The following is a 111,404-nucleotide window of genomic DNA, read 5'->3' on the forward strand; positions in this document are numbered from 1 at the left end:
AGAAAGCACCAGTGCCTCACAAGTGCATGATTATGTTCTCTCTTCTCATTCCCCTCTCCTTTTTCCTACAGAAAACCTAGGAAATTAAATGCAAACACCTCTGTTCATGAAATACTAAGGTTGCATAGATAAAGGAAATGCAAAGATTAAGGCTCCTACAGCAATGTTAATTCTGCCACGTTTTTCCTCCTGTATACAGTATAGCGTGTTTAATATAGATTCCTCCCAGGGAGGTATTCAGAGAGTGCTCATCCCCTGGTACTGAGCATCATGTTCAATGTACACTACCCCCAACAGAGAAAGTGCAATCTGGCCAAGTTAGCAAACCTGCAAGACCCTTCACTTTTACATTTGCCAAGTTTATTTGGATTGTCAAATTGTAAGGTTGCAAAAGCCCCCAAATTAACGCATTTCATAAGGTCCAGAGAAAGCTGAATTTTCTCCAGTGACTAGTCCAGTAACTTTCTTACTTATCCCTTAGCTGCGGATGGCAGCATGAACAATTGCGCAGTGGAGCTCGGATGCCAACGCAGCACTTGCAGCAAGGTGTGGTTTATTAAACGGAATTCAGTGTGACACTAGGAAAGTAAACTGATTGGAACGAAATGTAATTACAACTCAGAATGGCTGCTCTATGAATGAGAAGCAACGGATCAGTCAAGAACCCAGCAAGCTAATGCGATGTGCTGACCGTGTTATTTTCTGCATTTAGAGGATTCTAAATGTTCTTGATCATTTGCAGCTTTAGAAGAGACCAAGGCCCCTCATGGTTGAGCGCTTTGTGAATTCCCGAAGGCAGATAAAGCAGTAGAACCTCTGAACATTTTGGAAGCTACAATTAAAGAATACAAAGGTGCTATGGTACTAAGCTAATGACAATGTGAATTAATATATCCCCCTTCTGGGCAAAAGACCGTGGAGTGCTTTATGAAGGTGGGAAAGTACCATTTTATGGAGATGGGAACCCTCAGCCTGTCACATTGCAAGTCTGTAGCAGACCCAGAGCTACAGCCTACGTCTCCTGACTCAGGGAAGAGCCTTTCATACACCAAGCGGGTGAAGTGCAGCAGACTTAGCCCTTGCTGCTGCTATTGACTCGAATGAGTTTTACCGTCGACATCAGGCGGAGTGGGCCTTTCAGTGGATCCCAGTCCAGCCCCAAAGATGGAATCAGCTGCTCCTGTTTGCTCTGGCCCATACATTCATTCCAAACATGGTGTGGGCAGAGAACCTGTTAATGATTTTGCTATTTTCACCTAGGTGCCAGGAGGGCTCACGCCCCAGAAGAGCGCTTTTCAGTGAGAGTCCAGCTAAGCTCGCTGTCAGCAGCGCTGTCCTAATGGGGCTGAAAGGACTTACAAGGGAAAGGGAAAGGGTTCCCAACGGCACTAGGCTGCCTCCAGAGGTACTCACCTTACATACAGTTGATCCAAAAGGTCAGCTAAAAAAAATAGTTAAGACCTCTCAGTTTCTAGCCCTATAGCTCCAACTTTGAGTCAAACACCCAGCAAAAGGTCTTCAATATGCACAAGAAGGTTGCGGCTCCGTCCTTGCCAGACTTTCACTGCCGCAGACATTCCTTTGGCATTCATTTCCTCTCTCTTTTTGGTCCTGTTTGACACAAGGTTACGCAACGCTCACTGGGGATGGGGTAAGCGAGAGCAGAGAGCTATTTTTCTGCAGCAGACAGAGCACTTGCCAGACAGGGTGGGTGATAACTTTCAAATACCTGCAGGCCCCTCCGTTCCAGGCACCCGGCCAGATGAATGGAGCCAGCCCCAACCCTCGGACCACAGCTGTTCTCTGATCAAAAACAAATCAAACAAGAAATGCTGAGTCTTTAATTCCACACGCCCGGCCATCACACTGGCTTCAGCGGGGTTGCCGCTGCCCCAGTTTGCCCCAGAATGTGAGAAAGACTGTATCAGACCCACAGTGAGTCCCTGTAATATGGGGTGGTCGCTACTGGAACATCCACTCCTGGCCTGCTTTCCCCCTCTTCCAGGCTCCCTAAACAAACTCAGCCCAAAGAAAATTCCCCACCTGGGGTCGAATTGATTCAGCCCTCATGTGCACACGAGCCTTCCAGGCCCCCAACCCCAGGTCAGTGTCTCTCTCCCCTATTTCACCGAGCTGGGTCACAGCTCAATGTCACTACAGGAGCCAAACTTGCTCCCGGGAGCTGCTGCTTCAAGCCAGCTTCTCAAGTTTCTGTTTTTGAAGCATCCCTTCGCTGCAGCCACCTGAGGGAAATAGCTCCTCTTGCACATGTAACCCCTTAAGTAACCGGAGTTGGCTCGCCCCAGACACTCCAGCCATTAGGGGGTGATCCCAGATACGACCAGCACCTGCCGATGGTTGGCAGAGGCAGAGTGAGGGCAGCTGGCTTCAGCAGTTACTGGGCTGGCCCAGTCCAAGCCAAGCAGCAAATCTGGGGGCAGGAGGGATGTGATCCCGCATGCCCCCCCCCCCCACATCGGGTCTGAGCAATCCCTCCCCCTCTTCCAGTCCCATTTGCTAAAGCAAAGATTAACTTTAGAGGGCAGGTGGTATTGCTACTGAGTTGCCTCAGTTTCCCTGTTGGGTATGTGTATGGGGGAGGTTTAGCCCTCTCCAAGGGCTGTCTAGGAAGATGAAGAAAGGAGACCATGAATCAGGCCACCCCCTGGGAATCCTGTCTAAGGCCCCTTCCTAGACACCACCATCCATGTCTTGGCTACACTGGCCCTCTTTGCAGGACTCACCCACCAAGCTGAAGGGAGATGGCTGGCTGGTGTACAATCCCTGCAGCCCCATTTGCAGCATGTGAAGGACGGTGGCTTTAGCCCCGGCACTTCATGCCAGGTGGAAATGACTAATCTCCCTGTGTTCTGGCTCACCAGGGTGGGGGTAAGTGGGGCACTGGTGGCAGGTTAGGGGAGGACTTGAGAGTGTCTGGGTCCCTGCAACAGGTTTCATTTCCAATGTCAATCCACATGCCTTGGAGCAAGAGATATGGGATCAAGGCAAACTGAATAAGCCTGATGGGAAGCATGACAATGAGGGTTATAGGGATTCCATCTGCAAACCTGGAGGAGGAGGAGTTTTAGAGGAGATGCACGGCTGAATCGCAGCGGAGAAAGAGAAGTGCTTGTTTCTTGAAATCCCATCTTAGTGTTTCCCCATTTTGCTGGCCTTGGTGTAGGCATAAAAAGCAGATGGAACCATCCCTTGGGCTGGTATTCCACCCCCAAATGAGCTTGGCCCTCCAGCAAAACTTGCTCATCAAGTACGTGCGTCAGAGAGAGAGAGAGAGAGAGCGAGACAGAAGCTCCGTGCCCTTTTAAAATCTTGAAACATTTAGAAAGTAGGCAGATTAGTGACGCTCCCAAGGTCATTGGTACAGAGATCCAGCAGCCTCTTGGCTCCTGATCCAGAATGAGAGTTCAAGGCAGGTTATGGCTGGCTGCTCCAGATGCCACTTGCTCACATGTTTAGCACCGTCTGCTAATTTCGCCTGGGTCATAACAATGATCCAGTTTCTCAGGTTTCCTCGCGAGCTTTTATGGTACTACTTGAGAAGCTGATAAGGGCTGAAATACCCCTCCCCTTCACCCTGGCCCAGCCCTTGAAATAGGCAGACACGATCTACTAATGTCTACACTCGCACTTTTGTCAGTCAGGGGTGCGCTCTCCCACCGACATAGCTACTGCCGCTCCTTGGGGGATGGGAGAGCTCTCTCCTGCCGGCATAGAGCGCCTAAAGAGGAGACCTTACAGCTGTGCCGCTGTAAGGCCTGTAGTGTAGACCTGGGCCTCTCACCTTTCTTTCCAAGCCAAGGAACAGTCAGCTGGTCACTAAATTCAGAGCATGTGACATGAGGGCGTGCCCCGAACACAGCACAGACAGAGGAACAGACTGCGAATCTGAAGTGATGATGGACGGAGGAGCAGAAGCACAAAGTAAAGACAGATGATGGTTTAGGAAATTCTGGATTTGGATCAAAAATTCTCTGGATTTAGGTTTAAATTAATCTGCTGGAATAGATTTTCAATTCTGGACGTTTGTGTGTGTTGTGCTCTCTCCCACACACACACACACACGTAAAATTTAAAACAACATGTAATAATCCTGTAACCACATTATGAGCAATTACAGAACAGCCTTACGATGTGTGTGTGTGATCACTGATGTTCCACTAAAGTAAAAAATGCCCAGCAAATGAGGCACAGGGCTGACATTTCAGATCATGATATCACAATTCCACTTTCCAGGCAGTGCATATCAGGGTGGCTAAGTTCTGATAGCTCCAGTTGCATTCTGCCTAGCTAAATTCTCCTGCAGCTTCAAATGGCTCTTCTCTTCCTGTCCTAACATGATGGATGCTGTGGGTTGCCGAGTGCCGTTGAAAAGTTACTGGGGTTTACCCCAGACGCAACTGAAGTTCAATAGTGAGTGAACTGATCCTGGTATAAAGATTTTTAAGACCATAGAATCCTTCAGAAATAGGAAGAGTGAGCGTGAGTGAGTGAGCGTGAGAGAGAGAGTGTCTATTTTAACATTACCATCACTAGCCCCTGCAGCCTGTTGTGAATATTGCCCAGCGTGTTGTCTGCATATATTGTTTGAAACACAACCACAAGCCAGACACATTAACTCACTGTCTACATGACACACATGTATCCACTCCACCCTCCCCCACTTTCTGCATGCCTGGTATTGAGCGAACCTTACTGCTCTGAGCGTCACAGACAGAACCAGTGGGTGTAGGTTTGGGTTGGTTGCTCTCCACCTGCAGAGATACCCTAGGATCGTTTTCTGGAGCCAGAGTGCAATATTTTGCAAATTAAGATCAACTGAAAGCTCAGTCATAGCTTTTAGGGGGGGAAAAAAAACCTATAGAAAGATATCGAACGATGAAAAATTAGAGAGATGGTATGTCTCACTGAGCCTGGCGACGCCCTTAATTGCCAGAGATTCTGGTGCCACCCTCAGCACCATACGGTCTTTGCTCAGGATATATAAAAGCTAGTCTAAAATACTGGGATAAAGACCACGGCTGACCACTCCATTCCCCACACGCAGTGGAACTGGGAAGGGGTATACAAACCGCACAGCGGCCAGGAAAGGGTTAATGAGCTGCAGTGGGTTCCGTCAGCCCTACCCCATGACCCCTGGCAGGCTTGGAGGAAGGGGTTAAAAGGGGAGAGTCCGGCTCAGGTGGGGCTGGCGGGGCAGGAGAGCAGAGCTCCAGCTAGCATTCAGAGAGCCTGCTGCCCGTCACAGCCTCCCTTATGTGGGACTTCTTCGCTACCAGCACCTTGTTTGCTGCTCTGGGGTGAAACTGCAGCAGGGGGTGGCCCTGCCTGAAGGGGGCAACAGCCAAATAACCCCCTTCTGGTTTGGTTAGTCAGTCGTGGTTTGTCCTGAGCTCAGGAGCGACCCTGGTCCCACGGGATGGGGAACACAAACAGCGACCTAGAGTCCGCCGTGACCCAGCGAGTGAGCGAGACGGGCAGTGGCAGCCCCAACAGGCCCGGCAGCTACTGACAAGCTGCTCCGGGCACCTGGTGAGGATGCTCCCAATCAGTGCGTGGCCACCACCCAGATCTGGCCCCTTGAGGCTCTGCGGCTACAAGTAGCCTCCTGGGGCTGGCTCCCCACAGCGTATTTGATCAGCTGGTTGGGGACATGCAGATACCTCTGGAGATGGCAAGAATGAAACTCTCTCTCCTGCAGGCTTGTCCCCTTCTCTCCAGGGAAGCTGAAGGCAGGAGGAAGCCAAGGCAGACAGCGAGCCCCTGGCTGAGGGAGCAGGGAGGAACCTTGCTCCCAGGGGCAGAAGGACCAGCTCCCCATGGATGTCGGCGGCTTCTCCCCAGATGACTTGAGAGAGAGACTAGAAGGCAGGAAACTGACGGTGGTGGGGAAGCGTGAGAAGGAAATGGAGTTGGTGGCTGCAGGCTGCTCCCATCATGAACACTAGAGCTCTGCAGAGCAGCTCTCCTGCTCTCTGACGTGACTCTCCAAGCCATGCCCTGCTCCCTACCCCAGGGCGGGCAGCCCCACAGCAAGGTGCTACATCTGCAGGAGGCAGGGCCAGACGAGAGCGCCATTCCCATCAGTGTCTGCCAAGGGCCAATGGTCTGCTTCTCACGCGAGCACCCTGGCACCTGTGCAGACGCTGCCCGTACCTGGAGCGCAGCTGCAGGCAGGTGTGGATGGCAGAATGCCAGAAACAAGCTGATCTGGGCCAAAGTCTCCATCCAAATAAATGGGACTGAGGCCATAGAACTGGTCTGCTCAGGGTGTGGCCAAATTCTTCTCCTGGACCACTCAGTAGAGGCCAGAGCCCCCGGGAGAGACTATAGTTTTACATCCATGGGAAGGCAAAATTCCACTCAAGCATGCAGGTCCAACTGATCCTACAAGAATGTACAGTGACCCTGTAGTAGGGCTGGCCTCAGCCCTCACTTACCCAGCTGTTCTAGTTCAGGACTGGGAATACTCTGGGGCGGTATGGAAGAGATTTGGAGAGCCCTCTGGTACTATGACCCAGGCTGCCTCAGCAGACCGGGGCCAGGAACCCAGGAAGCTGGTAGGGAGTAGGTGAAGAGGCAGGACCTGCAAAGGGGAGCTCCAGACAACAGGAGGCCCCCTTAGACTCCCAAGCAGGTGAGGAGCCAAGGGTGCCCCCTTCAAGAATCAAACATTTTAATGTGCGGTTCCGACTTTGCAGGAGGACAATCGAGAGATGACACACTGAATCAGTTGGCCATAGTGAATGGAGAGGTGACAAATTTCCCCCCAATCAAACCAGGCGATTCCTGTGGTTCAGAATCTGAGCTGAGTGGCTTTGCTATCCACAGGAGGACAGTCAAATGGGGGAAGTATGGGGACAGCTCACAGTACTGCAGCCAGAGCATCAGGATCTCTTACGATTGGCTCACACACCATTGGCAGGACACTTAGGCCAGGAGAAAATCCTACTCAGAGTCAGAGTCCATTTCTTCTGGCTCAGGATCTGTAAGGAGATCAGTGAGGTCTGTGGCTCTTGTCCCGAGCATCAGCCAGTTCCTCCTAAAAGAAGTTTCAAAAGTTCCTCTAGTCCCTCTCCCTTTGAATACACAAGGATGGACTTGGTTGGGCCCCTGGAGAACAGTGCCATAGGGCACCACGCTGGTGACACTGCATTATTCCATGAGGTGCCTGGAAGCAATCCCAATACACACTAGGAAGGCTAAGACCATCGCGACTAAATTGATAAAGGTCTTTGCCAGGGTAGGGTGTGCGCTGGGAGATCTTCACCAACCCGGGGACCAACTTAATGTCATGGCTGATGAAGGAATTACGTAGCCTGTCAAAGATTAAAACCATCCAGACCACCTTGTACCACCCTCAAATGGACAGTCCTGTGGAGTGCTTATTCCAGACACTGAAAAGAATGCCCAAGAAGTTCTTGGCCTAAGCCAAGGATCAGGCCAAGGATCTGCAGCAGTAGGATCAACTGTCCCGCCCCGACCCTCCCCCGTTTGCTGTACTGAAATTTCTATTTTTTTTTGCCCTTTGAACTCCGATATGGGGGAGAACCCTCCAGTATCTTAGACCTAGTAAGGGGGATGTGGGAGGAGCAGGGCTGCGGGGCAGAAAACGTTAATTCAGTACATATTCCAACTCCGCAAGAGGCTCAAGGCCCCGGCCACTTTTCACAATGGAGAATCTCATTCGTGCCCAGCAGGCACATGAGTACGTACACAATGGGGCTCGCCCTAGTGTGTTTAAACTCAGGGATCATATACCCTTATTACTCCCCAGTTTTGTGTCCAAGCTTTCGGCGAAATGGAAGGGGTCCTGCGACATAGCATAGCAGGTGAAGCTAATGAATGATGAGGTTAGGCAATCAGATAAGAAATGGACCTAAGTTTACCATGAAAACCTCTTGAAACCTTGGGATGTCCAATAGCCTTGTTCATAGACCCTTATCTGCTAGAGTTAGGAGCCCAGGCAGCATAGCCTAAAGTAGGGGAGAACCTTCCACCAGCACAGAAAGTCCAAGTGCAGCAGATTCTTTCCCTTTTTTCACCCTGAATCAGGGTGAACACACTTAACCTATCACGCTATCGAAATCAAGCAGGTCACAGAGGTAGACACACCCTCTGGCTCCTTTTCAGGAAGATGTGGTAAGTTGTTAAACAGGAGCTCCAAACCATGCTGGAACTGGGAGTTACCGAGTGGAGAAGTCCTAGAATGTTGGCCTTCAAATTAGAAGGCACCTCCCAGTTCTGCATCAGTTTCTCCCACGCCCAGAGAGGACAAGATACTAGAGTGGTAGGGTGAAGCAAACTACACCACCACACTGGCAGATGCTTCTTGCACCCAGATCCCACGAGAAGACTGCCTTCTCTGCTCTGTATGGGCTCTATCAATGCCAGGTCATGCCATGTGGCCCCCACAGAGCACCTGCAACCATTCAGCAGCTGATGGACCGGGTCCTCCAGCCAAAGGCCCAATACGCTATGGTTTATTTGGATGACATGTTCATTTATTGCTGTGGCCAGGAGATCCACTTAAATAATGTGGTGGCCATCCTCAGGTACCTAGAAGACACTGGGTTGATGGCAAACAGAGCTAAGTGCAAAACAGGAAAGGAGAAAACCACCTACCTGGGATACATGTTGGGGAAGTGCTAGGTCCAGCCCCTTGCCTATCAAGTGCAGACCTTGAAAGCCTGACCTGCTTCCACCACAAAACTGCTACAACAGTTCCTGGGACTCTGGGATCCTATCTCTGGTTTGTGCATGGATTCTCCACCACAGCAGCCCCCATCATGAGGCTAGGAAGGGCTGCTAGTCAGAAGCTTGTGAAATAGCCTTGCTGACACATGGATGGGTAGGAAATCAGTCTAACAGTCTTGATATCTCCTGCTATACATTAGCTGGAAGCTGAATCCCCAAGAGATGGCATACTCCATCACTGAGAAGGAAGGCCTGGTCATAGAGTCACAGAATATCAGGGTTGGAAGGAATCTCAGGAGGTCATCTAGTCCAACCCCCTGCTCAAAGCAGGACCAATTCCCAACTAAATCATCCCAGCCAGGGCTTTGTCAAGCCTGACCTTAAAAACCTCTAAGGAAGGAGATTCCACCACCCCTCTAGGTAACGCATTCCAGTGCTTCACCACCCTCCTAGTGAAAAAGTTTTTCCTAATATCTAACCTAAACCTCCCCCACTGCAACTTGAGACCATTACTCCTTGTTCTGTCATCTGCTACCACTGAGAATGGTCTAGATCCATCCTTTTTGGAACCCCCCTTCAGGTAGTTGAAAGCAGCTATCAAATCCCCCGTCTCATTCTGCAGACTAAATAATCCCAGTTCCCTCAGCCTCTCCTCATAAATCATGTGCTCCAGCCCCCTAATCATTTTTGTTGCCCTCTGCTGGACTCTTTCCAATTTTTCCACATCCTTCTTGTAATGTGGGGCCCAAAACTGGACACAGTATTCCAGATGAGGCCTCACCAATGCCCAATAGAGGGGAATGATCACGTCCCTCGATCTGCTGACAATGCTCCTACTAATACAGCCCAAAATGCCATTAGCCTTCTTGGCAACAAGGTCACACTGTTGACTCATATCCAGCTTCTCATCCACTGTAACCCCTAGGTCCTTTTCTGCAGAACTGCTGCTTAGCCACTCGGTCCCTACTCTGTAGCGGTGCATGGATTAAGAAATCTGTAGTAGTGCTGATGAAGTGGATTATAAATCTGGTGATGAAGTAGGCCATGGATATGCTCTGATATTATCTCTTGGAAACCCATTCACCCTGATCACAGATGACAACTTCCTGTGATAGCTAACCACCATGAAAGACAAGTACCTATCCAGCTGTACTCACTTAAAATACAACATAAGGTGGGAAATGCCTGCCGAAACGCAGACTTATTCTCCCAAGGGAGGTGGGGAGAGCTGATGGTACCCTGGTACCATCCCGAAGGGGAGGGTGTGAGATAAGAGACATCCCACACTGGCCAGGAAAGGGTTAACGAACTGCTGTGGGCTACCTCAGTCCCACCCCATGACCCCTGCAGCAGGTGTCAGGCTTGGAGGGAGGGGTTAAAAGGGAAGAGCACAGTTCATTTAGGGCTGGCTAGGACGGAGAACAGATCCCCAGCCCCCACTCTGTGTGAGGGGCCTGGCTGGAGTCAGGAACTTCTTGAGAGCCTGCTGCCTGTCAGAGCTTCTCTGAGGGGAGGTAGGCCTGATGTGGGACTACTCTTTGCTACCAGTGCCTTGCTTGCTGCTGTGGGGTAAGACTGTGGCAGGTGGTGCCCTGTGTGAACAGGGTGGCAGCCAAATGAACCTGTTCTTGTTCCTTTACACCTGGCCAAGTTTACACTAGTGATTTTCCCTGAGCCCATCTGAGACCCAGGTTACAGGATCTTTCTACCACAAGGGTAAAGATGGTTTGGAAAAAAACAAAAAAATTGGTTTGTGCCCTTTTTGCTTCTTTATGATCTACGAAGGCAGCCAGAAAGGATTTTTCAAGCACAATGGAAGACCTTGTTTCTCACCTTAGAAACGTCAGGACTATCAACTCACTTTCCTTTGTTGCTGGAGAGGATCTTGAAGATTGAGAGAACTGAAGTGGGAGCTTCCTTATCCTTAAACTGAAAAGGCAGAGTGTTGCAAACTAACAAGGAGAACTTTTCTCCTAAATGTCTGTGAGGCCACCTTCAACACGTGGGATTTAGTGAGGAAATGTTGAGGAAGGAGAAGGTGGCGGTATAGGATTCTTATTATTAAAATCCTGCTTTCTGAAAGTTGTTAAATGCTTTTTAAGCTTTCTTGAAATATGTGAGGAAGAGAGTTTAACAATTTGCAGGTCAATTCTGTAGATGGACAGATTTTAGTTCTCTCCTCAAAGGGAAGAAATGATCAATGAGCACAGCAGCTAGCAACAATTCTCCATGGGGGAAGGGTGAGGAATAGAATTCCTAGGCTTGCAGCAAACGATCAGTTCCCTATTTGTATGAGCAACTATAAGTCTGGTCATACTGTACAAAGAACCAGTCAGAACAATTAATGTGCCATGGAGTATTTTTTAACCACATGCGCACACCATAGCATAGAACGGGCTCTGACGAATCTCAATGAAAGACTGTTTCAATGCATCCTATTGTAGAAATTGCAATTCTAGTTCCAGTGAACATCTGCTTAATGTAAGGCTGTTTGTTGGGGGAGGGGAGAGAAATGGCTGCTCTTTAAAAAACGTTGCTCATTACAGATGAACAAGCAGAAACTAAAATGCACGATCTTCGGTACAGAGGTAAAGTATTTAAATGAGAAACCTTGAATAATCCATATTTGTTACCAGCAGAACATAGTGTATGTCAAGTAAAATGTAAACACGGATTTTTGTTCTCCGTTCACAAAATGACACACACGCGAGTTATCAGAAAAGGTGTTATATTTGGTTTCCACGTTACTGAAAACTGATTTTGGTTTCGATCAATCAAATCTGAATGCCTGCGTTAAGGTTTCAATTTCCCTCCATAACAGTAATGATCGAGATGACCATAAGTAAAGGAAAGCTAGAGGGGAACCCAAGCACACTTCATATATAGATTGAGTCCTGCCCTCTTCCACAGGAACGCTCCAGGGAATGTTAGTTTCAGCTGTTTGTTTGTTTTTTCCCTTCCCTTTATACTAACAAAAACTCTACTGTTTATTAAAGCAAAGCTACAGTAAATTTTCTTGCAGTCTTACAGCAGGTTTCATGTTACCAGTAGGACATGCATGAATGTATTGCAGTCACACACACAACGCTCAGACATTATACAGTAGCCAGTTGCCACCTTAAAAAAAAAAAAAGAAAAAACCCTAGACATTCATTTCTTTTAAGTGGTCAGCGTTAGAATCGCACCAAACTTTTGGATTAAAAAAAAAAAGAATACTGCACAGGTCTCCGCTGTAAGTAATCCTTTTGCAACAGACGGAGGTTTTTCTCCATTTGTTCAACATGCATCACTGAAACTTGAAGGCACACTGGCCAAAGACAGCCCTGGTTTTTGTTTTATCATCTTAACTAAAGTGCTGCCCTAAGGGTACAAAAATAAAATGAAAAATAAAAAAAAGGCCAAACCTTTTGCAGCACACAAGCTGAATGTCATGTAGAGAGACCACAGTACTTGGAAAGGCAGCCCAGCTGCCTGGATTCTAACTCATCGCTGTGCTCAGAGAGGCATTGATTAAAGGAATATATTTGCCTTTAAAAAAAAAAAAAAGAGTATGTAAAGGCAAACTCTGCGACCCTTTTTGTAACTTGCCTGCTATAGACTAATATTCTGTCTGGAAGAAACTGGTCCTTCAGTTACCAGCATCAAGTGGGGAATCTCCTACACCACTACCTGTTGCTGAAGCACCAAAGATTACAGCACTGTTCTGATTTAGTGATTTATTGTTTGGGGGAAAACTTGGATTATCTCTACTCCCTCAAGATCACTAATCAAACCAGAACTCTTGGGCTGCTGACTGCCAGTGCTATCAGAAGCTGTGTGCTTCTGGGAAGACACCTGGAGGGTGGAGCCATACTGTATTTCTTATCCTCACAGGGTTAGACTTGCTGAGCTTTATGACTTGCAAGATAAAGCAGGTTCTGGAAAACTAAAACCAACCAAACAGTAATAATCCACCACCAAAATCATCATTAGGAAAGTTCCATTTTACCAAGGTCTCGTTTTGAAACTGAAGTCCCTACTACGTGTAGGCGGAGGGATGCGATTTTAAAAAAACAGGAGCAGTTGCCCACCCTCCCAAGCAGTGCTTTTGGGGATATTCCCAAAATTACATCGGGGGGGGGGAAAAAAGCTTGCATGACCTTTTTTAAAGTTGTTCTTACTCCTTTTATAGACTCTCCCTTATGACTCAGCCACTTTAGCTGGGAGGGTGATTGGTATGAGAGTTTGGAGAGTCCTGCTCATTTATGGTGTTCAGGAGGACACACACCGGCTGCTGAGGCAGATGGTGGTGGTTATGTTCACGGTGCTGCTCCTCGGAGGCACTGAAAAGCCCTTCTTCCTCATCCCCATGGAGGCGGCCACTGCAGCTGTCACAGAAGTCCAGAGGCCCATCCAAAGTATCGTCAATGAGCCCATCAAGCTCCTTGAGGTCATCGTCATGGTGGCCCCGGTTGCAGACGCAGACTTCAATTCCCGAGTCGCCAGTGAAACGGCGGTGTCTGCTGGGTGTCTTGTCCTTGGCATCGGGAATAGCCCTGTTATGGTCGAAGCTTTCACAGCTGTAATCTTTAAGCAGTTCCTCCTTGCTCTCGGAATCCTTATCCGGGAAGGACACAGGATCGGCCATCTCCTCCAACTCAGGGCCGGTGCTGGAGCTGCCTGGCTCGGTACCCTGCATTTTGGTGACAGTTCGTTCAGCCAGTGTCATGGAGGATTCAGGGTCCCGGACACGGAGGGACCCAGTGCTGTCAGTGCTGCTGTTAGTGCCACCTGGTGGTGGAGGAGAGCTTGTCTGTGCGGGCTGGAGGTTTCTTGGCGTATCCGGGACTGTGCTGTTGCCACCCGCTGGGACGCACTGCTGATGTAAGGCACTATATGGTGGGGGAGGGGTTGGAGGTCGGTTCACCACTTCCTCATAGGGAGGCAGTAAATAATTTGGCAAAAATCCTAAAATCGGGAGGTAGAAGTTATTTCATGTGCAATTTCATGAAATTTGTTATTTAAAATAGATCAATGTCATTCACGTAATTTATGATACTTTGCCCATCTCTAGCAGCTTCTAAACCAGCGGTTCTCAAACTGTGGGGTGGACCTACAGGGGTTGCCAGGGCTGGTTTAGACTTGCTGGGGCCCGGGGCCAAAGCCCCACCACCCAGAGCCATATCCCGAGGGTTTTAGCCTGGGTGGCAGGGCTCAGGTTACAGGCCCTGCTGCCTGGGACTGAAGCCCTTGGGCTTTTGCTTTGGCCCCTCAGCCTGGGGCAGTGTGGCTGGGTTTTGCCCCCCTCTTCTCCCTCAGGATGGTGGGGATCAGGCGAGTTCAGGCTTTGGTCCCCCCTCCTGGGGTTGTGTAGTAATTTTTGTTGTCAGAAAGCGGTCGTGGTGCAATGAAGTTTGAGAACCCCTGGATTCTAAACCAAGCAACAATGAGTTAGCATCATCCCCTATGTGAGGAGATAATTATCACATTTTAGAGAATGGGAAACTGAGGCACAGAGAGAACGTGACTAGATCAAGGTCAGAGGGAGTCCGTACAGAGCTGGGAATAAAATCCAGATCTCTTGACTCCCAGTCCCATGCTTTAGCTATTAGACCACCCTGAACAGTGCACTATAAATTACAGCAGAGAATAATCCTGTATTGGTTGCAGGAAACCGACTAGGTGACTTCACAGATTGCTAGGCTGGGGTTCTCTAATCACTGGTGTTTACATTTAAAAAAAAAAAAAATCAAAGATTTCACCCCCCTGAAGCTTTTTGCATATGTAAGAGGAGGCAGCAACTAGAGTAAAATTAAGAGACTTGGCCCCTATGTTGTTTTAATATTGGATTCAGTATTTCTGGTGTGGCCAGAGTGAAACCCTATCACCACGAGTGGCTAGGGGAACACTATATTTGTGCTTATAATGGACCCACAAATCAATTAAAGGTTTTCCTAAGGAGACAAAACAGGCTGAAGTGGACTGAATTAAGCAACTGATCAAAACACTCTTTAAACAGTATAACTTCAAGGGAAATGTCCTTATATCATAATGCATCAGGGCAACTGCATTCTCTCCTCTTTCTGCCAATATAGCTCCCACAGATGCAGTAACAATGAATCTGTTAACTCACTGGAAATCTAGCATGGTCTAGTAGGCAGAGTATAGGATTGGGAACCAGGAGGGTCACAGCTGAGTCATCATTCCCACCTGGCCCCTGAGTGACCAATCTCTGTCAAGCCACTTTCTTTACCTCAGTCAAACCAGCTGCAAAAATAGGTTACATAGCAGGCGTATCAAAGAAAGATCGCTCCAAGCTCTCCTGAATACGGTCTTTTAAAAACCTCTCCATGGCTCCAGGAAAAGGTACAGATAACCCAGGAGCAGAAAAATGACAGGGATAAAGGCCCTGTTGCTGGCACAGTTCTGCTTCCAGAGTCAGCAGGGCCACATGTTCCAGGCAGCTAGAATTTACCTCCTTCTCTCCACAAACCACAAGTTAGGCAGCAGCAGCCCCCAACCTCTCCCTCTGACCCAGCAGCTTCTCCCCTCCTCCACCCGACATGGCGAATTCTTTGGTCTTTACTCTTTCAAAAGCCAGCCTGCTCCCTGTTGCATCTAGGAAGATCTGTAGGAAGTACATACGGAAATAAAATGGCAGAGCTGAGTAGTTATGGGCTTCCCGGTAAGCAATCAAGTTAATCTCGTGTTGCCGCTGCTGTGCCTGGAGGCGGTGTTTGGCACGCCGATGATGGCAAACGCAACAGCAGCTAAGTATGATGATGACAGTCCACACCAGCCAGAACCCTGGGAACAAACAGGGAGGGAAGAACCGGTTATTCACAGTGCAATTCATTTCCGTGGGGGGAGAAATGCGAAGTACACACAAGATGCAGTGGAAAAGATTATGGGATAATATTTAAAGCAACGAGGTGCAAACCTAAAGCTGCAACGTCTGCAGATGTTCTATATGTTACACTTGTGTTCAAAAATATACAGGTTACAACTAGGCTCCACAGCGATATATTGACCCTAACAACAAACTGGGCAATTTTATACGTGCTTCAGCACTCGAAAGAGCAGAGTTCTGGGAGAGATCACGAACATGCTCGGGACACAGCTCCAAGCTGTCCAGGCACCATGCTTCCTGTCAAACATCTCACCCATCATAAATGTTTGTTCTAGGCAAAAAATATGGTTCCATATAGAGCTGATGATGGCAAAACAGATGACTCTAGACCAGAAGGATACTTCAGCTTCAAACGATAGATCTCACCCAAGCAGCAGTATACATCAGCACTGAGTTTCTCTTTTCCCCGGGGGTGCCGCGCCCCCACTCCTCTCCCTCCCCTGAGGCCCCACCCTTGTTCCACCTCTTCCTGCCACCGCTCTGACCCCTCCCCAGTCCCCAGCCTGCTTGCTGCTCTCCCCCTTGCCCCAAGCCCCTCCCCTAGCTGCCAATCAGCAAATTGGAGGTGCCTTCAAACAGCTGTTGCTGGTGGGTACTGAGCACCCACTATCTTTTTTCTGGGAGCGCTCCAGCCTCGGAGCGCCCATGGAGTCGGCGCCTATGGCAGTATATGAAGGGCCCTGACAAATGTTAGACTTCCTTTGTAATCTAAGGACAGAGAACAAGTCTGATATTGATCTGACTGGAGACTAACATTTCTCATTAGTAAATTACCGAATATGTAAACTTTGGTGTGCCTGGCACACATGAAGAGGGTGCACGAGGATGACGACCTTGAGGACTTCACCTTCTGTGGCTGCCTAAGAGATGGGATATGGGAGGCTCTGGTGAGAGGAGACAGGTCGGGGGGACTAGGGCTTGTGCCTCCTGCATGGCATGGGGTTGGAACAGGGGAGCCACAGCAGTGCCAGCCCCCACAGGGCCTCCCAGGGTCTCAGCTGGGGCCAGCTCTAGGGCAGTGTTTTTCAAACCGTGGGTCGCCTTGCTTTGGTCATCACTGCCAACCAGGACGTTAAAAGTCCCATTGGCGGGGCTGCCCAGCTAAGGCAGGCTAGTGCTTACCTTTTCCGACACTGCGCTGTGGCCTAGAAGCAGCCAGCAGTGGGTCCGGCTTCTAGGCAGGGGGCCACGGGGCTCCGCGTGCTGCCCCCGCCCCGAGCACCGGCTCCGCACTCCCACTGGCTGGCTTGGGGGAGGGGTGGGAGTGGTGCCTGCGAGCGAGAGTGACACGGAACCAGACCTGCTGCTGGCCACTTCTGGGGTACAGCGTGGTCCATGGTGCACCCCAGCTGAGCTGCTGACCGGGAGCTGCCCAAGGTAAGTCCATGCCCCAACCCTGCGCCCCTGCCCTAAGCCCCTCCCCCCCAAACCTGGAATCCCTTCCTGCACTCCAAACCCCTCATCCCAGGCCTCAACCCAGAGCCTGCACTCCCAGCCCAGACCCCCTAATACACCCCGACCCCCTACCCCAGCCCAGCACCCCTCCTGCACCCCAAACTCCTCATCCCCAGCCCAGAGCCCTGACCCCCTCCTGCACCCCAACCCCCTGTCCCAGGCCAGAGCCCCCTCCCCCACACACACTCATTCCCGGCCCCATCCCGCAGCCCTCACCCTCACCCCCCAACCCTCTGCCCCAGCCCTGAGCCCCTCCCACACCCCAAACCCTTAATCCCCAGCTCTGTTGGGTTGTGGGCATCTACAATTTTCTTCAACTGGGTCCCCAGCAAAAAAGTTTGAAAACCACTGCTCTAGGGTGCAGGGCTCAGACCTCCCCACTCTGGTATTAACGAAATGGGTGTGAATTGAGTTGTTCACAAAAAGCAGATCTTTTTCTCATGACAGAAGCAAGCAGGGAGCAGGCAACAGAACACTGGCATAGCATGTCATCACTTTATTTTGTATTCCTTTAATTGCACAGGCTGAAAAATTATCTATTGAATTAAGAAAAGATTGACACACACCCAGTGACAGCCAAATCTCTCCAAAGACCTAACTGGAAATTCAACCCTGTGGGATAGGCCTCTCCTGGGATTAGGAGGAATAGGAGTTGGGGGGAAGGAGGCTATCCACCCCCTGTTGGAGGGTAAAGGACCCTGCAGCCCCCCCCATCCTACTGCAACTGTGGCTGCAACTTCTGAAAGAACTCTAAACTTTCTTACATCCTTACTTAGGACACTGAAAAACTCCATAAAGGCCCAAAAATCAGTGAGAGGCGAAGTTTGTTTTTGTACATTTCCCTTTTGTTTGAATTCCCGTGAATGTGAGTAACAAACTTCTGAAACATAAAACAAAATTTCCTTTTGGAGTCCAGCACTTTTGATAATCCAAAAGGAAACTTTTCAAAAAAACCCACACCAGTCTTTTCCACTGGTTGTGGTCACTCCTGCTTTCATTTCTCTCATTCTGAACAACATAAAGTCAACCATTCAAACTCTTTGGTTTTTGTGCATTAACACAATGCTTTTTCACAAGGGAATTTTAAAACAAAACTCTTTTTATCCACCTCTCTCCAAAAAGCAAACCTGCCCCAACCACTCTACACCAGGACAATATTTCTAGAAATATCTGTTTTACATAGGATTCTGCCTTGCTAGCCACAATGTTTAGCGGTGTTTGGTTCAGATTCATCTCTGGTTTATTCTTTTTAAACCTAATTTTTGGCCTAACTTACTTAGCAGCGCCCCTTTACAAATACACACACACACACACACACACAGGTGCTGAGAGCATCTGCATAGTTAAGGTTTACTTTTAGAAGGTGGGGAGAGGGAGCAAGAAAAATCTAGAAATCTCTGGAATGAGCAATCATTCATTCCAAACTTAGGACAGAAAGTAGTGTACCACTGCACTAACTTTGAATAATTTCATTGTACTCAGTTCAAACAAACAAATACAATCTACTGTGCCTCCAAGCTCTTAGAATGGCGCCTTGTCTTGACAATGGGAGATAGACAAATCAGCCCAAATTCCTATCTTGGCCAAGCAAATGAAGTACTGGATCTCTCTTTCATTATACAATTAGATTTCCATTCCTCTAGGAAAATTATCTTGTGCCCAGAAGTGTTGATGTTGATGTAGGAGTACTCTGCATCTCCTGATATCTGTAGGTAAGTCCTGTTTAAAGCTCCCATGCAGTTTTTCTAGCTAGTCTACTCTGCCGGGCTTACTGTATGGGTGACAGAAAAGAATGTGAAAACAACGAGGAGTCCTTGTGACGCCTTAGAGACTTTTATTTGGGCATAAGCTTTTGTGGGCTAAAACCCACTTCATCAGATGCATGGAGTGAAAAATACAGTAAGCAGTATATATATTACAGAATGTGAAAAGATGGGAGTTGCCTTACCGAGTGGGGGGTCAGTGCTAACGAGGCCAATGCAATCAAGGTGGATGTCACCCATTTCCAACAGTTGACAAGAAGGTGTCAGTATCAGCTGAGGGAAAATGACTTTTTGTAGTGACCCATCCACTCCCAAATTTGTTAGTCTCTATGGGTATGTCTACACTATGACATTAAGTCGAATTTATTAGAAGTCGATTTTTTAGAAAGCGATTTTAGACAGTCAATTGTGTGTGTCCCCACTAAACGTATTAAGTCGGCGGAGTGAGTCCACAGTACCGAGGCTAGCGTCGACTTTCGGAGTGTTGCACTGTGGGTAGCTATCCCACAGTTCCCGCAGTCTCCGCCGCCCATTGGAATTCTGGGTTGTGCTCCCAATGCCTGATGGGGCAAAAACATTGTTGCCGGTAGTTTTGGGTACATGTCGTCAGTTGCCCCTCCCTCCGTGAAAGCAATGGCAGACGATCGTTTCGCAACTTTTTTCTGTGCGGGCGCCATACTGCTTTCAGCAGCCAGTGCAGTAGGTCTGCAAACCATCGTCATCATCCACCGCTTCCGCTACCACTCTGCTCTCCTGGTGGTCTTGCAGGGCCGATTCCGCTGCAACTCTGCTCAGCTGCTCTTGTCTCGCCATACCACGGCAAGCGTGCAGCCTGCTCAACTGTTGTGTCCTGGCAGCAGACGGTGCCGTAGGTCTGCAAAACTGGTCATCCAACCACTGCTTCCCTTGCAACTCTGCTCTCCTGCAGACGCCATACCACAGCAAGCATGGAGCCCGCTCAGATCACCGTGGCAGTTATGAGCATTGTAAACACCTTGCGCATTATCATGCAGTATATGCAGAACCAGAACCTGCAAAAGCAGGCGAGGAGGTGATGGCAGCGCGGTGATGAGAGTGATGAGGACATGGACACAGACTTCTCTCAAAGCACGGGACCCGGCAATTTGGACATCCTGGTGACAATGGGGCAGGTTCATGCGGTGGAACGCTGATTCTGGGGCCGGGAAACAAGCACAGACTGGTGGGACTGCACAGTGTTGCAGGGCTGGGATGATTCCCAGTGGCTGCGAAACTTTCGCATGCGTAAGGGCATTTTCATGGAACTTTGTGACTTGCTTTCTCCTACCCTGAAGCGCAAAAATACCAAGATGAGAGCAGATCTCATAGTTCACAAGCGAGTGGCGATAGCCCTCTGGAAGTTTGCAACGCCATACAGCTACCAGTCAGTCGGGAATCAATTTGGAGTGGGCAAATCTACTGTGGGGGCTGCTGTGATCCAAGTAGCCAACGCAATCACTGAGCTGCTGCTAACAAGAGTAGTGACTCTGGGAAATATGCAGGCCGTAGTGGATGGCTTTGCTGCAATTGGATTCCCTAACTGTGGTGGGGCAATAGACAGAATGCATATCCCTATCTTGGGACAGGATCACCAAGGCAGCCAGTACATAAACCAAAAGGGGTACTTTTCAATTGTGCTGTAAGCACTGGTGGATCACAAGGGACGTTTCACCAACATCAAGCTGGGATGGCCAGAAAAGGTACATGACGCTCGCATCTTCAGAAACTCTGGTCTGTATGAACAGCTGCAGCAAGGGACTTACTTCCCAGAGCAGAAAATAACCGATGGGGATGTTGAAATGCTTATAGTTATCCTTGGGGACCCAGCCTACCCCTTAATGCCATGGCTCATGAAGCCATACACAGGCACCCTGGACAGAAGTAAGGAGCTGTTCAACTATAGTCTGAGCAAGTGCAGAATGGTGGCAGAATGTGCATCTGGAAATTTAAAAGCGCGCTGGTGCAGTTTACTGACTCGGTTAGACCTCAGAGAAACCAATATTCCCATTGCTATTACTGCTTGCTGTGTGCTCCACAATATCTGTGAGAGTAAGGGGGAGACATTTATGGCAGGGTGGGAAGTTGAGGCAAATCGCCTGGCTGCTGATTACGCACAGCCAGACACCAGGGTGGTTAGAAGAGCACAGCAGGGTGTGCTGCGCAGCAGAGAAGCTTTGAAAACCAGTTTCATGGCTGACCAGGTTCACTCTACTTCCCTGTAAGCCAACCGCCCTCCTCTCCCCGCTTTGATCACCGCTTGCAGGGGCAATAAAGTCACTGTTGTTTCAAATTCATGCATTCTTTATTAATTCGTCATACAAATAGGGGGATAACTGCCTAGGTAGCCTGGGTGGGGTGGGGGACGAGGGAAGCACCAGGTGGGGTGCGGGAGGAGGGAAGGACAAGGCCACATTGCACTTCAAAACTTATTGAATGCCAGCCTTCTGTTGCTTGGGCAGTCCTCTGGGGTGGAGTGGTTGGGTGCTCGGAGGCCCCCCGTCCCGCGTTCTTGGGCGTCTGGGAGAGGATGCTATGGAACTTGGGGAAGAGGGTGGTTGGTTACACAGGGGCTGCAGTGGTGGTCTGTGCCTTTCCTGCACACCTCAACCAAATACCGGAGCATATCAGTTTGATCCTCCAGTAGCCTCAGCATTGCATCCTGCCTCCTTTCATCATGCTGCCGCCACCTTTCCTCTTGATCCCGCCACCTCTCCTGTTGCTCCAGCCATCTGTCCTCACGTTCATTTTGTGCTTTCCTGGAATCTGCCATTGTTTGCCTCCACGCATTCTGCTGGGCTCCTTCAGTGCGGGAGGACTGCATGAGCTCAGAGAAAATTTCATCGCAAGTGAGTTTTTTTCGCCTTCTTATCTGTGCTAGCCTCTGGGACAGAGATGCTAGTCGCAGTGTTGAAATATCTGCAGCCGCAAGAGGAAAGAAAGGGAGATTAAAACTGAAAAAGACACACTGGCCATTTAAAAGGAGGAGCTGATGTTTTTGGGTTAATGTGCAGCACAAACCCAACTAAACCCCCCCGACACCCAATTCTCTGGAATGATCACTTCACCCCTCCCCCCACCACGACAGCAGAGATGATTTCTTTTCAGCCACAGGCAAACAGCCAAGCAGGAACGGCCACCTCTGATGTCCCCTTAATAAAATTCCCCTATTTCAACCAGGTGACCATGAATAATATCACTCCCCTGAGGATAACACGAGAGATAAAGAACGGATGTTGCTTGAATGCCAGCTAACACTGGACACACGCTGCCATGCTTTCTTATGCAATAATTCCAGATTACGTGCTACTGGCCTGCCGTGGTAAAGTGTCCTACCAGGCTGCAATAAGGCTGCCCTCCCCAGAAACCTTTTGCAAAGGCTTTGGGAGTACCTCCAGGACAGCTTCATTGAGATGTCCCTGGAGGATTTCCCTCCATCCCCAGACAAGTTAACAGACTTTTCCAGAAGCTGTACTGGCCGCGAATGCATCCCAAGTCTTTAGGGCAAATTAATCATTAAACACACTTGCTTTTAAACTGTGTATTATATTTACAAAGGTACACTCACCAGAGGTGCCTTCTCCGCCTTCAACATCCGGGAGCCCGGGGTTGGGAGGGTATTGGCTCCAGGGTGATAAACAGTTCCTGGCTGTCGGGGAGAACGGTTTCTCTGCTTGCCTGGTGTGCGCTATCATCTTCCTCGTCCCCAAAATCCTCATCCCTGTTGCGTGAGACTCCCTTGCAGGAGTCCACGTACAGGTGTGGGGTAGTTGTAGGGGCACCTCCTAGAATTGCATGCAGTTCATCACAGAAGCGGCATGTCTGGGGCTCTGACCCCGAGCGGGTGTTTGCCTCTTGGGTTTTTTTGGTAGGCTTGCCTGAGCTCCTTAAGTTTCACACGGCACTGCTGCGGGTCCCTGTGATAGCCTCTGTCCTTCATGCCCTTGGAGATTTTTTCAAATATTTTGGCATTTCGTCTTTTGGAACGGAGTTCTGATAACACAGATTTGTCTCCCCATACAGCGATCAGATTCAGTACCTCCCGTTCGGTCCATGCTGGAGCTCTTTTGCGATTCTGGGACTCCATGGTCATCTCTGCTGATGAGCTCTGCATGGTCACACCACGATGGCCAAACAGGAAATGAAATTCAAAAATCTGCAGGGCTTTTCCTGTGCACCTGGCCAGTGCATCCGAGTTGAGAGTGCTGTCCAGAGCGGTCTCAATGGAGCACTTTGGGATTGCTCCTGGAGGCCAATACCGTCGAATTGCATACACACTAACCCAAATTTGACCCGCTGATGTCAATTTCAACGCTAATCCCCTCGTCGGGGAGGAGTACAGAAATCGATTTTAAGAGCCCAATAAGTCGACAACAATGGCTTCATTGTGTGGACGGGTGCAAGGTTAAATCCATCTAACGCTGCTAAATTCGACCTAAACTCCTACGACCTAAACTCGTAGTGTAGACCAGGGCTATGGCTACGGCTACACTTGCAAATGTAGAGCGCTTTGAGTTAAATCAGCCTTCATAGAGCACAGTGGGGAAAGCGCGGCCGTCTGTCCACATTGACAGCGTCAAGCGCACTGGCGTGGCCACATCTGCAGCACTTGCAGTGGCATTGGGAGCGGTACGTTATGGGCAGCTATCTCAGCATGCAATTGACTGCAACGTGCTTTTCAAATGGGGGGGTGGAGTGTGACAGGGAGTGTGTTGTGTGTATGTGGGGGGACAGAGTGGATTTTTGGAGTGCTGAAAGCATGTCAGCATGCTGTCTTGTAAGTTCAGACAGCAGCAGACTCCCCCTCCTCCCCGCCTCTCTCTCTCACACACACACACACACACACAGCATTCCACAGTAATGCTTTGTCTCAGCGCCAGCTTTCAAAGGACATATCCGCATTCCTAGGCATGTTCAAAACAATGACAAGAGTGGCCACTTGACTTAAGGGGATTATGGGATGTTTCCCGAGGCTGAGCAGAGCGCAGTAATGCAACACCTTGTTCACAGTGAAGCCTGGGCATTTCACCGACTACGCACCAAGTGTTAATCTTCTCGCTGAGGTAGAGTACCAGGAGCCCTCTAGCCGTGGAGTCAGAGAGCTCTACTTGTCTTGCCAGCGTGGATGGGGAGTGAGCTGGGGCGCCCAGGACTGCTTTAATGCGCTCTAACTCACAGGTGTAGCCAAGCCCTATGGTGCCACAAGGACTCCTTGTTGTTTTTGCTGATACAGACTAACACGGCTACCACTCAGAAAAGAATGTGAACTTTTGAGTAACAAGAGTGACAAGGAATGTCTCAATGTTCCATCCTGATGTCAGAATTTTGGTATTTCTCTCTCCCCAAAAAGAAAATGAGTACTTGTGAAACTTTAGAGACTAACAAATTTATTTGAGCATAAGCTTTCGTGAGCTACAGCTCACTTCAACGAAAGTTTATACTCAAATAAATTTGTTAGTCTCTAAGGTGCCACAAGTACTCCTTTTCTTTTTGCGGACACAGACTAACACGGCTGCTACCCTGAAACCTCTCTCCCCCAGTCACTCCCACTCCAAAGAGGCCTTTATCCAGAGTACTGAGGATTGCCCCACTCCAATCTCCAACACTGCTTGGAGGGGCTGATTTGCAATCAGCACCTTTCTGGCTGAAGATGAATGGACAGAACTCCTCTTGAAAGAGATGCTATCCACTCACTCAAGCCCTAGCTAGACTAGGAAGTGAGAAACCAGTCATTGAAATCAGGTCTTTCACATAGCATTATTATGGAGCCAGCACTATGGCAGGTCTAGATTTCATTTAATCTCGAGAAGAAAAGAGCAAGGAAAGAGGAGAGGAGAGAGATATGGAGAAAGTCATCCAGAGCCATACTCAAAAAACAGCTGCGAATTACACCCACCCTTTTCCAACTGTTACAGGGTTGCTAAAATAAACACAGAAGCAGATTACTGTAGTACATTTTATCAGTTAATTTCCAGAAGAATTATTCCCATACTGGTAAGCTGTGCATGTTCAGTTAAGATGTGCTGGAGAGATGCCACTGTTAAGCAATTGCAGCTGAGACAGCAGAATTCTTCTATTGGGATAGCTGCTCCCTCCCACGTCTTAGTCCTCCAGATACAAATAAAATATTTCTAAATAAATCTTATTGCAAAGGAACCCAAAGTGCTTTACAAGACAAACTGACAGACAAGCTGGATGGAGGGGCTCAAGTAAAGCACAGTTACCTCTGGGGTGAAGTGTGGCAACTGAATAACACAGCAATATCACACAACAGTTCAGGATAGTAAATTAATGCTGGATTCCACTGAAACTGCAGGTGGACTTTGAGGGAGGCAGAACATAATTAACTTGCCTGTCATCTGACCAATACACTAGGAACACCACACCCTATTCTTATGGAAAGGATCATGGGATTGTTCTTGACCAGAAGCAGTCAAGACTTCTGCTGTATTCCTCATATGAATTTCCGGAACCAGAGCCAGCAAACACCATGCGGAGGGATTGGTTCACTGACCACCAACACTTCTTGCATCCTGTAGGTATTCATAGGTGGCCTCCCCGCCATGCCCCAATTACTGACTCAGCCCAGGCCAGAATAGCTTGTTGGATGAGAGGATCATAGTGCAAGATGTTAAAAGTTGCAGGCCATAAAAATCTTAAAACATAGCAAATATGTTGTGCAACGATTTATTTGAAGTGAAAGTATGAATATAAGGCTAAGCGCAAAGATGTCTAGTAAGATACACTGAAAATACTGTGCTTACGAGAGGGGAAAAGCACATTAGGGAGTGAACTATACGTGAGTGCACTGAGTGTTGACTGACCTGGAACGAGCAACGGTGAAAATGTGAACAGAAACACATGCAGGATCATGCACAGAATAGGTTGTTCTTTCTGGAGGTGGGGGAGAGTAGGGGATTTCCAAAGTCACCCACACAAGACTGGCCACATAGCAATTATCAGAAAACCCACAGAAATGAAAAATGATGAGAGAATGATCTATTGGTTGACCGGTGGCGATCCTGAGCTGGCAAAGCACGGCTGAGCACAGTGGCAGCAGCTGCGCTCCGAATCTGGAGAAACATTCATGGATTCCAAGGCCAGAGGAACCATTATGATCATCTAGTCTGACCTCCTGTATAACGCAGGTCACTGACCTTCCCCAAAATAATTCCTAGAGCAGAGCTTTTAGAACCACCACCAAACCTGTAAGTGTGGCCTGCATTTTGTTTCCTACCCTTGGAACATGAACACAAAAGAAAACGTGTTTTCCATTATGCACAGGATAAAATATACTTCTGGAGGGACTAAATAAAAGCCTTGCAAGTGTTGTTTTAAAGACAGAGAGAGCAAGTCTACCTCATACAAACAATGGGGGAGATATTCAACAGGCAAAATAGAAGTCTGGCACCCAACTCCCAATGAAAGTCAATACAAGTCAGGCACCTACCTGCCCTCTGTGCCTTTGAAAATCTTTCCCTGATGTGTTTCAACAACTTTCTCCCTCCCACGCGGAAGACACCTGCTGGCTTCATTTTGGGCTGATCAAAATTATCCTTCCAAGGAAGGTGATAAAAGAACAGGCAGGGATTAGGCTACCCTGAGATGGAAAGTGCCTTCTTTGGAAGAATGACCAATCACTTCTTGGCCTATTGGTCGATGGCATCAAGATCTTTCAAATAGACAGAAATGACAGAGCGGCTCATATTCTTCGTTAAAAAGATGTACAGGACAATCATTAAATTCACGGAAGTTTCTGAATATTTCTCAGTTTACTGAAACAGTTCTGTCAAAAACAGAGGCTGCCCTCATCTCAAAAAAGGTCTGCCTCTGAGACATACTGGTGTCAACAGCAATCTGTGGAGGATATGGCAATAGTGATGCAATCAAAAGTGTTTATTGCATCAGTAACAGCCAGGGAGTTAAGTTTTTCCACAAGAGCTCTGTGCCACATAGTGTCAAAAGCTTTTATTAAAAGATATTAAAGACAATGACATTAGTTCCATACACAGCATCAAACACACTGTCCAGGTAACAACAGTATGAATTCTGAGCATAAGACAGCCAAAACAGGTGCCATACTAGGATTTTTGTGGGTGGAGGTTCTGCTCCCAATACAATCAAACCCTTTTCTGCTACACATCGGTATCTTTGGAGATAGAAATCAGGGATGGGATGGAACACCTACTCCTCCTAGGAAATAGTAACCACTTCAAAACTACCACTCTCAGAGTCAGTGTTCCCTATAAAATATTCTGGGCCAATGGCCATGGAATTGCTCAGATTTTTTTTTTTTAAAAGCCTAACCTATAACAACATTTCACCAAGAGGGGAAGAGGTCATTTTCTGTCTGACAACAGGAGGCACAAATACCATGTTCACCAAGGGCAACATTCCAAGCAAAGATTTCACTGAGGGAAGCTCCTTTTATCCAGTACAAAATGGAAAACATGTTTTCTTTCGTGTTCGTGTTGCAAGGGTAGGAACAGAATAATCTGCCCTAGAGATCACAGTAAACTTGGGTAAATGCCACTGTTCTGTTGGCAAGAAACTCACTAAGGCCAAGCCAAAAAACACCACAGAGTGCTTCTCTGTCTGACAAGCATGTTGGGTAATAATCTTGGCTTCACAATATCTGGTCCAAACAGGAGGGGATGTGGGGCAGTTTCACTGACTGAAAGGCATACTTCCAAGTAGCAACATCTTCCTCAAAGATGCTTGAATAAAAGCTAGTTGAAGGGTCAATATTTTTGTCACCCAAGAACAGGAGACCACTTTAATCAATGTTGCAAGCTTGGTGCACTGGAGTTTTGCAGATTGTGTCAGGAAAAGACATCTCTGATCACAAAGGCCATGTCAATATCCTGCCTTTTCAGAGAAGAAGCTGCTCCAAATCAGTGCTGTCTCTTAAGAAGGGATTATGAGGCTACTGACAATGTACGTTATCATACAACAGCTGAAGCTGCCAAATGTAACAAATATTTGTAGAGTGGAATAGTCAAAACTCCAACCCGTTTTGTTGCCCTCAGAGCTGCTGACTTGAACATGTGGCGATGGAAGTTAACTGCAGCTAATTCTTAGCCTCCTAGATGGTGGTGAATATACACATGCCGCAACTACTGTATAAAACCTGGACACAATAATACAATAATAAAAGACATAATAAACAGTTCTGAACATCCCTGCTTGTAGCTTCATCATCTTTCAACTAGAGTCAATATGAGGCAGCAAATCAGCAAACGCTATTTAAGTCTATGTCTCTGTCCTGGGGAAAGACTACCTAGAGATAAATAACTTCTTTATGCTCCAGATGAAATAACAATGCTAGAGGCCTAGTGAGGACCAGCCTAGGGCAACTGATCCCCAGTCTCTGTTACTAGAATACAAACAGCAAGTTGAACAATGGCCTCAAATGAATCCAAGGTGCACATCAAGTTTCAGAACATGTCCAGGCCACTGGAAAACCAACTCCAAGATAATATTTTACAGAGGCAAACCAAAGCGGTGAGAGGTGCAGAAGAAGGTCAGAGGTAAAATGACCACAGGAGGTATGTCTACATTGCAATTAAAAACCTGCAGCTGGCCCATGCCTGCTGACTCAGGCTAGCCAGACTCGGGCTAAGGGGATGATTAATTGTGGTAAAGATGTTCAGGTTTGGGCTGGAGTCTAGGCTCTAGGACCCTGCAAGGTGGGAGGGTCCCAGAGCTCAAACTGCAGCCTGAGCCCGTCTACACCGCAATTAAACATCCCCGTAATCTGAGCCCCTTAGTCCAAGTCAGCTGGCACAGGCCAGCCATGGGTGTCTAACTGTAGTGTAGACATACCCTAGGAAGGGTTCCTAAGGAACTATCCTGCCTTTCCTTGATGTTTAAGAGGTACTACATCAGAGGTGGGCAAACTACGGCCCGCGGGGTTACGTGCAGGCAGTGAGCTCCTGCCGCTCTGAGCAGCATGATAAGGGGGTGGTGGCAGCAAGCGCAGCGGTGGGGGGGTTGGGCAGGGGGCCCTGGGGGGGCAGTCAGGGGACAAGGAGCAGGGGAGGTTGGATGGGTTGGGAGTTCTGAGGGGGCGGGAAGTGGGAGAGGGCTGGGGCCAGGCTGTTTGGGGAGGCACAACCTTCCCTACCCAGCCCTCCATATAGTTTCGCACCCCAATGTGGCCCTGGGGCCAAAAAGTTTGCCCACCCCTGTACTAGATTATAATAGTCCAGACTAGGCAAGACTGCTGCTGCTCCTATATAATAAAGCAATCAGTAAAGAGGGCCAAAACCTCTGTACTGTATATTTCCTCCTCTACCCTTCTATCTGTGACTCTTACCAACCTACATTAAACAGCTTAAGATGATTTTGCCTTCTGAAACTGGCTATAAATGGTGAGAAAATAAGTGACAAAATTTCAGAAACATTAATAGTGACAAGTTTTTAATTTAATTTCTCCTTCTCTATTTTAGTCTAGGCTACCTAACAGCAGCAATGGATTGAAACACTCGCAGATACTGGAGCAGCAGAGCTATCAAAGGTACAGAGTAGGAGAGGCAAGCCAGATAAGGAGCTGAAAGAAAGGTAAGGTGTAGCAGAAAACTCTTTAAAGGAAAACAGACACAGTTATGCCGAAGGACAGCTGGGGGCGAAAACGAAAGAGGATAAATCAAAGGGAATGGGAGACTAAAACTCTTGGACATAAATCTCAGTTACAAATCCTCCCTGGAATATGCACGTGTTGCAGCATCGCAAAGGTTTTAGAAACTAACAGTCTCAGCACAAATATCCTGACTGAGGATTGTGTGTGTGTGTGTGTGCGCGCGCGCGCGTGTGTGTGTTGGGGGGAAACAACAACCCACTCTCAAGGTTCCCGGGAATGCATGCAGAGGGTTAGTGAGAACATGGTTCAGAACAGCAATAATATAAATGGTGCTGTCTGCAAACAGAGAACGTTTTTCATTTATAATCCTTCTCCCAGTGGCTGCATATTAAAGATTTGTTTTCTTTCAGAATTGAGGTGATCAGTATCACTGCTCAGGGGTAAAAACAGCAGAGGCAACTGAGAGGAAACACAGATCTAGATATAATTCTAACTGCCTAGAATTCTTACTTACTGAGCACCTATCTGTATAAAGTTCCATAGAATAAAACTGCCAGTAAAACACTATGGCTGCTCAGGTTTCAGAGTAGCAGCCGTGTTAGTCTGTATTCGCAAAATGAAAAGGAGTACTTGTGGCACCTTAGAGACTAACAAATTTATTTGAGCATAAGCTTTCAGTTTTTTCCACTGAATGCATCCGATGAAGTGAGCTGTAGCTCACAAAAGCTTATGCTCAAATAAATTTGTTAGTCTCTAAGCCCTGGTCTACAGTAGGACTTTAGGTCGAATTTAGCAGCATTAAATCGATGTAAACCTGCACCCGTCCACACAATGAAGCCCTTTATTTCGACTTAAAGGGCTCTTAAAATCGATTTCCTTACTCCACCCGACAAGTGGATTAGCGCTTAAATCGGCCTTGCCGGCTTGAATTTGGGGTACTGTGGACACAATTCGACGGTATTGGCCTCCGGGAGCTATCCCAGAGTGCTCCATTCTGACCGCTCTGGACAGCGCTCTCAACTCAGATGCACTGGCCAGGTAGACAGGAAAAGAACCGCGAACTTTTGAATCTCATTTCCTGTTTGGCCAGCGTGGCAAGCTGCAGGTGACCATGCAGAGCTCATCAGCAGAGGTGACCATGATGGAGTCCCAGAATTGCAAAAGAGCTCCAGCATGGACCGAACGGGAGGTACGGGATCTGATCGCTGTTTGGGGAGAGGAATCCGTGCTATTAGAACTCCGTTCCAGTTTTCGAAATGCCAAAACCTTTGTCAAAATCTCCCAGGGCATGAAGGACAGAGGCCTTAACAGGGACCCGAAGCAGTGCCGCGTGAAACTGAAGGAGCTGAGGCAAGCCTACCAGAAAACCAGAGAGACGAACGGCTGCTCCGGGTCAGAGCCCCAAACATGCCGCTTCTATGATGAGCTGCATGCCATTTTAGGGGGTTCAGCCACCACTACCCCAGCCGTGTTGTTTGACTCCTTCAATGGAGATGGAGGCAATATGGAAGCAGGTTTTGGGGATGAAGAAGATGATGAGGAGGAGGAGGTTGTAGATAGCTCACAGCAAGCAAGCAGAGAAACCGGTTTTCCCGACAGCCAGGAACTGTTTCTCACCCTGGACCTGGAGCCAGTACCCCCCGAACCCACCCAAGGCTGCCTCCTGGACCCAGCAGGTGGAGAAGGGACCTCTGGTGAGTGTACCTTTTAAAATACTATACATAGTTTAAAAGCAAGCATGTGAAAGGATTACTTTGCCCTGGCATTCGCGGTTCTCCTGGATGTACTCCCAAAGCCTTTGCAAAAGGTTTCTGGGGAGGGCAGCCTTATTGCATCCTTCATGGTAGGACACTTTACCACTCCAGGCCAGTAACACGTACTCAGGAATCATTATAGAACAAAGCATTGCAGTGTATGTTTGCTGGCATTCAAACAACATCCGTTTTTTATCTCTCTGTGTTATCCTCAGGAGAGTGAGATATAATTCATGGTCACCTGGTTGAAATAGAGTGCTTTTCTTCAGGGGACACTCAGAGGAGCCCATTCCTGCTGGGCTGTTTGCCTGTGGCTAAACAGAAATGTTCCCCGCTGTTAGCCTCGGGGAGGGGGGAGGGTTGAGAGGGTAGCCACGCGGTGGGGGGAGGCAAAATGCGACCTTGTAACGAAAGCACATGTGCTATGTATGTAATGTTAACAGCAAGGTTTACCCTGAAAGAGTGTAGCCACTGTTTTATAAAATGTGTCTTTTTAAATACCGCTGTCCCTTTTTTTTTCTCCACCAGCTGCATGTGTTTCAATGATCACAGGATCTTCTCCTTCCCAGAGGCTAGTGAAGCTTAGAAAGAAAAGAGTAAGTGGCGGGCTGAAGAGAGGGCTGAAGCTCAAATGTGGCAGCAGCGTGATGAGAGGAGGCAGGACTCAATGCTGAGGCTGCTGGAGGACCAAACCAGTATGCTCCAGTGTATGGTTGAGCTGCAGCAAAGGCAGCTGGAGCACAGACTGCCACTGCAGCCCCTCTGTAACCAACCACCCTCCTCCCCAAGTTCCATAGCCTCCACACCCAGACGCCCAAGAACGCGGTGGGGGGGGCCTCTGGCCAACCAGCCACTCCACCACAGAGGATTGCCCAAAAAAAAAGAAGGCTGTCATTCAATAAATTTTAAAATTGTAAACTTTTAAAGTGCTGTGCGGCATTTTCCTTCCCTCCTCCACCACCCCTCCTGGGCTACCTTGGTAGTCATCCCCCTATTTGTGTGATGAATGAATAAAGAATGCATGAATGTGAAGCAACAATGACTTTATTGCCTCTGCAAGCGGTGATTGAAGGGAGGAGGGGCGGGTGGTTAGCTTACAGGGAAGTAGAGTGAACCAAGGGGCGGAGGGTTTCATCAAGGAGAAACAAACAGAACTTTCACACCGTAGCCTGGCCAGTCATGAAACTGGTTTTCAAAGCTTCTCTGATGCGTACCGCGCCCTCCTGTGCTCTTCTAACCGCCCTGGTGTCTGGCTGCGCGTAACCAGCAGCCAGGCGATTTGCCTCAACCTCCCACCCCGCCATAAACGTCTCCCCCTTACTCTCACAGATATTGTGGAGCACACAGCAAGCAGTAATAACAGTGGGAATATTGGTTTTGCTGAGGTCTAAGCGAGTCAGTAAACTGCGCCAGCGCGCCTTTAAACGTCCAAATGCACATTCTACCACCATTCTGCACTTGCTCAGCCTATAGTTGAACAGCTCCTGACTACTGTCCAGGCTGCCTGTGTATGGCTTCATGAGCCATGGCATTAAGGGGTAGGCTGGGTCCCCAAGGATAACTATAGGCATTTCAACATCCCCAACGGTTATTTTCTGGTCTGGGAATAAAGTCCCTTCCTGCAGCTTTTGAAACAGACAAGAGTTCCTGAAGATGCGAGCGTCATGTACCTTTCCCGGCCATCCCACGTTGATGTTGGTGAAACGTCCCTTGTGATCCACCAGAGCTTGCAGCACTATCGAAAAGTACCCCTTGCAGTTTATGTACTTGGTGGCTTGGTGCTCCGGTGCCAAGATAGGGATATGGGTTCCATCTATGGCCCCACCTCAGTTAGGGAATCCCATTGCAGCAAAGCCATCCACTATGACCTGCACATTTCCCAGGGTCACTACCCTTGATATCAGCAGATCTTTGATTGCGTGGGCTACTTGCATCACAGCAGCCCCCACAGTAGATTTGCCCAGTCCAAATTGATTCCCAACTGACCGGTAGCTGTCTGGCGTTGCAAGCTTCCACAGGGCTATCGCCACTCGCTTCTCAACTGTGAGGGCTGCTCTCATCTTGGTATTCATGCGCCTCAGGGTAGGGGAAAGCAAGTCACAAAGTTCCATGAAAGTGCCCTTACGCATGCGAAAGTTTCACAGCCACTGGGAATCGTCCCAGACCTGCAACACTATGCGGTCCCACCAGTCTGTGCTTGTTTCCCGAGCCCAGAATCGGCGTTCCACAGCATGAACCTGCCCCATTAGCATCATGATGCATGCACTGGCAGGGCCCATTATTTCAGAGAAATCTGTGTCCATGTCCTGATCACTCACGTGACCGCGCTGACGTCGCCTCCTCACCTGGTATCGCTTTGCCCGGTTCTGGTGCTGCATATACTGCTGGATAATGTGTGTGGTGTTTAATGTGCTCCTAATTGCCAAAGTGAGCTGAGCGGCCTCCATGCTTGCCTTGGTATGGCGTCCGCACAGAAAAAAGGCGCGGAACGATTGTCTGCCGTTGCTCTGACGGAGGGAGGGGCGACTGACGACACGGCTTACAGGGTTGGCTTCAGGGAGCTAAAATCAACAAAGGGGGTGTCTTTACATCAAGGAGTATTTCAGGCAGGACGTCACCGAGGGTTCCAATAAGAAATGGTGCACCTAAGTTATTGTTCTTATTGGAACGAGGAGGTTAGCCTGGCCTCTGATTGATACATGGCTAGATTTACCTCGCTGCACCTTCTCTGTGAGTGACTGCAGTGTGACCCAGAGGAATGAGTCCCCTAGACAGGGGAGGAGGCAAATGAGTACAAAACAAATCTGGTCTATTTCTTGTTTTGATCCACTCCATCTATCTTTTACATCTTTGGCTGGCAGCAGACGGTGCAGAAGGACTGCATGCCATCCACATCTCATGGCTGCTCGGCAGAAGATGGTACAGTATGACTGCTAGCCATCTTCATCTCTTGCCTGCCCGGCAGAAGATGGTACAGTACGACTGCTAGCAATCCGTATCGCCTGCCTGCTCACCATAAGACGGTTCAATAGGACTGACTGCAGGACTAAAGAGAATGACCTGCTCAAGTCACTCCAAATTTAGTTCCTGCGCCCATGTCTGTCCAGGCGCTCCCAGCCAACGTGGCCAGGAGCACCTCGGACATGACGATGACGGCTACCAGTTGTACTGTACCGTCTGCTGCCACAAGGCAAGGGGTTGCTGCTACTGTGTAGCAATGCCGTACCGCGTCTGCCAGCACCCAGGAGACATAGGGTGACGATTACCTGAGCGGGCTTCATGCTTGCCGTGGTATGGCGTCTTTACAGGTAACTCAGGAAAAAAGGCGCGAAACGATTGTCTGCCCTTGCTTTCACGGAAGGAGGGAGGGAACGGGGGCCTGACGATATGTACCCAGAACCACCCGCAACAATGTTTAGCCCCATCAGGCATTGGGATCTCAACCCAGAATTCCAATGGGCAGCGGAGACTGCGGGATAGCTATCCACAGTGCAATGCTCCAGAAGTCGACTTTAGCCTCGGTACTGTGGAAGCACTCTGCCGAGTTAATGCACTTAAAGCATTTTCTGTGGGGACACACACACTCGAATATATAAAACCGATTTCTAAAAAACCGACTTCTATAAATTCGACCTTATTCCGTAGTGTAGACAATCCCTAAGGTGCCACAAGTACTTCTTTTCTTACGGCTACTCAGTTAAGCACTCAAAAATGATGAAATGCCAAAATTAAGATTGCACATGCAACCTGACTCGGCTAATTGCGCACATGTGTTATGATTCATTCTTGTTACAATGAGGTTATTCTTCCAACGTACTGTATTTTCCTACTGCCCTAAGTTGTTGTTTTGGTTTGTTTTTTTTAAGCCCTTTAGGGACCCTTTGCCTTGTCAGGCATCAGACTCAGGGCATGTCTACACTTATTGTGGATCGATGTTGCAGCGATCGATCCACTGGGGGTCGATTTAGCCAGTGTAGTGAAGACCCGCTAAGTCGACCGCAGATCGCTCTCCCGTCAACTCTGGTACTCCACCAGAATGAGAAGCATAAGGTAAGTCGACAGGAGAGTTTCTCCCGTTGACCCAGCGCGGTTTAGACACCGCAATAAGTCAACCTAAGCTACGTGAGTAACGTAGCTGGAGTTGCATAACTTAGGTCGACTTAACCCCGTGGTGTAGACCTACCCTCAGACTTCAACTCCAGAAGGGATCATTGTGATCAGCTTGTCTGACATCCTGCACATCGCAGACCACAGAACCTCACCCACCCTCTCCTGTAATAGGCCCATAACCTCTGGCTGAGTTACTGATCTCCTCACATCTTGATTTAAAAATTGCAAGTTAGAGAGATTCCATCCTTTCCTCCAGTTCAAACACCAGCAAGTGACCCATGCCCCATGCTGTCCAAGAAGGCAAAAGCACCCCAGGGTCTCTGCCAATCTCACCTGGGGGAAAATTCCTTTCGGATCCCAAATGTGTTAGATCCTGAGCATGTGGGTGAGATTCACAAGACAGGCACCTGGGAAAGAATTCTCTGTAGTAACTCAGAACCCTCCCCATCTAGTGTCCCATTTCTGGCGGCTGGAGATATTTGCTAATAGTTACAGATAGGCCACATGCCATCACAGGCAACCACCATAAACTCAAACTCAGTCTTGAAACAAGTTAGGGTTTTTTGTCCCTACTACTACTTTTGGAAGGTTGTTCCAGAGTTTTACTCCTCTGATCGTTAGAAACCTTTGTCTAATTTCAAGCCTAAACTTAATAATGGCCAGTTTATATCCATTTCTTATTCTGCCAACATTGGCTCTTAACTTAAATAATTCCTATCCCTCTGATGTATTTATAGAGAGTAATCATATCTCCCCTCAGCCTTCGTTTGGTTAGGCAAAACAAGCCAAGCTCTTTGAGTCTCCTCTTATAAGACAGGTTTTCCATTCCTCTCATCATCCTAGTAGCCCTTCCCTGCACCTGTTCCAGTTTGAATTCATCTTTCTTAAACATGGGAGACCAGAATTGCATGCAGTATGCCAGATGAGGTCTCACCAGCCGCCTTGTATAATGGTGCTAATATTTCTCTCTCTCTACTGGCAATACCTTGTCTGATGGACCTAGGATTGAATTACTTTTTTTCCCACAGACGCATAACATTGGTGGCTCATAGTCATCCGGGGATCAACGAGTACACCCAGGTATTTCCTTTCTGTTGTTTCCAATGGCCATGTCCCCAGCTTGCAATAAAAATTCTTGTTTTTAGTCCCTAAATTGATGACCTCAGACTTTGCACTATTAAATTTCATCCCATTTCTATTCTGCCAGTTTTCAATTTTATCCAAATCTTCTTATGTGATATTCCAGTCCTCCCATGTATTGGCAATACCTCCCAACTTTGTGTCCTCCGCAAATATCATTAGCACACTTCCACATTTTGTGCCAAGGTCATTAATGAAAATGTTAAATAAGATTGGTCCCCAGACCAATCTAGTATCTGACTTTATTGACTCAATGACCAATAACTATTGAGGATGGTCGTGTGGTAAAAGCACAACGATAGGCGTCGGGAGACCTGAATTTGATTCCCAAAGCTGCTATACATTTCTTTTACTTTGGACCTGTCACAACTTCTGAGCCTCAATTTCCTCATCTGTAAAATGGCGATAACTACCTCATGTGTATCCTTTTCCTCCTTTCTCCATGCTCAAAGATGACATTTCAGCTTAAAAACATTCAAAAAATGTCACCTAGAGACAAAGGCCAAGCTCAGAAATTTCCAGCAAATTATAAGCAAATGAAAAGGGGATTAGAATGGATATTGTTAACAACCTATTTACAGTGGTTACTGCACTCTCACTATTTACCACTTGGCTAGCGCCTCCCATCTGGGGATTCCAAAAGCACTTTAAAAACATTAAGGCAATTCAACGCCTCTGCAACGTAGGTGTTCTCTCCATTTCAAATCCTCATCTAAAAGAAAGGACGGCTCTCTTCAGAGTGACATTCTCCCATTTCATTTTCTCCCTGTGCTTAGCAACAGATAATTCAGACTATATAGCTATATTTTTTTGGCACCAAGGCGTTCAAACTTTGTTTTACTAAGGGATGGGTGGGGAATCTGGACCAAGCTGTTATCTAATTTTAAACACAGCCCGTCCACCTGCTTGACATATCATGTTCTTTATTCCTCCACTCCACCCTTTAACAAAATAATACAATGATTTTGCTTCCTATTCTCTCCCTGTCCCCCCACACATACCATCATCTCCTTTAATTGGTTCATAACACCACATACTTCTCACTCCCATTTATTTCTAGAACTTTTCAGGCCCCTGATTTCTAAACCAAGGCTCCCTCCAAGTCCTGAAAGTGGAAAGAGAACCTGTTTACAGGAACTTCTCCCACTGCCCACAAGATGGGATCATATTACAGGAGGCACCTCCGGCTGGCCAGGACTAAGTTTCTTTCCATTCCAAAAAACATCCTCTCCTGACATCCCTCTCCCAAGGCACTGTGGTAAATAAATCAAGGATTTGTCTCAGCAAGACTGGCAAAGAGGCATGGAATTAGTTTTCAGATGCACAGGGGTGATGGAGGCCTGAACAATGTTCCCTGTAATTTTTTCCATTTATGTGCGGAATGAATTTTGTTACATGCACATGTGCGCCACCAGTAGAAACAAAAAATCTAGATATAATATATATTTTAAAAAAGTTACCATAGGGATAATTACTCCAGCCAGGACAGGTCAGACATTTTAGAACTCACTACTAAAGAATTAAATTTACGCAGCATAAGAGAAATAAAACTATGAAATGCATAGACCAGTCAAAAACTAAAACAACAGCACTTTGAAAGAATAAAATTACAGAGAATATGGCTATGTCTACACTACAGCTGGGATCGATGCTCTGAGATCGATCCACTGGCGGTCGATTTAGCAGGTCTAGTGAAGACCCACCAAATTGACAGCAGATTGCTCTCCAGTCAACTCCTGTACTCTACCCTTGAGAAGAAGAGTAAGGTAAGTTGATGGGAGATTTTCTCCCATCGACCCCCTGGAGACCCGCGGTAAATCATCCTAAAGTACGCCGACTCCAGCTATGTTATTCACATAGCTGGAGTTGTGTAGCATAGGTCGACTTACCATGGTAGTGTAGATATAGCCTTAATGTGCATTATAGGAAGTACAAAGAAGTAACAACAACATCACAAGTATGTGTTGCGAGGTGAGTGTGTGAGAGACAGAGTGCGTAAGTGTGCATAAGAGAGAGAAAGACAGCAACAGGAGTGTGTGAGACAGTATGCGTGTGCTGGTTTCTGGAGAAGTCTATAAAGAGACAGCACACAGTCTCTCAAGGCACTCACCTAAAGGCTCAGACCACAGCAGCTCTCCTGCTACTGAGCCCTGTTCCCTCACCCCCGCTCTATGGAGATGGGGTACATGGGGAAGGAGGAGGCAGGGGAAGGGGGACACCCTGACATCAGCACTCCCCCACACTCTGCACAGCAAGCAGGAGGGTCCTGGGAGCCTCCCTGTTACCTTCCCCAGGGAAAAGGGGCCAGGCGCTCCAAGGCAGAGGGCAGGAGTAACGCAGCTGCAGAGCAGTGAGGGGATGGAGCGCCTGAACACACGCCGCTCTGAGCGGCCCTTGATTCACTCCTGGGCGGCCACGTGACCGCGCAGCTTAGAGGGAACACAGGTCCTGAAAAGGTCAATATGAACTGAAACTTCTCTACAGCTATTTCAGTATATGGATTGCACTGGTTAACGTCAAAAGCTTTATCAAAATTTGCAATCAGCATAAAGCAAGCAACCACAGTTTAAAATGGCAATTTAACCATTCATTATTAAAAATTAATATGAGTCCCCATGCTGGCTGTGTGGAGAGCAAAGCTGTTGCCATGCATGAAATGGCTGTTAAGAACTGTGACAAAATTCCTCCTCTAGCTTGGTGGGTCTTGCGCTTATTAGCAGATTTGCTTGCCTCAGAGATTCACGGCAGCCCTCAGTTTGGCCGTTTTCATGAACCCACAGTCCAGGTCAACTTCTCCTGTGTCTGACCAGGAGTTGGGAGGTTTGGGGGGAACCCGGGCCCACCCTCTACTCCGGGTTCCAGCCCAGGGCCCTGTGGAATGCAGCTGTCTAGAGCGCCTCCTGGAACAGCTGTGCGACAGCTACAACTCCCTGGGCTACTTCCCCATGGCCTCCTCCCAACACCTTCTTTATCCTCACCATAGGACCTTCCTCCTGGTGTCTGAAAATGCTTGTACACCTCAGTCCTCCAACAGTCCACGTTCTCACTCTCAGCTCCTAGCGCCTCTTGCTCCCAGCTCCTCACACGCACACCACAAACTGAAGTGAGCTCCTTTTTAAACCCAGGTGCCCTGATTAGCCTGCCTTGATTCTAGCAGCTTCTTGATTGGCTGCAGGTGTTCTAATCAGCCTGTCTGTCTTAATTGTTTCCAGAAGGTTCCTGATTGTTCTGGAACCTTCCCTGTTAACTTTACCCAGGGAAAAGGGACCTACTTAGCCTGGGGCTAATATATCTGCCTTCTATTACTCTCCTATAGCCATGTGGCCCAACCCTGTCACAGAACATAAGAATGGCTATACTGGGTCAGACCAAAGGTCCATCTAGCCCAGTATCCTGTCTACCAACAGCGGCCAATACCAGGTGCCCCAGACGGAGTGAACCTAACAGGCAATGATCAAGTGATCTCTCTCCTGCCATCCATCTCCACCCCCCGACAAACAGAGGCCAGGGACACCATTCCTTACCCATCCTGGCTAATAGCCATTAATGGACTTAACCTCCATGAATTTATCCAGTTCTCTTTTAAACCCTGTTACAGTCCTAGCCTTCACAACCTCCTCAGGCAAGGGGTTCCACAGGTTGACTGTGCGATGTGTGAAGAACTTCCTTTTATTTGTTTTAAACCTGCTACCCATTAATTTCATTTGGTGGCCCCCAGTTCTTATATTATGGGAACAAGTAAATAACTTTTCCTTATTCAGTTTCTCCACATCACTCATGATTTTATAGACCTCTATCATATCCCCCCTTAGTCTCCTCTTTTCCAAACTGAAAAGTCCTAGCCTCTTTAATCTCTCCTCATATGGGACCCGTTCCAAAACCCTAATCATTTTATTTGCCCTTTTCTGAACCTTTTCTAATGCCAGTATATCTTTTTTGAAATGAGGGGACCACATCTATACGCAGTATTCAAGATGTAGGCGTACCATGGATTTATATAAGGGCAATAAGATATTCTCTGTCTTATTCTCTATCACTTTTTAAAATGATTCCTAACATCCCGTTTGCTTTTTTGACGGCAGCTGCACACTGCATGGACGTCTTCAGAGAACTGTCCATGATGACTCCAAGATATTTCTCCTGATTAGCTGTAGCTAAATTAGCCCCCATGATATTGTATGTATAGTTGGGGTTATTTTTTTCCAATGTGCGTTACTTTACATTTATCCACCTTAAATTTCATTTGCCATTTTGTTGCCCAATCACTTAGTTTTGTGAGTTCTTTTTGAAGTTCTTCACAGTCTGCTTTGGTCTTAACTATCTCGAGCAGGTTAGTATCATCTGCAAACTTTGCCACCTCACTGTTTACCCCTTTCTCCAGATCATTTATGAATAAGTTGAATAGGACTGGTCCTAGGACTGACCCTTGGGGAACACCACTAGTTACCCCTCTCCATTCTGAAAATTTACCATTTATTCCTACCCTTTGTTCCGTCTTTTAGTCAGTTCTCAATCCATGAAAGGATCTTCCCTCTTATCCCATGACAACTTAATTTACGTAAGAGCCTTTGGTGACAGACCTTGTCAAAGGCTTTCTGGAAATCTAAGTACACTATGTCCACTGGATCCCCCTTGTCCACATGTTTGTTGACCCTCTCAAAGCCCTGGTCTACACTAGGACTTTAGGTCGAATTTAGCAGCGTTAAATCGATTTAAACCTGCACCCGTCCACACAATGAAGCCCTTTATTTCAACTTAAAGGGCTCTTAAAATCGATTTCCTTACTCCACCCCTGACAAGAGGATTAGCGCTTAAATCGACGTTGCCGGCTCGAATTTGGGGTACTGTGGACACAATTCGACGGTATTGGCCTCCGGGAGCTATCCCAGAGTGCTCCATTCTGACCGCTCTGGACAGCGCTCTCAACTCAGATGCACTGGCCAGGTAGACAGGAAAAGAACCGCGAACTTTTGAATCTCATTTCCTGTTTGGCCAGCGTGGCAAGCTGCAGGTGACCATGCAGAGCTCATCAGCACAGGTGACCATGATGGAGTCCCAGAATCGCAAAAGAGCTCCAGCATGGACCGAACGGGAGGTACGGGATCTGATCGCTGTTTGGGGAAAGGAATCCGTGCTATCAGAACTCCGTTCCAGTTTTCGAAATGCCAAAACCTTTCTGAAAATCTCCCAGGGCATGAAGGACAGAGGCCATAACAGGGACCCGAAGCAGTGCCGCGTGAAACTGAAGGAGCTGAGGCAAGCCTACCAGAAAACCAGAGAGGCGAACAGCCGCTCTGGGTCAGAGCCCCAAACATGCCGCTTCTATGATGAGCTGCATGCCATTTTAGGGGGTTCAGCCACCACTACCCCAGCCGTGTTGTTTGACTCCTTCAATGGAGATGGAGGCAACACGGAAGTAGGTTTTGGGGATGAAGAAGATGATGAGGAGGAGGAGGTTGTAGATAGCTCACAGCAAGCAAGTGGAGAAATCGGTTTTCCCGACAGCCAGGAACTGTTTCTCACCCTAGACCTGGAGCCAGTACCCCCCGAACCCACCCAAGGCTGCCTCCTGGACCCAGCAGGTGGAGAAGGGACCTCTGGTGAGTGTACCTTTTAAAATGCTATACATGGTTTAAAAGCAATCATGTGAAAGGATTACTTTGCCCTGGCATTTGCGGTTCTCCTAGATGTAGTCCTAAAGCCTTTGCAAAAGGTTTCTGGGGAGGGCAGCCTTATTTTGTCCTTCATGGTAGGACACTTTACCACTCCAGGCCAGTAACACGTACTCGGGAATCACTGTAGAACAAAGCATTGCAGTGTATGTTTGCTGGCATTCAACCAAAATCCGTTCTTTATCTCTCTGTGTTATCCTCAGGAGAGTGAGATATAATTCATGGTCACCTGGTTGAAATAGAGTGCTTTTCTTCAGGGGACACTCAGAGGAGCCCATTCCTGCTGGGCTGTTTGCCTGTGGCTAAACAGAAATGTTCCCCGCTGTTAGCCACAGGGAGGGGAGAAGGTTGAGGGGGTAGTCACGCGGTGGGGGGAGGCAAAATGCGACCTTGTAACGAAAGCACATGTGCTATGTATGTAATGTTAACAGCAAGGTTTACCCTGAAAGAGTGTAGCCACTGTTTTATAAAATGTGTCTTTTTAAATACCGCTGTCCCTTTTTTTTTTCTCCACCAGCTGCATGTGTTTCAATGATCACAGGATCTTCTCCTTCCCAGAGGCTAGTGAAGCTTAGAAAGAAAAAAAAACGCACTCGCGATGAAATGTTCCCCGAGCTCATGCTGTCCTCCCACACTGACAGAGCACAGACAAATGCGTGGAGGCAAATAATGTCAGAGTGCAGGAAAGCACAAAATGACCGGGAGGAGAGGTGGAGGGCTGAAGAGAGTAAGTGGCGGGCTGAAGAGAGGGCTGAAGCTCAAAGGTGGCGGCAGCGTGATGAGAGGAGGCAGGATTCAATGCTGAGGCTGCTGGAGGACCAAACCAGTATGCTCCAGTGTATGGTTGAGCTGCAGCAAAGGCAGCTGGAGCACAGACTGCCACTGCTGCCCCTCTGTAACCAACCACCCTCCTCCCCAAGTTCCATAGCCTCCACACCCAGACGCCCAAGAACGTGGTGGGGGGGCCTCCGGCCAACCAGCCACTCCACCACAGAGGATTGCCCAAAAAAAAGAAGGCTGTCATTCAATAAATTTTAAAGTTGTAAACTTTTAAAGTGCTGTGCTTAAAGTGCTGTGTGGCATTTTCCTTCCCTCCTCCACCACCCCTCCTGGGCTACCTTGGTAGTCATCCCCCTATTTGTGTGATGAATGAATAAAGAATGCATGACTGTGAAGCAGCAATGACTTTATTGCCTCTGCAAGCGGTGATTGAAGGGAGGAGGGGCGGGTGGTTAGCTTACAGGGAAGTAGAGTGAACCAAGGGGCGGAGGGTTTCATCAAGGAGAAACAAACAGAACTTTCACACCGTAGCCTGGCCAGTCATGAAACTGGTTTTCAAAGCTTCTCTGATGCGTACCGCGCCCTCCTGTGCTCTTCTAACCGCCCTGGTGTCTGGCTGCGCGTAACCAGCAGCCAGGCGATTTGCCTCAACCTCCCACCCCGCCATAAGCGTCTCCCCCTTACTCTCACAGATATTGTGGAGCACACAGCAAGCAGTAATAACAGTGGGAATATTGGTTTTGCTGAGATCTAAGCGAGTCAGTAAACTGCGCCAGCGCGCCTTTAAACGTCCAAATGCACATTCTACCACCATTCTGCACTTGCTCAGCCTGTAGTTGAACAGCTCCTGACTACTGTCCAGGCTGCCTGTGTACGGCTTCATGAGCCATGGCATTAAGGGGTAGGCTGGGTCCCCAAGGATAACTGTAGGCATTTCAACATCCCCAACAGTTATTTTCTGGTCTGGGAATAAAGTCCCTTCCTGCAGCTTTTGAAACAGACAAGAGTTCCTGAAGATGCGAGCATCATGTACCTTTCCCGGCCATCCCACGATGATGTTGGTGAAACATCCCTTGTGATCCACCAGAGCTTGCAGCACTATCGAAAAGTACCCCTTGTGGTTTATGTACTCAGCGGCTTGGTGCTCCGGTGCCAAGATAGGGATATGGGTTCCGTCTATAGCCCCACCACAGTTAGGGAATCCCATTGCAGCAAAGCCATCCACTATGACCTGCACATTTCCCAGGGTCACTACCCTTGATATCAGCAGATCTTTGATTGCGTGGGCTACTTGCATCACAGCAGCCCCCACAGTAGATTTGCCCAGTCCAAATTGATTCCCAACTGACCGGTAGCTGTCTGGCGTTGCAAGCTTCCACAGGGCTATCGCCACTCGCTTCTCAACTGTGAGGGCTGCTCTCATCTTGGTATTCATGCGCTTCAGGGCAGGGGAAAGCAAGTCACAAAGTTCCATGAAAGTGCCCCTACGCATGCGAAAGTTTCGCAGCCACTGGGAATCGTCCCAGACCTGCAACACTATGCGGTCCCACCAGTCTGTGCTTGTTTCCCGAGCCCAGAATCGGCGTTCCACAGCATGAAGCTGCCCCATTAGCACCATGATGCATGCATTGTCAGGGCCCATGCTTTCAGAGAAATCTGTGTCCATGTCCTGATCACTCACGGGACCGCGCTGACGTCGCCTCCTCGCCCGGTATCGCGTTGCCATGTTCTGGTGCTGCATATACTGCTGGATAATGCGTGTGGTGGTTAATGTGCTCCTAATTGCCAAAGTGAGCTGAGCGGCCTCCATGCTTGCCTTGGTATGGCGTCCGCACAGAAAAAAGGCGCGGAACGATTGTCTGCCGTTGCTCTGACGGAGGGAGGGGCGACTGACGACACGGCTTACAGGGTTGGCTTCAGGGAGCTAAAATCAACAAAGGGTGTGCCTGTACATCAAGGAGTATTTCAGGCAGGACTGCACGGAGGGTTCCAATAAGAAATGGTGCACCTAAGTTATCGTTGTTATTGGAACAAGGAGGTTAGCCTGGCCTCTGATTGATACATGGCTAGATTTACCTCGCTGCACCTTCTCTGAGTGACTGCAGTGTGATCTAGACAGGGGAGGAGGCAAATGAGTACAAAACAAATCTGGTCTATTTCTTGTGCTGACCCACTCCATCTATCTTTTACATCTTTGGCTGGCAGCAGACGGTGCAGAAGGACTGCATGCCATCCACATCTTATGGCTGCTCGGCAGAAGATGGTACAGTACGACTGCTAGCCATCTTCATCTCTTGCCTGCCTGGCAAAAGATGGTACAATACGACTGCTAGCAATCCTCATCTCTTGCCTGCCTGGCAGAAGATGGTACAGTACGACTGCTAGCAGTCCGTATCGCCTGCCTGCTCACCATAAGACGGTTCAATAGGACTGACTGCAGGACTAAAGAGAATGACCTGGTCAAGTCACTCCAAATGTAGTCCCTGCGCCCATGTCTGCCCAGGCGCTCCCAGCCGACGTGGCCAGGAGCACCTCGGACACGACGAGGACGACTACCAATCGTATTGCACCGTCTGCTGCCAGAAGGCAATGGGTTGCTGCTACTGTGCAGCAAAGCCGTACCGCGTCTGCCAGCACCCAGGAGACATAGGGTGACCGTTACCTGAGCTGGCTCCATGCTTGCCGTGGTATGGCGTCTGCACAGGTAACTCAGGAAAAAAGGCGCGAAATGATTGTCTGCCCTTGCTTTCACGGAGGGAGGGAGGGAACGGGGGCCTGACGACACGTACCCAGAAGCAACCGCGACAATGTTTTAGCCCCATCAGAGTGCTCCATTGTGACTGCTCTGGACAGCACTCTCAGATGCCCGATTGTTTGCCATTGCTCTGACGCTGGGAGGGGCGCTTACAGGGTTGGCTTCAGGGAGCTAAAATCAACAAAGGGGGTGGCTTTACATCAAGGAGTATTTCAGGCAGGACTTCACGGAGGGTTCCAATAAGAAATGGTGCACCTAAGTTATTGTCCTTATTGGAACAAGAAGGTTAGCCTGGCCTCTGATTGATACATGGCTAGATTTACCTCGCTGCACCTTCTCTGTGAGTGACTGCAGTGTGACCCAGAGGAATGAGTCCCCTAGACAGGGGAGGGGGGGAAGCAAATGAGTACAAAACAAATCTGGTCTATTTCTTGTTTTGATCCACTCCATCTATCTTTTACATCTTTGGACGGCAGCAGACGGTGCAGAAGGACTGCATGCCATCCACATCTCATGGCTGCTCGGCAGAAGATGGTACAGTACGACTGCTAGCAGTCCGTATCGCCTGCCCGCTCACCATAAGACGGTTCAATAGGACTGACTGCAGGACTAAAGAGAATGACCTGCTCAAGTCACTCCAAATTTAGTCCCTGCGCCCATGTCTGCCCAGGCGCTCCTGATCGACCTCACAGAGGCAACCAGGAGCACCTCAGACATGACGATGACGGCTACCAGTCGTACTGTACCGTCTGCTGCCACAAGGCAAGGGGTTGCTGCTACTGTGTAGCAATGCCGTACCGCGTCTGCCAGCACCCAGGAGACATAGCGTGACGGTTACCTGAGCGGGCTCCATGCTTGCCGTGGTATGGCGTCTGCACAGGTAACTCAGGAAAAAAGGCGCGAAATGATTGTCTGCCCTTGCTTTCACGGGGGGAGGGAGGGAGCGGGGGGCTGACGATATGTACCCAGAACCACCCGCAACAATGTTTTAGCCCCATCAGGCATTGGGATCTCAACCCAGAATTCCAATGGGCAGCGGAGACTGCGGGAACTGTGGGATAGCTACCCACAGTGCAACGCTCCGGAAGTCGACTCTAGCCTCGGTACTGTGGAAGCGCTCCGCCGAGTTAATGCACTTAATGCACTTAGAGCATTTTCTGTGGGGACACACACACTCGAATATATAAAACCGATTTCTAAAAAACCGACTTCTATAAATTCGACCTAATTTCGTAGTGTAGACATACCCAAAGAGCTCAACAGATTAGTAAGACACGATCTCCCTTTATAGAAACCATGTTGACTTTTGAGCAACAATTTATGTTCTTCCATGTGTCTGACAATTTTATTCTTTACTATTGTTTCAACTAATTTGCCCGGTACTGACATGAGACTTACCGGTCTGTAACTGCCAGGATCACCTCTAGAGCCCTTCTTAAATATTGGAATTACATTAGGAATCTTCCAGTCATTGGGTACACTAGCTGATTTAAAGGACAGGTTACAAACCATAGTTAATAGTTCTGCAATTTCACATTTGAGTTCTTTCAGAACTCTTGGGTGAATGCCATCTGGTCCCAGGGACTTGTTACTGTAAAGTTTCTCAGTTAATTCCAAAACCTCCTCTTGTGACACTTCAATCTGTGACAATTCCTCAGATCTGTCACTTACAAAAGACGGCTCAGGTTTGGGAATCTCCCTAACATCCTCAGCCATGAAGACTGAAGCAAAGAATTCATTTAGTTTCTCTGCAATGACATTATCATCTTTAAGTTGCTTTCCATATGGGAGAGACAAGCTTTCAAGCTTAGAGCTCAAATGCTTGTCTCTCTCACCAGCACAAATTGGTCCAATAAAAGATATTACCTCGCCCACCTTGTCGCTCTTAAATCCTGAGACCAACAGGGCTTCAACACCACCACTGCTTTCCATATTGTCATTTAACTACCCATAACAATTATATAGCACCTCTCATCTTGAAGGATCTCAAAGCGCTTCACGAGATATACTTACCCAGGGTCCTGCTGTTCTGTGATTTCTGTGGCAATGGATGAAGTCTATAGATGCAGAGCTGGGCTCCAGAATCTGAACTTTCATTTAAAAAAAAATTGTTCCCATGGATGCAAAGAAACCCTTGAAAAATGTAAACTGAAGTGATATCTGCCTGGGCCTGCAGCCAACCTGAAGTAACAGCTCTGAGGCAGGAGTTGCCCCATTGAGATAAACTGGGCAAGCCTCAAATCTAAAAATGCCAGTTTGAATCCCTATATTGTTACCTATTCCCCAATGAACACTTTAGCACATATATCCAGTTAATGAGTTTACTCACCCCATAATCTTCAACTGCCTTCCTCATTTTCCCCAGCCAAATGTCCCAAATATTTGGATCCCAGATACCTAATTCTTCAGATTTCCTGACTACTTTTATGATGCAGTGAGACACTGTCAATGCAAAGAACTGTCACATACTGATGATGTGGGCTCAGTGTAAAATAAACTGAGTTTAATATTAAAAAAATAACAGACACTACTATGCTGATTGCATTGTTTGCTTTCACTTCAGTACAGTCTCCATTTTAAAACATAAGAAGCTGTCTTCTGATTTCCATATTTCTTCCAAAGAGCAGCTGTATTCAAGGGCCCTGTTGCAAAATTTAGGTCCAACAAATTTCCAGACAAAGGACGAAGCATCAGGAATTACTGCCGTTGAATCTGGAGAGATTGGAACTCTTCATGTTTGTGTTACTACACTTTACATAAGTATCTCACTGTGGGAAACTCAGACTGCCAGTATCAGAGGGATTAAGAAGTAGGTACAACAGTTACATAAAAGCAACAAGACTACAGGGTGTGGCGATGAACAGTATCAGCACATTAGAGACGGGTGATCAGTTCACAACAGTTCCAGAGGGTTTGTGCACAGGCCCTCCTTTCTACCCAACCCCTTGGTATTCTAGAAATACACAGAATATCACCACCCCATTTCTTGCGTTGTATTAGGTAGAGTGATCATTCTTACTTCCTGTCCTTTGAGCCTCCCTTTTCCCCTACACCTCTGATAAGAATCCTGCTATCTGGTATCAGCTTCTCTCTGTTTGGTGCCCTCCAGCAATAGGCTAGTCTACACTGGGACCTTACATCGGCATAGCTATGTCTCTCGGGTGTATGAAAAATCCACATTCCTGAGAGATGTAGCTATGCTGTCTTAACCCCTGGTGTAGGTGACGACTAGGCCGACAGGAGAATTCTTCTGTTGATCTAGTCACTGCCTCTTGGGGAGGTGGATTACCTATACTGATGGGAGAACCCCTCCTGTTGGCATAGACAGTGTCTACACTGAAGTGTTACAGCGCCATTGTAGTGGTTTAAGTGTAAACACACTCTAAATCTGACATCTCCAGTCCTTGTGAGTCAGCAGATGTATTTGCAGCATAAAGGAATTCTTGCCTATATTTTGTCTTCTAATTGATTTGGAGGACATCTCAGCTCCTTAGGTAAAAAACTGAGCTAGCAAGGAGTGTAGACAACAGTGTATGTTAATCAGGGCCCTACAGACCTACTCTATATCCATGGAATCTGCCCAGAATCCATTCCTCACCAGAGGAATTGTGCTCCAAATCTGAACTTTTTAAAAAATAAGATGAAATTTCTAGTCCTGATGCTTAAGAAAACCTTATAAATAAGGCTACAATTATGTCAAGGAATCCGTGACTTCCAGAGATTTCCGGGACATTTCTCGCTTCAGTCCCAGGGCGGCTCTCAGCTGCTGCTAGCGGCGCCCCTCTCCCTCCCCGTGCAACTCCCAGCCACTGGGCAGCAGGGGGACCGGAAGCACCCAGCCTCTGCAAGGAGACCCCACACAACTGCTGCAGTGAGGCTCACAAGAGCTCCCAGCCACAGCAGCTGGCAAGGACCCCTGGAGCTGCCCAGCTGTGGTGGGCGTGGGAGAAGAGGACCCTGGAACTGCCCAGCCATTGCAGGTGCTGGACCTTCCTCCCTCCCCATTTTGTCACAGATATTTTTAGTAAGAGTCAGGGACAGGTCACAGGAGTCTGTGAATTTCTGGTTATTGCCCGGGACCTGTCCCTGACTTTTACTAAAAATATCCGAGACAAAATCTTAGTCTTACTTCTAAACAAAGTGAATCAAATGTAAACCAACCCAGTGTTGTACAGTACTTCTGTTGCAGATAGCCTAAAATAATGAAAGATAAAGCTGTGCTTATCTCTGAAGCCAAACAACTGCCTGAGCCAAATGGAGAAGGTTTTTTTGTTGCAAACTCCAAGTACTCTGTCATGGCTGTTGGTAGGAAGTACCACTGCCATTACACCAGAAGATGCCAGGTCCCTATTACCACAACGCTCTAGCCCAGCCCAAAGCAGGGATCCAGTTGTTGTCTCTGCTGCAGTACACCTGGATGGCAACATATAAAAGGAATTTAAGAAGGAAACCCAGAAGAAGGATCAGAAAGGCTCATGGTCATGCAGATTATGAAAGGAGTCTATAAAAAAAGGAAGGACTTACACCAGAGTTCATAGTAGTAGTTGCAACACTGTGACTGTCCACAACAGTGACCTGTTTCACATATATAACTTTGATTGTTGACACCCAGGCAAGTTTGCTTGTCCTAAAATTAAAAACAGAGACACACAAGTTACTAACATTATATTTTTAAAATATAACTATATAACGCCTTCCACACAAGGCTCTCAAAGCATTTTAAACACATGCATTAGATTTCTCAAGACACTAGTGAGGTACATAAGTATTAATGCAAATTTACACAAACAGAGAGAGAGCGAAAGCACTGCCCAAGTCTTCCATAGCTGAGAAGAGAACCCAGGTCTACCAACTGTACATGGTCCAATGCTTTAACAACTAGACTACATTGCCTTTTATTACACACCCTCCCATTCATTTTTAAGGTATCCTATTTTGTGCTCTGGACATTTTGTATATAGGAGAGAGAGATTTTGTTCCACATTTTACTTTGTTGTATTGCTGAGGCTGTGTGTCAAGCAGAGGAAATGCTTTATAAATAGAGAATGTTGTAATCTGAGTGAGAACTGCTTGAGTTTATTTAAATCCAAGTGGCAATTACGGTATATTCTTGTAAAATTCGGCTCTGAAATTATTCTCTTACCATTAGCAGCCTAGTTTATATAAAATCAGCTTTCCAGTAAAGCTGCTTCCTGGAAGCTTCAGCATTCTAGGAGTGGAGCCAAATCAGCTGTACTTTTATCACTTTGCAGTCCTCCCTCGCTGTGGTTCTCAATCTGCGGCCCAGGTAACACATTGTGGGCCGCATATGTGACCCACAATGACAAAAAGGTTGAGAACCACTGGTTTACGTGTTACTACAAATAGGACTACAAGCTTAAGTGATGTGTTTTCAAGTACACACCATAATAGGTGAAGAACATCAGTCATATTCTTGGTATTTACCAAGGCTAACAGGTTCACTAGATACCCTGTGTATTTTTTTATTCCTTCATTTTAGGGTTTGTTTGTTTTTTTAACCAAGTGATATTTCACTTTCATTGAACATACCACTTGGACCAATTATAGTTCATGTCAATGAAACCCCATCCGCTATTTTTTTTTTTTTAAAAAAGATGACATTCTATTTTTGGATTCAAGGAACATGTGAGTATCATTATTAAAACATTCCCACCCCTCCCACCAACCTAATCAAGAGTTAGCACACTCCACAAAAGTCACACTTCTGGCTTCAACTCCCCAAGTGCCTACATCGAAGTAGCAGTGTAGTTTCTAAAAGAAAAGCCTCCTACGTCCCCTTACACAGCAGAAAGAGCCCTCCTCCATTTCTTCCATAAGAAGAGTTCCCAGAAGCCTTCCAAACTGTAAAGGGGTTTTTGAGCATGTGCACAGCTTCATGAAAACAAAGAACAGTGTGCTACTTTCCCTTACTCTGAACTGGGGAAGAGGCCATGAAAAGATATCAGCAGCCCACCTGCTTAATAGGCAGAAACAGAGAGGGCTGCCTGTCCTGCTAGCTCTGCAGGGGCAGCAGAACCTTCTGCCAGACAGACCTCCCAAAGAGCTCGGCTGCAAGTGATTGCTTTTTCCACTCACAACCCCGCTGCTAGACTTGCTTTGAAATCAACCTTGTTCAATCATGAAGTATTAATGCAATTAAACAGTGTTAAAAAGTGCCACGTGTTTTACGTTCTTTATTGGAGGGAATTTTTTTTTTAAATGCTAGATGCAGAAAGCAGATGTCCCACACCTCGACAGGACGAAAAGTATAGAATCATAGAACCATAGAATATCAGGGTTGGAAGGGACCTCAGGAGGTCATCTAGTCCAACCCCCTGCTCAAAGCAGGACCAATCCCCAACTAAATCATCCCAGCTAGGGCTTTGTCAAGCCTGACCTTAAAAACTTCTAAGGAAGGAGATTCCACCACCTCCCTAGGTAACGCATTCCAGTGCTTCACCACCCTCCTAGTGAAAAAGTTTTTCCTAATATCCAACCTAAACCTCCCCCACTGCAACTTGAGACCATTACTCCTTGTTCTGTCATCAGCTACCACTGAGAACGGTCTAGATCCATCCTCTTTGGAACCCCCTTTCAGGTAGTTGAAAGCAGCTATCAAATCCCCCCTCATCCTTCTCTTCTGCAGACTAAACAATCCCATTTCCCTCAGCCTCTCCTCATAAGTCATGTGTTCCAGTCCCCTAACCATTTTTGTTGCCCTCCGCTGGACGTTTTCCAATTTTTCCACATCCTTCTTGTAGGTCTTTTCCACCTGTAATTTCTAAGATGATAGTCAAATGTTCAAGTCATTCTGCTGAGCTATCATAGAATTTTACATTTCAATGTCTTTAACCACAGCATTTGTTTCCCAAAGTGCAATTATGGTCAAGGAAATAACTAGAAATGGCACATCTCACAATGTCTCTGTGGCTAATGTATCCCAAGTCATATCTGTCCACTTACTAACCATTTTTTCCTCCTATTAGCCACGCAGCAACAATGCTATTGGAGAACGAACTAGATTCTTTCCTGGCTCATGCATCAACAGAATTGAGACTTAAGGTCTAACTGAAAAAACTGTAATACTGTTGATGATGCACAAGGAAGAAAATGCAGAACTTGATTTTCAGATCAGAAATTTGGGTTTGCAGCTCTGACAAACTCTAAAGCAACATTATTTGTGTCAACCAAACAACTATGAGTTAGAGTCAGAGATAGGCCAGAGCTGGAATCCCGCACTGTCATTTTAAATGTTGCTTTGCACCAGGATATACATTTCAAGGAATTAAATAGCATTTATTCCAATACATATTTTCTTCTGTTCAAAGTATAACATTCAAAGAGCAAAAATTAAGACTTTGCAGCAACCACCTGTAACAAAGATATAAACCTCCCTGGACAGTCTCACTTACTTAAAGCTCAATTTTGTTTTGGGGGATTTCATCATAAGTTGTTCAAACCACATCATCATCCCTCCGAGTTCCCTCACTGACACCCCCTTGTCTACAAAAAAGTCAAATTTAAGACAACTGCTCTTTCCAGCCCAACTCTGCACAATATCATCCTTGCCTACATGTACTTACAGGGGGCACTTGGTGACCCTGAATGTTTTGTCTTATGAAGTATGTTGTAACTACCACCAGGCACTTTGTTAAACTTTGATTTCTCACTGCATCCCACTTTGTCCCTTTACTCCTCAAGTGATGCAAACCTAATTTAGAGCCCCCGCCCCCGTCCCCACTCCCCTGTGATATTCAATGTCTTGTAGGCACAGAGGGCTGCATGGAATATCATATTTTCCTCTGTTTATATGCCAGGCTGCCACCCACTTAACTCAATCACACAGCCTGAAAACCCTCTTTTCCCACAAGGCCTGCAAATGTTAAACTTACTTCAATAACATGCCATTTCCATTCCCATCTATATTACATGAAAGATTTAAATTATCACCATCCCAAATCTCCGAACGTGTTCTCGTTGGAACTTTGTGATTTAGGGCAAGCTCTTCTTGGGCAAGGGCTGTATCTTTATTTAACATTTGTAAACACTCTGTTTAGACTATTATTTGGAACACTGAACACATGGTGCTTATATAATAATTAAGGTAGCCTCCAACTGCAGCTCTTTTAAATGAAGATTAATTTTTACAAAATCTCAGCCACTGAATTATTAGTTACCAAGATACCCAAACAATGTGACTTATATTTCAAATGTCTCCTGGGCAAACACAATGTACCTTTATTATTATTATTAATTATTAAAGTGAGGCATGAAAGGAAAAAAAACAGGTATGGGCAAGACAAAGGACAGGAAGAATATTTTTGTAATAAGAGAACGCACACATGCAAAAAATTATTGTCTCATGGAGGCAAAAAATTAAAGGATTAATGCATTGTGCTACAGTGCTTTTGTGTCTAGCAGCTATTTTTAGATGAGTAGCTGTAAAGGTCATTTTAATCAGAGAAAGGACTTTCTGTGCTACTAATAATGGAACCATTAGATAGTTGAAGCTTAAAGCATAAAGGACACCAGCAAATGCCACTTTATGTTTTGTTCTTGCACTCACTTGCTTTATCATCAGAAATTGGGAGCGGAGAGGGGAGGAGGAAGTGGGGAAACTTACCTGACCAATTTTTCCCCCTTGTTTTATTAAAGCATTATTCTTTCCCACAGCTGCAATGCAGGGGTCCTATTGGACACTACTGGCTGTGTCTGGCTGTCAAATAGCAGCAATTTGCAAGCATGCTTCTCCCACCTCAACCTTCACTTGGCTAATAGCAACCATTCTTCTCTGCTGCTAACCTCATCACAGTTATCCATTTACGGTCACCTCCAGAATAGATTCCTGCAGTGGAGTCTACACCGGGCTACTCTTGAAGGACATTCAAACTTCGGCTAGAGCAGAAAGTGCCCATCTGCTTACTTAGCATTTTATGCATGCACCCATTACATCTATTCTGCAAAGACTGATTGGCTTCCAACTAGTTTCCAGGTACAATTCAAGGAGTTGGCTCATAAAGCCCCGTATACTCTGGGTTTAAGGAGTTGGCTCTCCCCATAAAGCCCTGTATACTCTGGGTTTTAGGCTATCCTCCAAGAGCCAAGACTTTCTGGGACACATGAGTTGGGCCAGCATTAGCGGGTAGCAAGCAGGGCAAATTCCGAGGGCCCCATGCCACAGGGGGCCCCGCACAGTGGGGCTTAGACTTCAGCCCCGAACTGCAGGGCCAGGGCTCCAGCATCAGCCTGGTGGGGTTGGGGTTTTGGCTTCAGAAACGTTGCAGAAATCCAATGTGTAAGCAGGTAAGGGAGGCAGGGTGGGGGCCCACTCCTTAGTTTCTGCCCTGGGCCCCAGCAAGTCTAATGCCATTCTTGCATGTGAGCTGACCGAACGTTGATACGTACCATTTTGGGGGCAGGCGTTTTCAGCAGAGGGCCCTCAAGCCTGGCACTCAGTTCCTACCAGCCAGCATAGTAAGCTGATGGGCATGCTGCAAGGCCCATCTATTGCTCAGGATTTTTCTGAGGTTGAGTTGGCAGAGTCTGAAGATCCTTTCTGTATTATTTTGACACGTTAATCTGGATTATTTTTGCACTACACCTATTGCATTTATAATACACACTATATAAATAAATAAAAGTAAAACTTGGCTATTTTGGTTTGTTTCCCCATAAATGATAAACCCATCGCGGTGTTGACAACTCCACAACTAACAGGGGATGTGCAAAGCTGTTTTTATTTACAACTTGTATAAATAGTGATTTAAAACTTTATAGTACACTACTTTCAAAACTGTATTAATAAAAGGCTAATTAGGATTTCTATAAACACTTCATATTCAGAGTGCTTTACAAACAATCCTTGTAACACCCATCTGGAGGTGGGCATATGGGGAACTTGAGGCAGCATCGTTAAGCGATTTGTTTAAAACCACAGAGAACACTAATGCATCTGTGCTGGGATGAGGAATCAAATTTCTTACTCCTAGTTCTGCACTCAGACCTCACTGTGTATCCAAGTCAAACTTAGGGAAGGTCAGTTTTGAGGCTAAACTACTTAACGTCTCTAACCTTCACACATATGCTACTTGAACTGTCAGTCACAGGCGAGCAGTAAATGAGATTACATTGTATATAACTATAGAATTAGAGAGACAAGGCGGATGAGGTAATATCTTTTATTGGACCAAATTCACAAGCTTTTGAGCTTATACAGAGCTCTTCTTCAGGTCTGGGAAAGGTACTTGGAGCAGAGCGTCCCAGCTAAATACAAGGTGGAACAGATAAGGATACACCGCACAAGAGACCAGTCAAGATGAAGTGGGCAGTAACACATCTACAGTCATAGAACAAAGGAGGGTTATAGTGGGTTACAGATAGTTGTAATGAGCCATTAATCCAGTGTCTTTATTAAGTCCATGCTTTTTGGTGTTTAGCTGAGTTATGAATTTAAGTTCCTAGGCTTGATTTTAGAAGGTGTTGGGCAGGTTTTCTTGGATGATGAGGTTAGAGGGATTTTTTTTCTCTCTTTACTACAGAGGCCATATTCATGAGCCACTATTAGTCAGAATTAAGGAAGCAAATCAGAAAGCCTTCAGAAAATGGATAGACACAAACTTTGTATTTTGATTAATTCACAATCAGCTCTTATACGATATATTTTGTAAACCTCCAACAGTAACAAAAGGGAAGAATGGTCGTCTACCAACACACGAAAAGTATCTAAGGGCTCGTCTACATTACCGGCTGGATCGACGGGCAGCGACCGATCCAGCGGTCGATTTATCGCGTCTAGTCTAGACACGATAAATCGACCGCCATGCACTCTCCTGTCGACTCCGGTACTCCACCAGCGTGAGAGGCGCAGGCAGAGTTGACAGGGAGCGTCAACTGTCGGCTCTCTGCAGTGAGACACCGCGATGAGTAGATCTAAGTACATCAACTTCAGCTACATTATTCACATAGCTGAAGTTGCCCATCTTAGATTGATCCAGCCCACAGTGTAGACCAGACTTAAGAATCATCAATCATAAAAACTCATAAGTAAATCCATCAAATGCAAGTTAATGTCTTGATTTGATTAGGTTTCACATATCAGACTATAACTCGCCTTTGGCTAGTCCTGTCCATCATCAATACCTCAAGAGAGAGTACGTACAAGGGAACTGAAATAATCAGTTGTCTACGTTCAAATAATGAGGGCTTATGTGGCTGTGGGTTTAATGAACTAGTTTTTTTACTGCTGAAGATTTTTGCTGAAATGTTGACTTGTGACTCAGGGCACAAGTGCAACTGCATTTAGTGGTTCATCACTGCCCTCAGTTATGCACATCATAAATCCATGTTATAATCTATCATGCTCAAGATAATCTCAGAAATGTAAAATGGTACCCAGTCAAGGCCAACCTTCACTGTGGACCCAGAACTGTGCAGTGGAGACCCCCATATATTCTGGCGGCACTAGGAGCCAGATGATGCCCCCACCATGGTTCCCTGGGGGAGAACTGCAAAGGAGGAGGAGCCAGCCAGAGATTCCAGCTGGTAGAAGCAGGAGCAACCAAAGCAGAGACTGCAGCACACTCCAGTCAAAACTGGAGGTTCTCAGACTTCCTCTGCCCTGTGCTGATCAGCTGTTTGCTCCCATCCGCCCCCTCCCTCCTCACAGGCTCTTCACTTTAGCTTCCCTCCACAGCCACTCCTCCTACCCTCGTCTCCCCTGCCACGTGCGCCTCATCTTCACTTCCCCTTCCATTTAGCCGATCTATCTAAACTTACCCCATGCCCACAAAAATCATGGAACTAACATGCTGTTTTTGCTGCCATCAATTGTTCACTCTGCTTCTGTGTTATACACCCCTTCCCCCATCCTGTGACTGTCTTGTCTATTTAGACTGTAAACCCTTTGGGGCAATGGGCCATCTACTACTGTGTGTGTGTGTGTGTGTGTGTAGGTGTAGAGTGGCCTAGCACAATGGGGTCCCACTCTTGGATGCCCCTTAGGCAACACCTTAATAAACCTGATAAATAACAATAACCAGCTAGCATTGCAGGCCAGGACTGAGATGCACTGGCAGAACCATAAAAAGCACTGGACTAGCTCAGGGGATGCAACTCAGGACTGCATTACATTGGCCAGGCTGTGTACGTACTGTTGCAGGTCAGGATTGAGGCATAATTGTGAGAACTATGTAGTGAACTATCCAGTATCATTATAGATCTTCATTTCTGTACGTGCTAAATTCCTCAGACACATGGAAGAACGGAAAAATTAACAAACATTTGCATTTAAGTATTGTGACTTTGCCAGCATCATTTAATGCAAGCATGAATAGGCAGGAGTTGGGTAAAGGTGCAAACTATGATAATTATGTAACAGTAATTACTGGAATCTGTGGAATTGATCTGTGCCACATCACACGGGCAATAATCTCTTGTAAGCCTGACCCAAGTCAGGTGACTGGGGCTAGAGAATAAAGAGAAGTCTTATCAACTCTCCTGCATGCTATACCTTTATTACAAATGGCAACATGTTCAGTTTTACCTTTTATATATGAAAAATGCCAGATAAAAGGAATATTTTGAGACAAGTGAGCATCAAATGTTGATAGTGTAATCAAGTGCAAAGAAAACATACATCAAAGCGGCCCCAAACACAAGAGAAGGGCCCCAAACAGGAGTTTCAAAATACACTGCTTGTTGCTTTACTACTGCGGGCATCATGAGAACAATATTTAACAAACATTTAATCACCAAGATTAATTGGCCACAGTGGACCCAACCTTCGCCACCAAAGCACAACGTTAGAGGTTTTATAAACACAGTTCACCTTCATGAACAAGCTGACTCACTCATTTACTTCTGTGCTTGAGAGAGACTCAACCTTTCAAAAGGGTACACTGTCACTTTAAAAATCATGCTGTATATTTATATCTAATATTAAAGTCACTTTTCACTTTTGTCTATAGAAACTTTCATTTTCAGGTGTTTAGTGCTGCAGTGTCAGGGCTGTAAACGTTACATGGAAATGTTTACTTGTTTAACAACTTTTTTTTTATGCCTTGAAGGAGGAGTCCTTGCTGTGTCCGGACTCCTCCCCATTGGTGATGTCATTTCCAGGAAAGAGCTATTTAGAGAACTTTTCAGAACTGGCTTTTTTTTTTTTTTTTTAGTTGACAGTATTTAAAAGTTTAAAACAATTTTTTTTTTTTAAATAAAATTAAGCCAACATTTTATTTGCCTTTTGGTTTGAGTCTTTAGGTTGTACTCAGGTCAAGTTTCCCTCTGCAGCCAGGAGGGTGAAAAACGCACTTTTAATGAAAGCTGGGATTCTTACAAAATCAAATGCGGTCAGGAGCTGGAGCTTTAAGAAACACCCAAATATCACACCTGAAGAAGAGCTCTGGGTAAGCTCAAAAGCTTGTCTCACCAACAGTAGTTACTCCAATAAAAGATAATACCTCACTACCTTGTCTCTCTGACACAGTCTTTGCATTCTTTTATATTTTTAAGGGGAAGTAAATATTTCATCTTGAGCGCTTTTTCTACCCAGTTGTCCATTTTTGCTGCTATTATGGCTTCCAATTTTCCTTCTCAGCAGCTCTTCCCTGGCAAAAGCACTTCACTAGGAAACGTGGGGCCAAAGAATAAATAGCCACTCAAGAAGTTCTTCCAAATGGAAGCAACTAGACCAATTTATTAAGGCCTGCAATGAGTGGAGTTAGAAAGGAGGCTCCATATGCACATTTCCCTCCCAAGATCTTATTCTTCCACTTCATCCATATTTAGTCCATTTGTTAGACTCAGTTCTGCTAGGGAAGAGGTTACATTCAGTAAAGCATGTAACTGAATCAAAGCAACGGAGCAAAACTTGATGCTGTTTTAGCTCAGATGAAAATATTTGTAAGATTCACAGAAGCTGAGAAATCATACAAACTCTTTTAAAGGGCAAATTAAACGACTTGCAGAGATCTATGACCCTAAATATTCAAGAGAACATTTGCATGAGGCTCTCAAAAATAAATTCAGAGTCTCCAACCTTTGTACATTAGGTTTAAAGGAGTGATCTGAAATAGGATCCTCTTATAAATCAGCCTTTTTAATTAGATATTTCAAAAGTGAAATTTGAACCTTCTTTATCACAGATAAAGGTCGTCACTCACCAACATTTTAAAATTAAACGGGGCATAATTTTTCTAATTTGCAGTGAGTTTTGAAACAGATTCAAACTTTTTTTTTCCTGTGCGCTTTTCATTATGTGGGTGCGTTTACAGTAAAAATGTGTACACCTATTGTCCGGCTGAGAAGGATCTGGAATTTTCAGCCCTTTATCATGAAAACCAAGGCATTTCTGTCTACACTACGCTCTATCACTGTTGCCAGGATCAGCTGAGCACCATGTTGTTGGAATGCAGATACAGATTTTCCAGTGTAAACAAGGCTTTGGGGACCATTAAGCAGTCCTGCTAGCCCCAGACACTACGGAAGTTGTTTCTCATCCTTGCAAAAACTTGATTGGGCCTGGCCGATATATTACATAGCAGTGCAGAACACCATGATTAGACCAATAAGGAGCACAAGTTCTTGAGAAGACTGTAGCTGACTTAACCTTGCATGCATTTACATTCTTCTTCACTGTAATATACACATCAAAGTTTAAAAAAAAAAAGTGAAGACCTGGAATCATTTTTTGAAGAATAAACAAACCACTTTTCTTCACTGTTATCTACAGTGATAGAGGATAAAAGGGATAAAGTTTGGGTTTAAAGTTCTACACAAGAGGACACAATGATATTTTCCAGGATTACTGTTTTTCTGTTTTTCATTGTCAAAAATCTTGGTAAAGGAGCTGGAGTGAGTAGAGTTTCTGCCTGACCTGGCAAATCGTGCAAGGTTGCTCTTCTCTAGAGCAAGCCCCTTTACCAAGATTTTTGACAATGAAAAACAGACATTTTACTTGCTTGTCAAAAAACTTGCCCAGTTCGGATAAGAACAACTTTGCAAGGGTGGTGAAAGGGACCTTCAGCTCCAGGCTGGATTAAATATTTAAAACTTTTTAATTGCTGATAAACTATTGGTCACTCAAAAGCAAGATACTTTAATCTTTTCAAACCTGATCCAAGCCCACTAAAGTCAATGGAAAGATTCCCATTGATTTCAACGGGCTCTGGATACAACCCTACTTTATTTAGTACCAAGAAAGAACTGAATTGAGAATAAGGCCAAGATACTGCAACAGCACATTCTACCAGCAAATAGCACTCATAAGCCCCGACCACAGATAAAGAGAGGACTAAAAAAATGTTTATTCTTGTTTCCCTACTAAACACTCAAAGACACAACACTTCTCATAGACATTTCACATTTGCTATTTACAGGACTTATTACTTAAAATGACCTAGCAAGGATGGCCTGGGCTTTGATCCTAACAAGTTTAATCACACAAATGGTACAGTACTTGACATTTTATTATATGTATTATGCAGCTGTACCACATGGTGACGTCACTAGATCACAAGATAAGCGGATTCAGCCCAATATTGAACCAAACTCCTATCATGGTGTCAAGACAATGTAAAATGTATTGCTTGCGGAGTGTCCCTCTCTTTACAAAAGTGGAGGTTGTAACTGCTTGTGGCCATTCTGATCTCCATAACACTTATGTAAGTGTCCTGGCCAGATGTCAACTAGGGTAATTTTAATTAATTCCCCCTACAATTTGATATGAATACCATATTTTTCACTTCCTGTCTCAAAAACGGTTCTGTAGTCCCCATCATGGCCAAGTAAACAGTTGTTCAATTTCATACCACAGGCAACTCCACTTCAGTGGTGTGTGACGTGATTCCTACACTTCATTTATATACAGGAAGTTATCCCAAAGCATTTGACCATCTTGTCACCTAGAAACTGAAGTTGGTGTTTTACCTACACTTATTTTTTCATTTCATATGTTCCCAACACTGTTTTTATCCACAAATGAAGGACAATTAAAATATACAGAAACCTGTTCTTGAGACACCACCAGCTGTTTCCACTTCCCGTTTATGCATTATGTACCTGGGGTGTGTTTTTTAAAATGTATACCGCAAGTGGAACAAAGATAGATAAGCAGCCTGGTCTCCAACATTAAAATGCCCTGTGTTGAGCTAGACAGATGAGTAAAGGGAACTCAAGAGCTCCTAAACTCTGGTTTAGCATGCTACCTAGTTTATCATGCAATAATCACCATCAATTTTTAATTTTATTTTGGGGGTGGGGGGGGGAATATACTTCATAGATTTAGAAAAATAATCTTAAAAATAAGATACATGGACATCTGATGCTGACCCCACTTCACAAGCTAAACTGATCTTGCAGAATTTTATTACAGATTGAAGATTTACTTAAAATCCTTAGAATAATTTCTTCAAAGATTGAACAGCTCTTCCAGTCCGTACCTACAACCCACACAACTTTCAATCACAAAGGTCTTTCCTTCCACAAAGCTATGACAGCATTGTATTCCCTGTTCAAAACTCTCAGATTTTCAAGCAGATTCTATCTGGATGTGGTTTGCTAACAAGTGAACCGTTATTATAGCCATTATGTACAACTGCAAAGGGTCAATCGGTTAGAGGTAGATTATCATGTAAAACTGTTTTAGAATCAGTGAAAGAAAAAAAACCCACTACCCTACATTTGGAGAAAAAATAAACTGGTAACTGATAAACAAAGTGACAGGGCTACGTATGCAGTAATTTGCTAAACGTTAGACCAGGGGTTCTCAAACTGGGGGTTGGGACCCCTCAGGGCAAATTATTACATGTGGGGTCACGAGCTATCAGCCTCCACCCCAAACCCTGCTTTGCATCAGCATTTATAATGGGGTGAAATATATAAAAAGTGTTTTTAATTTATAAGGGGGGTCACACTCAGAGGCCTGCTATATGAAAGGGGTCTCCAGCACAAAAGTTTGAGAACTGCTGTGTTAGACTCTGCTGTCCTTTTAAGCAATAGAAAGTGCCCAGTTTAAAATGCCTCACATTTGCTTGGTATTTTAATACTAGATTAATAGCTATAAAGCTATACCTATTTATTGTACATTACCAACTTCAGTAGTGTTGAGGACAGTTTACAGTTAGATCTCTAGACAGACATGCCTCCCAGACCAAAACAAGTTTTAGAACTCTCAGAAGCTTAAGAACAAATAGTTGGCAATGTATTCCCAGCCAGGGAGCGGTGGGTCAGTTGCTACTGTTTCTCATTCCTTGTTACATTACCAAATATAAATTCATTGTTGTTTTTACAAGAAACAACTTTCCAAAGCTATTACATAAGTCACCAAATCCAGGATCTGTGCCTTGCTAAAACGGGCATCGTGTACATGTTAACTCTTTGCCATTTTCTGTTTCCTCTCTTCAGTGAGTTATTTTGCTACACAGCATGACTCTGGAAAATAAATATTACCCATATATTAAAAAAACTCTTCAAACACTGACAGAAGTTTAAAGCAACGTAAACACATTTCCATATTAGGACCTGTGGAAAGTACATGTTAAAAAAAAAAAAACACACACAGGAGAATCCCTTTGTTGTGAATCTAACAACAACAAAAGTTTGTTCTCCCGAACTGAAGTTTTGTTCCTTCTTTGCTAATGAAAAGAAAGTTCTCCTGCAACAGCAACACCAAAACACACACACACACACACACACACACACACACACACTTACTTACCTCTCTCCTTGGAAAGTGAGAAAACATTTTCTAAAAAACCAAGTTCTCCACCGGAACCGGCAGCAACCAAACCAACCAAAACTAGTTACCTGTCTCAGACCCAAGAGGAAAGGCATCCTGCATTCTCATCATCCACACTAATGCTTTGGAACAAAAGAATTTTAAAGTCCCTCAACAACCATTTCCTCATCTGATGTGCGCAGGGTGCGCCTGCAATCCTATTTAAACCAGGGCTTTCCTGGCTGGGAATGTTAAGTAAACAGGGTCCCAGAAGACAGCATGCACTCGCTCGCTCTCCGCCCTTCCCCTCTTTCTCCTCCCACACCCTGTGACATCTCAGACGCAGCAGAGCTGTAGTGTTTGGCAAGGGGGAAATGACATCAGTTCAGGCACTGCAAAAAACTGGAGACAGCTGCTGATTAACAAGAAAAGGGCTTGCTACAAACTTGAGATGCAACTTGGTATTTAGCAACCCTGCTCTAGGCAGAGGCGTTAAACGCTACATTTTGGGTGAACAAGGAGAACTATCTTGGCTCTAACCAGATACCCCAAATGAAATAAAAACCTGTATTAAAGAAGAGCTCTTCAATGACATTTAATTAAAATTCCTTACGCAAAAATACCTCAATTTCTCCTCAAAAATGGCTGTCTAGTTTGGATGTAGCTCCTTTGAGCAGCTTTGTAGTCTGCACTAACAGGCAGCATTTGGGGAAGATGGATCAAAACCAGAACCATGTTTGAACACCTCCACACTTGGAGGATTTGGTTAAAAGGGAACACCGATCTAAACCACTCCCCTGGTTTTGCCCACTTTGATTTTTTCTTTAAAGAGTTCTTACTGCACTACTGGCAAATTCACCACCACCAAACCCCTCGCTTACTAAATGGCAAAGCTTCCATTTCTTTCAGTGGGAGCAGGATTGGGCCCCCAAGCAAGCCTACAAAGAGGTGATGTGGCAGCTATTTTTATCCTTGCCATGCCGTGAGAGCGTGTTGCTGTCCCAGTGTAGTGCCCCTACTTCTGGGCATTAACCAGCTCCACACTTTGAGACCAATGGGAGGTTGTACCTCGTAAACAAACTTATCTAGTCACCAAGAATGCCAATCTTGTCTGTCCTCTCATAAACAAGTGGTACAGCAAGTTCTACAGCAGTAGGGGAGATGACACAGCAGACGGTAATCTAAATTTAAACTGTCTATATCTCCTTCTTTAAAAGTTCAGCAACCCCCCCCTTTTTTTTGTTTCTCTTAAATCAGCAGCTGCTCTCATCTGTCATATGCTAAACTAGAAAACTCACCACTTCCATGTGCAGAGGCAGCAACTAAGCAGGCATTTAACAGAAGGGGAACTTCTCTTTTATTTGATCCTCTCAACCTCTAGGCGGCTACAAATTAAAGATATTTGGGGAGTATCAGAGCAGGAGTCCTTTATGTACAGAAGCCTATTAAATCCCTTAATGGGAAATAGTGGTTTTTAAATCATTTCAGGGCTTTAAAAAAAAAAAAAAAGAAACTACTTACAATTCTTATAAATTCAGATTTTCAATTGCATTACATTTTTAAAAAGCCTTAAAAACAGCCAAACCGTTCACAAGCAAGTTTGGTGAGAACTAGTCGCAGACAATTACCACCTTTTCAAACTTTTCAGCACTCCTGAGCCACTGTTACCATGTTCTCTTGGAAGTTCCTGAATTGTTTCCCAACTGAGCACATAGTTCTGGGAGTTCTCTGAACACAAACAAGAGGGAGAAATGTAGTAAGTATCCTTCATACTTACACAGCACCTCATCCAAACGTTAGAAAGCACTCTACAAACACTAACTAATCCTCTAAACATACAATTCAATGTTACATGGTGCCATCCCCACTTTATCAACAGGGAAACCGAGGCACAGAAGTTAGTAGTAAGCTGCATCTCCTCAGCTTTTGGATTTTCTACCTTTTGCAAGTTATCAGAACTTTAAATGACCCGTCCAAAAAGTTACCCCGATGTCGATTATGCCACATGACACGTCTATAAACTCATGGATGAAACATTCAAACCATCAGAGGTTGCTTTGCCAAGCAAATGGACAATACCAATGATACACAGGAGCACATTCCTGTTTTGGTGATGGATAGTTATGGGCTCTTTTGCCAACATCTGAAGCTTCTGGTCCTGGCCACTGCTGGAGACAGGACACTGGACTAGGTGGACCTCCAGTCTGATCTAGTCTGGCAATTCCGATGTTCCTAGTGTTAAAAGTTGACACCCTCTGACAACTTCAACTGATCCTCCCTTTCTTTAGCAAATCACAGAAGAGTCTCCAGTACATATTCAAAAGACAAGAGCTCAGCAGTAAATCTAGTGACTCAAGATCCAGATTCTAGATACACAGTAGTAGAAAAAGGAACAGGAGGACTTGTGGCACCTTAGAGACTAACACATTTATTTGAGCATAAGCTTTCGTGAGCTGCAGTGCCACGAGTACTCCTGTTCTTTTTGCGAATACAGATTAACACGGCTGCTCCTCTGAAACCAGTCGTAGAAAAGGAAGTAACCGATCTTAAAAAGTAAAGTAACAGCTTCCCAGCTTACTTAGCACCACTCCCTCAGCAGGGGGCTTGATGCTCTATCATTAGAATCATAGAATATCAGGGTTGGAAGGGACCTCAGGAGGTCATCCAGTCCAACCCCCTGCTCAAAGCAGGACCAATCCCCAACTAAATCATCCCAGCCAGGGCTTTGTCAAGCCTGACCTTAAAAACCTCTAAGGAAGGAGATTCCACCACCTCCCTAGGTAACGCATTCCAGTGCTTCACCACCCTCCTAGTGAAAAAGTTTTTTTCTAACATCCAATCTAAACCTCCCCCACTGCAATCTGAGACCATTACTCCTTGTTCTGTCATCTGCTACCACTGAGAACAGTCTAGATCCATCCCCTTTGGACCCCTCTATCAGGTAGTTGAAAGCAGCTATCAAATCCCCCCTCATTCTTCTCTTCTGCAGACTAAATAATCCCAGTTCCCCCAGCCTCTCCTCATAAGTCATATGCTCCAGCTTCCAATCATTTTTGTTGCCCTCCGCTGGACTCCTGCCAATTTTGCCACATCCTTCTTGTAGTGTAGGGCCCAAAACTGGACACAGTGAAGACTCTCTCTTCTCTCCATGGGGTGGTTCTATGCTGGGAGCCGTGTCACTGCTTGGCCCTTCCTTTTGGCTTTTCTTTTGTGTGTTGGGGTGCCGGCACCAGCTTCAGCAAAGATGCTGTCAGTGCCAGAGGAGCTGGAGCGGACACCGATGCCATGTCTGTTGGTACTGGTGCCAAAGTGGTAGCTCGCAGATACAGTGTTGAGAAAGTGACAGCCAATGCTGATGATCCTGGCATTGAGCTGATCGGAATCAACGTGACTGGTGTAAAATTCGATGCATTTCTCTTCCCTGCCTTTTTTGCACCCCTAGACCCTGCGGTGTGGTGTCTGCTTGAAGGGGCACTTGCTGAGGATGACCCTTTGGGTTACTTGGAGGTGGCTGACTCCTCCAGGTCTGAGACCATGAGCATTTGTCAGTCAACCAGGTGTAGCTTCAGCCACATGTCCCTCAATTTGCGAGTGATTGACAAGAAGTATTTTCACTCTTGAGTGCTTATCAGGGATGTGCCTCTCCCCCTGACAGAATAGGCATCAGCTATACTGGGGAATGAAGTCTGGCAGCGCTTAAACCCTAGTTTAGAGGTTTAGAGTCTGCCAGGGTGGTAGGCACGAGGCCCTTTGTTCCACTTGCAGGGGCGTGTCTGGGGAGAGGTGTCTGTTTTGTTCTGGTTTTAGGAAACGTTCAAAGTAGAGAATTGAAGATAAGGAGGGGTGAAGTAGTATTTGTTCTCCAATTCAATCTAGAAGATGAGTTTGAAACAAGAAGAAAAGACCTTGCCAGGTTCAGTCTTGCTGCCTCAGGTGGTAAGAGGGAACAGAGGGAGGGTGGCAGCTGCAATTGCTCCAGTCCTTTATGCCCTTGCACAGAAGCATGAAGTGGTACCCATGGCCTTGATGGACGCTGCAATGCAAAAAGATCCCATCTCATATGCAGTGAGGTCCACACTGACCCATAGTTGAAGAACACAGTGTTCCAGCTAATGGTATGCCAACGATTTTATATGAAGTAACAATATTTGCTATATTACTCTCCACTGCATTTCTCATGCATCCTAACATTGTGTTTTTCTGACCACTACTGCACATTGAGCAGAGATCCTCATTGAGCTGTCCACAATGATGCCCAAGTCTTTCTCTGGAACAGATACAGTTAATTTAGAATCCCACAGAGTGTATGAGTATTTTAAATTATTCCCTCCAGTGGGCATTACTTTGCATTTATCAACATTGAATTTTATCTGTCATTGTGTTGCTAATTCACTTAGCTTAGGGCTGGTCTCCACTACGGGGAGATCCCCCCTGCTACAATCGATGCAGCAGGGATTGATTTAGCGGGTCTTCACTAGACCCGCTAAATCAATCCAACGGCAGAGTGCTCTCCGGTCAACCCCAGTACTTCAACTCTCCGAGAAGAGTAAGGGAAGATGACCGGAAAGCCTCTCCTGTTGACTAGTGCAGTGAAGACACTGGGGTAAGTCGACCTAAGCTATGTCAACTTCAGCTATGTTATTCACATAGCTGGAGTAGTGTAACTTAGGTTGACTTACCTCCGTAGTGAAGAAAAGCCCTTAGATCCCTCTGAAGTGCCTCAGTCTTCTCTAGGCTTGATAATTTTATATCACCTGCAAGTTTAGGAAAGCAGCAGGAAATCCAGAAGAGAAGGTGAAGATTTTTTCTTACCATTCAGTTTTACAAGAAATATACAGGCTCTACTTCCTTTTATATTGGCTCTGGGAACGAGCATGAATATGTTTCCAGCCAAGTATCAATTCTGCATGGTGGATACTTTGAAGAAAACTGAAAACTCTGACTTACTGGGAGATAATAAATGTAGGAAGAAGAGTCAGCAGTAATTGTCTCTTCCAAAGCACCACCACATTGGGTGTTACACCTTGAAAACAACACTGTGAAGAATAAAACAGCACAGACTACAGCTAAGCATAGGAAAAGCTCCCTGAAGAGTTCTAAAAAGGAACCACAACTCAATCCAACCTGAAGTACTCTCCTGGACATACACCCCCACCCCTCATTCTGACAATACACTTCAATCTTGACTTTTACCACTCGTCATTATTCCAGTCGTGGGGGTCTCAAACAGGAATGGTTGTGTTATAGAGACAAATGCTGATAGGGACTCAGATGACATCACCAAACCAGCCAGTTAATCCGCTGGTCTACTTAGCCCCAGGGTTCTCTGAGGTTTCTGTTGCCATCTAACAAGAAACCAAACCTGTGAGTAGACTGCTGTAGGAAAACAGAAATACTGACAGAGCTCCAGCATAAACTTTGAGGGGAGCCTCTCCAAAAAGAATTAGCATGCACTGACCAGTACAGTGCAGGTTCTGAAGAGCAAGGAGGAAAAGACTTAAGTAGAGTCTCTTCAGGTATCTTCAAAGAACTTAAGCAAAGTTTAAAAGAATAAATGGAACCTACAATTTCAATGCTCAGGAAAGCCCAACACCAGTTATTCAAAAGAACAGCAGTTTCTGAACATACATTATACTTAGACACTGCACTTCTAAATTATTGTACAAAAGCCTGGCTCAAAGTAATAGAGCAATCCGGTCTTAACTTCCATTCTCCATTACTGAGATTTTGTTTTCAAGCATACATCGGGGGGGACGGACCAAAAAGCTCAATCTTAAAAATACACTCACACTAAAAGTTTTCTAAATTGCCCTACAAAGCATTTCCTATAATGTACTTATAATCCATTTGACTATGTGGAAGAAGAAATTTGATCTGTTTTTCCAAACACTGAGCTGCTCTTTTTAAAATGTTAGAACATCTAATACAAATTAGGATGGACTGAGGGACTGACATGGGTGTTGTTATGAGAACCGATCTGGACTGATTTAGCACAAGTGCTTACAGGAAACATGTCAAGATCTTACAATCTAATGTCGCATTTACTACGTTCATTGTTTCTACTTTGGCTCATGTTTTTGCATAAACAAGGAATACTGTAGATACCCCACTTCTCCCCCCCTCACCCCCCGCCAAAGAGTGGGCAAACCCTTCCTTTCTAATAGAGACTGCTGGATGTAGTTCCCTCCAAATCTGACCAAGGCTATTACTGGGTGCAAAGGATGACTGGGAAGCAGCTCCCCACCCACAAAGCCCAGGGCCTGTTTTGTCATTCAAAATGGACTGCTAGAGAATATGAAACACTCTCTTCACAGGGCTGCCTTGCCTTCACAGCTCTTGTGCTTCCTTCTAGCCCAGAAAGCTTGGATTCCAACTGCAGTCCAGACCACTGACCCTGGACCAGCCCTTTCAAACTAACACAGTGAGTGACTGGGTTCAGCATATCATGATCTACCCTCTATCTCTAACTCTTAAATTTTCTTTTCTCTCATTTCTGTGCCTTTTGATTTATCTACTGATGCATTACTGGCCTTATAGCCAAATGCTTTAGTTTACTCAAACTTTCTTGAGCATGAGTAAATGACACCATTTATTGTATCATGTCCAGTATTTAATTGTGCAAGGCATTTTAGGACACAATTTGTATGAAAAGTGGAAGACAAAGTATTATATGAAACATTTAAAGTCAGTTTAACGGTAGAAGAGGAAAGCAACATGTTATTTGGAGGATGGGGAAAGAAAATATGTTTGTACCTATTGAGTACTTAAACCCTACCAGAATATATCAGATGACAGATGCCTTCCTTTCCCCTCTATCCACATACTCCCTCCCCTCTCTACTCAGCTGTCCCCTACACCTGGAAAATCTATTAGTTTACCCAAACAAAAGTTGCCACTCAAACTCCATCTTCTCCGCTAGGCAATATACCAGCAGCTAATTCAAACTACTGGGATTACCTAAAGTAGTGGGTAGACGCAAAACGTATCCCCCATACCTGCTCTGTTCTTATAAAAAATACCTGCCTCGGTCAAATGAGTGCAGCAGGTCAGCAGACAGATTTAGATTCGTGTATAGAGCTGGAGAGAGTATGGACAGTGTATAGGACACTGGACCAGAAGGCAAGAGAGCTGGGTTCTGTTCCTGGCTCTGCAACTGACCCGCAAGCTGCTTCACCTCTTTGTCTCTATTTCCCTATTGGTAAAATGAGAAGAATGTTACCCTCCTTCTTTTGTAAGGTACTCCAAGATCTGCAACGAAGGGTGCTATATAAGAGGTAAGCAGTATTATATATGCCTCACAATCTTGACAATGACCCCTTTAAAGGAGCGACAAGTTATCCAAATATTCCCCATGTCTGTATTTTGTTATGAGCAGCTTCCCAGCAGACTGCTGGGCTCTGCGTAACGAGTAAAATAGCAAATAGAAGTTATGCCAGTAACATTCATGCTTCAGCAATAACCAGAGCACTGCACTCTACCCAAGCACTGCTAACATTAATATCCATCTCTTTTACTGCAGTGGTGTATCCATACACCAGACAGTTTTGGCATCACAAAGGCACAACTTTCAACACCTCTCCCTCCTGCATCATCACCTTTGGAACATCTATAGCGTCTCCACTCCACTCTCCAATTTATGCTCAGTTTGTTTATGTAACACTTATTTTATATACTTAAGTGATTAAAAAGCCCATTAACAAATTATCTAGAAGAAAAAGGCTGACCAGAAAAACTTCCTTTATTAGTATCAGCGAATAGGTTTCACCTTGCTATACTGACTACTTTAAGTTTTACTAGAGCTCATTCTCCCTCTGGAACACTAAAGGTGGAGAAAGCCCAGTAATCACACTGCAATGGGTGTAAGACACAGGAGGGGGGTGAATGGACCTGCCTGCCCTAATCCCCGTGAACATTATGCTTGAGGTGAAGATACTGGATTGGCTACAGCAGAATGCACGACAGGAGGGATTCCCTTAGCTGAAATCTTTGGCAACCCCATGCCCTAGACAGGTTTCAGAGTAGCAGCCGTGTTAGTCTGTATCTGCAAAAAGAAAAGGAGTACTTGTGGCACCTTAGAGACTAACAAATTTATTTGAGCAGAAGCTTTCGTGAGCTACAGCTCACTTCATCGGATGCATGCAGTAGAAAATACAGTGGGGAGATTTTATATACACAGAGAACATGAAACAATGGGTGTTACCATACACACTGTAACAAGAGTGATCAGGTAAGGTGAGCTATTACCAGCAGGAGAGAAAAAAAACCTTTTGTAGTGATAATCAAGGTGGGCCATTTCCAGCAGTTGACAAGAACATGTGAGGAACAGTGGGGGCGGGGGAAAAAAAATGGGGAAATAGTTTTACTTTGTGTAATGACACATCCACTCCCAGTCTTTACTCAAGCCTGTGATTAATCAGTCACACTATCAGAGGCTCGTTCATCTGCACATCTACCAATGTGATATAAGCCATCATGTGCCAGCAATGCCTTCTGCCATGTACATTGGCCAAACCGGACAGTCTCTACGTAAAAGAATAAATAGACACAAATCAGACGTCAAGAATTATAACATTCAAAAACCAGTCAGAGAACACCTCAATCTCTCTGGTCACTCGATTACAGACCTAAAAGTGGCAATTCTTCAACAAAAAAACTTCAAAAACAGACTCCAGCGAGAGACTGCTGAATTGGAATTAATTTGCAAACTGGACACCATTAAATTAGGCTTGAATAAAGATTTATTTATATTTATTATTTATAAATAATAGCTGGGGATTCTCCAGTTGTAGGAAAAGCCTCAAAAGCATGAAGTTTTCAACCTGATGAGAGTGGCGTCTACAGTTGCCAGTAGGGTTAGAAACCAAACCTGCCTGGGCCAGAAAGGGGCTATACAGATCATGGAACATTTGTCTCTTCTAATCTTGACCAAAGACCTTTGAATAACAAAAGGAATTGGAGAAAGGACCATGTGAACTCCTGCCCCTTCAAGGAAAGAATGGAAAATAGGTCCACTGACAGTGTCATACTTAATGTCTTCTACAGAACACAATGTGTTTCTCAGAGGAATGGTAAATAGATCTCTCAAGCAAACACTATTAGAAAAAGATCTGCCACATCATCCTAGATGTAATAACTACCCACAGCTGTCTAGTACTGATCAGCTGAGCTTGTCTGCAGTGCAGGCAACAGGAAGCAATATCCTGTTCCTTCTTTCTTAGGAGACACAGCTCAATTTTCCACAATTAGATTTAGAGCTACCTTTTGCGATACCACATCTCCGAAAGCCCACATTGCATTCAGTGCCACCCTAATCTCCAGACATGCATTTGAATGGATTCCTGGAGAAATTAAGTCCCTTGAATATGGAACACACCACATGATCTCCCCATTACAAACAGGACGCACCCATGGCTACTACAATCTAAATCCGTTAATTTGGAAGTCCTTTTCCTAGTTACAGGTTTTCATTGGACTGCCATCGCATCAGTCTCTCTCTACCACCCGAAGTGGGTGCAATTATTCTGCTGCTCGTAACCACATTCCCACAGGTACTGTTGAACGCTATTGTGACCATGAGGTCCAACACTGACAACATAGGTCTTGCTGAAACCTCTTGGCCCTGTCAAAGTCATCTTACCACATCCATTGTATCCTGGTCCCTTGCAGGAAAAGAAAGGATCTGAGAAAAGAATGATTTCTGAGGGGAAAACTGGTGGTGAGGCTGCTTTGATCCATTCTGGAGTGCTGCCTTTGATCAGTCAACCATCCAAATAGGGAGAACATGCACTCCCCATGTTGATATGCCATTATCATCATCAAGTGTTCAGTAAATACATGCAATGCCAATGCCAGCCCAGAAAGCAATATCACTATCACAAGTCCAAGGCACTTCTCCAGGCACCAGGTACATCTTTACATGCACATTAATGCCTGCAAAGCCTAGAGCAGAGACCCAGAGGTCACTTTCTTCTAGAAGAGAGACTTGTTCTCAGATACAGAGTTGGAACTTTTACCAGGTAAGTGACTCAGGATGGGCCTGAGCCTGTTGTTTTTTCCCCTCTCTATGTCTCAGGGAGAGCCTGAAATGAAACCACTTCCCTCTCTTTACCAAATAGCATGGAATCAAAGGAGTTTTTTGCCAAGAAACACTGAATTTCCTACAGTGTCTCTTCCTAACGTAGTGCTGGACTCAAGGGCAGTCTTGACTGGGGCAAGATAATTTTTTCTGACCCAAATTTGGTAAGCCTATTTGAGAATAATCAATCTCTCTCTCTCTAAAGATGACCAATGGCCCTCAGGGGTATTGTATTTTTAGTTTAACTTCCAGCAGGAAGCTCTCTGAGGTGCTTACTAGCTAATGCAATTTTCTAGGTGACTTATCTTCAACAGTCTTCACAAAGAAACTGTTAAAAACATTTAATTAGTGCCAGTGTGTGTGAGCAAAAATTTTGATTGAAACTTATGGGAAAAGTATGAGTAATGTTATCTTATATTTTTTATTTTGTTCTCATAAAAATTTTGATCTTCACTAGAATATGAATATGAGTATGAAATGCATATGAAGTGGTATTTCGGATAGTAAGATTCCACTTTTAAAGTAAGTTAGTAAATACTAATCTATAAATTAATAAGAATATTCACTGATAACCCTAATGGAAGTGGAAATACCATGGTATGTGCATATTACCAGATTTGATCTCGCTCATTTTAGAGTAACCAGAGTAATTCCAAAGAAGACCATTAATTATGCTAGAGTGACAGCAGTAAAACCAAAAATATGGCCCAGTATGCATGTTCTGTAAAGCCTAATAAAAGTTTAATTAATTCTAGTTTGTATCATTTGGCTAGTACAATGATAGAAAAAGCCTATATTTGGAAACATCTGTTCAAGGGACACAGCCAAGGTTGAACCAGGAATCCTCAGTTCTGCATCATCTGACTTGACTGGTTTTCTCAACTTAAATGTTGCATTATCAGCAGTATTGTGGGCAAGGAAAATGAAATATTAATGCAAAAGACTTCACTGCTTGTTAAGATTTTAAATGTACAAAGTCGGGAAGTGAAAAGCTTCAGGTTCTCATTGCAATATTACACTACTTTACACAGACTGGAAATAAAATGAAATTTTTATCAGTTTTACCTCAGCACATACAAAGCAGCTACATTAACAATGCAATCTTAAGGCTGAGCAGTTAAAAACAGAAGAGCCAGGAAAAACAAGAGTTCAGGTTCCCACAGCGATGTTATTTTGGCCATGTTACACATCCTGTATGTTTTCCACTTCATATTTAAAAAGAAGAAGAGCATTACAGTCTGTAGAGTTAATGCTTGAGCTAGAAAACACTCAAAAAAGTTCACTGACTCTTTGCTGTTACAAAGCCTCTATTTCAGCCTTTTAACTTTTTCAAAATAGAAAAGGCATTTACAGAATTATAAATAAAGCAACCTTCAAAAACTACAGAATAAAGAGTCATATGTAATTTTGAACCAAGCTGATTTGACCACCTCCTCTAAACTTTGTCCATACTGAGACATTATTTGCCATATTTCAGCCTAGAGAATTTTTTGGACCAAATTATGAAACCACAAAAATAGGGACTTCACTAATATCCTTTTGTCATAAATATAAAGGGAAGGATAACCACCTTTCTGTATACAGTGCTATAAAATCCCTCCTGGCCAGAGGCAAAACCCTTTCACCTGTAAAGGGTTAAGAAGCTAATGTAACCTAGCTGGCACCTGACCCAAATGACCAATGAGAGGACAAATCTCAAATTTCAAATCTGGAGGGGGTGCGGGGAACAAAGGGTCTGTCTGTCTGTGTGATGCTTTTGCCAGGAACAGATCAGGAATGCAGCCTCACAGCCCCTGCTAGTAAGTAATCTAGATGGAAATCTAATGCATTTCTTTTTGTTTAATGGCTGGTAAAATACGCTGTGCTGAATGGAATGTATATTCCTGCTGAGCCTTTGCCTTCTCCACCTCCAGTGCACGCTTCCTCTCTTTTTCCTTCTCCTCCTCAGCACGCTTCCTCTCTTTTTCCTTCTCCTCCATAGCTCTCCTGTGGGCAGCCTCCTGGGCTTACTTATCGAGTTGTTTTAATTCGACCAGTCTCTGGTGTTCCTTTTCTTTCTCTTTTGCTTCCAGTCTGGTTAACTCCAGTTTGCATTGTGACTTGCTTTCTGTCATCCTAGCCTCTCTGTTTTTAACTAACTTTACACCCGAGAGTTAGAAAGAAAACAAAAACAAAACAAAAAAAATGGCTTGTAAAATTTTGCTGTACTGTAACCTGATATCCCCCCCCCCTTTTTTTTTCTTTTTTTTCTGATAGCTCTTCTCAGCCTACAGAAAAACCCTTTTGTTATGCCTGTTGCTCTGTCCCCCAGGCAGACAGACAGACTTTACAGCTGCAATCACCTTTTACAAAACCTATTCAAATCCTGCTGTGCTTCTGGTTCAAAATGATCCCACTGCTCTGCCACCATGTCAAGGTTCCTTCCCCACTCTGAACTCTAGGGTACAGATGTAGGCACCTGCATGAAAGACCCCCTAAGTTTATTCTTACCAGCTTACGTTAAAAACTTCCCCAAGGTACAAACTTTGCCTTGTTCTTGAACCCTATGCTGCCACCACCAAGGGTTTTAAACAAAGAACAGGGAAAGAGACCACTTGGAGATGTCTTCCCCCAAAATATCCCACCACGCCCTACACCCCCTTTCCTGGGGAAGGCTTGATAAAAATCCTCACCAATTTGTACAGGTGAACATAGACCCAAACCCTTGGATCTTAAGGACAATGAAAAATCAATCAGGTTCTTAAAAGAAGAATTTTAATTAAACAAAAGGTAGGAGAAACACCTCTGTAAAATCAGGATGGTAAATACCTTACAGGGTAATCAGATTCAAAACATAGAGAATCCCTCTAGGCAAAACCTTAAGATACAAAAATATACATTCCACCCAGCACAGCTTATTTTACCAGTCATTAAACAAAAGGAAATCTAATGCATCTCTAGCTAGATTACTTACTAACTAACAGGGGTTGTGAGGCTGCATTCCTGATCTGTTCCAGGCAAAAACATCACACAGACAGACAGACCCTTTGTTCCGCCTCCCCCCACCCCCTTCCAGATCTGAAAGTATCTTGTCCTCTCATTGGTCATTTGGGTCAGGTGCCAGCTAGGTTACCTTAGCTTCTTAACCCTTTACAGGTGAAAGGGTTTTGCCTCTGGCCAGGAGGGATTTTATAGCGCTGTATACAGAAAGGTGGTTACCCTTCCCTTTATATTTATGACACCTTTATTCAGAGGTACAATCACATAAGAAGAAATATGGGGAGGAGGGATGCAGAAGTGAAAATCATGAGCTTTGCAGTCAGATTGAGAGGAATGCCAACAGAAAAGCAAAAAAAAGTTTTGTGCCTGGGAAGCTGCACATTGGCCTGGAGCAATGAACTGCAGCCAGTGGGAGCTGCGATCAGCCAAGCTTGCGGATGCGGCAGGTAAACGAACCGGACCCCCCCACCAGGGGGCTTACCCTGGCGGGCCGCGTGCCAAAGGTTGCCGATCCCTCGCCTAAACCAATCCAGGCAAATAACATAATAGTCCCATTCCAAATGACACTGACAGGGAAAAAAGTTCCATTTTTATTCAGCAAGGTCTGGCTCAGCCTTACTTGACACAGGAATACCTCAGAAGCTTAAGGTTATTTTCTATTGATATTTTGTTACATTCTTCTGCATCCTTTTTTTCCCCTCTCTCTCTGATAAAGAAAATATGAACATTATTTTACACAAATACCTATCTTTTCTTAAAACAAAGCATGGTCTTTAGATTATAGAAAAGAAAGAACTTGGATTTGGATGACCTGGGTTCTAGTCTCAATTTTGCACCAGATTCTGACCTTGGCAAAGTCACAGGTTTTCTAGTCCTCAATTTCCCAGTGAGCGGAATGGGGATATTACTTACATATCTCAAAAAGAAAAGGAGTACTTGCGGCACCTTAGAGACTAACCAATTTATTTGAGCATGAGCTTTCGTGAGCTACAGCTCACTTCATCGGATGCATACGGTGGAAACTGCAGCAGACTTTATATACACACAGAGAATATGAAACAATACCTCCTCCCACCCCACTGTCCTGCTGGTAATAGCTTATCTAAAGTGATCATCAGGTTGGGCCATTTCCTGCACAAATCCAGGTTTTCTCACCCTCCACCCCCCCATACAAATTCACTCTCCTGCTGGTGATAGCCCATCCAAAGTGACAACTCTTTACACAATGTGCATGATAATCAAGTTGGGCCATTTCCTGCACAAATCCAGGTTCTCTCACCCCCCCCCCAACCCCCATACACACACAAACTCACTCTCCTGCTGGTAATAGCTCATCCGATGAGGAGCTATTACCAGCAGGAGAGTGAGTTTGTGTGTGTATGGGGGTGGGGGTGTGTGTGTGAGAAAACCTGGATTTGTGCTGGAAATGGCCCACCTTGATTATCATGCACATTGTAGGGAGAGTGGTCACTTTGGATGAGCTATTACCAGCAGGATAGTGAGTTTGTGTGTGTGGTTTTTGGGAGGGAGGTGAGGGGGTGAGAGAACCTGGATTTGTGCAGGAAATGGCCCAACTTGATTATCATGCACATTGTGTAAAGAGTTGTCACTTTGGATGGGCTATCACCAGCAGGAGAGTGAATTTGTGTGGGGGGGTGGAGGGTGAGAAAACCTGGATTTGTGCAGGAAATGGCCCAACCTGATGATCACTTTAGATAAGCTATTACCAGCAGGACAGTGGGGTGGGAGGAGGTATTGTTTCATATTCTCTGTGTGTATATAAAGTCTGCTGCAGTTTCCACCGTATGCATCCGATGAAGTGAGCCGTAGCTCACGAAAGCTCATGCTCAAATAAATTGGTTAGTCTCTAAGGTGCCACAAGTACTCCTTTTCTTTTTGCGAATACAGACTAACACGGCTGTTACTCTGAAACCTTACATATCTCAGAGGCAGCTTATTTCATTAGAGCTTGTAAAGCACTTCAAGATCCTTATATACAAGGCACTGCAGATGTACTGACTATTATATATTCTTATGCTAAGTTAGGCATATTAACTAATTGGTATACAGTTGCAAATAAATTTTATGACTTCCAGTTGTTCTTGTCTAAAGAAGGCAATTTTCCTTGGTTTTAGAACTGGCCACTCACCAACTCAAACATGCCAACCTTTTAAGCCTGTGGTTTATCAGCTTCCCTTAATCAGGGAAAACTTGATACAGGTAGAAAGTCATCCTCTGCACTATGACAGTGAATGACCCTAAATAACTGAGCAATCTTCAGAGAGTAAGAGAAAATACAGGCAATTGGATTAAATTCTCAATGTTCTATGACAGTTGTAAAAACGAGGACAAGGACTGAATGGGTAAAGAGGACTGAGGCCACGTCTATACTACAAACTTTGGTTAACGCAACTGATGCCATCATACAGCTGAAGTTAATCACTTGTACACATGATACTTGGCTGCTTGCATCAGTGCTGTACACCCTCACCAGGAGTTCTTGTGTCTATGTAAACCACAGTACACCACTGGTAGGTATCACAGTGCTGGGAGCTACTCCCCTCGTGGGGGTGTTATTTTTACGGCGCTGTTATCTCTCCCAGCACTGGTGCTGCGACTACACAGACACGTTAATGCACTGCTGCGTGAAGACATACCCTGACAGGTGGAATCGCATCATAATGCAGGTATGGGATGACACAGGCATATGGACTCCAGAACAAGAGCTGCACTGACAGCAAAGAAGCGAGTGACGATCACACTCTGGAAGCTTGCAATGCTGGATTGCTACCGGTCAGTAGCAAATAATCCACAATGTGGGCCATTGTGTCCTGCTGTCCAGGACTATGACACTCAGCAGCGTGCAGGACATACGGGATGGACTTACAGCAATGGGCTTCCTCACTGCAAAAGGGCTATAGATGACACATATACCCCTATTTTGGCACCAGCCCACTTTGCCCTTTATTCCCCGCTTGAAGTCAAAATTCTCTCTACAGCAAGCAGTATGGCTTTACTTTAAGTGAATTTAGTCCTGAATCTTGGTGGAAGGTGTTACCTCTCTGTAAAGCCCTATAATTGTTACCAGCCTCGACTGGATTTGAATGGATAACCTGGACGTGAAAAGCTCCGTATCTCATTACCAATCCCTTGGCCTGTACTGATTCCAAATAGCAAATACTGAAATCACAGGGGATTATGGCTCTAGGAGGAGGAATAGCAGCAGGAGCAGACAAACTCTTAAGAACAAAGATCATGGGTTATGCAAATATATCAAGCAAACAGAGAAAGACTGAATACAAAAAAGAGTGGTCTCTAGGTGCAATATACTACTTTGTATCTCAGTCACAGCTAACACAGATCACAGTCATTTAAAATAAATAAACAAATAAAATCACATTTGTCTCAAAGTGTTCTAAAATGAAGGCAAGAGACCTTTTGGCTCCATTCAAACACACACAACCGCAACCCCACCCACCCACAACCTGACTCAATACATTAAGCAAATAGTATTTCACAATACCTATGCCACAGATTAGAGAAATCCTGGACGCTATATCTAAGGCTATGTCTACTTTGGCACTCTTGGCCCTAAAACTTGTGTTGCTCAGAGGTGTGAAAATACACTCCCATGAACGACAAAAGTTTTAGCAACAAAAAGCGCCGGTGTGAACAGTGCTTGTCGGCCGGAGTCGTGCTCCCGTTGACGAATCTACCGCCCCTGGCTGGGGGGGGGGGTTGTTTAGTCCTTGGGAGAGCTCGCGCCATTGTAAGGTGCGCTGTGCAGACATAGCCTAAATTTGTAGAGCCCAGCATCTAACGTCTACCCTCCAAGAGCTATGTTGGCTCGCACTACCCAATGAACACTCACTGCATTTAGATCCTGGTGCTATGCCAGTACAGATACGCGCCAGCCCTAATGATGCAAGAGGAAATTCTCACCATGTTTCAAAGTGGCATCAGCAGAGAGAGGTCTAAAGGAAGTATCTTATATCGTTTTATTTTTTTAAACTTTGCAATGTCATACCTTCCAGAGAGGTTGGCAGACTAGGAGATAGCCACAAACAACTAAAAATTTTCATCAATGGAGTAGATACTACTCGATACCTTTAAATGACTACTATGTGTGCAAATTTACTGCTTCGTTAGACTATCTCCATAGACAGCAATGGGCAAGAAACATTCTGATTAGCAGCACTTCCCTTAACCTCTTTCTGGTGAAGGATGTTCCTTCCCTGACTAGCCATCACCTCCACTCTCCCCTCATCCCAAAACAGGGATGCCTTTTGAAAACCTGTGTGGCCGTCAATCACTAACACCAGTGACCACACATAGGAAAAGAACCATTCACCTGCTATGGGGACATTTTTGTTCCATGTCTGTATGGTGTCTAACACAATGGGGTCTTGGTCTATGACTAGGTTCTACGGTAATACAAATTAATAATAATTTGTTGCTTTTTGTTATAGTCGAGCCACTCTAGCCGAGATACACGCATCTTCCCCTAAGCCCCTCCATCTCACTCTCACATACAAAACATCCCAGCAGAAAAGAATCAAACCCACCATATTAAGACTAACTAGAGGACATGATTGTATCCAAGAGCCGTGCATTTTAGGTCTCCTTGTGAAATCCTATATACCAAAGTTCACATTAAAAATAGTTTGCAGGAAGGAAAGAAAAAATATAATACAAGTTAGACAAACAAACAATCAGAAGACTCAGACAGGCAGTGATGACACTTTTTAAAGTGTTAGCACAGATCACATTATAAACTTTGAAATGTTCTTGCAAGTGACCTTGTTTCATTTACACATTTCTGATTAACCCTTTTGCATCTTAGAGTCTAACATATAATCTCTGTTGTTGCTTAAATCATCTAGCCTGCCAAAGAAAGCATAAGCCGCCTCAGAAGCAGAATGACGCACGTAAAACAATAAATACTAATCCCCAGTGTGGATTCCACGCAACTGAATTTGGTCATAGAAAATGGGATCAAAAGTTCTAAAACAGACATGCACTGGAGAAATTAGGAATCATCCCACAGTCATATCCAAAGTCTGGAGCAATTCTTAAAAGAATAATTGCTGTCAAGTTAAGAGAAAGGAGAGCAGAAGAAAGCCAGCATGTATAAAAAGTAGCCATTAGGCAGCGTTTTGTGGACACCTTAAAAATGACACACACAGCTTATTGATCAGTGTTATCATTAAACCATATATGGTACTCCATCCATAATCACTCCTCACTTAAAAGCTTGAGAGAGAAAAAAAGGTAGGCATTAGAAAGTGGCTCTGGCTGACAGACTGGGGGAGGAGTGGAGGGGGCCAGACCAAAGGGACTCCCACTGAGAATGCTCTACCCCAAGCATCCAGACATTTAAATCAGCAAAGCCCTGGCAGCAATGAGCAAATATACAATACTAGCTAGCATCTAGGGCCTCCAGGAGAAAGAGGTACCAATCAAAAGTAATTCTGTATACATCCACCAGGATCCGCAGGTGAGTCAACAAGACTTCAGGGTCAGCGGTATCAGACTGCTGTTGATAGATCTAAAAGGAACTGTATGGACACCCAACCTTTGTCTGTGACTAGAAGCTCACCAACCAGTGACTAGCATAGTCTCTGCACCAGACCCATGGTCAAACACTCAAGGAAGTCTGAGGATTCCATTATCTGCTCTATCTTTTGTAAGCACCAAGCAGAAAGGGGGGGTGGGGGAGATGTTGGTCATTAAACACTTCCTTAGACGCTCAGAAATAAACCTCTTTCCCTATACGTTCCCCCAAACCAAAACCTAAATTTAGCAAACATTATTGTGCGTTTTTAGAGAGGGAAAGCCAAAATGGTTATTTTGTTTACTTCTTTCTCTGCATTCCAGCACCATCCAGGGAGTCAAAGATATGCACATGCCTGAGTGCAGACACAGATACAGTGAATGCTAGTTATGCACAACTTCTTGGTTTCCAGTAAAAAGTTGCCATTATCCAAGAGTTGCCAATAAATGAAGGTATTTTCAAGTGCACTCACTGCATATATACATTACAATTATACAATATACTACAACCGTCTTTACAATGAGTAAACCAAACATTAAAAATGTTGATGTAGTTATAATCAATGCTCAAAGTGAAACAACACTGTAACAATTTATCCAATGTTGTTTGCTAATAACCAGCGTTCACTGCTCATCTACTCACACTTGCTCAGCAAAGGGCTCACATAGGGCCACCAGAACCCAAACACCATCAGCAAAACACAGGTCCACATTGTGACAGGTTACCCCCGCCCCCCACTCCAGGGTGCCACCTGATGTACTGGAGTCCCACTGAGCCCGCCCACTCCACCAGCCTGGGCTCCCTCACCCTGTCCTGCTGAGCCAGGCCCTCAAGCCTCCTCTAGCATACACAGATAGGTTTCAGAGTGGAAGCCATGTTAGTCTGTATCAGCAAAAACAATGAGGAGGCCTTGTGACATCTTAGAAACTAACAAATTTGTTAGTGTCTAAGGTGCCACAAGGCCTCCTCGTTGTTTTTACACAGGTTAGGACACACCCAGCTGCAGAAAGAGACAACACTGAAAAATCAGCTCTGTATGGGACGAATCAGCTAGGGGATTGCTCAGCAACTCCAGTGCACACGCTCTCTGGGATGCAAACCCAAAATTGTATGGTCTTGCGCTGCACAGAGAACTGTGCAACATAAGCTCAGGAAAATCACCCCCTCCCTCAATGTGGAGGAAGATATACACAGCTTTTTGCCCCAGTTATGAATTGCACAAACTGGTTTAGAGAAAACAAAATAAGTTTATTAACTACAAAGGATAGAATGTAAGTGATTATAAGGAAGAGCAAACAGATCAAAGTGGATTACTGAACAAATAAAAACTAACATGCAAACTAAGCTTAATATACTATAAAAACTGGCTACAAGTAAAAAGAAAAGGAGTACTTGTGGCACCTTAGAGACTAACAAATTTATCTGAGCATAAGCTTTCGTGAGCTACAGCTCATTTCAAATAAATTTGTTAGTCTCTAAGGTGCCACAAGTCCTCCTTTTCTTTTTGCGAATACAGACTAACACGGCTGCTACTCTGAAACCTGGCTACAAGTAGTAATTTCTCACTCTAAATGTTGTTTTAAGCAGGTTGCAGAGTTTCTTGAAGACAAGCTGCTCTTGCTTACAGCTTAAAACTCCTGATATTCCTTTCACAACCCAGGCACCTTTCCCAGCCTGGGTCCAATCCTTCTCCCCCCTGCTTTGTCCCTTTCTTAGATGTTCTCAGCAGTCATCCTGGCTGGGGAATTCAGTGAAGAAAGAACCCCGATCATCTCACTCCCGTCTTTAAATAGGATTTACATATGGCGGGAATTCTTTGTTTCCCAGTTTGATTCCCCAGCACGGTGGAACATTTCACATCAAAGCATTGTTTTAAGTTAGGTCAAAATGGGGGTCTAAATGAACTGCCTGGAATTCTGTTAAGGATGGCTTTGCTCAAAGAAATGACCACCATACAAAGAATGTTGTCATGAACACGCATTTCAATTAGTGCTGGGGTTCTCAAACTGGGGGTCATGGCCCCTCAGAGGGTCATGAGATTATCACATGGGGGGTTGTGAGCTGTCAGCCTCCACCCTCAAACCCCACTTCACCTCCAGCATTTATAATAGTGTTAAATATAAAAAAAGTGTTTTGAATTTATAAGGCAGGTCGCATGCAAAGTCTTGCTGAGTGAAAGGGGTCACCAATACAAAAGTTTGAGAATCACTGACTTAGTGGGTGAGAAACCCTACTTGTAAGAGTTATACTGAGCCAGTTATCTACATACAGAAGGCAAGACAGCTCAGAAAAAATACTTATGAGTGACAGAACACATTAAGGGACCCTTTTCTCAACAGCATTCCACCTTATCTGGCAGAATGAATATCATGTCTGCAAAAATTGCTTTACTTATTCTGCTAGAAATGTTCCTTAGAAGTGTTAGGAATATTTATTTCAGGTGGGTTTTTCTGCTGAGAAAATGACATTTATTACAGAATCTCCAGGCTGGCCTGACTTGCTGAGGAATTACATGTTAAAGTCAGCTGCACAAGAACTCATTAAAGTGAAGTTTTGAATTAAAATGCTCTGCCTTAAACAAGAGACTTTGTTGAATATTCCCACTAAATAATACCCTACTGTTTATGACTTGTAGATCCGTCCTCAAACCACTGATTTAATATGCTAACTACACAGTAAAAGTTTGCACAAGGTCAATCAAATGTCAATTATATGCAATGCAGATTATAACATGGTGAATGGTGTCTGAAAAAAATCAGAGAAATGTTTATGCAGTTCAGGCCCAAAGTTTAGTTTTCATATGCTTTTATTAAACATTATGTAGCACCATGACTTTGCACATATTAAAAAAAAGACTATCTTCACCCCCAGAAAATTTACCATCTAACTTAGACAAAAAGAAGAGGGTATTATTACACCTAGCAAGAGAATCATGCAAGGGCTGGTATTTTTAAACGGATGCCCACCATGGAAATCCAAGCAGGAGTAGCCAGTTTTGAGATGGATTGAGGAGGGCAAAGATATCTGATGCACAAAAAGGATTCTCCTGCACAGGACTGGAAGCCCAAATACAACTGCATTTCAGCATGCTAGCACATCAAAAGTAGAACCTGAGACAGTCTAGTTTCACTGTCCAGACACAGTGAAAGTCAAAATGTCATCTAGAAAAAGTATATTTGGTTTTGAAATTCCAGGTTGGCAGGGGGTGGGTGTGCGGTTGGTTTTTTTTTTTTTTTTTTAAATGAGAAGTATCCCTTTAAGACATCTCAGGAATTCTGTCTTCCCTCAACTCTCAGGAAGGGTGTATGTGATAAGCGGTCCACTCTAAGAAGCTAAAACCAATCAGATAACTGTTTGCTCTAGATGTTCCAGGCACTTTTAAGATAAAAAAAAAATCTGACTGACAAAGCAGTTTATGGTGCTAGTTCAGCTTCTGTATTTCCTTTACAACTGGACTGTTTGTATTTGAGTGATCTCTTCCTCATTTCACTGCCCTTCTGATCTAACCTGCTGGTTTAGTCCCGATTTTGTGACTTCACCATCTGCTGCCTTCAAAGTGAATTTGATGTAAGAAATTCACCCTTTTAACTTCGCTACAGGATCAAATCAAACATGAGCTGTGAAGAGGAAAACCTTTCACCCTGAATTCTTCTCTACCATATGTGAAACGTGCCACATGGGGCTTGTAGAGGCTCAGAAACTTAACACTTTTATAGTGCTTTACGCTTCTATTTGTTTATGGTAGCATCGCCATGTGCCAGGAACTTTGGAATGGTCCCTACCTTAAGGATAACAGTATCTAAGAAAATACATAAGAATTCAAATCAAGGCTCCACAACTATGTATAATAAAGTTTGTCCACTCTGAACTGGACTCTGAACATCTTGGGACAAAGATATCACAGAAGAAACCCCAAGTTTCTTAATCACTAATTGTATTTTAAACCTGAAGGATCTAGTCCTATACACTGGACTCAAGAGCAGGAGATGAAAATGTATTTTACTTGCCGCATGCTGTACAAATATTACACTATTCATCTCACAATATCGCTGTAAGGAGACACAAGCAAGTATCATGGTTTTGTGAATCTGTATTAAGCGATCTGCAACAAGCTTTGTATGAGTAGCGGATAGGCCAAGGGTCTCAAACACGTGGCCGCTGGCCACATGTGGCACACGGAGTTATTTGCTGCGGCCCGCCAAGCTCCCTGCGCCCACCCCAAGTTATTTCCTGCGGCCGCCAAGCTCCCCTTACCTGTCCCCCCTCCCCCTCCAGCGCACCATGACCCCGCTCCTCTGCCTACCTCCAGGTGCTTCCCGCCGCCAAACAGCTGTTTGGCGGAGCTTAGTGCTTTCCAGGAAGGAGGGGGGAGGAGCGGGGAGCCGCAAGCTCAGGGAGGAGGCGAAGACGACACAGAGCAGGGGTTGGGATTTGGGGAAGGAGTTGGAATAGGGGCAGGGAAGGGGCGAAGTTGGGGTGGGGACTTTGGGGAAGGGATGGGAAGAGGCGGGCAGGGCCTCATGGAAGGGGTGGAGTGGGGGCAGGGCCGGGGGCAGCGGTGGGGGATGTGTGTCAGTGATGCGGCCCTCGGGCCAATGTGCTAGTCCTCATGTGGCCCTTGTGGTCATTTGAGTTTGAGATCCCTGGTATAGGTATTGTTATCCTGAGATTAAGGTACTTTTGCCTCATATTATCGCTGCCACACAACAGTTATGGTTCGAAACAAGTGCTCAGCATTCTGATCAGACATCCCATGGTGCACTGCTCCACTGCTGTGGTGTATGTATTTTGGCATTTCCCACCCTGCACATTGTAGGATACCTACTGGAAGACAATGGAATTCTGAAGTTTGGGGAAAGGGGGAGGCATCAAACTATATTCCCATGATCTCTCTCTTTTCATCCCATCATCCATTTGGGTTTTGCAAGTCAATGCCGTTTTCAAAGTGCTGATAGGCAGCATGGAAGAAACATTGGCGAGCACTGCAATCTTCAGGATGTTGAATATAAACAGGCTGCAGCAAGCATGTCTACAATCATGCTTCATGACTTCAGAAGCAGGCCATCTGAAAAACAGAGGCTGACATCCAGGAAACACTTCTCCTAGATATTTTCCAGAAGCGCCTTCACTTAGAGTGCCACTTTTGGACTTGGACAACTAGCACTGACTAGTGGGACAGAACAGTGCTATAGACCTGGGATGACCAGCAGTGCTGGCAGAATTTCAGGACGTCAAAAGCCACTTTCATATAAACCTGTGCAGAGCTCTTGCCAAGGCTGCAGTGGCGGGACACCCATGTGAGAGTTGCCCTCAATGTGGAGAAGTGTACAGCTAGTACCATCTGGAAGTTAGCCATCCCCAACTATTATTGATCAGTAACTAACTAGTTTGGTGTTGGTAAGATCAACCACTGAGGCTGTTGCCATGGAGGTTTGCGCAGCTATCAAGGAAGTGCTTTGCCCCTGATTCCTAAGGCTAGGCAATGCATGGGAGGTGAATGGTTTTGCACAGCTGGAGTTCACAAATTCTATTGTGGTCATTGAGGGGATCCAGGTGCCTGTTCTTTGCATCTTCACCCTCCAGCACCAGACCGTGGAGTTCAAAGTTATTTCATCCTGGGGCTGCAAGGCCTGGTTGATCAGCATGGACAGTTCACCAACATTAATGTGGGGTGGTCTGGAAATGTCCATGATGCCAGGAGCTTTAGAAACCTGAGACTTTCCTGTAATGGAAAAAAATTGAATTTTTGGTTCAGTAGTCTTTGTGGACTATGGCAGTGCCAGACATCAGTCATTCTGGGAAACCTTGCTTACCCTCTGCTTCCCTGACTTACAAAGCCTTCTACTAGGCAATTGGACGGGAGAAAGATACACCATAAGTAGCTGCAGAATAACAGTGGAAGGTACATTTGGGAAACTGCAAGATAGATGAAGGAGCCTGATGTCAAGACTGATGAGAAATCTCCCTCTTAGGATAGCTGTTCTTTGTGTCTTACACAACTTCTGCCAGACCAAGGGGGATAGCCTCGTAGATGGTTGGGAGACTTGCTGAATGTTTTGAACGGGCAGAGAAGATACCTCTATGACATGCTACAGGGGCATAAAGTCAGGCATACACTGTGCTCCTACTTTGAGGCTAGGGGTCACTTGTCAGAAATGTGTATGCTTTTGTTTAAGGCTTAAATCAGGATTACTACACACATATATTAACATGCACGTGCCATGCTGCAAAGCTTTGGTCATGCTATAAGTGGGGATTCTACTATGCTTTGTGGGGGTTTTAACAGGGTGTATGTATGGAAGTGCACGTTTTCATGAGTTGCTCTAGATGCACATCCCAGACTACAAAAACATTTTGAGTGTATTTTTAACAAACTATACACCAATATAAATGTTTAGATCAGTAAAAAATGTTAACCTTCATAACAATATGCAAATAGTAAATGAAAAAAATACCACAGACAAGAGTTGCATGCAGACAAGTTTCTGCTTTTAAGGTCACAAAATGTGCATATGTAGGCCACTCAACACTGTTGTCTGCATCTTTGATGTGGGAGGGCCTCTCCCTTGTGGGTATCTCCCACTGTCTACTATTTTCTTTGTTGTCCCATGGCACAGAATGTCTGGAGCAGGACCTGTTTCTGAGCATGGTTGCAGGGGACACATAGGCTGTGAACCAGTCCTTGACCAGAGAGCTAGCATGTTTTCTAGGAGGGCTGTTTGCCTACCCATCCCCAGCAGCTGTGCTTGTGAGGACCATGCCATTTTTCTGTCTTTTTCCCTCTCTCTGTCATGCTCCAGCAACCCTTCCTGCCACTCCTCTGTCTTTTTATCTCTCTCTTTGGATGCACCTAAGAGTTCTTTGAACACATCATCCCTTGCTTTCCTCTTCCTCCTACAGAGTTTGAACAGCTGTTCACTTAAAGTTAGCACCCCTGTCCTTAGTTGCCACAACGTATCAGCTGCTCTGGGGGGAGAGGGAGAGAAAAAGAACAGCTGGTTATTGTCAAAATTGAAGTCTCAATGCCAGCAGAGATAAAATGTTGCTTTTTCCTTGATTTTGGAATTCTATTCCCACAGCTCTTCCCAGTCTTGCGTGAGCTCAGAAATGGTAAGACTTTTCACAATCATCTTTCATAGAATCATAGAATATCAGGGTTGGAAGGGACCTCAGGAGGTCATCTAGTCCAACCCCCTGCTCAAAGCAGGGCCAACACCAACTAAATCATACCAGCCAGGGCTTTGTCAAGCCTGACCTTAAAAACCTCAAACAAAGGAGATTCCACCACCTCCCTAGGTAACGCATTCCAGTGTTTCACTACCCTCCTAGTGAAAAAGTTTTTCCTAATATCCAACCTAAATCTCCCCCACTGCAACTTGAGACCATTACTCCTTGTTCTGTCATCTGCTACCACTGAGAACAGTCTAGAGCCATCCTCTTTAGAACCCCCTTTCAGGTAGTTGAAAGCAGCTATCAAATCCCCCCTCATTCTTCTCTTCCGCAGACTAAACATCCCCAGTTCCCTCAGCCTCTCCTCATAACTCCTGTGTTCCAGTCCCCTAATTATTTTTGTTGCCCTCCGCCATTTGTTGCCATTTTGTTGTCTTTGTTTGTGTAGAAGCCCTGGGCCTGTGATGTGTGGTTGTTCTGCCAACCTGGGCAAATGGATAATAAATGTGAGGTCGACTGTGGGTGTTGGGAATAGGGGCTCCTCTGCAGGTGTCCATACGTTGAGGAACCATCTCCTCAAAAGGCAAAGGATTTTGATCAAAAAGTTAACGGGCAAACAGAGAAAAATATGCCAGGCAGCCGTTTGACGGGGTAGTATCCCAAAGCTTGGGCAGGAATGGAAGGGAACCATAAGCTGAAGGAGCAGTGCTGAGAGTGCTGCATTGCTGTGAAATCTCTGTGCAAAATTAGAGCGCTCTTTAGCTTACGTTCTCTTTAACCCTTGCAGATCAGCATAAAGTGCCCTGTAAAACAAACGATGTCCTGCTTACAGTATCTTTTTCAAAATGTTTATGTACCACACATGACTTTTCCGGTGTAACTCACAGTACCTCACACTGACTAAAAGCTTAGGGCATCAATGACGGCACACATCAGATAAATGCTTGGTGCTTTCTCTTTTCTGCACTTGCTGCTACAATAGAACTGCTTTTATTTAAAAGCATCTCATTGGTAAGCCACACAGTGCAGCCGGGGGAGGGGGGGGAGAGAGGAGGGGGTTGCGTCGATTGTGGAACTAAGACTGGGTGGGAGTGGAAGGCCAACAGGCAACACAGTGGCTAGCTGGAACCGCAAACAAGCTATGGTTGTGTTTCCGCATCGATAGAAAAGCGTTGTAGAACGTATACACTCTCCCGCACAGACAGCAGTATGAGCAATGGGTGGAGGGCTTAAAAGCCCAGGTGATGGAAAACGCCTATACAAACATGGCGGGGTTGAAAACACATGAGGCGGAAAGAAGGTAGACCAACATGGCAACACCCTCAATACAGCTGTATTATAATAGATCACACAATACTTACTGCAAGTGATCCGTTCCCCAGGTCACGTATCTTCCTGTGATCCAGACCATTCCTCAGGCTGTGAACTGGCCAGCTCCTGAGTCTCTGGGACTGCATTTCCCTCTTTGGACTTGTACACATAAGTTATGTCAAAGTAAGCGCTAAAGTCGCTCAGGCGTATGGAAAAGCCACCCCCGAGTGACGCAAGTTACGCTGACCTACAAGCCAGTGTGGACAGCGTTATGTCAGGGGAGATGCTCTCCTGCCGATATAGCTACTGACGTTCAGGGAGGTGGAATAATTATGCCGATGGGAGAGAACTCTCCCATCGGCATAGAGTGCTTGCATTAGAGTGCAACAGCAACGCAGCTACATTGGTACAGTTGCACCGCTGTAGCAATTATAGTGTAGACTAACCCTTAGTTCATCAAGTCAACGATATCAGAGATTTCGTTATCAGTCTCCTCCCTCTTGGTTTGCGCCTTGGTTGACATTGGCGGAGGGTGTCCTCAAAATGCAGGGGTTCAATGGTGAGATTTCCAGCAAGTTGACAGTCCTATTCATTATAGAAGCTGCAGATGCTGCAAGCTCTCCCAGAGGTCCTATTATTGTACTTCACACTCTTATAACCCAGTCGGAGTTCCTTTCCTTTATTGTGGCATTGGCTTAAGTCCCAGTTGTACCTCCCTCTCTTTCATTTGTTTGGACAGCTGCTTGTATATTTGTGCATTTCGGTGGCTAGAATTCAGATGGGCCTGTATGTGCTCCTCTCCCAATAGGGCAATGAAGTCTTCGACCCCAGCCAGAGGCCACACTGCAGTACAAGTCTTGACTGATCAGCATTGAGGAACAGGACAGCTTTGCAATCTCCACAAGAGATAGAATTACAAGACACAGAACTGCACCAGCATTTAAACAGGGAGGTGACCTCCAGCTATAATGACCCCAGGCACTAGAGAGCACACAGGTAAACAGACAGGCCAACCCTGAGCCAGCAAAGCAGCGTGAGATACCAGCAGGAGGAATTGGCAGATGAACAACAGTTTTGGGATGGGTAAAGTCATTCCACATCTCTCAGTAAACCCGCTTTTAAAGTGGGCTGAATAATGCATGTTAAAACACCAGATAAGCAACAAAAAAATCTGACTGTGGAAGCAAGACCCTTTAACACGAAATAACGCAAGTTAACCTGCAACAAGTTTCAAGTGTAGACAAGCCCTTCGTTTCACCATCTAAACTGCAGATACTGAGGCAGAAAGGTGAAGTGATTTGTACAATAATGCTTCACAAGCAAGTCAATGGCAGAACCAGGATTAGAATTTGAGAGTTCTTAATAGCATCCTTGTGCTTTTCCTTTAAAGATCTGACAATATACAAAAGAAATCATCTTTTTAAAGTGTTACAAAAGATAAAGTGCTATTTTAAAGTTCGCCCTCATGAAAATGTACCTCCTTTAAGAAAGCCTGGCTGTTCAGCCCCCTCTATTACCACAAGCTTTACACTAATCTCTAGTTTACATGTTCATCAAGATACTGCACCCTCAAAGGCTCTTAGTTTGGAATTGACAAGATGTCTGGTTTTTGGGTAGGGATGAAAAATGCTGACTCAGCCAGAGGACTTTATATGCAATATTTGTACAAGCCAAATAACATTTTTTTAAAAACTATTTATATAATTAAATGTGAGAATTAAAGGCATAAACAAGCTAAGTTTTACCCTGCACCCAGTGCTGAAAGAAAGGACAATGACTTACAAAGATTACTGGAAAACCACTTAAAGTTGTGCAAGAGATAAAAGAAGTTCTCTTCATAAGAATTTTGACAAAGATTGTGTGTGTCACTTATTTAGGAATCTAAATGAATGTTTAAAAAAATTGTAATGGCAGTTTAAGTGTTTAGGCTTCAAAAAATTAGATTCTTCTATACTGGAGATGCAGGACAGGAACTTACAGAACCAAAATGGAGAGGGCTAGGACACAAATGGAGGAAAGACCTGAACAACAGAAAAAAACAGGCATTGGACTGAAATCCCCAGGGCAAGAGGCAACGAGCAGACCGAGCACAACATGGAAACACAGAACAGAACTGAAAGCCATCAAAACGATAACAGAAGAAGCTCAGACTGCAGCGAGAGCCTGTCAAAGATGGAAGCGATGGTGAAGAGCCTATGTTCCGCACGGAATAAAGAGGCTAGGGTGACCAGACAGCAAATGTGAAAAATCGGGACAGGGGTTGGGGGGTAACAGGAGCCTATATAAGAAAAAGACCCAAAAATCGGGACTGTCCCTATAAAATCAGGATATCTGGTCACCCTAAAAGAGGCATAAGTCGGTCAAGTCAGTCATACTGGATATGCGGCAATAGCTCACCAGAAGCCCACCCAGATGTTTATTTTCCTCCACTTGCACTAATACAAACACACCCGTCATCTAAGGTCTCTGTAAGTTGCATGGCTGCACAGCAGCCTAGTAAGCAGCCCTGGCGGACCTGCCACGGTGGTGGAAACAGGCCCCCCCCCCCGTGGTCCCTGACCTGTTGCGGCCGGGGGGCGGGAGGGAGACGGGACAGGCGTCCCGCCCCCAGCCTGAACCTAGTCCAGTCCTCAACCTGCTGTGGTGGGGAGGGGCGCCTCTCCCCCCCAGCCCAGGTGCTGCTGCAGGAAGAAAGAGCTGGGGGGAGGGCAGTCCTCTCTCTCCACCATAGCCCCGGAGCAGCCTCCACTCCAAACCCCACATCCCTAGCCCCAGTTACGCAATGCTGTACACACATGCAGTGGAGCGAATATTCCTTCCTGATCCTTGTGGCCATTAACTTACACCTCAACCCCTACTAATGTACAACAAGACATTTAAATGTGTGACATATGACCTAAGCGTGGAACACCTGGAGTAGCAATCAAACTTATTTTTAACTTATTCTCACTGTGTGGATCAAATGAACAGATCTGCACTCTCTTACAGGAGAGGAGGTTAAGGAACGGTTCCCTACTCAAGGGTTTTCAGAGATGTTCCCAGCCCAGGCTTCTCATAGGACATGAGGGGAGATCCCTGACCAGGCTGCCCCCAAATTCAGTAAATGCAGGCCAAACTCGCTTTAGCTGGACTGCGTTGGTAATGTCATCATGCTACCACCACCTGACCAAGGGCGCAGACGGTCCTCAGCTCTCCTCCTCCAGCAGCTGTAGCCCCTCCCACTTCTCCTCGCCACACTTCCCCTCCAAAAGGGGAGAGAGATCTCGGAACGAACGATGGTTAGGGAAAAGGGAAGGGAGAAAAATGGGGCCCCATTACAGTTTTCACAGGAAGGAAGAGACAAGTTGAGCCTCAACCCTATGAAGAACACAGCAGCCAAGGGCCACCTCTTCTTCCTCTGTCTGTGAAAACCATATAGGCCCCAGCTGCCTTCCTTGCCCAGAAACCACAATGGACTCCCTTCTTCGGAGGCCTTGCTCTACTGCTTTGAAAGGGAAGGGGGAGCAGAGAAAGAAGCAGAGGGCTAACTGCCAAAGATGGGTCACCTTCTCTTCCCAGCCCTGCTGGCTCCTGAGGTCTGCAGAGCATCACCTAAACTGGCAGTACAGCAGCATACAAAGGCCAAATCAGCTGCAATGCAGAATGTACAACAAAATGTTGATTCCTCAAGAGCTCTGGTTTGCACGATATTTGATAACTCCTTCGTATTCAAAGCTAATAAAATGTATTATTGCTCAAAAAAAATTAGTCTTTACAATCCTGCTACAGTATTTGACTATGAGCCCCTGTTGAAGTGAATTCCCCAGGATGACTACCGTACTCCGACTATTCTGTTCTTTTTTTAAGACCAGGATTATAACCTGATTGATTGCAACGCTTTAGGGTAGTGTTTCTCAACGACCAGTCCACGGACCTGCGCTGGTCCCCGAGATCTCCCTGACACAGTTTAGGAAGGCAGCAAGCCAGTCCCTGGTATCAAAAAGGTTGAAAAAAACTGCTTTAAGGCATAGTATTCATTGGTGATAGATGAAGTTTATCCTTAATCCTGCTCTACCACTTCTTCCACTATACTTCTTTCCAGTCAGCATTGAACCAAGACTGCAGCATGGCATGCAGAGGTGCTTTGTCACAGAAGTTCTGTTTTTTGTACTAGATGTATAATCAAGATACTAACCATTCACCTAATCATTACAAGATACCATGGCACGTTCTGCAAATGTAATGGTGTTAATCCCAGCATACCCAGCATTTTTGCCAAATTCTAATCCAAGTATTTACATTCTGACCCTAATTTCCCCACATCATTTCAGATGGATAAAATAGTCCCTTCAATTCCAGTTCTGAACTGTTGGGCAATGTTACTGTGTACTATTAAAGAACTTCTGCATTCCACCTCAGAGGAAGCGGCATCAATTCCTGTATATCGTATGTAATATACTGCAAGCAAGCAAGATGGAACTAAGCCTCACTGAAAGTAAATGAGACTTGTGTCCTAAATCAATTGTCTCTCCAATATCCAGGGGCTAACACAGCTATAACACTGCAAACCTACCAATTAGGTGCTTTTGAAAATTCCACCCAGAGTCAGTAAATGGCTTTAGTATCTCTGCTTCAAAAAGGGTTACGAAATTACTATGCCTAATAGAAACCATAGCATTTGTCTCACTGATTCAGACACTGCACAGTCTGCACATAACGGGTTCCCAGGGTCTTCAAAGGCCCTGAAGTAGGACGTTCATTTTCTAAATACACTTCTACAGCTATCACTTTCCAGTTTCCAACAGTTCTAAACACTTCACAGGGAAGATATAAAGCAATTTTTTATTAATACAAATTTATCCAAGTTTTACAGGGAAACAAAGACCATTTAATGCTTTGGTTCCCCATTTTCTAAAATCTTTGAGACTGGAGTCCACAGTAGGAAGATTTTTGTTTGAAGGCATTACACTGTATTATGTATGTCAAAGTCTCCATTCCCTGTCATTTTGTTCCTGCAAGTGTATCTGCTTTGTTACAGGCCAATGAACACAGATGAGTTTTGGCTGTGATTTGTTAACTCAGAGAACACAGCCTTGAAATCTTGATTAGCAATCACTTACCACACATGCCTCCTATCAGCCCAAAGCTATGTGGCAACAGAATTGAGATAAAGCAGCAAAGAGCAAGACCACACAAAACTTGCCTCTTACCTCCCCCATTCTAAAAGCACTCAAAACTTATTTTTGGTATTGCATTTTTCAAGCTTCAGCATGCTGACATTTGTTAAGGAGGGTCTCGGCTTCAATCATTCCATTAGATGAAAGCTGCCCACAGTGTTTTCAAGTGTAGAGAATGATGGGAAGGAAAATAGTTTTGGACTTCTATGGTGACTTGCATTCATCCTTGTGAGGCAGGCACGTCTTTTCATTTCACAGATGGAGAAAATAGTCACCAGAGGTCAAAGGACTTGCCTCAAGACACAGAGAGAGTCTATGGCAGAGCTAGGAATATAATCCAGAACTCCTGATTCCTAGTCTCATGGCCTAACCACTAGATTACACACTGCCAGTAAGAGCAAGGACAGGAATACAAGGACAGGTTAACTTAAGTTTTTTTGTTTTTCTGAAGAGACACAAGCATAGGAGATACAAAAAAATTCCAGATGAGACTGACGGGAAAGGGATCAAGATCTTGGGCTGATGAAGAGGAGCAAAAATAAGAAATTAAGAAAATAAGTTAAGAGGTTACTGTATTTTTGACACTGCAATTTGAAACAGACTGAGGTGAAATGCTAAGTGCTGGCAAATGGAACGCAATCACGGGTGACGAAACATCTGCAAAGGCTATTTTATCTAAACTTCAGATCACAAGAGACTTAAGATTCAAAAACAGTCAAAATGACAATAGAGAGTTAGTTTGAAGACAGCACTATATAAATTCAGCCCTCCTCCGAAGCGTTAACTGTTTGGAAAGCAGTCTGCAGACTGGCAAATGAGTCACCCAGTAATGAAAGGTTTCAGAGTGGTAGCCATGTTAGTCTGTATGAGCAAAAACAACAAGGAGTCCCTGTGGCACCTTGGAGACCAACAAATTTATTTGGGCATAAGCTTTTATGGGCTAAAACCCACTTCATCAGATGCACGGAGTGAAAAATACACTCCGTGCATCTGATGAAGTGGGTTTTAGCCCACGGAAGCTTATGCCCAAATAAATTTGTTGGTCTCCAAGGTGCCACAAGGACTCCTTGTTGTTTTTGCTAGTAATGAAAGGAACTCATCATATAGATGGAGACATGTGTCATGATCCTTGGCTCACATTCAGGCACAAAGACACATATGAGTATCCAAAAAGTACTAGATGCCTTCTAAACACATAGTAAGACATGGTCCCTGCCCTAAAGAGGTTACCATCTAAAACAGTTTTGTCTAAGGTTATTATCGTTAAACATTTAGCAGCCTGTTACACGACAAGATCCTAGGTTTTGCCAGATTGGCTCAGATCTGAGATCCATCTAGTTCAGTATCTTGTCTCGGACAGGTGACTGGTACCAGATACTTCCGAGGAAGGTGCAGGAACCCTGCCGTAGCAGACTTGGTATAGTCTGTCCACAGTCTCAACCTGATCTATGAGATTAGACCTCTTGGAACACTGGGTGGTTCCAGACAACTGGAACAAAGCTAACGTTACTAGGGGTTGTGATGGATTCTTCATCACCGACAATTTTCAGCATCAAGACTGGATGTTTTTTCTAAGAGAAATGTTGTAGTTCAAACAGGAATTAATTCAGGGAAGTCCTATGACTAGGGGCCTACCAAATTCACGGCTGTGAAAAATGCATCATGGACTACGAAATCTGGTCTCCCACCGTGAAATCTGGTCTTGTGTGTGCTTTTACCCTGTACTATACCAATTTCACAGGGGAGACTAGAGTTTCTCAAATTGGGGGTCCTGACCAAAAAGGGAGTTGCAGGGGGTCAGAAGGTTATTTTAGGGTGGATCGTGATATTGCCACCCTTACCTCTGTGCTGCTGCCTTCGGAGCTGGGTGGCCGGATAGTGGCGGCAGCTGGCTGAGGGCCCAGCTCTGCAGGCAGCAGGTCAGAAGTAAGGGCGGCAATACCATACGAGGCCATTCTTACTTGTGCGCTGCTGCTGGCGGTGGCTCTGCCTTCAGAGCTGGGCTCCCAGCCAGCAGCTGCCGCTCTCCAGCTGCCTAGCTCTGAAGGCAGAGCCACCGCCTGCAGCAGCGCAGAAGTAAGGGTAGCAGTACCGCAACCCCAGTACAATCACCTTGCGACCCCCTCAACTCCTGTTTGGGTCCGGACCCCTACATTTACAACCCCGTGAAATTTCAGATTTAAATAGATAAAATCATGAAATTTACTATTTTTAAAATTCTAAGACTGTGAAATGGACCAAAATGGACTTTGAATTTGGTGAATTTGGTAGGGCCCTACCTATGACCCGTGACATACAGGAGTTTAGCCTAGATGATCACAATGGTCCCTTCTGGCCTTCTAATCTATTAATCTTAGAGAATGGATTAAGCCCTGAAGCATGAGGTTTAATATTCCTTCCAAAATGCGTTAGTATTAATCATAAGCACTGGATATTCATGATATCCATATAAGTGTCCAATCCCTTTTTTAATCTTGTTAAATTCTTGGCCTCATCATCTTCTTGTGACAATCTTCACAGCCTAATTATGCATTGTGTAAAAAACGTATTTTATTAGTTTTGCATTTTCCACATTCTAATTTCACAAAATGTCTTGTGTTATGAGGCAGAGAGAAGTTCTTGATGTACCTTTTTATATCTTCAGCATTTTATATTTGTCTTCTAATACCTTCTTATCTGTCTCTGTCGCGGGGTAGGTACACCCCAGTCACAGGATGGCAGGTTGCGTGCGATAAAGGGTTATGGCTCAAGTGGCTAGTGTAGATACTGCTGTTTTAGCCCATAAAGCATGGCAGTGCAGCCTAGCAGCCAGAGTCCTTGGGGCTGCCCTTGCTCTCAGGGCAGCATGGTCTAATGGCCAGAGTCCTTGAGCAGTGCCCACACCCTGCGACAGGTGTGGGGCAGGGTACGGGGATCCGGGCCCACCATTCTCAACTGGGTCCTGACCCAGGGCCCTAAGAAACCAGTAGTCCACGGTTCAGCTCAATTTCCCATTTTAACAGTTGTGTTCCCTGGGTTGCTTCCTACCTCTGTTTCCTGCTCTGAGTTCTCCTACAGGTGTCAGCCTTCTGGCCCACTCTCATCCCCCAGGGTCAGTGGGGATTCTGCCGTCGATCCAACTGGCTTGGCCTCCATGGTCCGTAGCGCCAGCAACAACCTGGCAGGAGCCCACAGCATACATCCATTCTCCTCCTCAACCAGCCCAAACTAAGCTGGGCCACTCCCTTTTATATCCTGTCTCCAGGCTAAGCATGCCCATCAGGAGTTGGGGGACATGGCCTCTTCATCTCACAGTGTGTGGTTAACCGCAGCCAGATCAGTGCGGGGGAGGTACACCCAGTCACAGTCTCCTTTCTAAAATAAACAATCCCAGTCTTCTCAATCTCTCTTCACACCAGTTTTCTATATCCTTGATTATTCGTCACCATTCTCTGAACCCCACCTAATTTTGTGAGAGAGAGTACCTTAATAAAGACATGATAATGTTCTTCATACCATTCCTTATTCATCTTAATATCTTGTTTGCTTTCTTGACTGCAGCTGCACATCGAGCAGAAGTTTTCATTGAGCTGTCTACAATGACTCCCAGGTCCCTTTCATGCACGGATACCGTTAATGTAGAACTCTGAGGGGTATGAATAGTTAAATGTATTCCTCCGAAGTTCATTACTCTGCATTTATGAACACTGAACTTCGCTTGCCATTCTGTTACCTATTCACCTAGCTTGTTTAGATCTGTCCAAGTTCACCACAGTCCTGTCTGGTTCCAACTGCCCTAAATAGCTTTCTCATTTGCACCTTTTGCTACCTTGCTACTCACCCTTTCCGGATCAATAACATAATTAGACAACACTGGATCTAGTATGAAACCGTGATGCGCCCCACTATTAAACTTTTACCATGATTAAATTTGATTATTATTATTTAATCCTACTCTGTTTTCTGCCCAATATAAATTTAAACACGAAAAGGATAATAATCTTACATTTACTATATGTAATGCCTCGTATCACAGAGGATACCAAAATGTTTCTGAGTAAATTGAAATACAATTACATATACAAGAAACACCTCAACTACCACTGAAACACAGCTACCACTCACATTAAATGTGACCCGCGTTTAAGAATGCCAAGCAATACTAAGGTTTCAGAGGAACAGCCGTGTTAGTCTGTATTCGCAAAAAGAAAAGGAGTACTTGTGGCACCTTAGAGACTAACCAATTTATTTGAGCACGAGCTTTCGTGAGCTACAGCTCACAGATGAAGTGAGCTGTAGCTCACGAAAGCTCATGCTCAAATAAATTGGTTAGTCTCTAAGGTGCCACAAGTACTCCTTTTCTTTAAGCAATACTAAACAACAGACACTCAGACACCATTGTTACAAACAATATAAGGGATTAGAGATGGATGTTTAGGAAGAGAAGAATTTTGAGAAGAATAAAATTTGGGAGGATATTTTAGGTAGGTAGGCCATATAAAAATCCTTTGATGGAATTTGGCCAGAATAATACATATATCCAGCAGCACTATGCCGAGCTATTGGTTCAGAAGAGACTCAGAGAGAAGAATGCCACCTACTGGATGATGTTGAGATTCAAGCCCTGACCTGGCCTGACCTTGCTTGGCTTGTGAGGTCTGACAGGATCAAAGAACAAGGTGCTATGGCTGACAGCCATAGTTAGCTATAACCAGCCCTGAATTTTCTGGGTTGTATTTTTAAATAAGTTGTTTTTGTTTTTAATCAATTAATTTTTAATTGTAGTGGATTCTCAGACAGATAATTATGATTCCGAGTTAAAAGCAGCCCCAATTACTCTAAAAAAAAACAACAACAACAACAACCACCACCAAGGACTTACCCAGGATACATTTTACTTTTTCAAACCAGATTTTACATTTGCTGTATAGAAATAAATTTACGCCTCAGCTCAGATAGCTTGGAGAAAATCATGTAACACTGTACATGGTTCTGAGTTCACAGCCATGTATGAAACAAGAGTTTGAATTGATGGGAAAACATGCTACAAACAGGTGGACAGCCAGTTGAATTATGGTGCAACTATCACAGTACATGGAGTCCTTAATCCAACCTGCAGAGTCACTTAGAGGTTCCCAGTCTGAGCAAGGACAGAATGTACTTTGATCCCCACTGTCTCCTGCCAAAGCTGCAGAAATCAGTGAGCCAAAACCAACAGTCTCAAAAGATATTGTGGCAGAGGTGTAATATGCCCTATGGTTATATACAGCAGATTTCATTCTGAAGGATCTCAATGCACTTTTAAAAATATAGGAATAACTTCACTCTCTGAATAAAAGTGGCTAGGCCAACAAAGGTCTTTTGGAGTCTAAGGCTACGTCTACTCTAGCATTTCTGTCAATGTAACTTATGTTGTTCATGGGGTGTGACAAAACACCCCCGAGTGACATAAGTTACACCAACAGAAGGGCCAGTGTGGACAGTGCTATGTCAGTAGGAGACGCTCTCCCACTGATATAGCTACCGCCACTCATTGGGGCTGGCTTAATTATGTCAAAGGGAGAGCTCTCTCCCATCAACAGAGAGCGGCTACACAGGAGATGTTACAGAGGCAAAGCTGCATCAGTACAGCTGTGCCACTGTAAGGTCTCTAGTGTAGACATGGCCCAAAAAGAAGGACCTGTACCCTGACCACACCCATTGGTGGATTATGGAGCTTTTTCCTTGCTCTGATGTTTCAGGCACAGGCCTCTATGTGAGGCAGGATACCAGCTCAAACCCCAGGTGCTAAATGCAGCCTCAGCTCAGGTGAAATGTGGCAGCTGTTTAACAGCATACACCCATGTTATACAAAAGTTTAGAACATTAAATAGAAATGCTGTACTATGATAATGCTTGACGTAGCTTCAACTGCAGAGCTGAGTTTTGCACTTAAAGCAGGGATTCAGCCTCCTTCTTATGTATAAAGAATAGAAAGTATCATCCCCAAAATTAGAACACTGATATTGAACTTGGCGTGAGACATTTTACAAGTAAACCCATTACACTGAGAAGACTTGTAAAATGTGTCCTTTAAGCTCTCTCAGACTTTTTTTGTCTCAAATGATCTTAAGACTGGAACAACACAGGCTCTTCAAACTTTTCATATTAGTTATACCTCATTGAAATCTGCGCATAAGCTACATTTGACAGAATATAGTTGTAATTAAGCTAAGAAATCCATACATGCTAGGCATGGAAATGTACAGTAAAGGCATCCAAACTACTTTTATTCTGCCCTATACTGACATGATACAACACCACAGAATTATGATTAATGCATTTTAGAGTTTATGGTTCCAGATTTGATAAAACGGATTTTTAAAGATATTTATTTTTCACTCCCCCTCGCTTTATGGTGTCACTTCAGAGCAGAGTTAAAGAATGCAAACCATCTTAACTGTTTGATTTCCTTTTCAGTTTAACCTTAACTCTGAATTTCTTGATATGTAGTGGGGTTTTTTTGGATAACTGCAATATTTTAACCCTTAATTTACTAATACATACTCTCAAGATTAATTCCAGTTTACTGGATACAAGGAAAGGTCAAGGAGGCAGAGAGTGGTTAAGCAAACTGAAGTCCAGATAGTATAGAGCAATAAAATAAGAGTAACTATAGGAAATTTTTTGGTAAAGACTATAAGCAGCATGGACTATTTTTAATCCGAAAAGCAGAATCATCTGCAACAGAGCATGCTCTTGGGAACTTTTGTTCAGTGCAGGCTCAACAATAAGAGCTCAACCTACTGAATTACACAACACATTCCCTGCAATAACACCTCACCATTCTTTAGTCTCCCAGTGCCAGTACCGCCCATCCTAGCTTTACGCAATGTTACTTATAAGATCTGAAGGAATCACAAATATAAGGTGGCATGGATGCAGGTGTACATGAATAAAATTTTGTTATAAGCTTATTTTCAATATTTCACATTTCTGATTACAATTCGTAGTAGGCGGTGCAATAACACTAGGTGTTTGAGATGCAGAGGTAACCTAATATCTAAAATAAGCAATGTAAGCCAATTTTATATAAACAAAAACTTTACAAAGGAAACTTATAAAATATCTTCTTGCCTCTATCTGGTCACCACAGGAAATACACATTACCAAGAACAGTGTGCCTTCACTCATGAAATACATAAACTTTTTAAAGCACCCCATCCACTCTCCTGCTGTCTTCCTCCCCCGAGCCCCACTTCTCATATCCACCAAGGTCTATTTTGCTGTTGTATTGATTTGAAAGATTAGACGTACAAATTGCATACACAAGTAGTCTAGGAACAAACTTGCTTGTATTACTGTTGCCATGTCTTCCCTCACCAATTCCTTCTTGTTTGAGACACACTGAGAGGCAGTGACTAACAAAAAGAAAAGGAGTACTAGTGGCACCTTAGAGACTAACCAATTTATTTGAGCATAAGCTTTCGTGAGCTACAGCTCACTTCATCGGATGCATGTACTCCTTTTCTTTTTGCGAATACAGACTAACACGGCTGCTACTCCGAAACCAGTGACTAACAAGTATCTTTTACTCACTTTACAGCAGCTACTGCATCTTTGTTTGTATATAAGGGAACATAGAGGTCCACAGTTTTCTAGAAATAATTCCTCCCTCTGAATGGCCCACCGCTAAGATATGCCATTTGCACAAAGTTGAAAATTTTATTTACATTAGCTCCCAAAGGAAGTGGTAGAAGCACCAACACTTGGATCAGTAAAAACCAGACCGAAGACACAGTCGAGAGTACACAATAGGGTACAGTCTTGCACTAGTCCGCACAGGAAAGGACATAAGATTTAACAGATCTACAATTTCCATGGTCACAGATAGGCTGCATCTGAAAATATTTAGAAGATTCTGGACATTCAGCACTCCAAAACAGCAGCCTTCCTGCCACTCAGCAAAACAAGATTTTCAATCACCTTGGTAAATATACACAATCAGGAGGAGATCATAAATTTTGTGGTCAATTCTCCCATCAGTGGGTCAACCCTGGGTGTCCCGAACAATATGTTTTGAGATGGGCGCATCTCTGGGTGAGAGTCCATGATCTGGGTTACATGGAAGGTCAGAATACAGGATAATAATTACCTCTCCTGGATTCAACCCTAATAATCTGTTGAATTTATTTCCAGGGTTGCGGGGTTGGCTGGTTGGCTTTTTTCTACCCGGGGTCCTTCATACACCACACACTAAGAACCGGCGGGGCTGACGTGGGGCAATGGAAGAGAATATGACAACACAGAGGCAAAAAGATTCAACAAAACGTGGGAAGGGAAGAAGGGAGGGCTTCGACCCTCCTCCTGGGGAGCTCAGAATAAGGGGAGAAATCTTCACTGCGGGCAGGGCAGCGCGTTAAGAAAATCAACAGCACACAGACGAAGGTGAAGGCAGGAACCCGCTTAGGCCCCTTTCCCAGCTATGAGGGGGGTACACAGGCATGGGGGGGGGGAGTGGAGCCTGCTGGGCCAGGCCCCAAAGTAACCCCCCCCCGCCCCGGGAGCTGCATCCCGAGCACACAGTGCAGCCCCCCTTCGCACCCCTGAGGGGTCCCCCGAGGGCAGCTCCCCTCCTCGGACACCGGGCCCCCAAGCCTGTCGCCCCCCACAGGCCTATCGCTGCCCCCTCAGCCCCTACCTGGGCGGGCTCCACGCTGGCCGGCAGCCCCTCGGGCAGGACCTGGAAGAGCAGCAGGGCCATGGCGCCGAGGAGCCTCCTCTCCATCCCCCCCCCCACCCCCCGCCTACCTAACCCTACCGCGCCCGGCCCGGGACGGGAGCAGAGGGGCGCCCCGGCTGCCGCCCCGCCCACCTGGCGTTCCCATTGGGCCGCCCCACGCCCCGCTCTGCCTGTCATTGGCTCATGTCATCCGCGCGTGACACCCCCACCCCCCAGGGGTTGAGCTAATCCCGTGAGCCGCCATCTTGAGTGCGGCCCGGGAAGAACTTTTTTTTTTTTCCGTTTTGGCCGCCATCTTGAGTGAGGCGGAAGCACATGGAAGGGGCTGCTGCGGAAAGGGAAACTCGGCGCCTGACATTTAAAGGGCCGGCGGTGGGAGGTGGATGGTGGCCCAGGGCCCTCTCCACCAGCACGGCCGTCTGGCCTGTGCCCACCCCACCCCGTCCCGGCCCTTCCCTTCCTCCCCCAACTTGTCCCCAACTTTGTAAGGAGAGAGATCACTTTAGATAAGCTATTACCAGCAGGAGAGTGGGGTGAGGGGAGAGAAAACCTTTTGTAGTGGTAAACACCCTTTTTGTCATGGTTCGTACGTATAAGAACATCTTCTGTATTTTCCACAGTATGCAACCGATGAAGTGAGCTGTAGCTCACGAAAGCTTGTGCTCAAATAAATTGGTTAGTCTCTAAGGTGCCACAAGTCCTCCTTTTCTTTTTGTCCCCAACTGTGTCCCTGTCACCCTGACCCTGTCACCCCCTCCTTTTCCCCGCGATTGTGTCCTCATCACCCCCAGCTCCCCGCCTGTGTCCCTGTCACAGCTCTCCCTTCCCATCCTCCACGCCTGTGTCTCCATCACCCTTAACTGTTACACCCTGACCCTCCCCCAACCACGTCCCCATCACAGCCTGAGCCCCTGACCACATCCCTGTCATGCCCCAACTCTCCCTCCTGACCATGTTCCTGTCACTCCCAGACCCTCCCTCGACTGATCATGTCATGGATTGAGAACTGGTTAAAAGACAGGGAACAAAGGGTAGGAATAAATGGTAAATTTTCAGAATGGAGAGGGGTAACTAGTGGTGTTCCCCAAGGGTCAGTCCTAGGACCAATCCTATTCAACTTATTCATAAATGATCTGGAGAAAGGGGTAAACAGTGAGGTGGCAAAGTTTGCAGATGATACTAAACTGCTTAGGATAGTTAAGACCAAAGTAGACTGTGAAGAACTTCAAAAAGATCTCACAAAACTAAGTGATTGGGCAACAAAATGGCAAATGAAATTTAAGGTGGATAAATGTAAAGTAATGCACATTGGAAAAAATAACCCCAACTATACATACAAAATCATGGGGGCTAAATTAGCTACAACTAATGAAGAAAGAGATCTTGGAGTCATTGTGGCTAGTTCTCTGAAGACATCCATGCAGTGTGCAGTGGCCGTCAAAAAAGCAAACGGGATGTTAGGAATCATTAAAAAAGGGATAGAGAATAAGACGGAGAATATCTTATTGCCCTTATATAAATCCATGGTACGCCTACATATTGAATACTGTGTACAGATGTGGTCCCCTCATCTCAAAAAAGATATACTGACATCAGAAAAGGGCAACTAAAATGATTAGGGGTTTGGAACGGGTCCCATATGAGGAGAGATTAAAGAGGCTAGGACTTTTCAGTTTGGAAAAGAGGAGACTAAGAGGGGATATAATAGAGGACTATAAAGTCATGAGTGGTGTGGAGAAAGTGAATAAGGAAAAGTTATTTACTTGTTCCCATAACATAAGAACTAGGGGCCACCAAATGAAATTAATGGGTAGCAGGTTTAAAACAAATAAAAGGAAGTTCTTCTTCGCTCAGCGCACAGTCAATGTGTGGAACTTCTTGCCTGAGGAGGTTGTGAAGGCTAGGACTATAACAGGGTTTAAAAGAGAACTGGATAAATTCATGGAGGCTAAGTCCATTAATGGCTATTAGCCAGGATGGGTAAGGAATGGTGTCCCTAGCCTCTGTTTGTCAGAGGGTGGAGATGGATGGCAGGAGAGAAATCACTGATCATTACCTGTTAAGTTCACTCCCTCTGGGGCACCTGGCATTGGCCACTGTCGGTAGACAGGATACTGGTCTAGATGGACCTTTGGTCTGACCCAGTACGGCCATTCTTATGTCCTTATGTCCCTGTCACACCCTGACCCTCCCTCCTCTGCTACCATGTCCCCATCATGCCCCAACCGTATCCCCTGTATGAAACAACTTCATCCTTCTCCCCACCCAGTATGATTGGTACCATCATCCACTGCCTCGGGAAGTGAACTAGACACCCTGACAGGTCTGGTCCGGGCTCTGGCCTCATCTATGACAGTCAAGACAGACCCAGAACGGCTGATGGCTCCAGTGCAGGTGCCCCTGCTGCTATCACCCCAGAGAAAGACACGGGAGGGCCATGGTGAGGGAACAGGTCGGGAAGCTTCACACTGCATGGGCCACAGGAGGCTCCATGTGGGGTGGGCCTAGGACCCCAAATTGCCTTGATTCCTTCCTGTCCAGAGAACATTCTGCTTGTGCCCACTAAAGGAGCTGAGGACCCGCAAGCCTGAGAATCCCACCCCAGCAGTCCCCCTCCTGAACAGGGTCAGGGGAGGGAGAGAATGTGGGTGTGGGAAGGGGATCAGCATGACAAGCGAGTGGACACATTCCCACTGTTAAGGTGTAAGGTTGCTCCTGCCGTGTTAGCTCTGCCATATTGCACATGCTGCATTTTCAGTGCCCAATATTAAATAACCAATAATGCTGTGGCAACACTAAAGGAAAGAGGAATAGAAAATGTCGCTTGACAGAGCTTAGCTTAGGGAAGGTCCTGGCTTTTTGATGTGCAGAAAATCCTACCTGTCCCTTTGCACTAATGCGGGGGGAATTTTTTGCATGTAATTCTCATTTGATTTGATTTTTTCTTTTCAAGATACAACGCTGTCATGTTTCACGTTTTTGGCCATCAGTTCGCTCAGGACTTGTGCTCACAATTGCTCAGTAAAACATATCCTTGCTTTGCAAATAAATAAATAAATAAACCCTCTGTCCCTCCCAAGGCAGCAGTGTTTGCTCAGCTTATCGCTAACCCCCTCCCCCAGCAAAACAAACAGCATGTGTTCCTCTTGAGGCGGGTACAGAGTATGCCAGGACTCAGCGTGACAGGGTATGTGCTGAAGCAACATTCCTGGAGGAGTGAAAATGGTGGTGGCAGCATCGGCTGGTGCCTGCCTCTGTGTCTTTTGCCTTCTCTATTCCAGTTTGCTTTCTGGCCCCTCTGCCTTGGGCCTGCTTTTCACTTCTTTCTGAGAAAAGTCTGAGGTGGAGGACTCAGACTCAGGGCATCTGATTGACTTTCTGCACCCAGAGTATGAGATCCCTGAGAGACCCACCTTTTTCTGAACAGTGGTGCCTGCCTGTCATTTAGAGGAGGTTGAAAGGGAATCCTCAGACTTCTCAAGGAAGATATTTGGGGGTATCATTCATGGTGCCCTGATAACTGGTCCAATATGAAGTCCATCCATGGTGCTGGTCACTCGTCTGAGGCAACTACTTGGAGAAGATGGCTGCACTCTCATTGCCAGCTGCTGCACCTCTTGCTGCTACTAAGCTCACTTTCTCTTGCAAGCTTTTAGTTCTGTGGCCAACTCCACCAGCAGAGCCTTGTGCATCAGCCTTGTTTGTGTGGTCCTTCTTCACAAAGACATACCACTGAAGCTACTGGACAGGCAATCCACCTGGAGACATGGCTAAAGGCCGGGCAACCTAAAGCTGGCTTGTTTATGATGTTACCAGCTTTGCCCATTAATATGGGGTATGCTCATTTATTAGGGTTACTCTTCGGGGGGACAGGGGGCTGTATTTCTATTGATGTACTGCTGATGTCACTTGTGTTCTCATACAGAGCTCTACTTCTCCCTGCTGCAAGTTCCCTCCCAGTGGAGCTATCCTGCAGACCTAGGTTCCCCAGGGCTGGGTTCTTCCAGCCCCAGCCTCAGACAAGAACACACACATTAACAGAGGGTGTCTGAGAGGAGCGGGTTACTCAGCACTCCCAAGCAGACCTCTTATATATCCCCGGACTCAGTAAGCTGGGTCAAGCAGCACTTCCAAGCTGCCACCCTCATATGTCCCAGGTTCAGCCTGTGTCTATCCCCACTTTTCATGTTACAATTGTTCTGGTAGTAACCCACTCGATGAGCAAACCCCACAGGATTTTTGGGCGTTGCAGGATCTTTTAGCTTAGGTACAAGGAGCATTGCTGCAGAGCGAATGAGGAAACCAAAAAACACCCACGGGGTAGGGGAGGAGGGTGGGAGGGAGAGAGAGAGAGAGAGAGGGAAGCAACCAGCTTAATCATGAAAGTTATTTATTGCCAGGTAATAACCATACGGGAGCCAAACAAACAAAACAGTTATAATATTAAATCTAACTTAAACTTGATCATAAAAGTCAGATTTAGAAAACTATAACTGATCACACAATTCAGGGTCAGAAGGCTATACCTAAAGAGAGAGAGGGAGAGCTGGGTTCTCACCACACCAGGAAGCTTGAATCGATTGGGGGTCCCAGGTGATGGTGGTCCCCCTAAGCGCGTCATGGCTGCAGCATGGGAATTGAACTAGAAAATTGTTGTCCCCATCTCTATCAAAGGGGATTTATCAGCCTTAGACACCAACAGTGTTTGAATGTTAAGTCCATCCAGCCGCTGCAGTCATGTCAACAACAAAACTGAAGCACACAGAGTTCCCGTAGCAGGGAGGAGTCCCTTCAAGAAGCTAATGACCTCAATGGCGACGTAGGCTGGGCATGTTTGCTTTGAATAGCAGCGGCACGTTGTGTTACAAGAATTGTCTTGTTAACAACAAGGCACGAGGCACCTTGGCTCCAAGCAGGCACGGCTGGTGCGCACACCGCCGAGCCAAGGCAGGGTGCGTTTGCCCCAGGCTCAGCACAATTCCAGACTTCAGGTGAAATTCCTCTTGTGCAACTTGCACAAAAAAAACTGCCGGCAGGGAGAGGAAAGAGAAGCAATTCTCCTCTTCTTGGGCCTCTTCCCTCCCCAGGGGAAACTGGCCCTTATTTCACTGGGGATTAGAAATATCTGAGATGCCAAATTATCTCCATTATTACTAACAGCAGACCGGCAACCAGGAACCTCCTCCCCAGACTCAAAGCCATCGTCCGGCTGACTGGCTGTGACCTGTTTGTTATTTCCGAGTGCCCAAGGGGCGGGCTAAGGCCCTGCCCAGCAATGAGACATGGTCCCAGCCCCCAAGAGCTTATGATCTGAAACCCTTATCCTGCAGTCAGGTCCACGCAGGTGTGCTGAAGGCAAGGGGGCCCCGCCTGAGCCCAAGGATCCAGAACCAGCTGCAGGATCAGGGCCTAAATTCAGACCTGAAAGTGAGGCTCATAATAAAAAAAAAGGGATGGAGGGAGGGGGAGAGAGGGATGAGATAAGGGGAACCATGAGCAGACCATATGGTTAATCAATAAGACACTCAATTAGGGCTTTTAACAATTGTTCACTGGCCTCTCCTAGGGGAGACATCAAGGGAGGTGTTTGGGGTGAATGGGTTTTGGGAGGGTGCCTCAAGCAGGGGGCAAAGACCACAGATGGCACCAGGGTAGCATGGGTGAAGGGGGAGGGGAAAGGAGGAAAAGGAGACCAGGGCGGAGATATAGAGGCCAAATGGCCTGAAGGCCTTCAGAACAGGCCAGGACACTTGGGCTCACTGCCTAGGACAATGGGGAGCCAAGTGGAGCTGGGCATACAAAGGGATGGGAGGCAGTTGATTAGGGACACAGCGACTAGGATAGACTGGAAGGGGCAGGCCATCCGGGGAGATCAGAGTAACCAAGCCAGAAGGGAATGGGTGAGCAATTTTGCCAACAGGAGGGAAGGCACCATTCAATTGGCCATTGGGCTCAGTGCTGGTCTTGAAATGTTCAGAGCAAGCAGAGGGTCAATCTCAGGAGTTCAGCCTTTTCGTATTCACACTGATCTCCAGCACACATGCCTGCCTGCTGCTCATCTCCTCCCAGCAACAGCAAGGTCATTGTACAGCCACAACCTGCTGTGAATCGAGGATGGAAGCTACTGCTCCACAGGGTGGTCACAACTTTCATCTCCCGTTAGGCCGGGGGGGCATTGCGAACAGCCCAGCCACACTTCCTGGCCACAGCCCGGACTGCTCTTTGCCAGGCAAGGCCGAAGGGTGTGCTGCTGTCATGCCCTTTCCTGGCCAGGTGGCCACTCGGCTACAGCTCAACTCACACAGCCTTGGACATTAGAACCTGCTCCCCTCGGGCCAGGACAGCAGGGTTATTATCCCAGGCTCTCTAATTGCCACCGGCAGCGTTCCGCAGGCAAGGGCAGAAGAGAGGCCGGCCAGCGTCTCACCTGGAGGATGGCACCTCTAACGGCTGCCAGCATGCCAGGCCGCGCTTGTGTGGCGGAGACGCAGTCGGCAGGGAACTACTTGCTAAGTGTGCGTATCCCCCTGACAGATTTAAGTCCTCACCCTTGCACAGCAATAACCAAATTATCGGGCAGTTGTCATGGCAGATTGTCCTGACACCCTCTCGAGCTACCCCTTCCCCAATACACCACCCCAGCCACACGTCCTCACCCCACTAATAAAGACGCACATTCCTTCCCTCCCCCACCCCGTGACGCACGCACATACCCCCCCCCACGCTTATGAGAAAGCTGGAGCTGAGGTACAGTTCAGTAACTTAAGGGCATAAAACATCACAGGGATGTTGTAATTATCCCAGAACTGAGCATTAGAACACCAGGAAAGTCAGCATTAAGCTTAATTTAAAAGAAATCCAATCATGTTAAGATATGAAAAGACAAGTTAGGGCCCCCAAGCACCCTTAACTCTGCCCAGTAATGGCATTTGGGGGTTGAGGGAAGAGAAAGAAAACTGCATCTATCAATTTAATCTAATGTTGGAGAACAAACTAAAATGTCTTAATTGTAACCAGATGCTTATTGCATAGAATCACTAGAGGGCAGCAGGGACTTTTTAGTCTGTGGTGTACAGCGCCTAGCACAGTGGTGGGCTGGTCCACATTTGGAGTCC

At 45.6% G+C, this 111,404-nt stretch overlaps 1 protein-coding gene across 4 annotated transcripts; it reads right to left on the minus strand.

The window, feature by feature from the left end:
* Nucleotides 1-11,426: 11,426 nt before the first annotated feature.
* On the minus strand, nt 11,427-104,359 carry WBP1L (WW domain binding protein 1 like). 4 transcript variants are annotated; one of them, XM_048858175.2, is made up of 4 exons: nt 104,248-104,359; nt 50,155-50,257; nt 15,340-15,501; nt 11,427-13,662 (listed from the first exon to the last, which is right to left on the minus strand). In XM_048858175.2, the coding sequence occupies exons 1-4, from the start codon at nt 104,332-104,334 to the stop codon at nt 12,911-12,913; spliced, it is 1,104 nt and encodes a 367-aa protein (XP_048714132.1). In that variant the 5' UTR covers nt 104,335-104,359; the 3' UTR covers nt 11,427-12,910. The 4 variants fall into 4 exon arrangements, with proteins under 4 accessions (XP_048714132.1, XP_048714135.1, XP_048714134.1 ...); XM_048858178.2 differs by lacking the exon at nt 104,248-104,359 and adding an exon at nt 64,642-64,665; XM_048858177.2 differs by lacking the exon at nt 104,248-104,359 and adding an exon at nt 63,433-63,659.
* Nucleotides 104,360-111,404: the final 7,045 nt, after the last annotated feature.

Source organism: Caretta caretta, chromosome 7, assembly GCF_965140235.1.
Source record: "Caretta caretta isolate rCarCar2 chromosome 7, rCarCar1.hap1, whole genome shotgun sequence".
Classification (NCBI taxonomy): Eukaryota; Metazoa; Chordata; order Testudines; family Cheloniidae; genus Caretta; species Caretta caretta.

Excerpts from the sequence above, each read along its gene's own strand:
- WBP1L (XM_048858175.2), bottom strand. The coding sequence starts at position 104,334 with ATGGAGAGGAGGCTCCTCGGCGCCATGGCCCTGCTGCTCTTCCAGGTC. Across the intron at positions 15,502-50,154 it reads CTACTACTATGAACTCTGGT|GGTTCTGGCTGGTGTGGACT; the intron begins GTAAGTCCTTCC and ends GTTTGTTCCCAG. Across the intron at positions 13,663-15,339 it reads AGCTCTGCCATTTTATTTCC|GATTTTTGCCAAATTATTTA; the intron begins GTATGTACTTCC and ends TCCCGATTTTAG.